The sequence below is a fragment of the Heterodontus francisci genome, chromosome 25 (assembly GCF_036365525.1).
Source record: "Heterodontus francisci isolate sHetFra1 chromosome 25, sHetFra1.hap1, whole genome shotgun sequence".
NCBI lineage: Eukaryota > Metazoa > Chordata > Chondrichthyes > Heterodontiformes > Heterodontidae > Heterodontus > Heterodontus francisci.
In genome coordinates, this window is record NC_090395.1 from 34,436,260 (window position 1) to 34,580,438 (window position 144,179).

Sequence of the window (144,179 nt, forward strand, 5' to 3'; positions counted from 1 at the left end):
CTGAAAGAGGGAAGTATGGGATCAGAAAGGGAGGATTGTTTTTTTTAAATTAGCATAATGTTGAATTTTGTTAGAGTTCTCCTGATCTCCTAATTTAACTCAGAAACTACAGAAACAACCACTTTCCAGGATTTACGCCAACCTTCCAGCAACGTTGAAGAAGATCAGGTGATGACCCTCCTTGGAAATTCCAGGTGGAAACCTTTTAAGAAAAAGTTATTAAGTCCTAAACAATATTCCTTTTTCACAAATCAATGTTCCTGCTGCCTTACCAGAGTTAATTTATTAACCTTTGCCCTCTCTAGACATGCATTTAATTTCCCTTTGATCTTATTTATACTATAAACTTCAATGGCCTTCCCTGGTAACGTATTCCACAAATCTACTACCCACCAGGTAAAAAGATTTGATTTATTCCTAGCTAACACGCTTTATTATGTATTCCATGTTTATAAATCTGCTAAAATCCTTCAGTATTATCAGGTGGACAGTTTTGAATGTAATGATAACTTCTAAATGTATTTTCAATGTTGACTGACCTGCTCCTCCCAGTGACCCTCAATGCCAGCATCTAAACACTGTTGCAAGTTGTAGACATGAACATGTTTGTGTACTGCTGCTAATTGACTCTGTCTGTAGGCCACGGTGGGGGAGAGGGAAATAATAAATTATCAAGGCTAAACTTGGTGCATTGTCAACATTTAACGATTTATGAAATCAGCATTTGGTCTACATCAAGACTTCCAGCAAATCTCCAGGTAACTTCTCTAGTTTTTATCTAAACTCCCCATCACATGCCACTGGGCTGGACCAATACTGATCAGAATAAAGCAATTTGATCATCCTCTGCTGTTTGTAATGATCGTTACTTATACGGAGCTGTTATCCATGCAGATTCATCCCAATAAGAGGGTCACTGGTGACAGAAGATTTTTAAGGTTTTTTTTCAGAAACGTTTTCCTTTTGGGAATTTGCATACTGTTCCACCAGGCACTTATGGATTCATTTCAAAAGAGCCATGGACCAACTGTGGCATGTAAACAAACACAACGTACAGTAAACAGGCAGCAATTTGCCAACAACAGTTCACCCTCCTTGTACGAAGCAAGTTGAAAGAAGGAGCTAAAGAGTTAAATTCTTACAGGTTAATGCTGCTCTTTTCAAGAATAAAAATGGTTTAGCACGATTAGTGTATACCAACATTCCAAAGAAAAATATTGGAACAAGGTTTGGCATTTTGGATCAGATTACCATTCTTGAAGAGACAGCGCACCTTCATTCAAGGCATAAACTGAAAAGTATTTGTTACAGGGTTGGGGGTGGGGAGATACTCTTTGATTTTAGATAAGGTGAGAAGATTGTGGGCTCTCTTGCACATTTTGCAACAGATGGAAGTATCAGACATAGATTAGGTGCAATTCAGAACCCCCTAAAATTAAATTTCATTTTCACCAGACAATAATTGTTCAAGCATTTGAAAGTTTGCCTTCCAATTTCTGTAAACATTTCAATTTTTAACACTGAAATGTGATTCCTCCCCACCCCATCCCCAGTACAATCCAGGAATGCAATTGAAATCATCCTGAGCTGAATTTACCTAAAATGCAACAAACATTATCTTCGGTTAAAACCACATAAATAAAAACAGCATGTAGCTTGCAGTGTCCATATCTACCTGAAGTGGAGAAAAGAACAAGAGGAACAGTGTCTCTTTAAACAAGAATTAACACAGGTATTTTGCAGTATTTAGGCAGTGTGAACAGTAACTCCACGCTGCTCATGGGACATGGACAACATGTCTATACAATTTAACGTGACAGTGTTCAGCTGTAGATCCCTTTGACAGACCCTGATCAAGATTTCCAGCAGCAGTGAACAGAGTTCAATGACCTCTAAGTCTATGATGGTAATAGACCAATTGTATTTCACTATCATTACAGGCATCATGGCACTTTCAGATTCTTCTTCAATCGTTTTCTCTCATTAACTCATGGTGGTTTAATGTTGTGACCCACTTGACCAGTGTTAGGGACAGTTTAGTAAAATCTGAATGCTACTTAGGCTAAATTCAAACAGAATCCACTCTCAATTTATTAATCCCCTTAAACTCCATTAGGCTCGAAGATTAATCTAGATATTGGTCAAAATGGGATTATATTGGCCCTGCTCCATAGACTGATGCAGCCAAAAGTAATTTTGGTCCTTGTTTTAAAGTGAGATGTATCAAGGCAGAGAAAAGTGAACTATTAAAATAATTCAGAGGAAGTGGTGAAAGAACTGGTGAAGGTTGATTATTGACTAACCTGTGGTTGAAAGCAGATGTGTGCTCAGGGACTACAGCAAGAGATCTTCCCGCAATGTTCTTAAAGCCATAAAATTCCATCTTAATCAATGATGGGTTTATAATATAATCCCAGGTTATTCTGGTATGTCTCAATTTTTTTCGGTTAGAAAATCTAATTTGTTGGTGATTCAGTTGTGGAGGGAGCTTGCTCTAATAATTTGATCTCCAACTGTATAGAATGGAAATGGGGGTGCAGGGGCGCAGGTTTGGAGGATGTTATGAACAGTATCACTGACATCACCTTCAGACGCTATTGGGTTCAGACCAATGTCATGCCTTCTTTATGATCATATATGATACCATCAATAACATGATAAGTTGAGCACCTCATGTTAATGTATGTGCCCCTGCCCTACATCAAGCCTTTAATAATCAGTACTGCTCCAATAAGGACATTTAGGAATAAATGTGTTGCATCTGACAAACATTTAAAAAATGGGTGACATCTACCATGTCTCAATCTGTTCAAATGTACCACTTTATGCAGGATTGGAGGATTTCTGTTTAGCTTCAAACACTCCATCTGGGGAACCCTTTTCTTGCCCCAACCCCCACTCATGTTACAGCCATCCCCAGCGAACAGGTTTTACAGGCAACCTGTCCCCAGGGCAGCAGCAATGCTGTTCTGAAACTGGGAACTATAAGTGTATGAGAGTGGTCTCAGACTGACTGTTCTCTGATATCCCCTTACTGCCTGTGGTGAAGAACCATGTACCTGTGCTACAACAACAACTTATATTTGTAGCGCCTTTAACTTAATAAAAGGTCCGAAGGCACTTCACAAGAGCATTATAAAACAAAGTATGACACTGAGCCACAAAAGGAGGTATTAGATCAGATGACCAAAAGCTTAGTCAAAGAGGTAGGTTTCAAAGAGTGTCTTAAAGGAGGATAGCAAGGTGGAGAGATGTAGGGACGGTATTCCAGAGCTTGAGGCCTAGGCAAGTGAAGGCATGGCCACCAATGGTGGAGCAATTAAAATCAGGGATGCACAAGAGGCCAGAATTAGAGGAGCGCAGATATCTTGGAGGGTTGTGGGACTGGAGGAGATAACTGAGATAGGGAGAGGTGAGGCCATGGAGAGATTTGAAAATAAGGATGAGAATTTTAAAATCAAGAGGCTGCTTGACCGGGAGTCAATGTAGGTCAGCGAGCTCAGGTGTGATAGGGGAATGGGACTTGGTGCGAGTTAAGACATAGGCAGTAGAGTTTTCGATGACCTCAAGTTTACAGTGAGTAGAATGTGGGAGACCAGCCAGGAGTGTATTGGAATGGTCAAGTCTAGAGATAGCAAAGGCATGAATGAGGATTTCAGCAGCAGATGAGCTGAGATGGGGCAAAGTCGGGCGATGTTACAGAGGTGGAAATAGGTGTTCTTAGCGATGGTATGAAGATGAGGTCAAAAGCTCATCTCAGGGTCAAATGTGACACCAAGGTTGCAAGCGACTGGCTCAGACTGTTGCAGGCAGATGGTGAAAAGCTTAGTCAAAGAGGCAGGTTTTAAGGAGTGTCTTAAAGAAGGAAAGAGAGGTTGAGAGGCAGAGAGGGAATTCCAGAGCTTAGGGCCTAGGCAGCTAAAGGCACAGCCACCAATGGGGATACTTAAGAGGTCAGAAATAGTTGGTGCAGATATCTCAGAGGGTTGTGGGGCCAGAAGAGGTTGCAAAGATAGGAGAGATATGGAAAAATGTTTCCACTTTTGGGGAATCCAAAAGTAGATGTCATAAATATGATAGTCACTAATAAATTCAATAGGGAATTCAGGAGAAAATTCTTTACCCTTACAGTGGTAAGAATGTGGAATGCGCGACCACAAGAAGTAGTTGAGTTGATTAGCATAAATGCATTTAAGGGAAACCTAGATAAACGCATGAAGGAGATAGGAATAGAAGGATATGTCAATAAGGTTAGATGAATAGGATGGGAGAAGGCAGAAACACTGACATAGTCTGGTTGGGCCAAAAGGCCTTTTCCTATGCTGGAAACTCTATAGGCCCGATTTTAACCCAATCAAAACCCATTCACTTGCACAGAGTTAAAATCGGGTGGCATGGGTGCATATTCAGTTCTAGCCACTAGGAATCTGCAACACACATTGTGGCTTTCTCTCCTTGGTAGAAATAGGAAGAGAATAGCTTAAGTAGAGCTACTTTAATCCCATTGATGTTGAATCATAGAAATTTTAGTTCAGCAGGCCACTGTGCCTATGTTAGTGAAATATTTGGTTGCCAGTGAATCTGTATAGACTTTTTGTGAGGAGAGAAATCTATCTATTTGTTCCCCTACCCTCGCCACTGGCCACACATCACCTGTTGGATCCCCAGTGCTCACCCTACTGGTAACCCAATAAAATGGCACAACATCGTCTTGATTGAGATTATGTTTAAAATTATTCAATATCATTATTAAAGGCAGAAATAAAACCATGGACAAAATTCATAGGCATGGTGCAGTCCCAGGCTACTGAAACACTAGTTGGGCTACTGAAATGCTAATTGGATAACTGCCTTTGAAATCATCGAACAGTACTTAGGTAGTACTCTGAAAGTGAATAAGGTTCAGCTGTGATCAGATGACTTCAGGGTTTTGAAGGGCTACCACATTTCACAAATAGCGAGCCCAACCTTGTGGCTACCAAAAAATAGATACATTTCTACCACTGGAATAAATTGAAAACCAATCTGAGAGGGTTTGTAAAATGCAAATACAGGCAGATCAGGTAGGCAGTGTGTATGCAAAACACATCCTGACTTCAGACAGGCTTCGGGCCTTCGATGTTCAGACATTTCCTTCAAGTCACCTGTTTTCGGATGTGAACATCACTAAGTCTCTGACTCTCCCGTTCCTCCACTCATACAGGGTGTACGAACTGGTACACCAAACGTTGCGAGACGTCAGGCTTCCGGATGATCCCCTTTTTATAATATTGCCGGATGGAACGGCTTAGCTTGTCATAGTTCATTGCTGGTCGGTTCTTCCGGATTCCCCATAACCTGGCCACCTGTGCAGAGTCTTCAATCTTAAATATACCTGGTCAAGAATAAGATGAAGTTGCTACTTCTTAGTGGATACAATTAATGTACATACTTAATACAATAAAGGGCCTTTCATGCCAGCATCAAAGTTCAAATCTAGCTCAGACTGAATTCACATGGGTCAGTGTAATTGTTTACAGTGCACCTTAGAGTTGCCAACCCTCAGGACTGTCCTGGAGTTTTTTATTCGTTCATGGGATATGAGTGTTGCTGACAGTCAGCATTTATTGCCCATCCTTAATTGCCCTTGAGAAGGTGGTGGTGAGCCACCTTCTTCAACCATTGCAGTCCATGTGGTGTAGGTACACCCACAGTGCTGTTCGGAAGGGAGTTCCAGGATTTTGACCCAGTGACAGTGAAAGAACAATGATATATTTCCAAGTCATTATGGGGTGTGGCTTGGAGGGGAATTTGCAGGTAGTGGTGTTCCCATGCTGCCGCTGTTCTTCTGCATAGTGGAGGTTGCAGATTTGAAAGGCACTGTCGAAGGAGTCTTGGAGAGTCGCTGCAGTGCATCTTGTGGATGGTGCACACTGCTGCCATAGTGCATCGATGGTGGAGGCAGTGAATGTTGGCGGAGGTGAATGGTGTGCCAACCAAGTGGGTTGCCTTCTCCTGGATGGTGTTGAGCTTCTTGAGTGTTGTTGGAGCTGCACTCATCCAGGCAAGTGGAGAGTATTCCATCACACTCCTGACTTGTGCCTTGCAGATGGAGAACAGGCTTTGAGGAGTCAGGAGGTGAGCTACTCACCGCAGAATTCCCAGCCTCTGACCTGCTCTTGTAGCCACGGTATTTATGTGGCTACACTCGTTCAGTTTCTGGTCAATGGTAACCCCCAAGACATTGATGGTAGGGTAATGGTAATGCTGTTGAACATCAAGGGAAGTTGGTTAGATTCTCTTTTGTTGGAGATGGTCATTGCCTGACACTTGTGTGATGCAGATGTTACTTGCCACTTATCAGCCTAAGCCTGAATGTTGTCCGGGTCTCGCTGCATGTGGGCATGGACAGTTTCAGTATCTGAGGAGCTGCGAATGGTGCTGAACATTGTGCAATCATCAGCGAACATCCCCACTTCTGACCTCATGTTGGAGGGAAGGTTATTAATGAAGCAGCTGAAGACGGTTGGGCCTAGGACATTACCCTGAGGAGCTCCTGCAGCAGTGTCCTGGAGCTTAGATGATAGACCTCCAAAAACCACAGCCATCTTCCTTTGTGCTAGGTATGACACCAACCAGTGGAGAGTTTTCCCCTGATTCCCATTGACTCCAGTTTTGCTAGGGCTGCTTGATGCCAGACTTGGTCAAATGCTGCCTGATGTCAAGGGCAGTCACTCTCACCTCACCTCTTGAGTTCAGCTCTTTTGTCCATGTTTGAACCATAGCTGTGATGAGGTCAGGAGCTGAGTGGCCCTGGCGAAACACAAACTGAGCATCAGTGAGCAGATTCTTGCTAAGCAAGTGCTGCTTGATGGCACTGTTGACGACATCTTCCATCACTTTGCTGATAATTGAGATTAGACTAATGGGAAGGAGCGGGTAAGAGGCCAGATTGGATTTGTCATATCTGGAAATACTCCAGGATATACCTGGGCAATTCTCTGCCTTGTCAGGTAGATGCCAGAGTTATAGCTGTACTTAAACAGCTTGGCTAGGGGGTGTGGCTAATACTGGAGCACAAGTCTTCTATTGCCAGGATGTTGTCAGGACCCATAGCCTTTGCAGTACCCAGTGCCTTCAGCTGTTAACTTGATATCATGTGGAGTGAATCGGATTGGCTGAAAACTGGCATCTGTGATGCTGGGGACCTCAGGAGGAGACTGAAATGTAACATTCACTTGACACGTCTGGCTGAAGGTGGATGCAAATGCTTCAGCCTTGCCTTTTGCGCTGATGTGCTGGGCTCCCCCATCATTGAGGATGGGGATGTTTGTGAAGATTCTTTCTATGGTTAGTTCTTTAATTGTTCACCATTCATGACTGAATGTGACAGAACTGCAGAGCTTTGATCTGATCCATTGGTTGTGGGATCGCTTAGCTCGATTGCATGTTGCTTTTGCTGTTTAGCATGCATGTGGTCCTGTGTTGTAGCTTCACCAGGTTGCCATTTCATTTTTGGGTATGCCTGGTGCTGCTCCTGGCATGCTCTCCTACACTCCTCATTGAACCAGAATTGGTCCTGTGGTTGATGGTAATGGTAGAGTGAGGAGGATATGCAGGGCCATGAGGTTACAGATTGTGGTTGACTACGATTCTGCTGTTGCTGATGTCCCACAGTGTCTCATGGATACCCAGTTTTGAGCTGCCGGATCAGTTCTGAACTTATCCCATTTAGCACGGTGGTAGTGTCACACAACACAATGGAAGATATGCTCAGTGTGAAGCTGGGACTTTGTCTTCACAAGGACTGTGCAGTGGTCACTCCTACCAATGCCGTCATGGACCGATGCATCTGCAACAGGTACATTGGGGAGGGTGAGGTCAAGTAGGTTTTTCCTTCTTGTTGGTTCTCCCACCATCTGCAGCAGGCCCAGTCTGGCAGATATGTTCTTCAGGACTTGATCAGTAGTGGTGTTACTGAGCCACTCTTGGTGATGGGCATTGAAGTCCCCCACCCAGAGTACATTCTGTGCCTTTGCCGCCCTCAGTGGTTCTTCCAAGTGTTGTTTTTCATGGAGGAGTACTGATTCATCTGCAGAGGGAGGGCAGTGGGTGGTAATCAGGAGATTTCCTTGCCCATGTTTGATCTGATGCCATGAGACTTCTTGAGATCCAGAGTCAATGTTGAGGACTCCCAGGGCCACTCCCTCTCGACTGTATACCACTGTGCCACCACCTCTGTCCTTCTGGTGGGACAGGACGTATCCAAGGATGGTTATGGAGGAGTCTGGGACATTGGGCATAAGGTATGATTCAGTGAGTATGACTATGTCAGGGTGTTGCTTAACTAGTCTGTGAGACAGCTCTCCCAATTTCAGCACAAGTCTCCAGCAGTCTGTGAGGAGGACTTTGCAGAGTGTGCTTTTGTCATTTCTGGTGCCTAGGTTGTCCATTTGGTTTTATTCTTATTCAACTTTTCTGTAGCAGAGGGCAGTTAGAGTCAACCACATTGCTATGGGTCTGGAGTCACAAGTCAGCCAGATTGGGCAAGGACGGCAGATTTCCTTCCCTAAAGGGCATTCGTGAACCCGGTAGTTCCATGATTCCAAACTTATTAATTAGTTGAATATAAATTCCACCAGTGGTGGGATTTGAACTCATGTCACTGAAGCATTAGTTTGGACCTTTAAATTGCTAGTGCTGTATCATTGCCACTGGGTTACCATTCCCATCTCCAGGAATTGAAGATTAATCTCCAGGATACTGCTGTGAGCAACCCATAATCATAGGGGCATTAAAAAATTATGTGTATTTGTTTCATTTTCTTTTAACCCTTTTATTTATTAGCTATAAAATATTGCAGTAGGGAAAAAAGCTGTTCGAAAGTCAAGAATTAAGTCATGACGAGTCTGTTCACTTTCAAATTGGCTGGGGAAGGAGGTGCAACATGAGGATAGTGGAATCGTGGGAGCGGAGTGGTAGGATGCAGGGCGTCATGTAATGAATCTTCCAGGAATAAATGCAATCGAGTTGGCAACCCAAATGCTTTTAGTCATGGGAGGGAACAAAATTTCACCCTGCATGTCTTGTCCAAATTTCTACATGGTGACCCCTTGCTGGAAAGTGCATGTGTGGAACTGTCAGCCATGGCTCAGTAGTATCACCCTTGCCTCTGACCCACTCCAGAAACTTAAGTCCAAAATCCAGGCTGACACTGCAATGTAGTACTGAGGGAGCGCTGCACTGTCAAAAATGTCCTCTCTTAGATGAGACATTAAACTGAGGCCCTATCTGCTCTCTTAGGTGGATGTAAAAGATCCCATGGCACTTTGAAGAAGAACAGGGGAATTCTTCCTGACCAATATTTATTCCTCAATCAACATCACTAGAAAAACAGGTTACGCAGTCATTATCTCATTGCTGTTTGTGGGAACTTGCTGTGTGCAAATTAGTAAAATATTGTCCTACGCCAATCGTCCTGGAACCCTACATTTACACAGATAAATATCAAGGAATGCTGCACCAATGGCAACAAGGCTAAGAGCACAGTATACGACTGACCTTTCTCTTTGTTCAACCAGCGAATGAATCGACCATAGTTGTGTGGCTTCAGCAAGAGTTCCTTCAGAAATTGCCAAAGGTGAATTGGCTGTCCGGAGCAGGAGGAATCTGCCTCTGTGTCCATCCATCCTTCGTCACTGCCTGGTGAGAGGAACCAACAGGACGTCACATTAAATTTCTTCACTGTTCAACCACTGGACAGTGCTAACCTTATAAAGAGGCCACCGATACAAAAATAAATGTTAGAAATTTAGCACAGAGGGTAGGAGAAACATCTTCACACAGAGAATGTTGAGTCCATTTCTAGAGTTAATGGTTGAGGCAGAAACTATGTCAACATTCACATTCAGATTGGATAAGTGGATGGGAGGAAATGGAAATGAAGAGATATGGGAACAGTGTGGTTCAGCGTTATTTGGACCATTTGATAACGAGGAAAGTCAACACTGGCACAGACTAGTTGGGATGAATGGCCTGTTTCTGTGTTGTAACATCTATGTATTTTTAAGGCTGTATTTGCATGAATAAAATTAAGATAAAGAAGTTCTATTAAATGGAACCTTCAAAGCCATCTTGAGGCATTCATGGGTGGAGACATCCCTCCAGGGCGTAAACATTGACAATACCACCTGAGTGAGGTTTGGAGTTTTAGACTTTGGACCTCATTAAAAACAAAAGGGATTGGGAGAACCATGTGACCGTCTCCCCAGGCTGTGTAAAACTGGGAGTTTTGTTACACACAAAAGAGACAAGCAGTAAAGGAGTGTGCAGCAGCAAGAAAGGCTGTGTGTCTCCCTTTCTCCAGAAAACATCAAGTTTGAAAACCGTCTGCGACTGTGGGCCCTCCAAGCCTACAGATTCCTGTAGGGGAAGAGAGCCACCTACAAGACTGCCTTCAAGAAAATCCTGAGCCAAGAAGGCCAGCCACAAAGTGCACTTTGACGAGCCAAAGACTTCAAGAATAAAACTCCAGCCAGAAGACCACCGAAACATCAAACCTCAGACTGTGTATTTAACTTTTATTTATTCTGGACTTTAATCCAACCACCAAATCTAGTTTTCACTCTGTAATCTATTTGTGCATGTGTCATTCTGTTTTTTATGTTTTAGTTTTAGAGATACAGCACTGAAACAGGCCCTTCGGCCCACCGAGTCTGTGCCGACCATCAACCACCCATTTATACTAATTCTACACTAATTCCATATTCCTACCACATCCCCACCTGTCCCTATATTTCCCTACCACCTACCTATACTAGGGGCAATTTATAATGGCCAATTTACCTATCAACCTGCAAGTCTTTGGCATGTGGGAGGAAACCGGAGCACCCGGAGGAAACCCACGCAGACACAGGGAGAACTTGCAAACTCCACCCAGGCAGTACCCAGAATTGAACCCGGGTCGCTGGAGCTGTGAGGCTGCGGTGCTAACCACTGCGCCACTGTGCCACCCCTCATGTGAATGTGTGCGTGAAGGTAGCATATTTTAAAAATTATTTTGTTTAAACTCAAGAAAACCTGTCTGATTGGTTCTTTCACGATCACATTAAAGGTAAAAGGTAAATACTCACTGAGGTGGTAAGCACAACCACCGTTTAAAAATGAATAAACTCTGTTGCAGTCAAATAAGAGGAAGGGCAAGAGGGGTGACTGACTCCCCTCCTCACCTTGACTGTAACAGAAATTTGGGGGCTCTAGTTTGTGCTCGTAACCCAACGACAAATAAAAAATTGGAAGTGAGAAACCAAATTGATCCCGAGTAAAAAAAAGAATTTAAAACTTCAATACAGGTTTTCTTGTGGCTTTTGCTGCTAGAATGCTAACATGTCCACATCCGAGGCCAGTACCTTCCTAAGCCAGGGTGAAGTAACTTGGGATAGGTTAAAGATCCTATCTATTGAAGAGTTGAGGAAAGTAGCTGGGCAGTTAGGGATTACTTTCCATTCAAAAGCTAAGAAATCTGAAATCCTGCAACTTGTGGCCAACCATTTTTCACTTGAACCTGAAGATTCAGAGACAGGGTTAGAGTCAGAAACAGACAGGGTAATATTAGCTAAAACACAATTAGAACAGAGGAGACCAGAATTAGAATTCCAGAGAGAGGGAGCATAGAGAGTGTCAAAAAAAAGAAAAAGAAAAGGAAGAAAGGGAAAAAGAGAAAACTTTCCCGAAGGAGAAGGAGGAAAGTGAGTTAAGGCGGGATAAATAGACTAGGGGAAAACCTAATACACCCAGTGAAGGCATGGCTAGTGAGGAAGCTACCCCTAGATCAAGACCATGTGCTGAGCTCTTAAAGTTCTCCCAGTTGATTCTAAAGTTCAATGAGGGACCTGGGGAAGCATTTTTCATCACTTTTGAAATGCATGCAAGACAGCTGAAATGACCGGCAGAGAGCTGGACTGTTTTGTTACAAAGCAAGCTAACAGGAAAAGCCCATGAGGTTTATTCACTGTTGCCAGATGAAAGTTCATCAGATTATGAGATGACTAAAAATGCTATCATAGGGTTCTATGAGCAAGTACTGGAAGCATACCGCCATAAATTCTGAACCCTCCAAAAGTAGCCTGACCAAACTTACCTCAAGTTTGAAAGAATTAAGCAGCTTGCTTTTGACCAGTGGATAAGGGCACTTAAGGTACAGCTGTCATGGAAGTGTTTTTTTCTCTGTTTAAACTAAGGGGGTCTGTGTGTCTTTAAGACTGAGAGAAGTTTTTATATTCTCTGAGAACAGTGTGTGCAAGCTACAAGCCTGTTCCGAAGCAACAGCAAAAGAGAGAGGTCACATGCTGTATTGTATCAGTTTAACTGTGTGTAAGACTGCTAGAACTGGTTTGACCTGGCAGACCAGTGAAGTGTGCTTTTCTTGAAGGAAGAATTTTGTCTCCCTCAGCAGAAAATCTACATTGGCCTACAGGCTGTGTTTCGCCTAAAGAGGAAAAGACCCTTGAAAAGGAATCTTTGCATTATTGGAGGTAGCAAATTCCTTTGTACTTCCAACCTCTAAGAGGTCTCTGCCTCAGGAGTGACTTTCTGTTGTCTTTTATGTTTCTGGGAGTTCTGGAAACTCAGTAAAGTTTCTACTGATAGACTGCTAATTCAAAACCTAAATAGACCTGTTGTTATACTCCTTGTTGAAAGACCTGTGTGACGCCTACTGCAGCTGAATTGCCTTGAACGTCTATCCATTACAGACTGTTCATCAAACTCGCCTGGAGACTTTGAGTGGTATCTAACTATTTGACTCTGGGGCACCTCATTGATCTGGGAAAGTAACCAACCAGGACTTACAACCTAGTTGTTTTATTATTCCTAAGAAACAGCTCTAATTTAAAACATCATTTTAAAAATCGGTTAACCATTGGTTTTGGAATGTATGTGTGTGTGCATGAGGATTAGGAGGAAAAAGAAGTTATAAAGTCTTTTTAGACATAGATTTATCTCAATATTGTTTAAGATTTAGTTTATTAATAAATAGTTTGTTGTTGTTTCAAGAAACCTGGTTTGGTGTTTTCTTCTGGGGTTAATAAAATGTTTAATTTGGCTAATTTCCAGAAGGTGGGAAACTTTAATAATATGCTGTGACCGGTGGAGTAATGGGACTGAATTGACTATGCATTATTCCCACCTCAGTCGTAACACAGCTCACATATGAAAGTCTCTGAGAGGTGATCCTTCTGGAGGGGTTTATACACTCACTTCCCCTTTCTATTAAACCCATGCAGAGGAGCAGAAGGTTCAAAGAGCCAGGCAGGCCACAATTCTGGCTGATGAATTTATCCTTGTACACAAGCCCTTACCCCAAGGGAAACCCTTCCCTGGTCACCCCCACAAACCCAAAAAGGATAAAAGGTGGGAGGGTGATAGGAGCCCAAACAGCCTTGGGCAGGAACAGAAAGCTGGACACAGAGGGGGTCCTCCTCAAGCCAAAAAAGACAGCACTGACAGAAGGAGTGATGCCCAAAAACCTGTGTGTTTCCATTGTAACAAGGCAGGTCACCTTCAAGCTGACGGCTGTAAATTATGGGGAAAAGCTATGAGATTAATCAGAGCACACCAGACCCGTACAGGAGAAGGGGCCCTGATGGAAAGCACAGCAGAGCAGGCTGTGGCTTTAACTACAGCAGTAAGACCCAATAAACATACCGCTGTGAGTGCAGAAAAATCTAACCAAATCCCTGAAAGTTACCAGGATTTTGTATCCCAAGGAAAAGTGACCCCATACCCCTCGAGTGGGGCAAGCAAACCACAGTCATACTTAGGGATACAGGAGCCACAAAATCCCTTCTGCTGGGAAAAGGCATGACCTTTGCCCTCAGAAAGTGCAGTCAATGGAGTGTTAGTGATTGGTATCAGAGGGCGGTGTATGCCCATACCTACATATCGGGTGCACCTGGAGTGCAACCTTGTTTCAGGACCGGTAAACATGAGGATTGTCCCTCGTTTACCTGTGGATGGGGTCGATCTGCTCCTGGGAAATGATCTGGCAGGGACAAAGGTGGTAGCTTCCCCAGTACTTTTAGAGAAACCGAAAGAGGTCAGGGAAACAGAGAAGTTGCAGGAGAAGGTCCCTGGCATTTTCCCTGATTGTGTGGTGACCCGGTCCAGGCCAAATAAGTCCCATCAGAAGAGGCTGAACTGGCATTGCAGATGGATGGCGCTACTGTCCGGTTATCTAAAACCTTCTTTGATTTTCCCTAGTTGAGGCTCAGCAAGCCGACCCAGTATTAAAAACGTTAGCACAGACTGCCCAAACCGAAACTGAAGCAAAGGGAGTCCCAGAGTGCTACTATTTAAAGAATGAGGTGCTGATGAGGAAGTGGAGACCTCCTCACAGATCTGCGGATGAAGAGGACAGTGGTTCACCAGTTCGCCACCAAGGTACTGTAAAGAAATATTAAGAATGGCCCATGAACTTCCAATGGCTGGACATGTCGGTGTACGAAAAACCCAAGCCCGCATAAGACAGCATTTTGATTAGCCAAAACTCCACAAAGATTTGGTGGAGTTCTGTAAAACTTCACATATGTGCCAGGTTGTGGGGAAGCCCCAACCTGCAATAAAACCTGCACCCCTAATTCCTGTACCGGCTTTTGGGGAGCCCTTCAGCAGAGTGTTGGTGAATTGTGTGGGGCCCCTGCTGAAAACAAAAGGGGACAGACAAATGCAGGTCTGTCAGCCAGTCAGGCAGGAAGGGAACGAAAAGGACAGTGAGGACAGATTAGAGGAAGGCCGGGACGATTCCTAGCTGGAACTCCCTACATGTTAGCCAACACTGAAATGTTGGAAAAATTAAACCCCACACTCTCCTACGTAAATGCAGGTCAAAGAGGTACTCTTCCAAGGCTGCTAACAGCATTTACAGAAACCTGCAGGGACAAGGAAAGTTTCCAAAAAGGCAAATCAACAGTGAGGGAGATGCCTCACCTAGTTGAAGTGCCACAGGGGAGTACAGTGAAATGGACAGACACCTTTGAGCAGGAGTGTCCCAGAGGACATGGGGCAGATTAGCAAGGAGACCCTCCCCACAGTACAGGGAAAAGGGAAAGAAAAATGCCCTAAAGTAAACAGCACTTGTGTGACTCACTCGAAAACTAAAAGTGAGGTCAGTGTGGATCTATCCACTGAAGAACCCAATGATCAGGTCCCAAACCCAAAGTTAATCAAACCCAGAAATTTCAATTCAGAATTCAGCAAGAACAAGGGCCCAGAGGAAATCTCAGACACCTCACAGGGGCTAAAAACCAATTTAATTATCTACTGCCGCTATAGTGAGAAAGATTATCAAGGTGTTGGAACCTGAATGGTTAAAGCCACATGTTGCAGAAACAGCAGTTGAGGGGTTAAAGATTGTACATACAGGAAAACTTACCTTAAACAATAGTGGAAATTTGCAGACCTCAAACTTCACCAACAACCACATGTTTATTGAGATGCACATCCCCAGGGTATTACAACTTGATACTAGAGAAACTCTAACCCCATTTGACAACACATGACCATCCCAGACAAAACTCCAAAAAATTATTAAATCAGCATAGCTATTGCAGTCAATTTTAATATTAATGAGAGAATCTGAGGAGTGAGTGTTAAGAATGAATGTGTGTTTTCTTTTTTTTCTTTTCCACAACTAATGAAATGTTCCAATCATCACATTTCATTCCGCATGGTATGGAGGTGTCAAGAAAACACAATATGCCAAATGAGAAATATTAATTCATCAGTTGGAAACTTACATTAAACTTTTTATGGAAGAAATCCTACAGTTAACTTTTTAAAAAACCTGACAACCAAGATGGCCACCACAATTTGCATCTGAAATACCAGGCGATCAAATTGGAGACACAGGTCTAACAAGAAGCCCAGCTGGGACAATGCTTTGGCTAACTGAGTAGATGATCCACATCACCCTTGTTAGCAGAACATTCAAAGCCATTTTGAGGCATTCATGAATGGAGATGTCCCTCCAGGGCATAAACACTGACAATACCACTTAAGAGAGGTTTTGGGTTTTAGACTTTGGACCTCATTAAAAACAAAGGGAATTGAGAGAACCATGTGACCATCTCCCCAGGCTGTGTAAAACTGGGAGTTTTGTTACACACAAAAGAGACAAGCACTAAAGGGGTGTGCAGCAGCAAGAAAGGCTGTGTGTCTTCCTTTCTCTCCGGAAAACATCAAGTTTGAAAACCGTCTACAACTGTGGACCCTCCAAGCCTATAGTTTGTTACAGAGACCAGGGGAAGAGAGCCAACTACAGGATTGCTTCCAAGAAAATCCTGAGCCAAGTGGGCCAGCTACAAAGTGCACTTTGACCAGCCAAAGACTTCAAGAATACAACTCCAGCCATAGGACCACCGAAGCATCCAATCTCAGACTTTGTATTTAACTTTTATTTATTCTGGACTTTAATCCAACTACAAAATCTAGTTTTCCCTCTGTAATCTATTTGTGTGTGATTCTTGTGTGAATGTGTCGCGTTTTAAAAATTATTTTATAAATTGGGTTTAGATTGTTAAGTATAATAAACTCACATCTTTCTTGTTCAAATTCAAGAAAACCTGTCTGATTGGTTCTTTCACGATCACGTTAAAGGTAAAACACACACTGAGGTGGTAAGCGCACCCACTGTTTAAAAAGGAACAAACCCTGTAGCAGTCAAATAAGAGGCAGGGCAAGAGGGGTGACTCTGACCCCCCCCCCCCCCCCCCCCCAGCACCACCTTGGCTGGAACCCTATTCTTTAAGACTATTTCACAATTATTTCAATAGGATGAGTGGAAAGAGTCTTACCACCAGTATCCACTTATAAAGATGCTATTGCTATGTTCTGGATGGATTTCTTTTTTGTTTTGGTGATATGGTTTGATGATGTAGAGAAAAGTGGCTGAGAGGAGTTACTGAGCTCAACTTTCAAGGAGCTGAGCTTTCTGTTACCTATTGTATCTACTTGTGTGCATTTAGTGCCCTAACAGATTGTAACTGTACTTTGGAGAACTAATTCTTGAACCAGTCTTGTGGTATTAATTTGCTAATGGTGTGTGTAGTATAATGGATGTAGGTTGTTTCTAGGTAGATTATGTAAATAGACTGTATGCATCATTACAGGATCTGATGTCATGGATTGTACAGAGCCTTGTGTGAGGAGTATTGTAGTGGCAGCCATAGTTGATAAATGTTTATAAATACACTCCAGTTACCTTAACCCACAGACTACTATCTTTATTTGGTACAGAGAGTATAGTAACATGAATATTATATGGTGGCAGCGGAAAAGTGATTGTAGAGAAGATACAATAACATCAAAAAACATTGAGAAAACAGAAGAAGATGGAAAATTCATCGCTCTTGCCAGAGGCCTTCAGGTGGGAAGCAGGCCCGAACCAAGCCAAGACATGGCCGAAATTGGTCCGGAGGTTCGAAAGGTACCATTCTGCATCGGGTTTAGCTCAGAGACGAGACAAAGAGCAGGTGTTTATATTGTTATACGCAACCATAACCCAAGGAATCGATGAGAAGCAAACTATTTGTGCTGAAGTCATGAAAGCTATAGAAGGGTATTTCAAGATCAGAAAAAAATGTTATTGTTGAATGGGCAAAATTTAATAAGCGCACCCAGAAAAAAGGGGAAAGCATTGAATATTTATTCATGACCTATACAAGATTGCTGAAGATTACGAATATGGAAGCTTGCGTGAGGAATTGATTCGAGATAGAATCGTAGTTGGGGTTATAGACGATGTGCTGTCAGATCAACTACAGTGAAGGGAAGACTTGAGTTTACATAAAGCTATTCAATAAGCAGACAGTGGGAGGTTAGGAAATATACCCGACTTGCAGTTTGAGGGGTGAGTCCAATCCCAAAGACTTATGACTCAGTGGAATTGGTGGAAAAAAAGGGAATGGAATGGCGTCAAAAAGCCTGAAAGGGGGGAAAGCCATCTGGAAGCAGCAGCACTGAATTGCAGTAGGTGTGGCCAAGAGAGGCACCAGCAGGAAAATTGCCCAGCCAGGGAGGCAGAATGTTTCCAATGTAGAAAAAAGGGACATTTCCAGTCGATGTGTCACAGCAAGAAACAAATATTTCAGACCAGCAAAGGGACAAATCGTTTAAACAAGAGAATAAACGAAGTACAAGATGAGCAAATAATTGAAACTCCTTTCTTAGGAGAAATACAAGGAGGAAATGAAAATTGCTGGACAGCAGATATCATGGTCAGAGAAAATAAAACTAGCTTTAAGTTAGACATAGGATCAGTGGTTTCTGTTCTATCGGATAAGGAAACATAGCTAAAGAAGTTTAGCTTTAGAACAACAAGATGCTATATGGTCCTGCAGGCATAGAGCTGAAAGTCATAAGGGAACTGAGAACGACTTTAAGATAGAAGAATAAACAGATTGCCGAAATGCTATATATTATTAAGAATCAGAGTTGTTCATTAATCAGCAAGAAGGCATGTGTCGACCTACAACTGATATGTAGTGTAGAAGAAATTAAGGGACAAGGGAACGAACCTAGAGATTTTAGGGCTAAACTCCCGAAGCTATTTAGAGGATTGGGAAAATTGACAACAGAATATCACATAAGTCTGAGGAAAGAGGTATATTTATTGACACCGAGGTCCCACACCCACTCCTGGAAAAGCTTAAAAAAGAAATAGAAGCAATGGAGAACCAAGGAGTGATATCAGCAGTAATTAAACCAACTAGATGGTGTTCTGGTATGGTTCCAGTAAAGAAACCAAATGGATCTGTAGAATCTGTGTCAAGCTCACTCAGCAAAGCAGTAGAGAGAGAGATCCACCCAATGGCATCAGTGGATGAAAGTTTAGCAAAACTGGGATAAAGCGCCACATTTATGAAATTAGGTTTAAACAGTGGATTCTGCAGTTACCATTGGATGAAGAGTCTAAATTGTTGACTATGTTTATAACACTATTTGGGAGATTCTGTTTCAACAAGTTACCATTTGGTATAACATTGGCACTGGAGATCTTTCGGTGAAGGATGTCAAGAATCCTGGAAGCCATAGAGGGAATAATCTGTCACATGGACGACGTCCTAATTCACGACACAAGGGTAAGAGCTGTATTACAAATTCTAGAAGAAGCAGGTCTCACATTAAATAACAAGTGTGTATTTTTGCAGACAATAGTGAAGTTCCTTGGTCACATAATTGATGGGTCAGACATCAAGGCACAGAAGACAAAGGCAATAAAAGGTTTTCCAGCACCAAAGAACATAACAGAACTACAAAGAGTCATGGGAATGGTGAATCAGGTAGGGAAATTCTTACCAAATTTAGCTATGATAAACGAGCCCTTACAACAACTGCTAAAGAGCAGTAATTTGTGGTATTGGGGAGAAAGCCAGAAAAAAATCCGTTGAGAGAATTAAACAGATGTTTACTTCATCAGAGGTGTTAGCGCACTATGATCCAGAGTTAACGTGCATAATAGTGGCAGATTCATCAGCAACAGGATTAGGTGTAGTCTTCTTTCAAATCCGGAAGGATGGTAGATGGAGACCTGTGTATTTCACTTCTTGTTCGTTAACCAAAACTGAACAGAGATATGCATGTATTGAGAAGGAAGCGTTGGCAGCAATGTGGGCATGCAAAAATTTTTCGGATTATGTAATGGGCCTTAAATTCAAGATTGAAACTGACCTCAAGCCACTTGCGACGTTCTTGAATTCGAAAGAGCAAAGTTACCTCCATGGGTACAAAGATTTCGACTAAGACCAATGAGGTTTAATTTGACGACTGAATATGTTGCAGGTAAACAACAAAAGCAGCAGATGCGTTGTCAAGAGCAACAATTGGAAGACCTGAAGAAAGAGGTGTCTTACTTCTGGAAGAAGTAGAAGTCTTTGCTTTAACAATAACCGAGAATTTACCAGCAACAGCTAGAAAATTGAATGAAATCAGAAACTTGCAGAAAGAAGACGAGGTATGCGATAGAATAAGAATATTGTCAAAATAGTTGGCCAGCACATATGCCACATAACCCGGTTTTAAGGAAATATCATGAGCAAGCAGTCATCTGAGCATTGTGGATGATTTGCTAGTCTACGATGAAAGATTGGTCATCCCAAGAGCTTTAAGATTGGATATCTTGGAGAAATTATACCAAGGTCATTTAGGGATCACTAAATGTCAAGTAAGAGCCAGAAATTCAGTATGGTGGCCCGGGATATGAAACGATATTAAAGAAATGGTATCCAGATGCATCACATGTGCTACTACCAGACAAGTGGTGAGACAGCCACTTATGTCATCTTCATTTCCGTCCGGACCACGGGATCGTCTAGGAATGGATCTCTTTGAGCATAAAGGGAAGATGTTCCTTATTGGTGTCGACTTTTACTCGAGATGGATTGACTACATGTCCAGAGGTCAGAGGCTGTGATCAAATCTTTGAGAAATTTTTGCTACACACGGCATTCCAGATATTTTGATATCTGATAGTGGGCTGTAATTTACGAACAAAAGTTTCAAAGAATTTACTGAACCATACAAATTTGTTCATGTCACCAGTTTACCGAGATACCCCTCAGGCCAATGGAGAAGCAGAGAGAGGTGTCCAAACGGTGAAGATGTTACTGAAGAAAAACAAAGATTTTCAACTGGCACTGTTAAGCTATCGATCTGCACCACTCCAGAATGGGTTAGCCCCATGTGAATATTAATGGGAAGAAGATTGAAGACATAACTTCCTATTCTCCCAAGTACACTAAAGCCATGAATTAGTAAGAAGGCTTGGAAAAAGTGAGGGAGAAAGAGGATTGAGAGCAGTCTATTCAAGCTGAGAATTATGATAGACATTACAGAGTGAGAAATCTATCAGACATCCAACCTGGAGAATTGGTTTGGGTTAAAGACCAGAATAGATATGGAGCAGTGATAGAGAAATCACCATATCCAAAATCATACGTTGTCCAGACTGACAGGGGATGATAAGAATGAACAGAAGATCATTGGTACCAATTCCACAGAAGAAACAAATGGAAGAAATGCAAGAGAACCAGCCGTCAGAGAGAGTTGATGGACCGGTGCTAAGACAATCAACAGACAACTCAGGGGTCAACCAAGATAGAGAACTGGAGTCCTTGAATAGTTCCACTCAAATACAAGGAAGTGAAGAGGAAGAACTAAGAGACTCTAAAGTCCAAAATATCTTCAAGTGAAAGGAGAACACATTGCGGCACAGCATGCCACAGCATTACTTAACCTGACGAATGAAGTCAGAGACTTAGGAGGAGATGTGGTATCATTTGATGTAGGTTTTTGCTAGGTAGATTATGTAAATGGACTGTAAGCATCATTACAGGATGTGATGTCACTAATTGTACAAGCCTCGTGTGAGGAGTATTGTAGCGGCAGCTATAGTTGATTCACGTTTGTAAATAAACTCCAGTTGCAGTAACGCACAGACTATCTTTATACAGTACAAAGAGTATAGTAACCCAGAAATTACAGTGTGGAGTATGACCCTCTTTGTGTTATAGGGTGAGTTCCATTGCTCCACAGCATCAACGTTGATTTATATTTACATAGTGCTTTACCATCTCAAACTGCTTCATAAAGGCAAAGGCAAATGCTGAGCGATAGTGAGAAAAGAGTTAGAGGAGAGAGGTAGCAAAGTGGAGAGCTTAAAGGAGAGATTTCCAGAGTAGACATTCATAGTTTGTGATTTCTTTTTCCATTTGTCAAACTCTCCCTGGTGGTGGAGGCAGTCGGGGTGGGGGGGTGGGGTACGTTCTGTGGTTTGCGGTGGTGGGGGAACCCACACTCCAGCATCGGGGAAAGTGTACTGTTGGTTTGTCCTGGCAACCTGAGCACTCCACTTTCCTCCGTGCAGAACAAATGGCTATCTCTCTCTGGGGCATTGCTGTCTTGGAGGTGCTGAGGGAAAACACCTCTTGATGTGGGTCTTGGCACCTCCAGGGACAGCACTGCCTCATTTACTGTCCAGCAATGCCATTGAAGTTGGAACCGCTGTCAGTATCAGAACTGTACAGTAGAAGGGGTTTTAGGAACTACTCCCACACTTCTTTGGCCTCCTTATCTCGAGAGACAATGGATAAGCGCCTGGAGGTGGTCAGTGGTTTGTGAAGCAGCGCCTGGAGTGGCTATAAAGGCCAATTCTAGAGTGACAGGCTCTTCCACAGGTGCTGCAGAGAAATTTGTTTGTCGGGGCTCTTACACAGTTGGCTCTCCCCTTGCGCCTCTGCCTTTTTTCCTGCCAACCACTAAGTCTCTTCGACTCGCCACACTTTAGCCCCGTCTTTATGGCTGCTCCCATACACGTACCCCAAAAGTGGCATGAACATTCTTTATTTTAATAAATATATCTTCTCTTCAAAATCATTGAAAGCAAACAGGAAAAAAACTTGGATATACAGGTTAATTCTAGCTCTTTGTAATAGTGCGATATTTCAAGTGCTTGCTTAAGGTAAGACTCCTCTTTACATGCAATAATCTTAGCCGTTCTTTCTTAATCTGTTATATTTCACCTCTTTGTCCTTCTTCGGTCTGTTAGGAGCAACAGGATCATTGGATCCACCTACATGGGTTCTATGAATTCTGCTCTGGATTAAGTAACTGGAAGTGAGGGCAAATCATGGACAAGGCCCAGTAGTTTGTCGGACATAAGTATGTATGAAATGTCTCCACTCAATGGGCCTTAAACAGGGAGCAGGACACACATATTTGCGCTCAAAGACCCATGGCCATGGAACTGTTGAGTTCCTGCTGCTGGCCCTGTGCTTAAAGGAAGGCAGCAAGTAAAGGCTTGGAATATCACGATAAGGAGGAAAGAGTGGAGGGCCATCCTATCATGAGATGCCACTTTTGTGCACCCACTGGTGACCAACTTGAGCAGAACTGGCAAAGGCCTTGGCACAGATCACCCACTCCATCAGAATACTCTGTGTGCCACAGGAAGACTTAGTAAGTACTAAGCAAAACTGCAAAATAATAAGCAATAGTTAAAGAACAATTTCAGTTCCACATTCTGTGCAACTGTGCTCCAGTGCTTTCTTATCTGGGACATGAACCTCCCTTCAAGTTACAAGATCCTTTCACACACCCCGAAAAGAGGACACCACCCCAGGCTATGCACAGGTCCAAGTCCAAGAGGCAGCAGGGGACTATTTGACTTTTAATAATTATTTTGAGTTTGTAGTTTAGTTCTTATAATAACTAGATAAAACAGATTGGCATATACAATACTCTACTACTAAGATATCGAAAAGCCCTAGTCCCACCTAGCACAAGGACTGTAAATGAATGCATTGCACAGTACATTCTTGAAAAGTGTGATTTTACTGCAGGCAGAATGTGAAACCATGACGTAAATTGCAGGAAGGCCACAGAATCTTTTGATACAATCCTTCTGCGCAGAGGCAGACTGTAACATTCAAACCCAACAGTTATTTCCTACAGCAGCATTGAGTACCTGTGTTTCAAGTAAAGATCTAATTTTATAGAGAGAAGCTGTACTCCACTCAATGCCTGTTTCTCGTCTTTATGTTGTTTCTGGTTCCCAGATGTTGGAAAGAATCACACTTTAATCTTGGAAAAAGCTGGAGTCAGTCTGGTTTATTACAGCACCATGCTTTGTACTGTAGAACTGGTTTCTTGTGTTACATATAGCATCCCTCTTTCTTTAAAACATAATGCCACTATATCAATATAACTGTCAATGTAAGTAAAAAAGATTATCATCCGACTTGTGGAAATAATCTGAACCCCTTTTTAAAGTCTTTTATAGCATGTATTCTATTTTTAAAATATTATTAACGGTATTGTTTGGGTGGTAAGATGTTGTGTCTCCATCTTGTAGATTTGGCATTTGTTGCTCTCAGTGGTGAGTTGGCACACTGTACAGGCGATGTAGTGTCACTTGCTGGTGATGTTGTTAATGTTGGCTTGCTGGATAGTACTGTTTCCAGTGTTGCTGATGGTCTTTTTGCAGATTGATCCATATGCTGGACATTTCCTTCTATCTGTCAATTCATGTGGTCGTCCACAGCTCCTGCACGTCTTTCTCTCTGTTTGGTGTACATTCTTTAGTTGTTGTTTCACTGCATTGACCCTGCTGCCTGTCTCTTGGCTTAACTGAAGGCTAGTCATTTGGGAGGTCAGAGTCTTTATCTGTCTGCTCGTGGCTTCATGTGCTCTGACAGTGCCTACAGTCTGCGATATTGTGAGCTTGTCCTGTCCGATTAGAGCTTTCTATACTTCAGGATGTGCAGAACCCCAAATGAGCTGATCTATCAGCCGTTCATCTGTGTCCATAAATTTACATTTTCTGGCTACATTTTTCAATCTTGCTACAAAATTGTCAATAGGCTCACCTAGTTCCTGTCTAAGGCCTTGAAGTTCATGTCGGTATATCCGATGATTTGCTTTTGACTGGAGATGGGTGGTGAATCTTTCAAAAATGTTGTCTGGGTTTCTGCTGTCCTCTTTGCTTAGGTCCCAGCTGTTAAATAAATTTAATCCTTTATCTGCAGTCCACAGAAGGATATAGCTGACCCTCTCCTCTTCACTAGTGCCTTTTAGGAAATTCTTGAATGCCAAATTGCAGTTTTGTTTAAACTTCTCAAATGCCTCTACGACATCATCAGCTCCCCAATTCATGATGGGGTGTAGCAGTGCATTCATTCCTGTCCCGGCTGACATTTTGATCTTATTTTTTTAGAGTTTTCACATGAGTCACTCAGGTTTTCTGTCTCTCTCTCTGGCACTAATTTAGGTCACTTTTCTCAATCTGATGCTTTTAAAAATGTTGTAGGTTTACTCACAGACACTCACTGCCACCATGTTTTGTCTTTATGTTGTTTCTGGTTCTCAGATGTTGGAAAGAATCACACTTTAATCTTGGAAAAGGCTGGAGTCAGTCTGGTTTATTACAGCACCATGCTTTGTACTATAGAACCTGATTCTTGTGTTACATATAACAGCCTGCCTTACATAGGCCTTTTTTGATAGTTGTTGTGTGGGGATGTTGCAATTCAGCTCTCTTTCTAAGGTATAGGAACAGGAGTAGGCCATTCAGCCCTTCAAACCTGTTCTGTCATTCGATGAGATCATAGCTGATCTGCGACCTAACTCCATATCCATATGGAACATTCTTAAAGGGACAATCTTCATTAAAAATTGTATGGCAAATCTTTTCACTTCTAACTCACTCACTGAGACAGAAAATGTATTTAAAAAGTTCTCCTTGCTATAACACTTCCTGCACAGACCCCTTCCACAGAAGCTACAGCATTTTTGCTGTAGTTGCAAGGCATAGGGACAGCTGCATAAATGAGGATCCTCTGCAGTGCAAACTGGATCAAATCTGATCAGCTGGTGATTGCTGCATTTGGTGCCCAGAATGTTTCCCTAAGTAGTTACGTTGGTTGTTCCAGCATTAGCTATGGCTTTCCTGCAAGTACATCAGCACACAGCTAAGAGTGGATTGGATACATCAACTTCTATTAATATAAAGAGAGGTTACATACAGATGGAATGTTCAGCTGTTGTGAGGAGCATGTTACCATTATATCTGTTATCTCCAGGAGACGACTTCTCTTTCATCCAGGCAGCTAGAAAATAGGAAAGTACCTTGTTTTAATATCCACGCTCAACATCTCTCCTCCCCTTTAATTTTCACTACTCAACATCTCTCCTTCACTTTATAGAAAAATAGGAAGAATTTGCTTTAATATTGTTTTGTTTCGTGATATCCCAAAAGCATTTTGAAATATCTGATTCCCTGAGTCAGTGGGCCGAAGGGCCTGTTTCAGTGCTGTATCACTCTATGACTCTATAGCCACTGTTGAACTGTAGGAAACACTGCAGCCAATTTGTGCACCACATGGTCATGGGCATAAGCAGTGAGGTGAAAGACCAGATAATCTGTTTCAGTGATTTTAGTTGAGGCATACATATTAGCAGGACACCAAGGAGAACTCTCCTGCTCTTATTTGAATATTATTATGAGTACAAATGGAACCTCAGTTTAACATCTCATCCAAAGGACAGCACCCCCAACAGTGCAACACTCACTCTGGAGTGAGATTTAAACCTATTACTTTCTGCCTCAGAAGCAAGAGTACTACTAATTATGCCACAACTGACACCTAACATTATTCCTCATTTTTAATCTGCTCCCCCTTCCCTGCCTGCTGTATTTGAAACTTTCATTATGGTGAGCAATCGACTTTGTCAATCTCTTCTATAATCTTGAAAACTTCAGTTAGATCATCTTAAAGTTCCTGTTTTCTTAAGCCAGCACAACTTCCTTAACCTCATCTCACAATTGAACTTCCTGATACCCAGAATCACCTTGGCTGCTCAGCATAGATGCATCTCAATAATACCTTTCCTAGGGTTAGGTGACCAGAACTGCACACAATAAAAGCCTGCTCGGGTCTCCAAATGAAACCCGACCCGAGCCCAACAGAACCACATCCGACCTGAGCCTGACCCGGCCCGAATTCTTTCAACTTTTCCCGCGCCCGACCTGACCACCAGAATAAAGTTGGTTGTGTTAAAGAGGTTGTGCTCTACCTTCGATGGAATCGCTCACTGCGGACTAGTGTGGAGTGTTTTCCGCCTTGACGTCCCGGCTGTCACTGTGTCCGACCCGACCTGAGCCCGAATACCGGACCCAGAAGAGTGACCCGACCCAAATCCGACACGTCGTCGGGTCCCATCGAGTTCGGGTCGGGTAGCCATGCTCTAACACACAGCACCTAATCTCAGAGGTGTTAGTGGTGGATGGTGTTGCAGTGTGTCAATATGATAAAGCTGCTAAGAGACCATGTAAGATTATGTCCGTGATTCTGCACATGGAGCATTCCCTGATTTCATTCTATCAATCTAGGAGCAATGATAAGTAATAGCTAGGTTTTCCCAGAATGAGGCAGTAAGGATCTAACAGCACCATGCTGCATCTTGCACACTTCCTAAAGGCCATTTAGACAATAGCATTGATGGCTTCTCATTCATGGACTTAGCTCTTGGCATGGAAAGAAACTAAACGGGCAGAACAAAAGAGAACAGGGCACCCATATGAAAAGATAGATAGACTTGTGTTTATATAGCCTCTCATCACAGCTCTCAGAAACTGTTCCAAAGTGCATCACATCTAATGAAATACTCTGAAGTGCAGAGACTGTGAAGTAACCAATAAATGTTGGAGGAAATGATATGAATCCGCCACCGGAGCTGTACTATTAGATCCCAGGTAAATGATTAAGGCAGAAAAAGCTGATGGAATCACTTTCAAATATGTGGTGTTTAGTTCTGATTAAATTATTGATCAAACTGAAACCTGTAGAACTGACTCAACAGTCAGAAAAGGCCTATCAGCTCCTGAAGGATCACAAACCCTCACTGACAGAAAACATCTTCCTCATAACTTCGTCACTGACAGATTACTTTGCCCGAAGATCCCCAGGGAGGAGTGCATCATGGTGCAATTGCTGGGATGTGCCCACCTTGGACTTCTGCCTCTCACCCTCCCAGGGGGAGGTCTCTTAATTAAAATGGCATGGCTGGGTGCCAACACCATGAGGTCTAGGTCTGTGGGCATGCCCCATATTGACATGGAGGAGGTCAGATCCCTGGGGAAAAGGGTGCTGTGTCTCCCTGGAAACTGGAATGCAACTCCAGCATATGAGACCGAGCAGATCTGGATCCCAACCTAGTTACCAACCGTTCTGGCAAACTCCCACGGATGTTCGAGGATGGACACTACCACAGCTATGCATTTTTATCCCCTAAGTTTTTATAACTCCTTAACTGATAGAACATGCCTTCCTTAAAACTCTTTCATATAAAGCCCCTCTCCATTAGCACAAACCTTATTCTAATACGCAAGTTTAAAACAGAAATCTTATACCAGGTACCTCCTGAATTGTTGACACACAATGCGCGTTGTAATGCAACAGCCATTCACAGTCCAGCAACATCCTATAAACATCAATGTGATGGTCAGTTATTCTTTTTTTTGTTGGTGATGTTGGTTTATTGAGAAACATTGGTCTGGTTGACAGGAAAACTGCTTGTCCTTCAGATACTGCCATGGGATATTTAACATCCCCCTCAAATGGTGAAAAGGATAGATGGATCTCCTTTGCTCTGTGGTAGTGCCCTCCCTCTGAATCAATAGGTTATGGCTTCAAGCCTTGTTCTGGACAGTTGGCACATAATCCAGCCTTACAATGAAGGAGAGCAGCAGTGTCACAAGTCCTGTCTTTCAGGTGAGGTGTTAAACTGAGGACCTCTGAAGTACATGAAAAATAGTCCATGGCACTATTTAAAGAAAAGTAGTAGAGGTGGCCAGGCCAACATAATAAAAACACACTAAATTGTCTAGTCATTTCTCATTGCTGCTTGTGGGACCCTGCTGTACGCAAATTGGCTGCTGTGTTTCTCAACATTACAGCAATGTTTAGATGTTATGGAATCTGTTGTTGCAAAGCTTGTTTTTTTTTTGGACCCTAACTGAGAGGGAAACAAGAATTGAAATAGAAACTAGAACTGAAACAAAAGCTGGAAAAACAATTAAAGGTTTCTGGGGAAACTGGCACTGGTTAGAACCAGATAAAAGAAGACAGAGTCCTCCCCAGATCAGGCAGGAGTGAAGCGCGGGCAAGTAGAAGAAAATGAAGTCTGAGTCCAGGAGTTGTTTCTGTTCCTTAAAATAGCTGACTAACCAGACCCAGCCATACAGTGCACAGGTTGTCACTGAAGGACTCGGATAAAGGGAAGACTGGTAAATCCATGTCATCAAGACTGTCATGAGCAGAGCTGAGGAGGTTCTGGAGAGATGCGCCTTGAGGTGAAGATAATACCCCACGGAGTTCGGATAGAGAGGGAACTGCTGTCAGAAGAAGAACGGCAGCTAAATCCTTGAAGAAAGGAGCTGAAAATCTACCTGAGGAACTTCAGAGTTGTGAAGAACTGTGTGACTTTAATTGTTGCCATATATGATGTTTGGATTTCCCAGTGAAACTGTGAGAACCATGACTGTTGTTTCTGATAGTTAAGGTGTAATATGTAATATATATATTGACTGTGATCTGTCTGTTGCTTCATGTTTAATTTATGTTGGTTTTGGTTTGAGTGTTAAAGTAAAATTTATAAAAGTGAAATCTTGTCCATTTGGAATGGTTTCCTAAATTGGGGTCAATCCGTGGTTTTGATTCTTTTCGTTTGTTGGTTATTTCCATGGGGATCATAACAAAATTGGGGGCTTGTCTGGGATATGGTCGTCTACAATTATGCGGTAAAACAGGTTCAGTGGAATTTTCCAGAGTTTGAACAAACAAGATTTCACATTTACTTTGGCTGTGTTCAGTGGGAAATGAACATCAGTATCATCAATGTACAGGAATTTGTTAAGAGAGAAGATTTGACAGTTGAAAAGGTCGATTTGGTCACGAAATTAGCACACTTGGAGGTTAGTGTAGGCCCAGGGGCTAGGAAAACGGAAATAATCCAAGAATTGGTTCCTTGCCTGAAGCTGGTGAAAGAAAAGGATGTTTCTATAGTATTCAAATAGAACTAACCAAAATTGAGTTGGAGAAGATGATATTGGAAAGAGAAGAAATAGAAAAAAGAGAGAAAGACAAAGATAATTTGAAGTGAGAAAACTTGAATTCGAACTAGAGAGGATAAAACTGGAAAGGTAAGAAAAAGAACAAGAACAGGAAATGCAAAAATTGACATTAGACCACCACCCCTGTGCTCACTGACATGCATTGGCTCCAGGTACAGAGGTGCTTAGATTTTGAAGTTCTCATCTTTGTTTTCAAATCCCTTGAGAGCCTCACTCCTCCCTATCTCTGTTCCCTTCTCCAACGCTACAACCCTCTGAGATCTCTGCACTCCTCCAATTCTGGTCTCTTGTGCATCCCGGACTTTAATGGCTCCACCATTAGTGAACGTTCCTTCAGTTAGGGCAGCTGCCTGGGCTCTAAGCTCTGGAATTCCTTCTCTCAGACTCTTTGCCTCTCCACCTCTCTCTCCTCCTTTAAGACGCTTCTTAAAGCCTACCTCTTTAACCCAGTCATCTGTCCTAATAACTTCATATGTGGCTCATGTGAAGTGCCTTGGGAAGTTCTACTACATTAAAGGTGCTATATAAATGCAACTTGGTAGGCGCCATTAGCTGGCATTATCTCTCTAAACCACTTTGCCAATTAGTCTTTGTCCCCACCTTCAAAAAGCCTCCTAAAACCGGCCTCATTAACTGTGTCTTAAGTCTTTCCTCTAACCTCTTCTGCTCAATGCTGCTTCTGTGTTTTGAAAGTTTTTAAATGTTCCTTTGTGTGAAAAACACTGAATAAGTTGCTTGTTTTTTGTTAACTGCACTGTTGGACCATCACAAACAGAGAATAAGAAAGTAGTTTAAAGTTTTGAACTCTTAATTAAGCTGATAGTCAGGTACCCTGAAGCGTTTAGCATAATTTCAATATGAAATACTAGATCTGTTAATTTGGGAATTGACAATAAATAGCCAATGGTTGTTGCACCCTCTAGTGGTTCTTGAAGTGACTAGAGCATTTGACTGGAGATTGGAGATCTGTATGTTTATCAGTATCCAGCATGTTGACTTTGGGTTAAACATTTGATTGCCCCTGAAAATGGACGTACAGATTGTGATGCATGCTTAACTTGCACTCCCTCAAAGTAATGCAGGCAGAACGCAAATTTTGTGCTGCCTGCTAATCATAATGATAGTGGCATGCAGCCCAGCATTAAACGCGCTGCTGAATGGCTTCACACCTCAGCAGGCAGCCCAAGTTTGTGTGAGGCTATCACCACTTAAAGCTAGCACGCACTACTTAAAGCCAGGCTGCACCTCTTAAAGGCGTGGTGCATTCCAGCTGCAGCAGGCATTGGAAGTCATTGTGGAAGAGTTTATCAATAGAAGAAGGAGTGGAAATGGCTCAACAGGCTAGAGAGTGTGCCCTCAGGTTCTCCGCTGCTGTAATGCAGGCCTTCGTGCTGGAAGTGGACAGGAGAGAGGTGCTCTATCCACAGGGATTAGGAGGTCCTCCAGATAGACACTGTGAAGGCAGGATGAGCAGATATCCATTGCACTCAATGCCAGCATTCTAGCTGCAAGGATCTGGGATGCAGTGCCGCAAAAAGTTCAATGACCTCACATGAGTGGTCAAGGTCAGTGAATGCATCTTCACATGACATATCTGTACAAATGAACCACTAGTCTCACACACTGCTCAATTCACCACCACCACATCACGCCTCACTCAACATGCAACAGTCTCTATCAAGCACAACTCAAACCCAACATTCATAGCTTCACTTCACCTTCACACACATAGCACTGTTGCAAGCCTCACACACACATCTCACAGCTTGCACACACTGCCAGCTATGCATTTGTGAAAGGCACATCATCACGCCTGCATGTGCCTAATCCACCTTCTCTCATCTCACTTCCCCCCCCCTCATCCCACAATCTCTTCTGATTGATAAACTGCAGATGGAGTAAGTATGTATCTTTTGCTTTACTGCCTTCCTTCACCCCAACCCTGCTCTTGTGCCTCTATGCTTCCATGCACCCAAGAACTGCCACCTGGTAAAACCTTTTGTCCAAGAGGAATGAGAGACTGATAGTGGAGAAACATTGTCACTCGATCTCACACTTTCAGCCATGAGCTTAGATACTGCGTGAACTTTAGAGGGAAGCAGAGAGGCGGGATCTGCATGTGATGAGTCACTAGGCATGAGTGGGTTGCAAATAGGGCAGGGGAAAGGGCAGCAGGGGTGCCAGCTCTCCAGAGGGCAAGGTTGCAGACAAGTTCTGCTGCGGAGAATTCAGATAAGGACTTAGATGGAGCGGCTTACTGAGAAAGGCTGACGGGCATGTACACAGAAATGCTTAGTACATTAGCAGGCCTGTCAGAGAGCCTGATGTCACTGTCAAGGAATATGGAGGAGTCTGGCTCCAACTTGGCATGGGGTTTTGCGCAGAACTTGGAGCCCATCCTTTCCAGCATGGAAATGGCACCAACTTCGGATCTGGCCATGATGCAGCATCTAGTGGCTGATGTCTCAGCTTCCACTACAGCCCATCAGAAACCATCCAATACCTGAGTGCTGCAGTGAAAGCTCAGACGGAAGTCATGAAATCTCAGTTTGATCTAAGATCAGATTCTGCCATCATGGCTGTGGCTACCAGTGCTCAAAGGGGCTCCCGGGCTCTCATACCAGTACATCAATCTGTCCTCCAGTAGATTACTCGGATTGCTGAGCTGCTGTCCCAGGAGAGTGGCAGTGGTTCTGTGGAGCATGAACCTGCTGTCCTCTCTCAGGATGACAGTAATCATGCTCCCACCAATGCCACCCGCTAATGCCCATTCTGGAGGCTCTCAGCCAGCCAGCCCTGACTGCTGCCACCCATGCAAATGTGGTGCAGTCCGAAGCCAGGCCTTCTAAGCCCAGAGCTGCTTGAAGGCATCCTGCCAGACCATCTGCAGTCTCCCCCATTGAAAGTCTGCAGCCTTTCACTAGCCATGCTGCAGCCATTGGGATAGCACTGCATAGGAACACTAGGACAGCCAAAAGCACCTGCTAGACAGTCACTTAGGGAATGCACAAGAGTAATAGTTGATTTTTGTGTGGAATATTGGATGGTTTAACGGATTAAGTTGGTATGGAATGGTTGTTTTGTGGTGGCTTTTATTTCAGCAACGTGGCCAAGAGATGGTTGTGTAACAAAGGAATGGTAAGATGTGGTACACTTTTACAATGGGGATTTGGGGTTGTATTCATGGATACAGTGGTCACTGAGGTAATCACAGACAGCATGGTTGGAATGGGGATGCACCAGCTGCCTTCTCCCTTCCTTCTCCTCCTGAGCTGCTCAGCGTATCCCTGGTGGCAAGGGCTGTGCCCTCATGATAGCCAGGCTGCGGAGGATATCAGGTGGCAGGACCGTATCTCCAACGCAGAAGTCCTCGAGGCGGCCAACATCCCCAGCATATACACCCTACTGAGCCAGGCGGCGCTTGAGATGGCTTGGCCATGTGAGCCACATGGAAGATGGCAGGATCCCCAAGGACGCATTGTACAGCGAGCTCGTCACTGGTATTAGACCCACTGGCCATCCATGTGTCCGCTTTAAAGACGTCTACAAACACAAAATGAAGTCCTGTGACATTGACCACAAGTCGTGGGAGTCATGTTGCCAGTGATCGCCAGAGCTGGCGCACGGCCATAAAGGTGGGGCTAAAGAGTGGCGAGTCGAAGAGACTTAACAGTTGGCAGGAAAAAAGACAGAAGTGCAAGGAGGGAGCCAACTGTGTAACAGTCCCAACAACCAATTTTATCTGCAGTGCCTTTGGAATAGTCTGTCACTCTAGAATTGGCCTTTATAGCCACTCCAGGCACTGTTCCACAAACCACTGACCACCTCTAGGCGCTTACCCATTGTCTCTCGAGACAAAGAGGCCAAAGAAGGAGGATACAACACAGCAGCGTGGATCAGGATACACGCTGCTAATGCCCTTGCCAAGATGGAGTTCAGGCAGGCCATGCCATAAATGCATGCACGTGTGGTGTGGATGCCATTTTGGTTCCTGGAAACCACGGGCACGACGGAGCTAAATTTCATGATCTTTAATTTGAGGGATGGATTGGGAATTAGGATTGTCAACTTTGGTTCGATGTATTTCTGGAGGTTTCATCATATCACCTTCCGCTTCTCTGTCCAGCCAAGCTCCCTGTTCCTATCGCCAATATTTTTATAACTAATAAATGAAAACTTGCAAAGAAAAAGAAACACATAATTGTAATGCTCACAGGAATATCAAGGAGACTAAATTTCAGTTCCTGGAGACTTCAGGGCAATCCTAGAGTGTTGGCAACCCTATGGGGAATTGAAGGAATTCCAACAGGATTGATTACGTTGCTCCTTCATTCCCGTGATAAGCTCACAGAGCTTAATGCTCACGATTGAAGCTGCAACTTATATGATCTTCCACAAGTGGCTGCAAAATCAGTTGCTGCAGTAATCACCAATTAAAGCTGTGCTTTGGGCCTGGTATTAGTCAATATATTGCCTACTGCTTTCCGACAAGGAGGTTAGGGTAATCCCCACAACCTAAAATGACAACTCTTGATGTATATCACATGGCTTTATGGAAAAAAGGCTTGTTATGCTGTCTTTGTTTCAATGACAGTCTGCTGATATTTCTGTGCTATTTTATTGAGAAACTGCTCCCCCCGACTGGTGCAAGGCTGCTCACATTGTCTAATGTTTCAGTGGGAAACTATTCACTTTGTCCAATATAAAGTTGCTCACAAGGCCTGGGGTAAAGTTATTCACAGTTGGAACATCGGATCAGGGGGAGGCCATTTAGCACCTCAGGCCTGTTCCGCCATTCAATGAGATCATGATTGATGTGCGACCTAACTCCATATACCCATCTTTGCCCCATATCCCTCAATATATTTGGTTAGCAAAAATCTATCAATCTCAGATTTAAAGTTAACATTGATCCAGCATCAATGGCTGTTTGTGGAAGAGAGTTCCAAACTTTTACCACTCTGTGTGTTGAAGTGTTTCCTACTTTCACTCCTGAAAGGTTTGGTTCTGATTTTTCGACTATGCCCCCTAGTCCTAAGATTTGCCGACCAATGGAAATAGTAGGCTGATGCCATTTTTAAAGGGCTTCCAGCCCTTCCATTTAATTTAAAAGAAAAATGACTTTAAAAAATTAAAGTTATCTTGACCCTCTCCCACCAGCAGCCACCACCACCCCCCCAATTACTTCCCCCGACCCTCCCAAAAAACATACCTTGTGCTCCCAACCTTCCCCCCTCAAAGTTCATAAACTGTAAATTTTACCCCTTCCCACCCTCTAGACCAGGGTTGTCCAACCTTTTCGGGCGGAAGGCTGCATTGCAATTTTTGCTCAGCCTGGGGGGCAGGTGAGCAAATTTCAAAAGATAAAGGCACTAAAAATTTATTTTCCTAATAAAAACAACAACAAATGTGCATTTTTGTGAAGCTTTAAATGAGAAGACTAATTTATTGACTTACTTTCTCGTCACTATATTGAAAACTGATTCAGTGACATACCTGCCATTGTTTTTGCTTTAATAAGTAATCAATCTCTGCCTGCACACTTGATGTAGCAATGCAGAGTATTCTGGATAGATGTCCACCTTTCAGGAGAGACCTTGATCTCTCTCCCCCTCTCCCCGCACTCTGTGTGTGTGTGTCTCGTCCTCTCTTCCCTCCCCCCCTCCACTCTAGGACTGGGGGACACAGATTGAAAGTTTTGTGCAAAAGATGCAGGAGAATATGAGGAAACACAAAGGTGGTGGAATTGGAGAAGATCAATGACTTCAAGAGGAAGTTGGATGGCCACCTGAGAGAAATAGACTTGCAGGGCTATGGGGATCGAGCCAGTGAGTGGGACCGATTGCATAGCTCCATGGAGAGCTGGCATGGGCTTGATGGACAAAATGGCCTCCTTCTGTGCCGTAAGTAAATGACTCTTTGACTCTCTCTCCTCCCTCTCTGTCTGTCTGTCTCCCTCTTCCCTCCTCTCTGTCTCCCTCTCCCCCCTCTCTCTGTCCCTCTCCACGCTCCCCCCTCTGTATCTCCCCCCCCCTCTCTCCACCCTTCCCCCGTGTCTCCAGTGTTCTCCACTCTCTCTGTCCCTCCCGTCTCTCTGCCCCCGTCTCTCTGTCCCTCTTTCTCTCTCTCTCTGTCCCCCCTCTCTGTCCCCCCAACTCCCCTCTCTGTTCCCCCCACCTCTCTCTCAGTCTCTGCCCCACCTCTCTCTCTCTCTGTCTCATACAGTTGTAGAAAGTGGAACACTCTTTTAAAGTTCTTTTAAAACTCAGTTTTAAAAAAATCATTGTCAGTTTCACAGGTAGCAGCTGCTGACATCAGGAATGGCCATTTCCCAACAGACTCGGGGTTTTCCGGCCGGCTTTTTCAAAAAAAAGGTCAGAACTAACCGGAAAACCCCAAGTCTGGAGCTTTAAAAGAGCGTTCCACTCTCTGCAACTGTGTGAGAGTCAGCAGCTGTCACCTGCAAAACTGAGAGCGCAATAGTTTAAAAGCCGGACTATCAAATGGAAATTTCCAATCTCCAGTCACGGTGAGGATGAGGAACGGCCCCAGAAACAGTTTATATCTGCGGGCCGAATGGAAACATTTGGCAGGCCGGATTCTGGCCTGTGGGCTGTATGTTGGACAACCCTGCCCTAGACTAATCAGAAACATTTGACCCCGCTCCCCCCTCCCATTTTGAAAGCTTACCTGCTCCCTGCTCCCCACCAATGTCCCACATCGGATCTCCGAATGGATATCCGAAGGCGCTGGAGTGATGGCCACCGTCATGAATATCGTACCGGGACCGATGGCGCGATGCGGGTAAGTATTTAATTCATTACTTTTAATAAGTCCACATATTTAAATTTTGATCCTGCCACCGAGTGGTGGGGGGGGAGGGGTGGGGGTGGGGGTAGTGGTGGGGGGGTTGCTTGCCACGAGGCCTCGCCGCCACTGGCAATATGGGGCCAGGCCTTCCCGGTGTCAAGGCCCGTGGCGGGGCCTCTCGCAGAGGCATTTTCCGCCCTCCCCCACCCCCCGCCATGACCCCCGACATCAGGGGGTCTGTAAAATTTACCTCAGTTTCTCTTGATCTACCCTATCTGTTCCCCTTACTATCTTGAAAACTTCGACCATTCTTCTAAATGCAAGGGAATACAACCCTAATTTGTGTAATCACACCTCATAATGTAACCCTTGGAGTCCAGGTTTCATTCTGATAAATCTATGCCACACTTCCTCCAAAGTCAGTATATCCTTCCTAAGGTGTGGTGCCCAGATCTGCTCACAGTACTCCAGATGTGGTCGAACCAGAGCTTCGTATAGCTGAAGCATGACTTCTGCCCCCTTGTATTCTAGACCTCTAGATAAAAAGGCCATCATTCCGTTTGCCATTTTAATTATTTTCTGTACCTCTTCTCGCCATTTTAATGATCTACATACCTGGACCCCCAAGTCTTTTTGGACCTTCACTTTTTCGAGCTTTTTACCATTTAGAAACGACCAAGTTCGATCCCTTTTTTGGTGCAAAGTGACTAACTTTACATTTGCCTACATTGAAAACTATTTGCCACAGTTGCCCATTCACTTAATCTATCAATATCTTTTGTAGTTATATGATTCCATCTACACTGCTTACAATGCCATCTATCTTTCTGTCATCAGAAAATGTGGATATGTGGCATTCTGTTCCATCATTTAAGTGGTTAATAAATATGGTGAATAGTTGCGACCCCATTAGTGATCCTTGTGAGACATCACTAGTCATATCCTGCCAAATAGGATACCTGCTCATTATCCCTACTGTCTGTCTCCTGCCACTTAGTCAGTTTTCTAACCAGATCAATAATTTGTCTTCAATTCCATAAGCTTCAACTTTAACTAACAGTCTCTGACCAGGGGCTTTATCAAATGTCTTCTGGAAGTCCATATAAATAACATCTATAAACATTCCCCTGTTCACTACTGTCATGCTAGGTCCCCACCTGCCAAGAATGAGGCACATCAATTTTGTCATGAACATTAATTTTTAGCTGTTGTTGGAGCGAGGAAATGACTTATTAAACAGATCAGCCGTGGCTGGAAAAAAACCATTTACATACTAACAGACATCGAAAGTGAGGAAGCGCATTCTAGGGCCTGCTAAGGAGGATACAATCCACAAGGGCCAGGACTGGTTGGACCAGCTGGTCACATGACTACCTGGCTGTTCCAGGGTTTTCTTTTGAACTGGGCCACAGAGAGTTGGAAATCAGAAAGTCTGTTTGCTCCTGGACTGAGAAGATCTCTCTCCTGTCTGCTCTCATCTCTTTCTCACAATCCTCTGAATCCAGTGAAGACACATGAACCCCAAGAGAGAAAAGTCTCCTACAGTGAACAAGGTTTAAGAAGAATAGTGGGCCCCAACGAAAAGCCAGATCTACCTACAATCAAGGACTCTACAGTGAGCTCGAAGAACTGTAACAAAAACTCTTCAGATATTGTCTCAAACTTTTCCACTTTATTTTTCTTCTGCTCTTTTTTGTCTCTATTTGCATGTGTGTATCGCGTATGCATGCTAGCGTGGGTGTGTTTTGTATCCAGAGGCGTCAACCGATTTAGAGTTTAAGTTTAATAAATTTCAACTTTTCTTCTTTAAACCTAAGAAAACCTGTTTGTGCTGGTTTCTTTGCTTTATAATTGGAAAGGGATGAATAAGGATTCACCAAGGAGGAGCTAAAAAACACTATGTGTTTCAAATTAAACCATGTTACAATAAGACCAGATGAAGGCTGAGAGGAACCCCTAGATACCTTTCTCACCTGGTCGTAACAACTACTTAGTGACCTCTTCAAAATTTCAATCTAGTTCGTCAGGCATGACCTATCATTTACAAATCCATGCTAGCTCTTTCTTAATTATAAACTTCAGCAATTTCCAGACAACAGACGGTAGGCTAACTGGTCTATAATTCCCTAGTTTCCCTCTGTTAGCTTTCTTAAATTATGATTTTCCAATCTAAAGGAACAGTTCCTGAACATCTGCAGTGTTCTCACCTACTTTCTTTAAAACCCTAAGATGGAAACAATCTTGTCCTGGGGATTTATCTCTCTTTAGTGCCATTATTTTCTTCATTACTGTTATTTTGCTTACATTAATTATGGTGAGTCCCTGTACCTGATTCAATATTAGCTCCCTTGGATTGTCTAGCATGCTGACCTCCTCAATATAAATACTGACACGTCCACCAATCCTTTATTTTGATTGACAATATCACTGTTATCATTTGTCAAGGGGCCCACATTGCTGCAGACCACCCTCCTTTTCTAATATAATTGTAAAGATTTTTTGTATTGATTTTGATATCCTTTGCAAGTTTCTTTACATATCCCCTTTTTGTAGCTCTATCTGTTTTGTCACCCTCTGCTGTTTATTATATCTTTCCCATTCATCAGGATCTGTTCCGTTTTCTTGCCTTTTTCTATGTTTTTTATTTTAGTTTTTATGTTGTCTCTTACCTCTTTAGTTGTCCCAGGTGGCCTTTTTTTTTAGCAAGTAGAGCTCTTGCCCCTTAAGGCTATGAACTGGTTCTGTATCAGATTAAATTCTCTATTGAATACCTTGCACTGATCTCTAATTTTGCCATTAATAGATTTGCCCAGTTTACTGTCCCATCACATTGAAGTTAGCCTTACCTAAACCTAGAATCTTAGTAGATATTCCGCATTTCTCTCAAACACTACGTTGAACTCAGTCATATGATGATCACTGTTAGATAAATATTCATGCACTGTTAAGCTGTTAAATAAATCTGGCTCATTACTCATTACTAAATCTAATATGATCTGCCACCTTGTTGGTTCTAGGACATGTTTCTGCAGAAAACTAACCCTGACACAGTCAAGAAATCAAGAAATTCATACCTTTCTGACATGTGCTAGTCTGCTCAATCTAGTTAGAAGTTAAAATCCCCCATTAAACCACTCTGCCTTTGCTACATTTTTGTCTAATCTCTGTATTTATAGAATTTACCATTTCACAGCTGCTACCAGGGGGCCTATACACAACATTGACTAGAAACATAGAAAATAGGAGCAGGAGTAGGCCATTCGGCCCTTCAAACCTTCTCCACCATTCATTATGATCATGGCTGATCATTCAACTCAGTAACCTGTTCCCGCTTTCGCCCCATACCCTTTGATCCCTTTAGACCCAAGAGCAATATCTAACTCCTTCTTGAAAACATACAATGTTTTGGCCTCAACTGCTTTCTGTGGTAGTGAATTCCACAGGCTCACCACTCTCTGGGTAAAGAAATTTCTCCCATCTCAGTCCTGAAAGGTTTACCCCGTATCCTTAGACTATGACCCCTGGTTCTGGACTCCCCTACCATCGGGAACATTCTTCCTGCATCTACCCTGTCCAGTCCTGTTAGAATTTTATTGGCTTCTATGAGATTCCCCCCTCACTCTTCTGAACTCCAGCGAATATAAGCCCAATCGACTCAATCTCTCCTCATACGTCAGACCCGCCATCCTAGGAATCAGTCTGGTATACCTTCGCTGCACTCCCTTTATAGCAAGAACAACCTTCCTCAGATAAGGAGACCAAAACTGCACACAATATTCCAGGTGTGGTCTCACCAAGGCCCTGTATAATTGCAACAAGACACCCCTGCTCCTGTACTCAAATCCTCTCGCTATGAAGGCCAACAAGGGCGGCACAGTGGCGCAGTGGTTAGCACTGCAGCCTCACAGCTCCAGCGACCCGGGTTCAATTCTGGGTACTGCCTGTGTGGAGTTTGCAAGTTCTCCCTGTGTCTGCGTGGGTTTTCTCCGGGTGCTCCGGTTTCCTCCCACATGCCAAAGACTTGCAGGTTGATAGGTTAATTGGCCATTATAAAATTGCCCCTAGTATAGGTAGGTGATAGGGAAATATAGGGACAGGTGGGGATGTGGTAGGAATATGGAATTAGTGTAGGATTAGTATAAATGGGTGGTTGATGGTCGGCACAGACTCGGTGGGCCGAAGGGCCTGTTTCAGTGCTGTATCTCTAAACTAAATACCATTTGCCTTTTTTACCGCCTGTTGCACCTGCATGCTTACCTTCAGCGACTGGTATACGAGAACACCCAGGTCTCGCTGCAAATTCCCCTCTCTCAGTTTAAAGCTGTTTAAGTAATAGTCTGCCTTCTGGTTTTTGCTACCAAAGTGTATAACCTCACATTTATCCACATTATACTGCATCTGCCATACATTAGCCCACTCACTCAACTTGTCCAAATAACCCTGAAGCCTCTCTGCATCCTCCTCACAACTCACCCTCCCACCCAGTTTTGTGTCATCTGCAAATTTTGAAATATTACATATAGTTTTAAATCCTTTTCTATTTCTTAATTCTACCCATAAAATCACAATGCATGATGTAAAACTGCTCACACTGTGTGGTGTAAATTTACTCACACTGCCTGGTGTAAAGTTGCTCACACTTTTTGATGAAGTAACAGAGAAGGTTGATGAAGCCAATGCATTGGACGTTGTTTATATGAATTTTAAGAAAGCATTTGATAAAGTACCACATAAAAGGCTGGTTAACAAAATTGAGGCACATGGAATAGGAGGATCAGTGTCTAATTGGATAAAATAAATTGGCTAAAGGGCAGAAAACAGTGAGTCGTGGTAAATGCTTGTTTTTCAGACTGGAGGATGGTAGACAGTGGTGTTCCCCAAGGGTCAGTGCGAGGACCACTGCTTTTTTTGATATATATAAATGACTTGGATATTGGAATACAGGGTAGAATTTCAAAAATTGCTGATGATACCAAACTTGGAGGAGTGGCTAACAGTGAGGATGAAATGAGCCATCTGCAGCAGGACATAGATAGGCTAGCAGAATGGACAGGCAGGTGGCAGATGGAATTTAATACTGACAAGTATGAGGTGATGCATTTTGGCAGAAGGGATAGGGTGAGGCAATATAGACCTAATGGCACAGTTGTAAAGTGTGTCCAGGAACAGAGGGACCTGGGGGTGCATGTGCATTGATCTTTGAAGGAGGCAGGACATATTGAGAGAGTAGTTAGTAAAGCATATGGGATTGCGGGCTTCATAAATAGAGGCATAGAGTACACAAAATCAGGGAAGTTATACTGATCCTTTAGAAAGCTCTGGTTAGACCTCAACGAGAGTATAGCATCTAGTTCTGGTCACCACACTTTAGGAAGGATGTGATGGTTCTTGTGAAGGTCCAGAATAGTTCTAGAAATAGAGGATTTTAGTTACAAGGTTAGGTTAGAGAAGGTGGGGTTCTCCCAGGAGCAAAGGAGATTGAGGGTAGATTTAAGAGAGGTGTACAAGACTATGTAAGATAGGTTAGACAAGAAAAAACTGTTTCCATTAACTGATGGTACAAGGACTAGGGGACACAGATTGAAGGTTTTGGGCAAGAGACAGAGGAGAAATGTGAGGCAAAACTTTTTTACACAGTGAGTGACAAAGACCTGGAACTCGCTGTCCACAAGGGTGGTGGAAGTGGAGACAATCAGTGATTTCAAAAGGAAATTGGATGGGCAGGCATTTGAAGAAAATAAACTTGCAGGGCTACAGGATTGGGGCGGTGGTGGTGGGGGAGGGTGCGGGGTGGTGGTGGGGGGGGGGGGGAGGGGTGAGTGGGACTGACTGGATTGCTCTGAGAGCTGGCATGGACTCAATGGCTGAATGGCCTCCTTCAATGTCATAAATAACTATGACTGCCTGATTTTATGTTGCTCACACTCTCTGGTGTAAATTTGCTCAAACTCCTGGTGTAAATTTGCTCACACTCCCTGGTGTAAATTTGTTCCACTCACTGATGTAAAGATACTCACACTCCCTGGTGTAAATTTGTTCATACTCCCTGGTGTAAAGATACTTTCACTCCCTGGAGTACAGTTGCTCACACTGCTGGAAACAATTGGCATTGCTTGCTTGTTTCTGACAGCTTGCTGAAGGTGATCAGCTGAGCGGTCAGTTGGGTACAGTTCCAACTTCATCGCTAAATAAGAGGTCATCTCGCGCCATCAGTTCTCTCTTTGGTAACTTGATTTACAGAACAATGGAGTAGTCAATCTGACACACAGTGTGGTGCCAGTCTTACGGGTTGTTCCTTTTTGACCTCACAGTCGCATTACACCTAACGCTTTAGATCATTCAATGCCACTTTCTACAGAAAAACTTCATGTTTTGATGAAGTAATTAAAAAAACAATCCATCCTTATCTGCACAAATGCGTGGGAACCTGCACAATGGACTCCCAATCTAAGGCTCATCTTATTGAAGTCCTCTAACCAGCACAATGGAACGTCACCCAGGACCAAGGAAATGGTTTTTAATAATGGAGCAATGCATAATGACAGAGTTTATAATAATGAAAAGATTTCTAATTGCAGTGCCTATAATAATGCAGATTATAATCACAGTCAAATAATTGTGGAGTGGATTATGATCACTGTCTATAATAACGAAGAGATGGTAATGACAGGGTTTATAATAATGCAAAAATTTATCAGCAGTCTAAATGTATAGGTTTGTAATGGGCAAGTCTATAATACCCAGCTTTGTTATGAGAAGTCTATAATAATGCTGAGATTTGTAATAACAGAGTATAATAAGGAAGAAGTTTGCAATATAATGGTTTGATGAAGCTGGTTGCAATAGTGATACTTCAACAAAGCAATTCTTAATGAGAGCTTCTAAAAATGAAGAGGCTTATAAGCTGACTTTGTAATAGCAAGAAGGCTTGTATGGGTTTGTAATAATGAGGAAAGACTAGAGAAACTGAGGTTCTTTTCACTGCAAGAGAGTAGGTTCAAGTTGTGAGAGGTTTTAATCAGGTCAATAGGGACAAGATATTTCTGCTGACGGTTGAGTTGATAACTGGAGGCCATGAATGTGAGATCATCACCAAAAGAATGGAGAGAGAGATTTTGTAATTTTCTTTTTCCAGAGGTTGTGAGAACAAAGAATGTCCTAGCAGAAACAGTGGTGAAAGTAATAGCTTTTAAAAGGGAAATTATTACATACTTAAAACACAAAAATTTACACACGGAAAAGGACATAGAAATTGAACAAAGTGGATAGCTCTTTCAGAGAGCCTGCACAGGTGTGATGGCCCAAATGATCTCCTTCTTTGGATAAAGTTCTGTGATTCTATAATTTAAATGAATATTTGTAATAACAAGCAGGTTTGTAATGAGTATTTGAAATAACAATATTTGTAATGAAGGTTTACAATAATGAGGTTTAATAAGACGAGATTTACCAGCACTATTTCTATAACCACACACTTTGTAGTCCTTATCAGTGCTTAAATCTGACATCTAGCCTCCTTCAAAATTGATGTTAATTATTTACTCTGTGGAGCTCTGCTCATAAAGTTATAGAAAAGAATTCTAAGCACCATCAGCATAACAACTAGAGTGCCATATTCATACTGGTGCCCTCCAAGCTACTGTACACTAGATACCACCCAAATAAGGAGCGGAGTGCCCTGCTTATACTGTGGTCTCAGTTGTTTATACATAATTTAAGCAATGCTTTGGATTGACTTCAGCTACAACTAACTCAGGCAATGAAACCTGCATTACCTTGCAAAAGGAGCCTGATGGGATGGATATCATGGTTGGCATTGGATAACCACTTACCCTTCCAGAATAGCTGAGCGACTCAACAAAATCACAAGGTGCAATTTGCAGGGGGTGATCTCAGAGTAAAGTCTCCAGGGTAAACAAAGATAGAGTGACAGAAAGAAATAAATGATCCACACAAAGCAGGAGAGCAGGTTCAATCCCAGGTCTGTGGGATTTCAGATAGGATGTCAGCAGTGACCCTAAAATGGACCACAGTGTGTCAGGGGGCAAAAAAACAAGTCTTTGAACCTTCCCCCAATCTCACTTCAGCAGCCCCTGACCATCAAGTGCATGTTTACAAGCATCAGGTAAGATCAGACTAGACTGTGATGCCCCCACAGTCGAATAACCTTCCAGCAATTGCTACCTGGGCTTACCCACAGGTAGTGTGGACACAGGAGGTCATTCCAGCTGCTTCAGGAGAAAACTGTGGGATGGAAAAGAGACCTGGTAGATACATGTGTAGACAGGAGCCTTGGCTGATCCTGCCTTGTACTGTCGAGTTGAGCACATACCAGACTTCCAGATGTCCAGGTGTGCGTACAAAATGTCACCACACATCGGCGATCTCTGTCTGAACTCTTCCTCCGACATGGAGCACAGGTCCTTCCCACTGAGCTCCTGGAAGGATTTCCCAATTTGCGGCAGTCGGTACTGATGTTCAGTCCATAAAATCCATTTCTGAACATTCCCCACGCTCCACTCTATCGGGTCTGAAGACAAACAGATCATTGGAATTAATAGTTCGTATCTGAGAATGATGTCAATTCAAGGCTTTGCCAGAATAAGAAGGTGTGCATTTTAAGTGAAGTGTGTGACGGAAATCACACACGCCAAATGGAACTATTAATTTTGTTATATGGAACACTGCTTGAACCTTTTACTGGACATTGCAAATAACTTTTTAAAAAGCAGAATGGAACAGTTAAAAAATGGCCAAGCAAATTTACATTTTGAGAAGACAAAGGCTGGTGACCAGCAAGAAGACAATTGAAACCTCCCTTCGGCCTTCTGGGACCAGAGAAGCAATTGTGCACGTGACCCCCCCTCGCCCCACCCCCCCCCCCCCCACCCCCCACCCAGCAAGGACTCCAAGACTTTGACTTCAATTAAGGACATTACAACCCAGTATTTGCATTCCATTTATTACAATTTTACTTCAACCTCCCAATTCTTTCTTCCCTGTATCTTTTTGTGTGTGTGTGTGTGCCTCTTGTATGCATGTGAGCGTGGATGCATCGCGTATTTTAGCAATTTTAACTGGTTTAGAGTGATAAGGTTAATAAACTTACATCTTTCTTGTTTAAACTCATGAAAACCTGTCTGATTGATTCATTTGTAATTATATTCGAGGAACAGTGAGCAAGGGCTCACTGAGGTGGTAAACTAAAATTACTGTGTTTAAAAAGATAAACCCTGTTGCGGCCAAACCAGAGAAGGGGCAAGAGGGGAACCTGAGACCCCTCCCTGACCTGGTCGTAACAGAAATTTGGGGGCTGTAGTCCAACATTGGACTCATAGACAAACGAGAAATTGGAAGTGGGAAATCAAATTGATCCCAATCAAGAAGAAAAAAAAACTTCAATACAGGTTTTCTTCTGATTTGTGTTACTAGAATACTAAGATGTGCGTGACTGAATCCAGTACCTCCCCAAGTTAGGGTAAATTAACTTGGGATAAGTTAAAGGCACTATCTATGGAGGAGTTGAGTAATATGGCTGAGCAGTGTGGGATCACTATCCATGCCAAAGCCAGGAAATCCAAACTACCACTACGAGTGGCCAACCATTTTTCTCTCAAACCTGAAGAGTCCGAGGCAGGGCAAGAATTAGAGTCAGACAGGGTAAGATTAGCAAAGATACAATTGGAACAGAGGAAACTTGAATTAGAAGGCAGAGAAAAAGGAAGAGAAGGAGAAAGAGAAGAGAAAGGAAAAGAGAGAGAAGAGAGAGTGATAAAGAACTTTCCAGAAGGAACAGACGGAAAGGAAACTACGGCGACTTGAGTTAGCTAGGGGGTGACAGAGTAACTGCAGTGAAAGCGTGGCCAACAATTAATTCAAGGCCGTGTACTAAGCTTTTAAAATTCTCCCAATTGATCCAAAGTTCAATGAGGGAGATGTGGAAGCATTTTTTGTATCTTTTGAAGAACTTGCAAGGCAGTTAAAATGGTCGGCCGAGAGCTGGACCCTCCTGCTGCAAAGCAATCTAACACGAAAAGCCCATGAGGTTTATTCCCTGTTGCCAGATGAAAGTTCATTAAATTACAAATTGACTGAAAATGCTACCCTCGGGGCATACGAGCTCGTACCGAAGCCTACCCTCAGAAGTTCTGAACCCTCCAGAAGCAAGCTGATCAAATTTACTTGGAGGTTGAGAGAAGTGGCTTTTGACCAGTGGTTGAGGGCTCTTAAAGTGCAGCCCACATATGAAAACCTCAGAGAGGTGATCTTACTCGAGGAATTAAAAAACTCCCACTCTCCATAAAGACCCATGTGGAGGAACAAAAAGTGCACAGAGCGAGGTAAGCCACAGCTTGGGCTGCTGAGTTTGCTCTAATATACAAGTCGGTTTCCCAAGGGCAAACCTTTCCTAGTCACCACCCCCCACCAAACCCGAAAAGGACAAAGGGTGGGAAGGTGATAGGAGCCCAAGCAGTCCTGGGAGAGAAAGAAAATTTGGACACACAGGGGGCTCTCCTCTAGCCAAAAAGGATAGTACTGAAAGCACAGGAACATAGGAACACAGGGGCAGGAGTAGGCCATTCAGCCCATCGAGCCTGCCCTGCCCTTCAATATGATCATGGCTGATCATCCACTTCACTGCCTTTTTCCCACACTATCCTGATATCCCCTTATGTCATTTGTATTTAGAAATCTGTCAATCTCTGCTTTAAACATACTCAATGATATCTCACATTTTATTGCAACATTTAAACCAGACTGATTTTAATGACTGAGCTTCCACAGCTCTCTAGGGTAGAGAATTCGAAGGATTCACAACCCTCTGAGTAAATAAATTTCTCCTCATCTCTGTCTTAAGTGGCTTCCCCCTTATTTTGAAATTGTGTCCTCTGGTTCTTTATTTAAAATTCATTCATGGGATGTGGACATCGCTGGCTAAGCCAGCATTTATTGCCCATCCCTAATTGCCCTTGAGAAGGTGGTGGTGAGCTGCCTTCTTGAACCGCTGCAGTCCATGCGGGGTAGGTACATCCACAGTACTGTTAGGAAGGGAGTTCCAGGATTTTGACCCAACGACAGTGAAGGAATGGCGATATAGTGCCAAGTCAGGATGTTGTGTGACTTGGAGGGAAACTTGCAGGTGGTGGTGTTCCCAACCATTTGCTGCCCTTGTGCTTCTAGGTGGTAGAGGTCACGGTTTGTAAGGTGCTGTCTAAGAAGCCTTGGTGTGTTGCTGCAGTGCATCTTGTGCCACTGTGCACCAGTGGTGGAGGGAGTGAATGTTTGTGGATGGGGTGCCAATCAAGCGAGCTGCTTTGTCCTGGATGGTGTTGAGCTTCTTGAGTATTGTTGAAGCTGCACCCATCCAGGCAAGTGGAGAGTATTCCATCACATTCCTGACTTGTGCCTTGTACATGGTGGACAGGCTTTGGGGAGTCAGGAGGTGAGTTACTCACCACAGGATTCCTAGCCTCTGACCTGCTCTTGGAGCCACGGTATTTATATGGCTACTCCAGTTCAGTTTCTGGTCAATGTTAACCCCCAGGATGTTGATAGTGGAGGATTCAGTGATGGTAATGTCATTGAATGTCAAGGGGAGATGGTTAGATTCTCCCTTGTTGGAGATGGTCATTGCCTGGCACTTGTGTGGTGCGAATGTTACTTGCCACTTATCAGTCCAAGCCTGGATATTGTCCAGTTCTTGCTGCATGTCTACATGGACTGCTTCAGTATCTGAGGAGTCGCGAATGGTGCTGAACATTGTGCAATTATCAGCAAACATCCCCACTTCTAACCTTAAGATTGAAGGAAGGTCATTGACGAAGCAGCTGAAGATGGTTGGGCCCAGGACATTACCCTGAGGAACTCCTGCAGTGATGTCCTGGAGCTCAGATGATTGACCTCCAACAACCACAACCATCTTCCTTTGTGCTAGGTATGACTCCAACCAGCGGAGAATTTTCTCCCTGATTCCCATTTGAACAGCTTGGCTCGGGGTGCGGCAGGTTTTAGAACACAGGTCTTCAGTACTGTTGCCAGAATGTTGTCACGGCCCATAGCCTTTGCAGTATCCAGTGCCTTCAGTCGTTTCTTGACTCCACAACCAAGGGAAACAGCTTAGCTGCATCTATCCTGTCTGTTCCTTCAAGTATTTTGTAGGTTTCAATGAGATCACCTCTCATTCTTTGAAACTCTAGAGAATACAGGCCCAGTTTCCCCAATCTCTCTTCATAGGACAGTCCTGCCATCCCAGGAACAAGTCTGGGAGATTTCTTGTGTTGCACTCCCTCTGTGGCAATAATATCCTTCCTCAGGTAAGGGGACCAAAACAGCATACAGTACTCCAAGGGCAGTCTAACCAAGGTCTAACCAATTGAAACAAGACTTCACTATTCCTGTACTCAAATCCTCTTGCGATAAAGGCTAACATACCATCAGCCTTCCTATTTGCTTGCTGCACCTGCATGTTAGCTTTCAGTGACTTATTGACAAGGACACCCGGGTCCCTTTGTACATTTACACTTTCTGATCTCTTACCATTTAAGAAATAATCTGCACATCTGTCCCTCCTACCAAACTGGATGACCTCACATTTTTCCACATTATATTCCATCTGCCACTTCCTTGCCCACTCATGAAGACTGTCCAAATCCCCTTGAAGCCTCTTGGCATCTTCCCCACAATACACATTCCCACCTAGTTTTGTGTCATTCACGAACTTGGAAATACTACATTTGGTCCCCACATCCAAATTATTGATATATATTGTGAACAGCTGGGGCCCCAAGCACTGATCCCTGCAGTACCCCACTAGTCACAGCCTGCCAACGTGAGAATGACCCGTTTATTCCGACTTTCTGTTTTCTGCCTGTTAACCAATCCTTAATCCATGCTAGTATATTACCTCCTATCCCATATGCTTTAATTTTGCTAACCAACCTCCTGTGGGGGACTTTATCAAAAGCCTTCTGAAAATCCAAGTGTACCATGTCCACTGACTCCCCTTTATCAATTCTGTTAGTAACATCCTCAAAAAACGCCAACAGGTTCATCAAACATGATTTCCCATTCATAAATCCATGTTGACTATGCCCAATCAGATCATTATTATCCTGGTGTCCGTTTATCACATCCTTTAGAATAGATTCTAGCATTTTCCCAACGACTGATGTAAGGCTAACAGGTCTGTAATTCTCTGTTTTCTCTCTCCCTCCCTTCTTAAATAGTGGGGTGACATTTGCGACATTCCAATCTGCAGGAACTGTTTCAGAATCTATAGAATTTTGGAAGATGATCACCAATGCATCCACTATCTCCATAGCTACCTCTTTCAACACTCGGGGATGTAGAATATCAGGTCCTGCGGACTTATCAACCTTCAGCCCCATTAATTTCTCCAATACAACTTTCTTACTAATACTAATCTCCTACAATTCCTCATCCCCCCTATTCCCTTGGATCTCTAATTCTGGGAGATTTCTTGTATCTTCCTCAGTGAAGACAGACACAAAGTAATCATTTAGCTTCTCTGCCATTTCTCTATTCCCCATTATAAATTCTCCTGACTCTGTCTGTAATCGACCCACATTTGTCTTAGCCAAATGTTTCCTTTTCACGTACCTATAGAAGCTTTTACAGTCTGTTTTTATATTTTTTGCTAGCTTACATTCATATTCTGTTCCCCCTTCCTTTATCAGTTTCTTCATCCTCCTTTGCTGTATTCTGAAATCCTCCCAATCCTCAGGTTTACTACTATTTCTGGCAACATTATAGGCCTTTTCTTTTAATCTTATACAATCCTTAACTTCCTTTGTTATCCACAGTTGACTGCCTTTTCTTTTGCGGTTTTTGTGCCTTGAAAGAATGTATAGTTACTGTAAACTATGTAATATTTCTTTAAAGAATATCCATTGCCTATGTACTGTCATATCTTTTAATGTATTTTCCCAATCCACCTCAGCCAATTTTCCCCTCATGCCTTCATAACTTCCTTTGCTCAAATTTAACACCCTGGCTTCAGATTGAATTACCTTACTTACAAACATAATATAAAATTCTATCATATTATGGTCACTCATCCCTAAAGCAGGAGTGAGACACAGAGACCTGTATGCTTCCATTATAGTAAGGCAGGTCACCTCAGATCTGACTGCTGGAAACTATGGGGAAAGCCTGTATGGTTAATCAAGGCACACCCACTCAGTGAAGGAGAAGGGACCCTGATGGAAAGTGCAGCAGAGCAGGCTGTGTCTTTAACTGCAGCAACAGTAAGACCCAGAAAAAATACTGCTGTGGGTGCAGTAAAATTTAATAAGATTTGTGAAAATTATTCGGATTTTGTATCTAAAGGAAGAGTAAATTTATACCCCTCAATTGGGGCAAGCAAGCCCATAGTCATACTCAGGGATACAGGGGCCACCAGATCCCTTTTGCTGGGAAAAGGCATGACCTTTCCCATAGAGAGTGCAATAAATACAAGCACGGTGGTTAATGGTATCGGAGGGCGGTGCACGCCTGTACCTTTACACCGGGTGCACTTGGAATGCGACCTAGTTTCGGGACTGGTGACCGTAGGGATTGTCCCTAGTTTGCCTGTGGACAGGGTTGACCTGCTCCTCAGTAATGATCTGGCGGGCGTGAAGGTGCTAGCTTCCCCAGTAGTGAAAGAGAGACTGCAGAAGGTCAGAGAGACAGGGCGGTGGCAGGAGACGGTCTCCTGCAGTTCCCCTGAATCTGTAGTGACTCGGGCCATGGCCAAACCAGCTCCCCCAGAGGATACTGATTTGGTGCTGCAGACAGATGACTATGCTGTCTGTATGAAGATTTCTTTGGAATGTTAGAGAACCCAGGGAATGCATCACATGAATCTTGCCTAGTTGAGGCTCAGTGAGCCGACCCAGTATTAAAACAGTTAGCACAGGCTGCCCAAACTGAAATTGAAGCAGAGGGAGTCCCTGATTGCTACTATGTGAAGAATGAGGTTCTGATGAGGAAATGGAGTTCTCCTCACAGACCTGAGGACAGAGAGTGGACAGTGGTTCACCAGGTAGTGGCGCTGCAGAGGTACCGGAGAGAAATATTAAGAATTGAAGGCTTGCTACCCGACTCGCACCCGACGGGACTCAACAACATGTGTCGGTTTCGGGTCAGGTCGGGCCCTCCTCCGGGTCCGGCTTTCGGACTCGGGTCGGGTCAGGCCGGACTGGACACAGTGCTGTGCTGGTAAGTATTGAAATTAAAAAACTTACCTGAGCTGGGAGTCCGGGACGAAACTGAGTCTGCGCAGTGAGCGAGTGACGTCACTATGATGTCATCATGCATGCGCTGCAGCTTCCTGCAGGTTCTGAGTCGGAAGGAAAGTAAAGGGATGGTCGGGTTGGCTTCGGATCAGGTCGAGTTGGGGTCGGGCTTGGTTCGGGCTCGAATCAGGTCAGGCTCGGGGCAAAATCGGAGTGACTCGGGCTAGGTCGGGCTCGGGTCCGCTGTGGTTCGGTCGGTTTCGGGTCAGGTTCTTTTTCCCGACCTGAGCAGGTCTTTATTAAGAATGGCCCATGGGTTGATAATGGCTGTACGTGTCGGTATACGAAAAACCAAAGCCCGCATAAGGCAGCAGTTTGACTTGCCAAAATTCCACAAGGATGTAGTGGAGTACTGTAGAACTTGCCACATGTGCAAGGTTGAGGGCAAACCCCAATCTGCAGTGAAGTCTGCACCCCTAATTCTTGTACCGACGTTTGAAGAGCCCTCCAGTAGAGGGCTGGTGAATTGTGAAGGACCCCTGCTGAGAACCAAAGGGGACAGACAGGCACAGGTCTGGCAGAGAGTTAGAGAGGAAAGGGGACAAAGAGGACACGTTAAAAGAATTCTGGGAGGATTCCCAAATGAAAACCCCGACTGTCCGGTCAGCCAACCCTGAGCTGTTGGAAATATTAGACCCCACATCCTCCTATGTAAATGCAGACAACAGAAGCACCCTACCAGGGCAGCTAATAAATTTGCAGAAACCTGCAGGGATAAAGAAAGTCCCCAAGAGGGCAGAGAAACCGTGAGGGTGATGCATCACCTAGTCAAAGTGCCGCAGGGGCATGCAGTGGAATATTTACAAATTACTGCAAGCAGGACTGTCCCAGAGAACAAAGGGAAGATTAGCAAAGAATCTTCCCCCACAGGAGAAAAGGGAACCAACAATACCCTGAAGTAAGAACACTTGGATGACTCACCAGAGCACTGAAAGTGAGGTGAGAGTGGATCCATCCACTGCAGACTCCCATGATCAGAGCTCAAGCCCAGAGCCAATTAAATCCAACCATCTCCCTGCACACCCCAACAGGAACAAAGGCACCCTAGACAATTATGGAAATGTGCAAACATCGAACCTCCCCAAAAACCACATTTATTGGGATGCCTATTCCCAACTTAATACAAGCCAATACTAAAGAAACTTTGAACCCACTGGGCAACACCTAGCCATCTCAGGCCCACCTCAAGGGAAAAGGGCAGTTAAATCAGCAGTACTACTGCAGAAAATAGCAGGCTGAAACAATTTTTAGGATTTCCTGGCCATAACTAGCGAATTACCTTCACCTGAATGGGATTATCTGCATCTTATTCTGTTCTAGAATAAAGTTTGCAAGACGCGCTATTTCCATGTACTGCTCAGGTAATTAAACTTTGTGAGTCATATAGTACAGTATCTCTGCAGTCGAGCTACAAGATACAGTAATGCTGATGTCTGAGTCACATATTTAAAACAATTTTCATCTTGCAGGATATATTTAAGATGCACTGTTATCTTCCCTCCTTGAACATTCATTATTTGACAACAGCCATTGAACGTATTTGGAAGCAGCTTTACAGGAAATAATACCCCTCACCCCCCATGCTTTGCAGTCCTATAAGTATCTGGGAGATGATGTGGTTCTTAAATTCAGTACCAACTGAGGTATGTAAGTATTTTCTTACACTACCTTCTCCTTTAAGTTTTCATATATAGATATAAAACTATATAATCCCCTTCTTAAAAAAGCAAAATTAAAAACAGAAAATTCTGGAAATACTTTGCAGGTCAGGCAGCATCTATGGAGAAAGAAATAGAGTTAACGTTTCAGGTCGATGACTTCGTCAAAACTGGAAAAACTTGGAGATGTAACAGGTTTTAAGAAAGTACAGAGGCTGGGAAAGGGGGGATGGGGGAAGAACAAAAGGGAAGGACTGTTCTGGGGCGGAAGGCAGGAGAGATTAAATGGCAAAAGAAGATGTTATTGGGACATGTAAAGAAACAAAGGTGGGTCTGGATCTCCAAAGGAGATGAGGCCAATGACTTGGAAACTATGGTTTGCTGTTCAGTGGTGGGATCAAGGTCCAGAGGGAGGTAAAATGTGTTCTCCTTGACTTTGGGGAGACCGAGTGCAGATTAAGTGAACCACACATCCCCAAAACTTCATGATTTCTTGCTTAGTCTTAGGGATAGGGAACTCCACTAATGCTTGCACTTTTACTGTTCTTGGCAACGCTATTGTCCTACTATATGCCCAAGGAAGGCTTCTCTCACTTTTGCAAGTTCACTTTTGGCACTTATCACAAAATCAGCCAATTGTAATTTTCTAAACAGAGCTTCTAGCTGTTCCAAGTGGTCCTTCCAAGTGTCACTATATACCAGCACATCATCAAGATAAACCACACAGTTAGGAACACTGGCTATCACTTGGTTCATGCGTCTCTGAAAAGTGGCTGGGGCATTTTTTAGGCTGAATGGCATCACTCTACATTGAAAAAGACCATCTCGGGTGATAAAGGCCAATATTTCTTTAGCTCAGGGTGTTAAAGGAACCTGCCAGTATCTCTTTAACAAATATATTTTTGTAAGAATCGTGGCACTGCCCATTCTGTCAATAGAGTCTTCCAAGTGAGGAATTGAATAGGAGTCTACCTTTGGTACTGCATTAACCTTTCTGTAGTCTATGCAGAATCCAGTTGAACCATCAGGTTTAGGCATTAACACCACTGGGGAACTCCAGCTGCTTTAACTGGGTTCAATTAGGTGGTTTTCCAGCATGTATTGGATTTCTGTTTTTACCTGGGTCAGTTTCTCTGGACTTAAGCAATAAGGATACCGTTTTATAGGAAAGGATTCCCCTCCATCCACATCATGTGTGGCTAAGGTTGTACATCCTGGCTTGTCCCTACAGACTCCTTTAAATGCTATAAGTAACTTTGTTAGATCTTCTCGTTGTTCTGCGTCTAAATATGAAAGCATAGTGTCCAATCTCCTCACAATCCAGTATTAGCTAACCAGATAGTAGGAGGTTCAATTTGGGAATTGTGTAGGCCTCCTTCTGCCTCATCCTCATTATGCCTTTCATCCTTCACTTTCCTTACTACCTGACATACCTGTGTTTGCTTATCCTCCTCCTGGCGATGATATTGTTTCAACATATTGATATGACACAGCTGATTCTTTTTCTGGCAATCTAGGGTGTCAACCAAATAATTTACTTTACCAATTCTTTTGACCACTTTATATGGTCCACTGAACCGTGTTTTCAGCAGTTCACCCTGTAAAAGCAGTAATACTAACACCTCATCCCCTGGTTGAAATGTTCGGCTCTTGGCATACTTGTCTACCCATTTCTTCATGGTTGTTTGGGAAGCTTTCAGGTGTTTCTGAACCACTTTGCAGGCTCTCGTGAGCTGCTCCCAGAACATGGTTACATAATCTAGCACAGAAGAATTGTCCCTCTGTTCTAAAAACCTTTCTTTTATTCGTTTTAGAGGTCCTCTTATCTCATGTCCATAAACTAATTCAAAAGGACTAAAACTGGTAGACTCATTAGGTGAATCCCTAGTGGCAAACAAAATAAATTCTAGCCCTTTATCCCAATCATGGGAATATTCATGAAAGTGGGGCGGCACAGTGGCGCAGTGGTTAGCACCGCAGCCTCACAGCTCCAGTGACCCGGGTTCAAATCTGGGTACTGCCTGTGTGGAGTTTGCAAGTTCTCCCTGTGTCTGCGTGGGTTTCCTCCGGGTGCTCCGGTTTCCTCCCACAGCCAAAAGACTTGCAGGTTGATAGGTAAATTGGCCATTATAAATTGCCCCTAGTATAGGTATGTGGTAGGGGAATATAGGGACAGGTGAGGATGTGGTAGGAATATGGGATTAGTGTAGGATTAGTTTAAATGGGTGGTTAATGGTCGGCACAGACTCGGTGGGCCGAAGGGCCTGTTTCAGTGCTGTATTTCTAAATCTAAAAATATACCCTGATCATCGTTTTGAGGGTCTGATGGTACCTTTCTAAAGCCCCTTGTGTCTGTGGGTGGTATGCTGAAGACTTTAATTGTGTTATACCCAAATTATTCATAGAGTCATAGAGTGATACAGCATAGAAACAGGCCCTTCGGCCCACCGCGTCCATGCCGACCATAATGCCTATCTATACTAATCCCACCTGCCTGCATTAATTCCATAACTTCCTGGAAGATTTTAGACATAAATTGGAACCTTGATCCGACTGAATCTCAATCAGTAATCCATATCTAGTGAAGAACTGGGTTAACTTCTCTACCACTACCTTAGCAGAAATTGTTCTCAAGGGAATGGCTTCTGGGAACCAAGTAGCCATATCCATGATAGTGAGTATATATTGATGCCCTGCTTTTGTTTTCGGTGAAGGTCCTACACAGTTTACCAACACCCTACTAAATGGTTCCCGAAAAACTGCAATGGGAATTAGAGGTGCCGGTTTTATGGCAGGTTACGGTTTTCCCACAATCTGGCACATATGGCACATTTTACAAAATTGCATCACGTCCTTGGAAAGATCTGGCCAGTAAAAATGTTGATTTATACATGATTGGGTCTTGCGGATCCCTAAATGTCCTGCTATAGGAATTTCATGCGCTATCCTTAATATTTCCCAGTGATACTTGGGTGGTACCACTATCTGGTGAACTACCATCCATTCTTCATCTGCAGGTCTGTGAGGAGGTCTCCACTTCCTCATCAGAATCCCATTTTTAATATAATAGCCTTCTGGAACTCCCTTTGCCTCAGCTTCCATTAGAGCCGATTGTGCCACTTTATTTAACTCTGGATCAGCTACTGAGCCTTGATCAGAGAAGATTTATTAAACATTTCCTTCGGATTATCCAAATCCCCAAAGAAAGTTTCAGATATTTTGCTGTCTGCGGTGCCAACTTTACCTCCAACAATAGAACTTGTTTAGCCATTGCTCGGGTCACTACACATGAAGGAAAAATTCCTGAACCCTTTTCCTGCAACTGTTCTGTCTCTTTGACTTCACTTGGTTTTGCCGTGACTACTGGAGAAGCTACTACCTTTGCTCCGGTCAAATCATTCCCCAGGAGTAGGTCAATGCTGTCTACAGGCAACCTATGAACAACTCCTACTGTTACTGTTCCAGACATTAGGTCACATTCTAGATGCACCCAATACAAAGGTACAGGTATATACTCCCAGCCAATACCATTCACTAAAACCTTGGCATACAATGTGCTCTCTAGTGGAAAAGTCATTCCTTTCCCCAGCAAAAGAGTTTGGGTGGCTTCGGTATCCCTAAGTCTAACTATAGGTTTACCTGCCTCACTTGAGGGATAAGGAGTTACTTTTCCTCTTGACAAGAATTCCCTATAACTCTCAGCGATCTTATTCACGTCCCCCGTACTCATAGAGGTTTTTGTATTTGGTCTTACAGCTGCAGTCAGAGCTACAGCTTGCTCTGTCGTACTCTCAGTCAGGGCCCCTTTCTCTGCATTGGCTTTATGTACCCCAATAAGTCCCATGGGTTTACCCAGCAACTTCCAGCATTCTGCACGAATGTGTCCCACCTTGTGACAATGGTAACACTTAGGCTTGCGGACCTCACTTCTACCCCCAGCATCTTCCTTTCTGGCCTGAGAAGGAGATTCCAGGGAGTTCCCAACTGTCCCTTCTTGTCCCCGGCTACTTGCCTTCCTTTCACCCTCCCACCTTCTACCCTTCTTGGGTTTGTGGGGGTGACAGACAAAGGGTTTGGGTTTGTAAACAAGCTCGTAATCATCAGTGATTTCTGCTGCCAGTCTGGCTGTTGAAACTTTCTGGTTCTCGACATGAGTTCTTACTGACGGAGGGAGTGAATTTTGAAATTCTTCCAGGAGAATTATTTCCCTAAGGTTTTCATACATGGCCTCTATCTTTAGTTCCCGCATCCAATGATCAAAATTAATTTGTTTTGCTCTCTCAAATTCTCTGTAAGTAAATCCTGATTTGCTCTGGAGGTTCCGAAATTTCTGCCTGTAAACTTCAGAGACCAACTCATAAGCAACAAAAATAGCTTTTTTTGCCATCTCATAATCTGCAGAAACCTCCTCAGAAAGTATGGCATAAACTTCATGAGCTCTGCCCATCAACCTGCTTTGCATAACCAGTGTCCAGCTTTCCTTTGGCCACTTCATCTGTCTGGCTATCTTTTCAAAAGAAATGAAAAATGCCTCTATGTCCCTTTCCTCAAACTTCGGGAGGGCTTGTGCAAATTTAAACAACTCTCCACTGGGTTCTGGGCTGGAGTCAGACCTTTCCCCACCAGAATCTTCCCTGGAGTCATGGCCACTCTTTTGACTTAGTTTTAGCTTTTTAACTTTGAATTCCCTTTCTTTTCGTTCTCTTTGGAATGCTCTCTCTTTTGCCCTTTCCTCTCTGTCAAGTTCAAGTTTTTTCATTTTCAATTTTCTTTCCTGTTCAAGCTTATGTTTTGCCATTTCTTTTTCTTTTTCAAGGTTAAGTTTCTCTCTTTCTAATTACAACTGAATCCTAGCTAATTCAACTGCACTACCATCCGGTTCGCCTTTTTTTTCTTCCAATTTCAAATGCTGTGCTATTACCTCAATTATATCTGCTTTCTTAGCTCCTGGTTTTAATTCTAATACCAACATTTATGCCAATTCCTTTACTCTAACCTTGGTTAAGTTTCTCAAATCACTCAGAGATATATCTTTGCCCAGAAAGCTCATAACAACTGACAAAGACATTCTGGTAGTGTAAATTTTACTCTAATGCACAAGAAACCTGGTTTTTTACTTTTCCTCTTTTCAATTATTATTCCCCCACTTACAATTGCACATCATCGGCTTTTAGGTTATCCCGCACAGAGCCCCCAATTATATGTTACAACCAAGGTGGGAGGAGAGCACAATCTTTTCTGGTCCCACATCTCCGCAGGTCACAACATATATTTTTAAAAAGTTTACCCGGTTACTGATTTGGTCAATCATATACTCTACTCTTTATCCCACAACAAAATAAACCAACCAGGTTTCTTTAATAAACAGCAAAATTATCAGTTTATTATCAAACAAGACCTATCCTGTAACGAAGCAAAGCATTATATACACAGATTGAAATATGAAAGTTCCCTTTTTAAATTCCCCACACACACACACTGAAAAAAATACAGAAATTCTCTCTGCAGAGGACTGTTACAAAAAAAAGGCTAAAAAAGAATACTTTTGCCAAATACTTGCTAATTCTTGAAGAAAAAAGCGAAGATATGGAAGGAAGTCAGTTGTCCCTTTTGGTCTGGCACCTGGGTATAGGGAGACGAGTCAATGGGTTCTTTTCTAAAGCAGTTCTTTTTAGGTGGTGTTGAGAATTAATCTGGCAGATTTTCCAGCTTCTCAAGAGAGATACAGCACCAGGGATTTTAGTTCTCCCACACTGGTTCTTTGCCGGGTTTCTTCAAAGAGGTAGAGAAAGAGGTGAGTCGTGTGGTTTCTTTTTCCTTGGCAGGCAAAACACCAACTGTCTTCAAAACAGTTCACACCCCATCAGAAAGTCAACCTTCTGATCACCATAAACCTTGACATGTGACTTATTTGTAAACATCTTCCCCAGGTCACCAAGGTTTCTGTTGTTTATTGAGCTTAAAGCACATGATTTCCAGCACAGGTTATTTTCAAACAACATCGCAAGTGTCCTTTCAGTGAACTTGGCAAAAGAAAACACATTCATGGAATCTTTTCAGTTTTAACACAAGTCCTCAAAAAATAAAATATTAAAAAATGGAAGCACTTTCATAATGCAACGGTGAAGGGCTTGATAACTGTTATGGCCGAATCGTCATTAAAAGATTTCAAAAACAAGCTAAAAATTATGGGCTGTATTTTATGGGCACCCCTGAGGCGTGGTCAGAGGCAAGGGGGGCCCTTAGAATGATTGGTGGGGGGCACGGAGGGCCCATCACCACCCTGTCACCAAGCGATCTTGCTGAGGGCAGGATAAGCCAATGATGGCCTTTGCGCCCAGAAGCCAATTGAGGCCCATGTGTCCTATTAATGGCCACTTAAGGGCCTCTTCCTGCCACCGCTGAGATCTTACCAGTGGCGGGGATGCCTCTGCCATGCGGGAAGGGCACCTTGTAAAACTGGGTGCCCTCCCTGCGGGCTTGGGTGGCTCACAGAGGACCCGGATGGGAAACAATGCACCTCCTAGAATCCCCCCCTACCCCTGGGCTTTACGACCACACACCCAACCCCCCTTGCCGGGGCCTTCCTGACTGTCTCCCGTGACCCTGCCTTACTCACCTTGGGTCCGGGGTTCCACTGCTGGGCCAGGGTCCAGTATTCGCAATGGCCACTGCTCCCGGTGGCACTGCCGATACTGCTGAGCTATCAGCCCTGTGATTTCGATTCCTGTCTTTAAAGGGATGGGTTGCTGGCGCGGGACACTTAGACAAAAAAAAAGAGGATTGTTCCAGGCGTCACGAAAAGGCCAAAGCAGGGAACCCCCGCCTTTTCGGCCTGGTGCCGGAAGCTCTGCCTCCTGCACAAAATCCAGCCCGATGTCTGCCATATCTGACATGCAGTTAGGGGCGAATACCATGACAACTAGGGTATTGTCATTTTCTGCTGATGTTTCGGAACAGTTAGCGAGGGATTTAAGTACTTGTCAGTGGTTCTCCATTCAGTGTGATGAATTGGATGACTCCAGCGACACTGCCCAGCTGTTCATTCGAATGGTCTTTAAAGACTTCACCGTTAAAGAGGAATTCTTGAAATTGTTGCCTTTGAAAGCTATTGCCAGAGGAATTGATATCTGCAATGAGGTTAAGAATTATTTTGTAAAAAAGAATGTGCCAATTGAGAAGCTAGTGCCAATAGAGCTCCTTCAATGACTGGGCTTCATGTCGGTTTGTTTGCAAGTTATAAAACAGACCCCGATTTTCCTCATTTCCTGAATTACCACTGTATCATTCATCAACAGGCAATTTGCAGCAAAGTAATGGAATTCGATCACGTTATGACTCCCCTTGTGAAAATAATCAATTCGATTCGTGCAAGAGCCTTAAAACACTGTCAGTTCAAGTTACTTCTTGGCGAACTATCATCTGAGTATGGCGATCTTTTGCTGCACACTGAAATCCGGTGGCTTAGCAGAGGGAAAGTGCTGCGTCGATTTTTTTCCCTTGTGTCAGAAATTAAAGCTTTTATGGAGTCAAGCAACGAAAGTACCACCCAAAGAGCAGACAGTGTGTGGCTGCTTGACTTGGCATTTGTAACAGAGGTGACAGAGAAATTAAAAATTAAACTGTGAATTGCAGTGAAGACAAAAAATAATTGCTGACATAAGTGCAGTGAAAGCTTTCAAATCGAAACTGGACTTTTGGGTGCAACAATTGCAGAAAAAGAAAATGCAGCATTTTCCATCAGTGCTCCAAATGCTGGCAGAAAAATGAAGACAATGTTGAGCTTCTGGACATCGGCAAGTGCGGTGATCTCTTGACAGGCTTGGCCAAGAATTCACCAACAGATTTTGTGACTTTAAGCAGCTGGAGCCGTGTGTGATGTCTATTTCAATTCCCATTATGGAAGTGGATGTAAGTGACATTTCTGAACAAGTGAGCTCGCTGTTCAACCTGGATTGTGCCGATTTGAAAATGGATATTATTAATCTTCAAAATGACATTCAACTGAAATTCCAGTACCCTGCAACTGATTTCTGGAGTCTTCCAGATACGGAGAGGTCCAGCAATAACTGCACAGCAGCAATGAAAGTGGCTCATTGTTTGGTTCCACATATCTTTGTGAGTCCGCCTTTTCTGACATGAACTTCATCAAATCGAAATTTTGAACCCGACTGATCAACGAGCATCTGAACAACTCCATCAGCGTTGCCCTCTCCAGTTACAAGCCGAATTTGACAGGACTGGTAGACAGCATGCAGTGTCAAGTAACACATTGAAATAAAGTTAAGATCAGTTTTCCTTCATATTAAATATAATATAATGTAATTATAATTGCTACATATTTAGTTTGCATTTATCTATCCATAGTTTTCAATATATGTTTAAGTGGCTTGTGATTTTTTCATTTATCGGAAGTAGCTCTCACTAAAGAAAAGGTTGAAGACTCCTGATTTAATCTCTATTGCCTTCCACCCTATCACAGACCTTCCATTTTGTTTTTTTCCTCCCTTCCCCCCTTTCCCTGCTTAAAACATGTTACATCTCTAACTTTTACCAAATCTGACAAAAAGTAATCGACGTGAGTCACACTCCACTGATGCTGCCAGACCTGCTGAGTATTTCCAGCACTTTCTATTTTAATGCTCTCCTTAACTCTATTTCCTTATTCCCCTAAATTGCACATTTACAGTCCTAGACTGAGGAAAAAGCAGGACAATAAGGCTAATTAGAAAGCTCTGTCAAATAGCCTGCACAGACATGATGGGCCAAATGGTCACTTTCTGTGCTGTAGGATTTTATAACTCTAGACACATCTTCTCCTCTCTGCGTCATCACTTTATTGAAATCAAGACCCTACTCAAAGCTCTTCTTTCCCAGGACCTCAAACTTCCCTACTTCCCAGTGTCTTCCTTTAATCATACAGCCTTCAGAAAAAGTAAGGACTTGCATTTATATAGCACCTTCTGTGACCACAGGACATCCCAAAGCACTTTATGGTCAATGAAGCACTTTTGAAACATCGGAAAAGCAGCAGCCAGTTTGTACACAGCCATCTCCTACAAACAGCAATGTGATAATGGCCAACTAATGTTTTAATGATGTTGATTAAGGGATAAATATTAGCCAGGACACCAGGAATAGTTCCCCTGCTCTTCTTCAAATCGTGTCATGGGATCTTTTACATCCACCTGAGAGGGCAGACAGGGTCTCAGTTGAACAGTTCACAGCAGCATTATCAAACAAAATTTGACATTGAACCACATAAGGAGATATTAGGGCAGATGACCAAAAGCTTGGTCAAAGAGGAAGGTAGGTTTTAAGGAGGAAATAGAGTTAAAGAGGTAGATAGGTTCAGGGAGGGAACTCCAGAGCTTAGGCAGCTGAAGGCATGGTCACCAAATGTGGTTCAATTATATCGGGAATGTTCAAGGTTCCAGAATTGGAGGAGCACAGATATTTCGGTGGTTTGTAGGGCTGGAGGAGATTACAGAGATATGGAGGGGTGAGGCCATGGAGGGATTTGAAAACCAGAATGGGAATTTTAAAAACGAGGCATTGCTTAACTGGGAGCCAGTGTAGGTCAGCGAGCACAGGGGCAATAGGTGAATGAGACTTGGCATGTTAGGACTCAGACAGCAGAGTTTAAGATGGCCTCAAGTTTACGGAGGGTATAATGTGGAAGACCAGCCAGGAGTGCATTGGAATAGTCAAGTCTAGAGGTAATTAAAGTATGGTGAGGATTTCAGCAGCAGATGAGCTGAGGCAGGGTGCAGTCAGGTCATGTTAAGATAAACAAGTGTAATCGCAACACAATGCATTTGAAATGCAACATTGATGACATTTGAGATTCCCTCGTGACTCTTTCCCCTTCCAATTTGTTTTTAGAACCCAACAATTTAGACTGAAACTTTAAACATCTACAAGTTATGAAATTCCTATGGGTTCACAAATATTGAAAAATTCCCTGTGATCTCATGAAGAAATCACAAATATAGGCGATGATTGGCAGCAACAGGGTGTATTAACAGCAGGTTTCATACCAGCCCTTCCCTGTCTGATTATAATTGTAAAGCTCTGATTTTCAAGCTCTCTGGGGTAAACATTGATCTCCACCATGTGGCCAATAAAGCAGCGGAGCAGATCGCCTACAGAACCTGTAAATGGAATGAAAATCAGTGGGTTCTATAAATGAACAATCCACGCAGCAAGACCACTGCCCTAATCAAGAGGAAGAAAATCTTGCTCTTTATGTTGGTAACTCTATTCATAATGGTGTCAGACTTTGTTTGATAATGCTCCTGTGATGCACGTTAGCATGTTTTGCTACCTTAAGGATGCTAGCTAACTCAATATTCTCACTCTCAGAGGTCCCACTTCACATTCAGCAATTCTCTTATTACTTTGTAGGCATTGGTCCCACTGCTAACTTGCCAGGCTTTTTTTTTGATATTCTGGACAGAGGGGCTAACATGATGTTCTTGTTCTATCTAGCCTGTACCTCCTCACATTCCCTGACCTGTGGATAGTCACCATTCCTTCCTTGTCAGCCTTGGCTCAGTGGTAGCTCTCTCACCTCTGAGTCAGAAGACTGTGGGTTTAAGTTCCACTTTAGGAACTGGAGTGTATAATCCAGGCTGATGCTCCAACAATTTAGACTGAAACTTTAAACATCTACAAGTTATGAAATTCCTATGGGGATCACAAATATTGAAAAATTCCCTGTGATCTCATAAAGAAATCACAAACATAGGCGATGATTGGCACTGAGGGAGTGCTGTACTGTTGGAGATGCTCTCATTCAGATGAGATGTTAATTAAGTCGCTGTCTGCCCTCTCAGGAGGATGTAAAATATCCCACGGCACTATTTTGAAGAATATAAGGGGAGAATCCAAATAATAAATTTAGGATTTGAGTTTTTTAACATAAATTTGTTCTTTGAAATTATATTCTCTGTACAGCTAGTTTTTAGAAAGGTTGGTATGGTATAATGAAAATAAGTGATCTAAAAGGTACCATGCTAGTGCGATAGCACTTAAAGCCTTTAAAAACACGCCAGAAGAAGCGTTCATTTGTATTGTGTCATCCTCAACAAGTGATTAAGGGAAACTAAAAGCCAAATACTGGCAAGGTTCTGGTGAATGGTGGCTCCACCTCCTGATTTTTATTTATTTATAGATACAGCACTGAAACAGGCCCTTCAGCCCACCGAGTCTGTGCCGACCATCAACCACTACATTTATACTAATCTTACATTAATCCCATATTCCGACCACATCCCCACAATTCCCCTACTATCTATCTATACTAGGGGCAATTTATTATGGTTAATTTACCTATCAACCTGCAAGTCTTTGGCTGTGGGAGGAAACCAGAGCACCCGGCGAAAACCCACGCGGTCACAGGGAGAACTTGCAAACTCCGCACAGGCAGTACCCAGAATCGAACCTGGGTCGCTGGAGCTTTGAGGCTGCAGTGCTAACCACTGCGCCACTGTGCCATCAGACACATTCCATTCTCTCGAAGGTACTGCAACTCTCCTCTACACTCTAGAGTCATAGACTCATAATGGCACAGAAGGGGGCCATTCGGTCCATCAACTCCATGCCACCTGTCTGCAGAGCAATCCAATCAATCCCAGACCCTGTCTTTAACCCCGTAGCCCTGAAAGTTTATTTACCTCAAATGTCCATCCAATTTCCTTTTGAAAACATTCACCGTCTCCACTTCCAACATGCTCATAGGCAGCGAGATCCAGGTCATTACCATTCACTGACTAAAAAAGCTCTTCCTCACAACTCCCCTACATCTCTTGCCCAAAACCTTAAATCTGTATCCCCTAGTCCTGTACCATCAGATATGGGAATAGGTTTTCTTTTTCTACCCTATCCAAACCTGTCAGAATCTTGTACACCTCGATCAAATCTCCCCTCAATCTCCTTTGCTCCAAGAAGAACAACCTCAGCTTCTCCAATCTAACCTTGTAGCTAAAATCCCTCATCCCTGGAACCATTCTGGTAAATCTCCTCTGCATCGTCTCAAGGACCCTCACATCCTTCCTAAAGTGTGGTGACCAGAACTGGATACAAGACTCTAATTGTGGCCTAATCAGAGCTTTATAGAGGTTCATTATAACCTCATTATTTTTGTACTCAATACCTCTATTTATGAAGCCCAAAATCCTATATGTTTTGCTAACTACTCTGTTAATATGCTGCCACCTTTAAATATCTGTGCACATGAACCCCCAGGTCCCTCTGTCCCTGTACACTCTTTAGAATGGTACCATTTAGTCTAGATTGCTTCTCCCTATCCCTTTTGTCAAAATGCATCACCTCACATTTCTCTGTATTAAATTCCATTTGCCACTTGTCTGCCCATTCTGCTAGTCTATCTATGTCCAGTCGATTGGTATCATCCTCACTGTCTACCACACTTCCAAGTTTGGTATCATCGGCAAATTTGGAAATTTTACTCTGTATTCCAATATCCAAGTCATTTATGTATATCAAATGAAGCAGTGGTTCTAGCACTGAACCTTGAAGAAAACCACAATCTATCATCCTCCAGTCTGAAACCTTCACCAGGCCCACAAACAAAAGATGTGTACAAGGATGTGAAGAGGTTTTCATAGCATGACTAATCATGTCTGCCTTTATAAATTTGTGAAATTTGACTAAACCCCCTCCAAACAAAACAGTGTCAATGAGTCATAACAGAACCCCAGAATCTGTATCAGATCTGTGCCAACTTAGCGAATCTCTGTAATGGTGGCAGTGCAGATGGTACAATGGGCTAGAGAAGGAAAATTAGTCTGAGGTCCCTTCTCCTCGTCGCTAGTAAGCAACTCTTGGTGGAAAGTGTGTATGTGTGAATGAATTAGGTTCAGTTACGATGGCCCTCATGTTGAAATAACCTTCCAGCAATCACTGTCCAAGGCAATAAGATGGACTAAAAACAAGAAATGCTGGAACCACTCAGCAGGTCTGGCAGCATCTGTGAAAAGAGAAGCAGAGTTAACGTTTTGGGTCAGTGAACTGACTCGAAACGTTAACTCTGCTTCTCTTTTCACAGATGCTGTCAGACCTGCTGAGTGGTTCCAGCATTTCTTGTTTTTATTTCAGATTTCCAGCATCCGCAGTATTTTGCTTTTATGCAATAAGATGGACATTTGAAGGGGACAGTAAAGGCAACAACACCTATGTGGATAGCAGGGTGCTATGCTCTGAGGAAGCACAGGTTGAAGACTTGGCACCACCGTGCAGCTCTACCTCCAATTTATAGCCGATTTTAAAGAGTCACTTCTTGCTGGGAGCACTTGGCCAGCACATTTACTTGATACGATCTGCTGTAACTTGTACCTACCCCATAGCCATAGCCAAAATGGTGGAATTTCAAGAGTCTATGTGGAGCAGGCTGTTCCTAGCAAAGTCACAGACTCCCCATTATGCTGTCAGTAGCCCTTTTAAGATTGGTGCAGTGACTTATTATGAAAACATATTTGCTTTCTTACTAAAGTAGGATTAGTAAAGTAGAAATTGCAAAAACTCAATCACACTACAACAGGCTACACTTTAAACTCTACTGCCAATTTAATGTTTACAGGTCAGCACAACCTTGGTGCTCTCTGTTCTGTGATAGCACTGGCTGAATAATACGCCCGGGTTTGATTATTGGCTATCCACTGAAAATATTCAATCGACAAAGCCTGTTATCAGTCTGGCCTCTTATTTCCTAGGCATCCCTGAAGATCACCAGCCAGATGATATTGTTATTGATTGGGATGACTGTATTTAAATATTGTGGCAGCTTATCTTTACAAGACCACTGAGTTACTAAATGTGTCAGAAATGAGGGGCAATGATGACTCTGGGACCGAAAGTGATAAATTATATCAGAGAGGCTGAAAGAATTCGGCTAATTAATAACCTTGCTATAAAGGAGCCTTTGGGAAATAGTGACCATGATAGTAACCCCCTGTCAGCATCCTGGGGGTTTCCATTTACCAGAAACTGAACTGGAGTAGCCATATAAATACTGTGGTTACAAAAGCAGGTCAGAGGCTAGGCCCACCTCCTTCTGGAATGTGTCTTTGCAAAGCAGGTGTGGAAAGAGATGCAGTGGTTTTTGTCCAGGTTCATCCCAAGCAGCTCTGTAACACAGGAGTCTGTGCTCTATGGGCTGTTTATAGGGACGCACACTGAGATAAACATCAACTTCTGCTGGAGGGCTATCAATTTGGTGAAAGACTCCCTTTGGTCTGCCTGAAACTTGCTGGTCTTCCAGCGCAAAGAGTTGTCCATGACCGAACGTTGCAGACTGGCACACTCCAAGGTCCAGGACTACGTGCTGAGGGACGCACTAAAGCTTGGGGCAGCCGCAGCAAAGGCTCAATGGGGAAAGACCACTGTGTAAGGTCCCCCCACCAAGCTGATCTGAGGGGCTGGATCCATGGAAAACCCCTCGAACTGTATCCAGAAAATATTCGTTTGCTGTAAAATGTATGTGGCATGAAAAATGAAATGGAAGGGTTGTGAGGCAACTCACTCCTGTATTGAAGGAAACTGATCTCCTTTGCACTCTTTGTATTTTTTGACTTGGTGCTGTTTGGAAGTGTTTTGTAATGTACTTTTTACAGATGTTTATGAATAAAGTATATTTTGGAAATTAAAAAAAAGCAGGTCAGAGGCTCGGAATCCTAAGGCGAGTAGCTCACCTTCTGATTCCCCAAAGCCTGTCCACCATCTACAAGGCACAAGTCAGGAGTGTGATGGAATACTCTCCATTTGCCTGAATGGGCGCAGCTCCAACAACATTCAAGAAACTTGACACCAACCAGGACAAAGCAGTCCACTTGATTGGCACCCCATTCACCATCTTCAATATTCTCTCCCTCCACCACCAATGCACAGTGGCAGCAGTGTGTACCATCTACAAGATGCACTGTGGAAATGCACCAAGGCTCTTTAGACAGCACCTTCCAAACCCACAACCTCTACCACCAGGTAGAGAAGGACAAGGGCAGGAAATGCATGGGAACACCACCACTTGCAAGTTCCCTTCCAAGCCACACAACATTCTGACTTGGAACTATATCACCGTTCCTTCACTGTCATTGGGTCAAAATCCTGGAACTCCCTTCTTAACAGCACTGTTGGTATACCTACATCCCTAGGACTGCAGCAGTTCAAGAAGGCAGCTCACCACCACCTTCTCAAGGGCAATTAGGGATGGGCAATAAATGCTGGCCTAGCCAGTGACGTCCACATCCCATGAATGAAGAAAAAAAAAATGTTACATTGAGTTTGAAACTGATATAGTTCCTTCTGAAACTAGGGTCTTAAATCTGGACAAAGGAAACTGTGAAGGTATGATGGGCAAGTTGGCTATGGTGGATTGAGAATTTGACAGTAGACAAGCAATGGATAGTATTTAAAGAAGTATTACATGGTCTAGAACAAACATACATTCCTCTAAGCCACAAAAACCCAACAGGAAAGATAAATCAACTGTGGCTAACAAAAGAAGTTAAAGATTGCATTAGATCAAAGGAAGTGGCTTATTAGGTTGCTAAAAAAAAGTGGTAAGCTTGAGGATTGGGAGCAATTTAGAATCCATCGAAGCATGACCAAGAAACTGATAAAGAAAGGGCAAAAAGAAAGCAAGCTAGCAAGAAACGTCAAGGCAGACTGTAAAAGCTTCTTTAGGCATGTGAAAAGAAAAAGATTAACAAGGTCAAATGTGGGTCCATTACAGGTGGAGACAGGAGAATCTACTCCGGAGAATAGGGAAATGGCGGAGGAACTGAATAATTACATTGTGTCTGTCTTCATGGAGGAAGATACAGAAAATTTCTTAGAAATACAAGGGAACCAGGGGACTTGTGAAAATGAGGAACTGAAAAAAATTAGTATCAATAAAGAGGTAATACTCGAAAAATTAACGGGATTGAAGGTTGATAAATCCCCTGGACCAGATGAGCTACATCCCAGAGTGTTGAAGGAGGTGGCTATGGAGATAATAGATGCATTGGTGGTTATCTTTCAAAATTCTATTGATCTGGAAAGGTTCCTGCAGACTGGAAAGTAGCAAATGCAACCTCACTATTTAAGAAAGGAGGGAGAGAGAAAGCAGGCAACTACAGACCTGTTAGTTTTACATCAGTAGTAAGGAAAATCTTAGAATCTATTATAAAGGATGTGATAACTAGTCACTTGGAAAATAATGATATGATTGGGCAGAGTCAACATGGATTTATGAAAAGAAAATCATGTTTGACAAACCTGTTGGAGTTTTTTGAGGATGTTACTTGTAGCATAAAGGAGAACCAGCAGATGTAGTGTATTTGGATTTTCAGAAGGCTTTTGATAAGGTCCCACATAGGAGGTGAGTAAACAAAATTAGAGAATATGGGATTGGGGGTAATATACTGGTATGGATTGAGAATTGGTAAACAGACAGTAGGAATAAATGGGTCATTCTCAGGATGGCAGGCTGTTACTAGTGGGGTACTGCAAGGATCAGTGCTGGGGCCACAGTTGTTCACAATCTATAGAAATGATTTGGATATGGGGACCTAATGTAATATTTCCAAATTTGCTGATGACACAAAACTAGGTGGAAATGTAAATTGTGAGGAGGATGCAAGGAGGCTTCAAGGGGACCTGGACAGGCTAAGTGAATGGGCAAGAACATGGCAGATGGAATATAATGTGAATAAATGTGAAGTTATCCACTTTGGTAGAAAAAACAGAAAGACAGAGTATTTCTTAAATGGTGAGAGGTTGGGAGGTGTTGATGTCCACAGATACTTGGGTATCCTTGTTCATGAGTCACTAAAAGTTCGCATGCAGGTGCAGCAAGCAATTAGGAAGGCAAATGTAATTTGGCCTTCATCGCAAGGGATTTTGAGTACAGGAGTAAAGAAGTCTTGCTGCAATGGTCTATAGTCTTAGTGAGACAGCGCCTGGAGTATCGTGTACAGTTTTGGTCTCCTCATCTAAGGAAGGATATACTTGCCATAGAGGGTGTGCAATGGAGGTTCACCAGACTGATTCCTGGGATGGCAGGATTGTCCTGTGAGGAGAGATTGAGGAAACTGGGCCTGTATTCTCTAGAGTTTAGAAGAATGAGAGGTGATCTCATTGAAACTTACAAAATTCTTACAGGGCATGACAGGGTGAATGTAGATAGGATGTTTCCCCTGAATGGTGAGTGTAGAACCAGGGACGTAGTCTCAATATAAGGGGTAGGTCATTTAAGACGGAGATGAGGAGGAATTTATTCACTCAAAGGGTGGCGAATCTTTGGAATTTTCGACCCCCAGAGGGCTGTGGAAGCTCAATCATTAAGTATGTTCAAGACAGAAATTGATAGCTATCTGGATACTAATGACATCAGGGGATATAGGTGTAGTGCGGGAAAGTGATGTTGCGGTAGATGATCAGCCATGATCTATTGAATGGTGGAGCAGGCTCGATGGGCTGAATGGCCTACTCCTGCTCCGAAGTTTCTTATGATTACTTCTTCTTAACAAAATGATTTATATATGTTCCTTTAGAAATGTAGGTGGGTTTGTGCTTCAGTTCACGAAAATCCTGGAATAATGATAATATGGAGGCAAGGTGATTACAGAACTTAAACTGAGTAAGAGGACACAGAGAATTACTCTGAAACATCTCTTGGTGTTCAGGGACACCGTTACGTTAAATAAAAAGGCAAATTCAGCTAGGCTGTGGTCTTTTTAAAATTCTTTCACAGGATGTGGGCATCTCTGACTAGGCCAGCATTTATTGCCCAACCTGAATTGCCCTTGAAAAGGTGGTGGTGAGCTGCCTTCTTGAACTGCTGCAGTCCATATAGTGTAGGTAAATCCACAGTACCGATAGGAAGGGAGTTCCAGGATTTTGACCCAGCGATAGTGAAGGAACGGCGATATAGTTCCAAGTTAGGATGGTATGTTGTTTGGAGGGAACTTGCAGATGATGGTGTTCCCATGCATCTGCTGTCCTTGTCCTTCGAGGTGGTAGAGGTCGTGGGTTTGGAAGGTGCTGTTGAAGGACGCTCGGTGAGTTGCTGCAGTGCATCTTGTAGATGGTACACATTGCTGACACTGTGCTTCGGTAGTGGAGGGACTGAATGTTTAAGGTGGTGGATGGGGTGCCAACCAAGTGGGCGGCTTTGTCCTGGATGGTGTCGAGCTTCTTGAGTGCTGTTGGAGCCGCACTCATCCAGGCAAGTGGAGAGTATCCCATCGTGCTCCTGACTTGTGCCTTGTAGATGGTGGACAGGCTTTGGGGAGTCAGGAAGTGCATTACTCGCTACAGAATTCCCAGCCTCTGACCTGCTCTTGTAGCCACCGTATTTATGTGGCTGATCCAGTTCAGTTTCTGATTAATGGTAAGCCCCCAGAATCTTGATACTCGGGGAATTCAGCGACGGTAATGCCATTGAATGTAAAGAGGAGATGGTTAGATTCTGTCTTGTCTGACACTTTTGTGGCATGAATGTTACTTGCCACTTATCAGTCCAAGTCTGAATATTGTCCAGGTCTTGCTGCATATGGACACAGACTGCTTCAGTATCTGAGGAGTTGCGAATGGTGCTGAACACTGTGTGATCATCAGTGAACATCCCCACTTCTGACCTTATGATGGAGAGAAGGTCATTGATGAAGCAGCTGAAGATGGTTGGGCCTAGGACACTACCCTGAGAAACTCCTGCAGTGACGTCCTGGGACTGAGATGATTGACCTCCAACAACCACAACCATCTTCCTTTGTGCTAGAAATGACTCCAGCCAGCAAAGAGTTTTCCCCTTGATTCCCATTGACTTCAATTTTGCCGGGACTCCTTGATGCCATACTCGGTCAAATGCTGCCTTGAGCTCAAGGAGAGTCACTCTCACCTCACTGTTTGAGTTCAACTCTTTTGTCCATGTTTGGACCAAGGTTGTAATGAGGTCAGGAGCCGAGTGATGCTGCAGAACCCAAACTAAGCGTTAGTGAGCAGATTATTGCTGTGTAAGTGCCATTTGATAAGCACCATCAACGACACCTTTCATCACTTTGCTGATGATCAAGAGGAGGCTGATGGGGTGGTAATTGGCTAGATTTGTTCTGCTTTTTGTGCATAGGACATAACTAGGCAATTTTCTGCATTGTCGGGTAAATGCCAGTGTTGTAGCTGTACTGGAACAGATTGGCTAGGGGCATGGCTAGTTCTGGAGCACAAGTCTTCAGTACTATTGCTGGAATGTTACTGGACCCATAGCATTTGTGGTATCCAGTGCCTTCAGCTGTTTCTTGATATCACATGGAGTGGACCAAATTGGCTGAAGATTGGCATCTGTGAAGCTGGGGACCTCAGGAGGAGGCTGAGATGGATCATCCACTCGGCACTTCTGGCTGAAGATGGATGCAGATGCTACAGCCTTGTCTTTTGCACTGATGTGAGGATGGGGATATTTGTAGATCCTCCCCCTCCTGTTAGTTGGTTAATTGTCCACCACCATTCATGACTGAATATGACAGGATTGCAGAGCTTTGATCTGATCCATTGGTTGTGGGATCGCTTAGCTCTGTCTATTGTTTGCTGCTTCTGTTGTTTGGCATACAAGCAGTCCTGTGTTGTCACTTCACCAGGATGACACTTCTTTTTTAGGTGTGCTTGGTGCTGTTCCTGGCATGCCCTCTTACACTCTTTGTTGAACCAGGGTTGATCCCTTGGCTTGATGTTAGAATGAAGGATATGCCAGGCCATGAGGTTATAGATTTTGGTTGAAAACAATTCTGCTGCTGATGGCCCACATCACCTCATGGATGCCCAGTTTAGAGCTGCTAGGTCTGTTCTGAATCTATTCCATTTAGCAAAGTGGTAGTGCCACACAACACAATGGAGGGCATATTCAGTGTGAAGATGGGACTTTGTTTTCACAAGGACTCTGCGGTGGTCACTCACACCAAAACTGTAATGGACAGATGCATCTGCATCTGGTGAGGATAAGGTCTAACAGGTTTTTCCATCTTGTTGGTTCCCTCACCACCTGTCACAGGCCCTGTCTGGCAGATACATCTTCAGGACTCAGTCAGCTCAGTCAGAAGTGGTGTTACCGAGCCACTCTTGGTGATGGACAATGAAATTCTCCATCTAGAGTACATTCTGTGCCCTTAACACCCTCAGGGATTCAATAGGAGGACTACTACCTCCTCAGCTGAGGGTGAGTGGTAGGTAGTAATCAGCAGGAGGTTTCCTTGCCCATGTTTGACCTGATGTCATGACACTTCATGGGATCTGGAGTCAATATTGAGCACTCCCAGGGGAACTCCTTCCTCTGTGGTGGGACAGGACATACTCAGGGATGGTGATGGTGGTGTCTGGGACATTGGCAGTAAGGTATAATTCGGTATGTCTATGTCAGGTTGTTTCTTGACTAGTCTGTGGCACAGCTCTCCCAATTTGGGCACAAGCCCCCAGATGTTAGTAAGGAGGACTTTGCAGGGTTGGGTGTGCCATTGTCATTTTCGGTGCCTAAATCAATGCCTGGTGGGCCATCCAATTTTAATCCTTTTTTACTTTTCTGTAGCGGTTTGGTACAACCTAGCGACCTGATAGGTCATTTCAGAGGGCGGTTAAGAGCCAACCACATTGTTGTGGGTCTCGAGTCACATTTAGGCCCAACGGCAGATTCCCTTTCCGAAAGGACATAAGTGAACCAGATGGGTTTTTACAAAAATCGATGATAGTTTCATGGTACTATGACTGATTCCAGATTTTTTTCACTAATTTATCGAATTTAAATTCCACCAACTGATGTGGTGGGATTTGAACCCATGTCCCCAGGGAATTAACCTGGGCCTCTGAATTACTAGTCCTGTGACATTACCACTACACCACCATCTCCCCTAATCACCATTATTACCACTTCTCTTGACATCTCCATTGCTGCCAAATTATCAGACTGCTTATCCAACATCCAGTACCACATGAGCAGAAATTTCCTCCAATTAAATATTGGGAAGACTAAAGGTATTGTTTTCAGTCCCCGCTCCAAACGCCATTCCCTAGCTACTGACTCCAGCCTTCTCCCTGGCAACAGTCTGAGATTAAGCCAGTCTGTTTGCAACCTTGGTGCCACATTTGACTCGAGATGAGCTCCCAACCTCATAGTTGTGCCATCACTAAAACTGTCTATTTATATCTCCGTAACATCATCTGACCTCACCCCTGGCTCAGCCCATCTGAAACCCTCATTCATGCCTTTGTTTCCTCTAGACTTGACTATTCAAATACACTCCTGGCTGGTTTGCCACATTCTACTCTCTGTAAACTTGAGGTAATCCAAATCTCTGTGGCTGTCCATGTCTTAATTTGCACCAAATCCCGTTCCCCTATCACCCCTGTGCTCGCTGACCTACATTGGCTTCCGGTCAAGCAACATCTTGATTTTAAAATTCTTATCCTTGTTTTCAAATCCCTCCATAGTTTCGCCCCTCCCTATCTCTGTAATTTCCTCCAGCCCCACAACCCTCCAAAATATCTATACTCCTCTAATTCTGGCCTCTTGTGCATCCTCGATTTTAATTGCTCCACATTTGGTGGCTGCGCCTTCAGTTGCCTAGGCCCCAAACTTTGCAATACCTCCCTAGACCTCTCCGCCTCTCCACCTCGCTTTCCTCCTTTATGATACTCATTAAAACCTACCTCTTTGACATAGCTTTTGGTCATCTGACCTAAAATCTCTCCTTGTGGCTCGGTGTCATACTTTGTTTTGTAATGCTCCAGTAAAGTATCTTGGGACGTTTAATCACATTAAAGGCGCTATATAAATATATGTTGTTGTTGTTGTTAATCTTTTTTAGTTAAATTGCAACTATAGGATATAGTACATAGACAAGTTCAGGACTGTTATCAGCATGCAATTGTACACAGAAACAGTAATTAATACCAGGAATGATTTTCCAGGTACATCAGTTGAATCAGTTCAGAGACAGTTAGATGTTGTGGTGAATGGGAATTGATGAGTTGAAATGCCTCTCTCATCTGTACGTCGCTTTGCGATTTTTGTGATAACTATTTCCTCCGGTTGTAAGATCTATAAGTACCTCATTCAATTACTGACATTCAGAGAGGTCCAGCCATAACGGAGGACCATGCCTCCTCTGTACTCTTCTTACCTCTCACTAACCTGGCGCTCTAAGTCAAGTCCAGTTAGTGGCCCAGTAAAGAACTGTCAATAGTGGATGTTGGACACCAGGAAAACCTGGGAATTCAAACCCATTAGGAAAGAAAGACAGACTTGCATTTATATGCCACCTTATCAGATCTCTCAGAAACATCTCAAAAAGTGCTACACATACAATTACGGTGAAGTGTGCTGACTTGTTATAAATAGATACAGTAGAATAGTGGTTACTTCTTCTTTGGCCTCCTTATCTCGAGAGACAATGGATAAGCGCCTGGAGGTGGTCAGTGGTTTGTGAAGCAGCTCCTGGAGTGGCTATAAAGGCCAATTCTGGAGTGACAGGCTCTTCCACAGGTGCTGCAGAGAAATTTGTTTGTCGGGGCTGTTACACAGTTGGCTCTCCCCTTGCGCCTCTGTCTTTTTTCCTGCCAACTACTAAGTCTCATCGACTCGCCACACTTTAGCCCCGTCTTTATGGCTGCCCGCCAGCTCTGGCGAACGCTGGCAACCGACTCCCACGACTTGTGATCAATGTCACAGGATTTCATGTCACGTTTGCAGACGTCTTTAAAGCGGAGACATGGACGGCCGGTGGGTCTGATACCAGTGGCGAGCTCGCTGTACAATGTGTCTTTGGGGATCCTGCCATCTTCCATGCGGCTCACATGGCCAAGCCATCTCAAGCGCCGCTGACTCAGTAGTGTGTATAAGCTAGGGATGTTGGCCGCCTCGAGGACTTCTGTGTTGGAGATACGGTCCTGCCACCTGATGCCAAGTATTCTCCGGAGGCAGCGAAGATGGAATGAATTGAGGCGTCACTCTTGGCTGACATACGTTGTCCAGGCCTCGCTGCCATAGAGCAAGGTACTGAGGACACAGGCCTGATACACTCGAACTTTTGTGTTCCGTGTCAGTGCACCATTTTCCCACACTCTCTTGGCCTACTATTACTGGACTAATAATCCAGATGCCTGGGCTAATGATCTAGATACATGAGTTCAAATCCCACTATCACAGTAGGGGAATTTAAATTCAATTAAATAAATCGGGAATAAAAAGCTAGTATCAGTAATGGTGACCATGAAACTACCGGATTGTCATAAAAACCCATTTGGTTCACTAATGCCCTTTAGGGAAGAAAATGTGCTGTTGTTACCCAGTCTGGCCTACATGTGACTCCAGAGCCACAGCAATGTGGTGGGCTCCTAACTGGCCTCCAAAATGGCCAAAAAGCTATTCAGTTCAAGAAGGCAGCTCAGTACCTTCTCAAGGACAATTGGGGACGGGCAATAAGTGCTGGCCTTGCTAGTGATACCCACATCCTGTGGATGAATACAAAATAAGGAAGCTGTGCTCCACACACCAGGCTATTCCTCCCACTTGCTTGCTTAATAATATTTAGTTTGATTCTACTTGCCCCTTCTCCAGCCCCTGTAATTTACAAAAAAATTGATACCTTTTACAGGCTCTTTCATGTGGCTAAGCTCAGGGTATTAGCCATACCCCGTTGAACAAAATGTTGGTCTTTAACATACACTTAGAAATTATTGCTTCATAAACACACTTCCTCCCTCCTGTTACTGCATAAACAGATTGAAATTTTATTAAGGACTGGGCTGTATTTCTAAACCTCAGAAGGATGCTCGAACACTGCTTGCCATCAGTCTTCAGAATCATCTGCAACTCTGCACCAATGTATCTCTGCACTCAGGTTATGGAACCAATTTGTAAAATGGAGTTAAGATGCTGATCAGTCATGATATAATTGAATGGAGGAGCAGGCTCGAGGGGCTGAATGGCCTACACCTGTACCTATGCTCCCATATCATAAACTTTAACAGCTGCTGTCCACTTTGGCAAGCTCTCAAAGGTTTAGAAACAAGTTTGGCTGCATCTAAAAAAGATGCTGTTCTATGTCGTGGTTAAAGTATTTTCATATTTGTAGATCTGTTGCCGTGTTCACAAATCAGCAGTGATGTCAGTCACCAGGCTGTCAATCTTACATTAGTTTCTGTCACAACAGATTCAGAAACTGCAGTACTGACATCGCTGCCACAGTGCTGTGGTTTCAATTTTATATAAACTGTCAATAAAATTAACCAAGCAAACATTTTCATAAATAGATTGTGTTATTGCTCCCTGGCAAGGTCCATTGACCAAATAGACAATATGCCTGTTGTACTGAACCATATAACTTTGATTCCTTGCCTGTATTGAGTTGGAGGAACTCAGCCTGGGCAGTACTGCTGCAATTAGTCTCAGTGTCCTAGGCTGGGTTAGCTGTGTACATCCACTAAAATATCCCTACCTGCAGATCATTGTTCAGTGACCCTTGCTGGAAAGTGTGAATGTGCGGATGCCAGTCATGGACAAACTTGGCTCTGATGCACCACGTGGTCGAATATCCTGTCAACACTTGCTGCTCATGCTCATGCCTGATGGATTTCTGCTTGAGTGAGGTACTGGAGGGCTGATACCAACTATAGTGACCATATGAGAGGAGAGGTAAAGGATAAAATCAGAGTGAAAACTATAAGAGTTAAAATGGATTGTGTTAGAAATGCTGCTTAGTGATGATAAGACAGAGGATTGATTATCTCACTGAGAGAGAGCAGAAAGCTATTAATTGGGAAATTTATTTGTCACACTGGTGCACTGAGAGGCACTCCTCTGAGTTAAAGTCCAAGGCAGAAGAGGGGAAGGTTTATTCGATAAAGATGTGTGGAGTTTCATATTCTAATTTCTGCTCAACCCAGCCTGGGTTGAGGATCAGTAACGTTATAAAAATTTCACCAAAAGATAGCAATAATAATTTAAAGTAATTCTGCACTTTTAAAAAACTTGAAATCTGGGAGCTGTTGGTTATTGAAGTCAAAGTTATTATGCACAGTTTAAATTTGCAGTGTTCCCTGTACAGCCCTGAAACACAACGATTCCACTCCTGACACGAAAATAAAAGCAAAATACTGCAGATGCTGGAAATCTGAAATAAAAAACAGCAAGTGCTGGAAATACCTCAGCAGGTCAGGCAGCATCTGTGGAGAGCGAAGCAGAGTTAACGTTTCAGTTCTGTGACCTTTCATCAGTTCTGATGAAGGGTCACTGACCTGAAACGTTAACTCTGATTCTCTCGCCACAGATGCTGCCAGACCTGCTGAGTAATTCCAGCATTTTCTGTTCATATTCCACTCCTGACACTGTTTTTTCAGAGATCAAACTGAATGAGTTTGCCAGATATTCTGATGCAGATGCAATAACACGGCTTGCTGAGCCCACATTTTCCCCACATTGAATCGGGACAAATGCTGGAGGATTCTTTCCATATGATAGAATACAGGATGGTGGAAATAGATTCAAAAGTAACTTTCAAAGGGAATTGGATAAATACTTGAAGGGGAGAGAATTGCAGGGCTAAGGGGAAAAAGCTGAGGAGTGGGACTAATTGGACAGCTTTTTCCAAGAGCTGACACAGGCACGATGATCAGGGTTCTCTTCCAAGTACAGTGCAATCAGCTTTACTTAAAATAGGAAGTAAGCATAAAACTCTACTGCATCCTTTTCAGCTCAGTTCATGCCGTTAATTCTAAAGTTCTATTTTCAAAGAATAGCTCTCTGTAAACCCCGAACTCATTTGTTCCAATACAAGCAAAACAAGAATGAATTCTCCCAAGAGAGTTACCAGGTAATTGCAGTGTAACAGATCCACTATTTGTCAGAGATCTGAGCCCAATACAATCCCCACCGCAAATAGCGGACATATTCGTTTAGATGCAAATTGCCCGCTATACATGGCGGATGGTAAAACCGTCTGTATGATGCTGCCCGACCTGCCTGGCTATAGACCAGACCAGATCATAGTAGGGTGAGGTCATTTGGGCCACCGTGCCTGTCCTAGCCGTCTGACCGTCTGCCGTAGTTGTTACTAGTGCAAACGGCTGATTGAAGACATGACTTTGCCTGAAATCAGCGGAGCTTTAAAGCTACTCAAAATAGTCAGTCTGCTTAGTAGGATCGGTAACCGGAGGACACAGGTTGGCAAGTGAGCCAGAGGAGAGATGAGGACATTTTTTTAATGGTGTGGGTTTTATGATCTGGAATGCAATGCTTGAAAGGTTTGTTTTACTTTCTCTTTATTCTATTACAACTGGATTTTATGTGGGTACACACACTATTCAGTCCTCTAACATTGGACTTCTCCTCAATTCTCACACCCTCTGTTCCACCATAATCGACCGCTTATTCATCCACTCTACTGCTTTCTCGTATTCTCTAACCAGTCCCCTCTGCCTTGACACCTCTTTCCCTGCTCTGAGAACACCATCAAACCCTCCCCCACTTTCACCAAGTTTTGTTTCCAGCCTCTCCATTTCTCTCCTCTTCCCTGCTCAGTGCCTGTAATATTCCTCTCCTCCTTTTATTCTAAAGTGCTCCGAGACATCTTCTCCATAAGGAATGTGAAGGCAAGTTGTGCTGTTCATTAGATTGTTTTTCTTGTTGAGTTATCTCCATTTCATTTACGTAAAACCTTGAGATTGTGAATTCATTGCTTCACCTCTTAACTGCTCAAATTAGGTTCATTTTTGCTCTCATTTAAAAGATTTATTTCCTTGCTAGACATGCCGTTTGAGACACTGTGCACTTCACCATACTGTTCAATGTCAAAGTGAAAGTGCTCAATGTATCCCATTGTTTTAAGACTGATAAGATATCATAGGCACAACACACTGCAGATCAATGCACCGATTCATCTGGTAGAGATGCTGTGATGTTTATTTTCATTTATTTAGAGATACAGCACTGAAACAGGCCTTTCGGCCCACCGAGTCTGTGCCGACCATCAACCACCCATTTATACTAATCCTACACTAATCCCATATTCCTACCACATCCCCACCTGTCCCTATATTTCCCTATCACCTACCTATACTAGGGGCAATTTATAATGGCCAATTAACCTATCAACCTGCAAGTCTTTGGCATGTGGCAGGAAACCGGAGCACCCGGAGGAAACCCACGCAGACACAGGGAGAACTTGCAAACTCCACACAGGCAGTACCCAGAATTGAACCTGGGTCGCTGGAGCTGTGAGGCTGCGGTGCTAACCACTGTGCCGCTCAAATGTGTGGCATTGTGTGGCATTGTCCATGACATAACTTACAAATATTCTCCTTATATTTACCATTAATGTAGAACAATGCAGTGTCACACTAATACAGAGCAAGGGAACCTTGTCCCATTGCACAATGTTGCTTGCTCTAGAACAATCTGTTATGTGACAATGTCATATTAATCTGTAGCAAACAATTTGGCTGCATCATCGTACATTAATCTTGATCATCAGTCAGCTATGCCGCACAATTGATTAATCTGTATCACATTGCTCTAGACAACGTCCTATCAACATGCCATACAGTAACAGATTAATCTAGTTTACCTGGTTTACAGGTAAATTATTTGCTATCATACCAATCTAGAATAGTCACGCTGTAACATTTAAATCATGAGTGTCAAGAACATTTATTCAGTGAAAATTTATGAAAAGATATAAGGAACTAATGAATAATTAACAGTTGTGGGATAGAACAGAACTGACAGCAGCAGGATGAGTGCATATTTAGATTAGTGCTATGACAGCATTTTGTTCAGACTCAGGTATAACTGCTATGGAAAGGTTAAAATAATGACTTTGATCAGACTAGCTGTTAAACCCAATAATTTAAGTTACATTTGGTATCATTTACCTGCTGCAATGTTTAGTAGTTTACAGGCTGTTTCTATCTCCTTGAGGACTTCCCCAACCACCATCGTCTGAACCTGTTCTAGGGATCTTTCTTCTAGGTGGACACTGTTCTGATAGTCCAGCTCTGTGGGCACACACAGCTCCTGACTGTCCACTATGGGGCATTGATCTGGCTCTTTGTGTGGCTCAGTCTTCAAGCCGTGGTCAATCTCTGGACGCTCCACCAACCCCTTAGACAGCCACGCACAGTCTTCAGTTAGCAACATGTCGAAGTAGGACAAGTAGACAGGCAGTGTCCGTTCAGGGGTTGAGGGGTTACTGGATGGTTCCACCACGGTCCACTCGAGGGCCTTTGGGTGGCCGGGTTTCTCCAGGTTGGTCAGTATTGCATCCTCGAAGGCAGTTCGGTTCTGCTGCAGCATGGTCAGTCGCCGACCAGCACTGCCCATCACCTCAAGTAAACTTCTCAGATCTACAGCAAAATAAGAAGAGACAAATGTTTAATAGCATAATATCACCATCCATAGACTGATGACTATTGACTGCCTCACAGCAATACTGTTCATTGAACCCATTGGGAGGCTGTAAGCTAGAAACAGGGGATTATAGGGTCAGTCGGTCACTTAAATATCCCAGTAACTCCTGAATGGGCTTTAATGAATGTTTTACTCATGGGTCAGTTTGCATTAATGGGTCATCACGTTAAGTGCAGCTAATAGTCCAAATACAGGATTCAAACTGCAGTTTATTTCTTGTGCAAAGAAAAGCTGCTACTTAAACAGACAACATCTGACTTTCTTTTCATGACTTTTAATTAAAAGAGCCCATCTCTTTCTTGCAACGACTCTTTTGCCATTTACCAAGTGAAGGGGATTTAATACTGGATGGCACCAAGATGAACAAGAATTAGACATTGAAGTGTACTCATTCTTAAACTTAATATGCCCTAGTTTTAAAGATTTTTAATAGTTTTTTTGATATAGTTAGTCCACATACCCCTACCCGCACACTTTCGCATCTCCACTAGGCCCTGCTGTAGCGATCAATGTGAAAGTAAAGCTACCTCTTCTGTCGGTCTCCTGTACAATGCCTGGGAAATAGATGCAGGCTGTAGGTGGGGTGGGAATATCCAACCGCAGTCTGCTCCCTGGCAGATTGACAGAAATATACTGTCCAACTTGAAAGGAAATTTCTGCGTAAAAATTGTACATTTTAATTGACAGATTGGTGGTGTTAAAATCTTAATATTTACAATTGACCACCAACAGTCTTGAGGTGCTATTTGAAGAGTTATGGTGCTTCCAGTTAAGATAATAATGTTAGTCCCTCACTCACAGCTAATATAACAGAAACAGCTCAGCCAGTAGTTCATGAATTTAAACTCTGTGGCTTTGAGGTTCCGCAAAGCCGCCACTGGGTTACCCACTGTAACACTGTTTTCAACCATTTACCCTGTTTCTCTGGGCTTCCATTAAACGCCTGCCAAAATTACAGCAGAAGATTTGGAGACCCCACGCAATATCAGGGCCTGCAAATTTTTACCTTGATCTTTTCTTCCTTCCCTCCTGAAGACGGTGACTCCTGCTGTGGAATTGCCCAAGTGGCCTTTCTTCTTGTGTGAGCACTGAGAGTGTGTTTGTGTGAGCTGTTCAACTGTGACAGGCACCACAGCCAAGTCTGCCCCTGTTTCCACCTGATGTCTACAGACATACACTTGCAAGCAGGGATCATTGGGTAGCAATAAACAGCAGAAGCACTGGTTGTGTTTTTTTGCTCTTCCTAGCCCAGGTTTTGAGGACATTTAGGACATCCAACTGGCTGCGGTTAACGAATGGCAGAGATGGAACATCTAACCAGATACTTTCTGGTCTGTATGGCCTTGTGCTGTATAGAGTGATGCCTTCACCTTTACAAGGTTATCAAAGGAGCTTTTTGTTTGTCTTTGATGTGCTTTCCAACTCCTCCTAGTCTTCCTCTCTCACTGTTTGACTTTAAGGTAGCAAGATTATAGAAACCTGGGCAGTACAGCTTCACTCAGACTGGGATGAATGTCTGTCTGTTATTGGCGGTGGCTCTGCATAGCAGGTCACTCAGTGATCCTTTCATATTAATCTAAAACAATCTGTTATACTCTGCAATATCGCATTAATCTAGTACAGTCTGTCAAGCAGCATTGCATTACATTTTAACTGGACCCGCCAAGAATATGTAGTGAGCAAAAAGTTATTAAAAAGATATAAATAATTGAGGAAATTATTGAATATTAAACAGTCATGAGATTGGACACCTTTGAACCCATCAGAACAAGCAAAAATATTGACAAAAGCTAATTTGCAGAAAGGCCTCTGTCATCCCAGCAACAGAGAGTCCGACTTGCATTTTTAGGCCTTCATTTTGTGTTCACACTTGTTCCCTCAATGAGTTAGTCATGCAAGCCTTGACTAAGTTATTGGAGAGTGTGTCTCACAGTGGTGGAACATTATTTTGAGGGTACACAAGGGAAATAACATATTGGCACACTAATATATAGAAACAAATTTAAATATATGAATTGTTTCCACTAGCAGGAGAGTCAGTAACCAGAGGATGCAGATTTAAGATAATTAGCAAAAGAACTGAAGGTGAAATTAGGGCAATTTTTTAACATGGAAGTTTTTATGATCTGGAATTCACTGTCTCAAAGGGTGGTGGAAGCAGATTCATTAGCAACTTTCAAAGGGGAATTGGATATATATTTGAAAAGGACAAATTTGCAGGGCTATGGGGAAGAGCAGAGGAGTGGCACTTATTGGATAGCTCTTTCCAAGCACTGGCATAGTCACAATAGGTTGAATGGCCTCCTTCTATGTTGTATAATTCTATGATAGTCACTGCTGTTACCAACCAATTACAGACTCTAAGCCCTGGGAGCTGGTCATGACTGTTCTGTTTCAAGCAAGAGTACAGATAGGACCTAAAATAGGAGGAAGGAGTGAAAAAGCTCAAAAGCACAGTGGAGACCAGGAGCAATCCCAAAAAGTTTTGTCTTAATTGCTCTTTATTTTATTAACTTTAGTCATAGAAATTGCTCCAGACAGTTCTTTTAGTTCCAGGCAAAAGCTGAAATAAGGTAGAACAGTTTTGATTGAGTGTATTTTTTTGCTGTTAAGTCTGACCCTGCCTTGTTAACTGTTGCCTTTTTTGGTTTACTTGATCTCTTGTTGATGGATAATTTAGTTGAAGAGGTTGGAAGGTTGAAGTACATTTAGAATTTAAACACAGCTTAAAGGAACACTGAACATGAATTGGAAAGTTATCTCAATTATGGCCATTCTAATCAGAGATATCTCACTTGCAATCTACAATCCGTAATTGTAAGCTTGGACTGATATGAAAATATTGGAAAAGCCATAGCAATGTTCACAATAACAATTCTATTTTGAAAATCCCATTGGTATTGGATCTTTATCCTGAAATTTCCATTGGCAGTAATCCCAACGATGTTTAATAATTATTTCAGCTGCAATTTAGGTTTTCTAGCCCTTCTAATATACAACCATTTCTAGATAGGCCATAGTTGCTGTTATAACACAGCTAATGCTGTTCTATTGCCCCTGATAACTATAGTCACTCATACTCCACGGCCACTGATATATCACAGCCACCAGGAGACCATGGCCTCCAATATACTTCTCCCTCTACTCAGATATACTCCAAACTCAAATATATCATGGCAATTGATAGAACACATCTATTAATATACCACAGACATACATATAACACAGCAACTAATACATACACAGCCACTGATACACCGTAGTGAATGATATACCATAGCAACAACAGAGAGACTAGGGATAGGAAGGAGTATTATGAGGCACTGAAAATTATTACAAAGGAGCCACTAGCCACTGGAGAGGTGCCAATATTTTTGAAACAGCAAACGTGATGTACAAATTCAGAAAGCATGGCACAACAGACACATGAAATGACAGACCCATTAGACTAATCTCAATCCTGTGCAAAATAATTGAATCAATTATCAGGGTTAAAGTTGAGAATGAGTTTTAGAATAATACCTCAGGAAGCACCTGTCAACATGGATTCAGAAGGAATAACATCCCAAGTGGAAAACCCTATGGCATTGATGTACCTAAACTTCCAAAGGTACTTGACTAGGCTTCACATAGTTAAATGGTAAGCCCTATTATCACACACATGAATCTGCTCTGCACCCCTCCAAGGTCAATGTATCCTTCTTGTGATGAAATACCTAAAACTGAATGTTGTACTCGAGATGGTAACTGACCTGGAGTAGATCTTGGGGTGGATAAGAAATTGGCAAAAGATCAAAAACAACAGACATAGTTTAGAGAATTATGACAGGTTGATGGGGAGTACTGAGTGATGTGCCCTTGGCGTTATTGTTGGGACCACTGCCAATTCTAATTTACATCAATAACTTAGATTCTGAAACTGGAGTGAAACTGGTCAAAGTTGCAGATGATATTAAACTAGGAGGACAGTGGAATCTGAGAATACAAGTCAGAAATTACAAAATGAATTGGACTGTGAGATAGGAACATTAGGAACAGGAGTAGGCCATTCAGCCCCTTGGATTTGCTCCACCATTCAATTGAATTATGGTTGATTTGTACCTCAACTCCATTTTCCCACCTATGATAATCTTAACTAACAAAAATCTATTGATCTCAGTCTTGAAAACTATAGTTGTTCCTCAATATTCACAGTCAATTCAGAAAGAAAATTCCAGATTTCTCCTACCCTTTGTGTGAAAAATACTTCCTGATTTCACTCTTTAAATGACCTAGCTCTAATTGTAAGATGGTTTCCATATTCTTGATTTCCCTATCATAGGAAACAGTTTCTCCACATATATCCCATAAATCATGTTTTTCCATTTTAAGTAGCTCAATAAGATCACCCCGCAATCGTTTATACTCAGGGGAATACAAACCAACTTTATGCAACCTGTACTCATTATTTAACCCTTTAAGCCCTGGTATCATTCTGATGGATCTGTATTGTACCCACTCCAAAGCCAATACGTCCTTCTTGTGGTGTGGTGCAGGGGGACTGATCAAGGCTCTGGACAAATGAAGCATAACTTCCTCCTCTTTGTATTTCAGCCCCTTTGAGATAAAGGCCAAGATTCCATTAGCCTTTTTGCTCGCTTTCTGTACCTGTACACTAACTTTTAATGGTTTACGTACTTGGACGAAATTTAATGCAATGTAAAGTATTGCATACAGGAAGGAATGTGGTCCACGCAAGCCATCCATGAATTGCATTGAAACAAATAAGAACGAAGTTGAAAAAGACCTAGGAGTCTGAGGAGATATTCAACACATCCAACCATGCAGAGCAACAAGTGCCAAATAGAAATTTGAACTATTCAGCCAAAACAGTAGAACACAAATCAGAGGAAGCTATGCTCTGTGGCGATTGCATCTTGAGTACTGAGTCCAGTATGATTACTAAGGTACAAGGGAGCCATTCGTACATTGCAGGCAGCATAGAGGATAGCCACAATGCTACTCTCAATTGCCAAGGGTCTGAGTTATAAAATAAGGTTGTTGGCCTTTTCAGTATTGAAAGAAGATGCCTGAGGAGTGATGTTATAAAGATAGTTAACAGTATGGAAATGTAAATCTGGAAAATTATTTTAAATTGTAAGAGTGGGACAAACTAGCAAACAGTAAATTTAAGATTGATGTCAGGAAATTCATCAGCACACAAAGAGTGCTCAATACGTGGAGTAGACTCCAGGATAGAGTAGTGGAGATGAAAACCCCAAAAACCATCTAGCAATCAGTTAGATGCTGGAATGGAGAAACTTCAAAGAATGTCTGGAAGGATGAACTAATTATCTTGTGAGCTGGTGGTACATCACAGTCAGATACACCACAGTCAGATACACCACAGCCTCTATTATCCCATAGCCACTGATATAAGGCAGCCTCTGATATACCACAACCTCTGATATGCCATAGACTCTGATATACAACAGCCAGATATACTGCAGCCTCTTATATACCATAGCTTCCAATACACCACAGCCAGATATACTGCAGCCTCTTATATACCATAGCTTCCAATACACCACAGCCAGATATACTGCAGCCTCTGATATACCAAAGCTTCTGATATATCATAGCCAATATACCACAGTCAGATACACCACAGCCTCTACTATTCCATAGCCACTGATGTAAAACAGCCTCTGATATACCACAGCTAGATATATCACAGCCTCTGATATACCCATAGCTTCTGATATATCATAGCCTTCGATATACTCCAGCCAGATAGACTGCAGCCTCTGATATACCATAGCCTCTGAAATATGACTACTACCACAACTTCAGACCTATCACAATGCCCGAAACAGCACATGTGATTAATGACTCCCACATTAACACAGAAAACACTTCCTTAATTACTGCTTAATTAGAACTGCTTCCACTCTCCTGGCTCTAAAACAAATGTAGAGAAAATCTACATTTAAAAGGAAGGAGAATATTTGTACAAGAATTGCTAGGGTGGATTTTGCCTGGAACCAACATGTCCAGCTGTTGTTTGATGCCCTTTGGGGAACTGATTAAAAACTACGTCAATTATATTTTTTCAATAAAACCCAGCAGAGATCTCTAAACTGGGCCACCTCTTTAAAGATTATGGATATTACTGAGGATCACAGTGACTGAAAAGGCAGGACAACTGAGACTGTAATAACGCTTTTGAAAGGTGGGCTGTCGCTCTGAGTTTGATCTCGCAATGTTGCATCTAACGAGCCATAGATTCTGCCACACATGGAGGCTGTGTGTTACTGTGGGGATTTTATTTCCATTATTTGCTCAGGATTGGATTAAGTGATTGGAGGATTGACCCCTGGAGTTCACTCTTTTAAATCCTGCAACAGCTTGATGACTGTCCATTAGTGCAGGGAGCACTGCAAATTATTTCTATTGGCCCAACAGCAGCCTGACAGAAACCGAGATTGTGGTTTGCATAAGGACATAAATAATAGAACTCAATTAAACCGGTTTTCCAGTGTCAAATTGTGTTTGGTAACATTCCTCTGAAGCACCTTGGGACATTTTTACTGCATTAAAGGCACCATGTAAATGCAAGTTGATGTTGCTCTGTTGCAGAGTAAAGTGTTTCATTATTTGAAAAACAATCTAGATTGCGCCTTAATATTTAACCCAACAAGTTTCTGCTTAGAATAGGTTGGGGGAGATTGGTACCGTTACAGAGAACCCAGGAGAGTCTGGCATCCTTTCTGCCAATCATAATGTAATGCACAAACAACACAATAACGCTTTTGCAATGCAGGACTTTTTCTGATATGAATTACGTCATTGGAGTAAGGCCACGGATCAGTCATGATCTCATTGAATGGCGGGACAGGCTATAGGGGCTGAATGGCCAACTCCTGTTCCTATCTTCCGATGTTCCTATGTGCTGCCAAACACCATGGGAAAACTCTACCAAAGATTGCACAGCCCCGTTAAATATTGCCTTTTCACAGTTGAAGAATGATGTCAGGGATTCTTCTGGAGCAATGGCATCTGGACATTGAATTCTCAACACCTGAAGTCAAATCTCTAAACTCCAAAAACCAGAAGAAATTTTTTTTGTAAAAGCTGGATTTTACCCTCCTTGGATATTAAAGATATTCTTCTCTTTGCATAAACCGTGTTAAAGGAACATTTTCCTCACGTTTGGAAACTTCTTCCTTGTTTGTTGATGAAGTCAACTGCCAATTTCATCACAATGATGTCCCATGTAAATGACTTGATGGTACATTTCCTTTTCTTTAAACTTTTTAGTTAATGATATTAAAACAGACAAAATATAAACCATGGAAACCAGAAGAGCAATTGGCAAGGATGGGGGTGATGGGCATGGGGTGGAGTGAAGGGAAACTGCACTATTACCAAGGATTCCATTATGGACAGCACCAACAAGAAGCTGAATTTTAAGAGGCTGCCACTGATCACGCCAAAGAGCCGCCGTAATCTCAAGTGCGGCAGCTGATTTAAATAGCCGGGGCAGCCCATCCCCCCCCCAATTTCATGGAAGGGCGGGCTATTCATCGCCAGCAATGGCATCAGCTGCCTGTGCGCGGGCGCTGCCACCTTTTTTAAAGGGCAGCCTGCCCTGCCGCCTAATTTAAATTTTAAACACATAACCCCCCCAAAATTAAATAAATAAATTTCTTATGCCCCTTTCCCATCCCCCAGTAACAATTACAATAGCTATTTGCTCTTTCCCCCAAAACATTCACCTTTTACATCTGACCTTCCCCCCCCAAACTGCACAAAGTTTGAAGTTCAACCCTTCCCACCATCACCTACATCCATTCCGTGCATTTGACCCCGCCCCCCACCTCCTGCATTGAAAATCTTACCACCTCCCCCACTCTCCACCAGTGTCACGCCACCTTTCCCCGGATGGGGAATTGAAGGCGCAGGAGTGCCAGCCGCTGCACCAACGATTGTGGTGGGCCCTCAAGATTGGAGTTAAGTCTATGTAAATTTATTAATTTTATTCACTTGAATATTTTAATGGAGGTTCTGTTGCCTAGCGGCGGGGGTGGGGGTGGTGGGGGCCGCCACAGAGCCTCGCTGCCACCGGGAGGATTGGGCCGGGCCCTCCTGGCATCGAGGTCTGTGGTGGGCCTCATCCGGACCCATCTTCAGGCCACCCTCGCTATGGATCACAACGTCGAGGGCCTGGTAAAATCCAGCCCAAGCAGTCTGACAAAAAGGGATAAATACATAATCACAAGTAAGATTCATAGGTGGCTCTGCATAAGGATACACGAAGAAAGAACTTTGGCTGTACAATGAAATCTGGGCCCAGAACTCAAAAGCTGAACTTTTCATTGAATTACTAATATGGTCATCGGTCTGTGAAATTTCAGATAAAAATTATTGGAAGTGGAACATTATTCTCAAAACACCAATTAAAAACCCTAGAAAGGCCCCAAAATTCGGCAGGAGCTGGGGAATGGAGATTGGGAGCAGCTGTTTGAAGATAAATCCACATTTGATATGTGGGAGGCTTTTAAAGAGAGGTTGATTAGCATGCAGGAGAGACATGTTCCTGTGAAAATGAGGGATAGAAATGGCAAGATTAGGGAACCATGGATGACAGGTGAAATTGTGAGACTAGCTAAGAGGAAAAAGGAAGCATACATAAGGTCTAGGCGGCTGAAGAAAGACGAAGCTTTGGAAGAATATCTGGAATGTAGGACCAATCTGCAACGAGGAATTAAGAGGGCTAAAAGGGGTCATGAAATATCTTTAGCAAACAGGTTTAAGGAAAATCCCAAAGCCTTTTATTCATATATAAGGAGCAAGAGGGTAACTCGAGAAAGGATTGGCCCACTCAAGGACAAAGGAGGAACATTATGCGTGGAGTCAGAGAAAATGGGTGAGATTCTAAACGAGTACTTTGCATCGGTATTCACCGAGGAGAGGGACATGACGGATGTTGAGGTTAGGGTTAGATGTTTGATTACTCTAGGTCAAGTCGGCATAAGGAGGGAGGAAGTGTTGGGTATTCTAAAAGGCATTAAGGTGGACAAGTCCCCAGGTCCGGATGGGATCTATCCCAGGTTACTGAGGGAAGCGAGAGAGGAAATAGCTGGGGCCTTAACAGATATCTTTGCAGCATCCTTAAACACGGGTGAGGTCCCGGAGGACTGGAGAATTGCTAATATTGTCCCCTTGTTTAAGAAGGGTAGCAGGGATAATCCAGGTAATTATAGACCGGTGAGCCTGACGTCAGTGGTAGGGAAGCTGCTGGAGAAGATACTGAGGGATAGGATCTATTCCCATTTGGAAGAAAATGGGCTTATCAGTGATAGGCAACATGGTTTTGTGCAGGGAAGGTCATGTCTTACCAACTTAATAGAATCAAAGTTGATTGATGAGGGAAGGGCTGTAGATGTCATATACATGGACTTCAGTAAGACGTTTGATAAGGATCCCCATGGTAGGTTGATGGAGAAAGTGAAGTCGCATGGGGTCCAGGGTGTACTAGCTAGATGGATAAAGAACTGGCTGGGCAACAGGAGACAGAGAGTAGCAGTGGAAGGGAGTTTCTCAAAATGGAGACGTGTGACCAGTGGTGTTCCACAGGGATCCGTGCTAGGACCACTGTTGTTTGTGATATACATAAATGATTTGGAGGAAAGTATAGGTGGTCTGATTAGCAAGTTTGCAGACGACACTAAGATTGGTGGAGTAGCAGATAGTGAAGGGGTCTGTCAGAGAATACAGCAGAATATAGATAGATTGGAGAGTTGGGCAGAGAAATGGGAGATGGAGTTCAATCCGGGCAAATGCGAGGTGATGCATTTTGGAAGATCCAATTCAAGAGTGAACTATACAATAAATGGAAAAGTCCTGGGGAAAATTGATGTACAGAGAGATTTGGGTGTTCAGGTCCATTGTTCCCTGATGGTGGCAACGCAGGTCAATAGAGTGGTCAAGAAGGCATACGGCATGCTTTCCTTCATCGGACGGGGTATTGAGTACAAGAGTTGGCAGTTCATGTTACAGTTGTATAAGACTTTGGTTCGGCCACATTTGGAATACTGCGTGCAGTTCTGGTCGCCACATTACCAAAAGGATGTAGATGCTTTGGAGAGGGTGCAGAGGAGGTTCACCATGATGTTGCCTGGTATGGAGGGTGCTAGCTATGAAGAGAGGTTGAGTAGATTAGGATTATTTTCATTAAAAAGACGGAGGTTGAGTGGGGACCTGATTGAGGTGTACAAAATCATGAGAGGTATAGACAGGGTGGATAGCAAGAAGCTTTTTCCCAGAGTGGGGGATTCAATTACTAGGGGTCATGAGTTCAAAGTGAGAGGGGAAAAGTTTAGGGGGGATTTGCGTGGAAAGTTCTTTACGCAGAGGGTGGTGGGTGCCTGGAACGCATTGCCAGCGGAGGTGGTAGATGCGGGCACGATAGCGTCTTTTAAGATGTATCTAGACAGATACATGAATGGGCAGGAAGCAAAGAGATACAGACCCTTAGAAAATAGGCGACAGGTTTAGATAGAGGATCTGGATCGGCGCAGGCTTGGAGGGCCGAAGGGCCTGTTCCTGTGCTGTAATTTTCTTTGTTCTTTGTTCTAATTCTAAACATCTTGAACATGAAGTACAGTCCTCAAATCATGAGGAAAAATCCTTTAATCAACTGAGTTTAAAATGGAAGTTGACCTATTAAGTCACTGTAAAGCAGTGTGCCTAATTATAAGTAGATAGAATCACAGAATGTAAATTCCAAAACATGAGTTGAAGACCCTAGAAAACAATAAAATCCCATATAGTAAAAACAGACTCTGAATTATTCCATTATTGTAAATTCAATAATTTCATGAAGAGGAATTCGCAGAGCTCATTCCTTTTCCTAAACCTCAAAGCAGTAAGTTAATTAGTGTTCTCTCAGACTTAAGAACAGAAGAAATAAGAGCAGGACGAGGCCATTTGGCCCCTCAAGCCCACTCCGCCATTCAATAAGATCATGGCTAATCTGATTGTGGCCTCAACCACATTTTCCTGGCTGATCCCCATAACCCTTGACTCCCTTTTCGATCAAAAATCTGTCTACCTCAGCCTTGAATATATTTAATGATCCAGTCTCCACTGCTTTCTGGGGTAGAAAATTCCAAAGATTAATGACCCTCTGAGAGAAGAAATTCCTCCTCATCTCCGTCTTAAAAGGGAGACCCCTTATTCTGAAACTGTTCCCCCTAGTTCGAGATCCCTCCACGAGGGAAAACATCCTCTCAGCATCTACCCTGTCAAGCCCCTCAGAATCTTATATGTTTCAATGAGGTCTCCTCTCATTTTTCTAAACTCCAGTGAGCAGCCCAACCTGCTCAACCTTTCCTCATAAGACAAACCCTTTATCTCAGGAATCAGCCTAGTGAATCTTCTCCAAACTGCCTCCAATACAAATATATCCCTCCTTAATTAAGGAGACCAAAACTGTACAGAGTACTTTAGGCGTGGTCTCACCAATGCCCTGTGCAATCATAGTAAGACTTCCCTACTTTTATACTCCATCCCCCTTGCAATGAAGGCCAACATTCCAGTTGCTTTCTTAATTACTTGCTGTACCTGCATGCTGACTTTTTGTGATCTCTCTATATCACAGCATTCTGTAGTCTCTCTTCATTTAAATAATATTTTGCTTTCCTGTTCTACCTACCTATGTGAATTGCTTGAATTCATTGGGTACCCATGATCAATCCATCCTCAATAATAGTCGCTAAGTCTGGTGTCCTGGTCAAACTGACAGTGACGCTAGTCTGGAAAAGGAAGGCGGGCTTGGATAGCATTATCCTATAGAAACCTGGAGATAGCTATAATCTTTTTTCGGACTGGACCACTTTTGATGAAGATGATGCCATCATTGTTTCCTACAGTCCAACAGTGGGTCCACTTCAAAAAATACTTCATTGGCTGTGAAGTGCTTTGGGAGGTCCTGAGGTTGTGAAAGGCACTATATGAATGCAGGTCTTTCATTTTATTATGTTGTGTCAGTGCAGACCATAGATTTTCATAGACTCTGGACCCAAGGGTCAATAAGGAGGTATGAAAAGTCATCAGATTTCTGTATTTTACAGACTTACTCCAACATTATTGCAGTATATTAATAAAAGATAACAATTTCTGCAGTCACAGTGCTATCTTCCTGTGGAAGCTCACACTGCTCAAATGTTACAGAAGGGGATCCACAGGTGTGGGCAAATATGTGCGGGGATCACTGGGAGTGTTTCAAGGCAACCCCTTATAAACATTAGCATGGCTCCCTGCAGATGATGGCACAATCCCAGATACCCCCTTCAAATATCGTCACACTGCTAGCAGCTCCCTACCATACTGCCATACATCTGGCAACTCTGTGACCGAACTTTCAAATGGCAGTGCCAACTACCCATTGGAAAATAGCGCTATCACTCAGAAAACACTTTTCAGTAGTGAATAATTTTCCAGTGAAATAGGATCCCTATGATCTCGGTACCATTGTTTGAAAAGATTTTTATTGAGGTAATTTTAGTAGATCGGAACTTGCTGACACATGGATAAGTAGAAGAGAAGGTTATGCTGATAAAGTGAGATGAATCAGGGTAGGAGAAGGCTTGTGTGGAGCATAAACACTGACATAGACCAGTTGCACCGAATGGCTTGTTTCTGCGATGTAATTTTTATATACATCTATGCATATAATTCAGCTCCATTCAGCAATGGACGGTACACATCACCCAGAATCACAGAATCACAAAATAATACAGTGCAGAAGAGGACCTTCAGCCCATCAAGTCTGCACCGATGCATTAAAACACCTGACCTGTCTACCTAATCCCATTTGCCAGCACTTGGCCCATAGACTTGAATGTTATGACGTGCCAAGTGCTCATCCAGGTACTTTTTAAAGGATGTGAGGCAACCTGCCTCTACCACCCTCCCAGGCAGGGCATTCCAGACGGTCACCACCTTCTGGGTAAAAAAGTTCTTCCTCAAAGCCCCCTTAAACCTCCCGCCCCTCACCTTAAACTTGTGACCCCTCGTAACTGACCCTTCAACTAAGGGGAACAGCTGCTCCCTCTTCACCCTGTCCATGCCCCTCATAATCTTGTATACCTCGATCAGGTCACCCCTCAGTCTTCTCTGCTCCAGCGAAAACAACCCAAGCCTATCCAACCTCTCCTCATAGCTTAAATGTTCCATCCCTCTGCACCTCCTCCAATTCAATCACATCCTTCCTATAATGTGGCGACCAGAATTGCACACAGTACTCCAGCTGTGGCCTTACCAAAGTTCTGTACAACTCCAACATGACCTCCCTGCTTTTGTAATATATGCCTTGATTGATAAAGGCAAATGTCCTATATGCCTTTTTCACCACCCTATTAACCTGCCCTTCTGCCTTCAGAGATCTATGGACAAACACACCAAGATCCCTTTGTTCCTCGGAACTTCCCAGTGTCAGGCCATTCATTGAATACTTCCGTATCACATTACTCCTTCCAAAGTGTATCACCTCACACTTTTCAGCGTTAAATTCCATCTGCCACTTTTCTGCCCATTTGACCATCCCGTCTATATCTTCTTGTAATCTAAGACACGCCACCTCACTGTTAACCACTCGGCCAATCTTTGTGTCATCCGCGAACTTACTGATCCTACCCCCCACATAGTCATCTATATCGTTTATATAAATGACAAACAATAGGGGACCCAGCACAGATCCCTGTGGTTCGCCACTGGACACTGGCTTCCAGTCACTAAAACGGCCGTCTGTCATCATTCTCTGTCTCCTACAGCTAAGCCAATTTTGAATCCACTTTATCAAGTTACCTTGTATCCCATGTGCATTTGCTTTCTTGATAAGTCTCCCATGTGGGACCTTGTCAAAGGCTTTGCTGAAATCCATGTAAACTACATCAACTGCACTCCCTCATCTACACACTTTGTCACATGCTCAAAAAATTCAATCAAATTTGTTAGGCATGACCTCCCTCTGACAAAGCCATGCTGACTATTCCTAATCAAATTTTGCCTCTCCAAGTGGTGATAGATTCTCTCCTTCAGAATTTTCTCCAATAGTTTCCCTACCACTGACGTGAGACTCACTGGTCTGTAGTTCCCTGGCTTATCTCTACAACCTTTCTTAAATAGTGGGTCTACATTAGCTGTTCTCCAGTCCTCTGGCACCTCCCCCGTGGCCAGAGAGGAATTAAAAATTAGGGTCAGAGCCCCTGCAATCTCCACCCTCACCTCCCACAGCATCCTGGGACACAAATCGTCCAGACCTGGAGATTTGTCTACTTTTAAGCCTTCCAAAACCTCCAATACCTTGTCACTCCCTATGACAATTTGCTCAAGAACCTCACAGTCTCTCTCTCTCTAAGTTCCATATCTACATCCTCTTTCTCTTGGGTGAAGACAGATGTGAAGTATTCGTTCAACACCCTACCAATGTCCTCTGGCTCCACCCACAAATTTCCCCCTTGGTCCCTAATGGGTCCTACTCTTTCCCTGGTTATCCTCTTCCCATTGATGTACTTATAGAATATCTTGGGATTTTCCCTACTTTTACCAGCCAGAGCTTTCTCATATCCCCTCTTTGCTCTCCTAATTGCTTTCTTGAGCTCCATCCTACACTTTCTGTACTCCACTAATGCTTCCATTGATTTGCTCTTCTTGTATTTGCTAAAAGCCTCTCTTTTCCTTCTCATCATACCCTGAATGTTTCTGGTCATCCATGGTTCTCTGGGCTTGTTGCTCCTACCTATTACCCTAGAGGGAACATGTTGGGCCTGTACCCTCCCCATTTCCTTTTTAAATGTCCCCCACTGCTCTTCTGTAGATTTCCTGACAAGTAAGTCTTTCCAGTCTACCTTGGCCAGATCCTGCCTTATTTTTCTAAAATTCGCTCTCCCCCAATCCAAAACTTTTTTTTATACTTGTCTATTTCTTTCTCCATAACAAGCTTAAATTGTACCATGTTGTGGTCGCTATCACCAAAATGCTCCCCCACCAACACATCAACCACCTGTCCGACTTCATTCCCCAGAATTAGGTCCAGCACTGCACCCTCCCTTGTTGGATCCTCTAGATATTGAGCTAAGAGGTTCTCCTGTATACATTTTAAGAACTCCAATCCATCTAAGCCCTTAACACGATGACTATCCCAATTAATGTTGGGAAAGTTGAAATCACCTAATATAATTACCCTATTATTTTTACACACCTCTGCAAATTGTGCACATATTTGCTCCTCAATTTCCCGCTGACTATCTGGGGGTCTATAATAAACACCTAGCAATGTGGCTGTCCCTTTTTTATTCCTAAACTCTACCCATAAAACTTCATTTGATGCCCCCTCCAAGAAATCATCTCTCCTTACTGCAGTAACTGACTCCTTAACAAATATTGCAATGCCCCCTCCTCTTTTACCCCCTCCTCTGTCTCGCCTGAAGATTCTATATCCCGGGATATTGAGCTGCCAATCCTGCCCCTCCCTCAACCATGTCTCCGTGATGGCTGCTCTATCACAATTCCACGTGTCAATCATTGCCCTTAACTCATCCATTTTACCTGCAATACTCCTGGCATACCTGCAATACCCACGTGTCAATCATTGCCCTTAACTCATCTGTTTTACCTGCAATACTCCTGGCATACCTGCAATACCTAGCCCATCAGTGTTTATTCTCTTGCGGTCCCTAAATAATTTCTTCTGGAATAATCCAAAATATAAGCAAAATAAATATTTGTCCACATATATGATGATCAGACCTGTCTCCCCCAATTCGGAACACAGCTGTGAAACCATGTGCAGGACTTTGCATGTAGTGGATGCTGTTAGCCTGAGAGATTGCATTGCCCCATTAACTCTAGCGCGCCAAAAAAATTAAACAAAAATCATCTGGGTTTGTGTACCAAGTATTTGGAGTAGGGGGTCATTTGTTTGCTTGAATATTGTATATTAATTGTGTCAGCTGTAACTCAGTTAGTAGCACTCTCCCCTCTGAGACAGAAGGTTGTAGGTTCAAGTCCCATTCCAGCACATAATCCAGGTTGACACTCCAATGGAGGTGTTGGAGGTGTTGTCTTTCAGATGAGATATTCAACTGAAGCCCTGTCAGCACTCAGGTGAATGTAAAAGATGCCATGGCACTATTTTGAAGATGAGTAGGGTAGTTCTCCCCAGTGTCCTGGCCAAGATTCATCCCTCAACCAATATCACCAAAAAAAAAGATCTGGTCATTGTCACATTGGCAATATGGGCTGCCAGATTTCCTACATTACAACAAGTCACTGCAGTTCAAAAAAGTACTTAATTAGCTATAAATGGCTTTGAAACTGCTGAGGTTGTGAAAGGCGCTACATAAATGAAATTTCTTTATTTCTTTAATAATATCACAGCAGAGGGAAAGTGGCACCAACCACTGTCAGAAAATCAGATCCCCATTCAGCTTTACCTCCTAGTTAAGCGTGTCTGAAGTTCACAGGTGCACGAACCCGTGAATAACAGCATGTCCAAGCCAGACAAAAAGAGTGAACGCTTGTGGTCACTTTGCCCTGGATATTTTTACATTTAGTCCAAGAAGAATAAAGTTGCTGAAGCATTAAACAGGTTTACATTGTAATTCATTACATATTACACCTCGCTGCAGAAGGTTATGCAAAGACTAAAATTCCCACATATTTCAGGAACTGCCAAGATTAGATGTAATCTTTTATTTCTTGCCAGCTCAGTAAAGATGTAGGAGGAAAGTAAAATGAATCTAGTACACAGATAGTTAAATATGATAAATTGTACTGTATAATGACTTAATAAAAGGCATTTTAAATTTAAATTGTATGAACCTTTGACATTGAAGAGACTGCACTTAAGATATTTTAAAAATTGTCACAGCTCCAGTGACCCGGGTTCGATTCTGGGTACTGCCTGTGTGGAGTTTGCAAGTTCTCCCTGTGTTTGCGTGGGTTTCCTCCGGGTGCTCCGGTTTCCTCCCACATGCCAAAGACTTGCAGGTTGATAGGTTAATTGGCCATTATAAATTGCCCCTAGTATAGGTAGGTGGTAGGGAAATATATGGGGACAGGTGGGGATGTGGTAGGAATATGGGATTAGTGTAGGATTAGTATGAATGGGTAGTTGATGGTCGGCACAGACTCGGTGGGCCGAAGGGCCTGTTTCAGTGCTGTATCTCTAAACTAAACTAAACTAAACTTCTTTGAGTCCAAGTTGACAGATGGTAGGAACTTTAGAGCAGTTGATCCCTATCATCAACTAACTTGTCCACTATTTTACAGGAAAATAATGTCTGTGTTGGACATGGGAATGAAAATGGGAAAATAATGTGCCTTCTCCCATTGTTCGCTGCTTGTATTCAAAATGGCTGCCAGATGGCCTAAAATGTCACTACCAATTGCATGGTGCACTCAGGTGATGCAATTGAATACCTTGTAGGTCTTTTTTTTGAGGAAAATATTGTTGATTCTCCTGATGACTCCATGGGTAAAGTCAGTGCCTGATGCAGTCATCCCCAGACTAGGAAGCCCTCAGGTTCAATCAGCTGCCTGTAGTGAGTCAGCTGATCTCAGTCTGGGAAGCAGTTGAAATACTTCAGCTAGCCTCAGTGCCCTTCACAAGAGGGGAGAAAAGAGATCAGTCAGGATTCAAGTTCCTGATCACTACCGAACACCTTCTATTGAAAAATGCATACAGCTGTGATCACTATCATCAAATACCCTGTTGACTAAGTTTCCACATGAAGACAGATCACTTGGGCAAGATGCAAGATGGCTAGTGGAGTTCTTGGAACCACATACTAGCACGAGACAGAGGCTTCAGGAAAAGAGGGGAGAAAATTGGAAAGAATTACGCTATTAAAAAATATAACACTGTTGGGTGATACTTTAACAAGCGCACTTCCTTTCAATTTACAGTAGTAAAATACCATGACTTCAATTTTGTTGCTCATACAATTGTTGGCCTGTATGTAGAAAATATACAGGAACTTGTCAAAAATGCACAGGAATGATTTGAGAGTCCATAGGAGAAATATGAGGTGGGCCTGGGAACATTATCAAACAAAGCACGCAGTTACAGTATATCTCTGGTTTAATTCTCAAACATTTCTTAGTAATGGAATCTACAAAGTGTTCATTTCCTGCTATCAGTTTGCAACATCTTTGCGCTATATAGTTTGTGGGCTATTTTCTACTGCTCTAGGGCATTGGTCTCTTGACAACTAGACTTGATAGACCTGAGTCTGAATAGGCCTGTTTTACAACATAACTTCCATCCTTGCAGTGTGGTTTCTGGTTTGTATCAACACAAAATGTCTTGTGCAGTCTGGGTGCGGAGTCACATGGAACACAGGCAAGAGATGTGACAGCCGTCTCTCAGAGATACCGTGGTAAGCACACAGTGCAAAGTCAAAATCAAAGTGTTCAGACAACTAGAGACTTTGTTTAATCTTTCAAATGTTAGCAAAGAATCAACTGTCCCATTGGTTGTCTGCTGCTAATGAAATTTCACTTGCATTTAGCTGTTTAAACGATGCCCTTAGTCTTGCCTGATGGAATATTTGAATATGTTGGAATATTGGATTTGTTTTTCTAGTAACAAGCCAAACCATTCATGAAAGACACCATGGGCCTCTTTGGCTCACCAGATAGCAATTTTCTATTAGCACTTGAAACTTAATTATGTGAGAATAAATTTATGGCCCGAAAGATTGTGGTTAATGACAGTGAGAGTCAGTCATGACCTACACAGCATTCTGGATGCATAGCTGAATCTAGCTCCTGATACAGCAGAATTACCTAATTTTTCGGGCTAGAAAGTAAGTGCATTCTGAGCCTTTGGCATTTCTAGGTGCCTGCCAAGAATAACGTTACTAAGAAAAAGCATTCCGACTGGTTTGACAGACTTCAGTTTTGATGAAAACATGAAACGAGTTCACTGGTCTGTGAGGAGCTGGCTTCAAAGCAGCTTGAGACTATTGCAGAGCTCGTTGGATCATAACTACAATGCAAAAGACAATTGAATGAGTCTATGATAAAATCTGTTGGTGCCACAGCATAACAAAGCTTTAAAATGCATGTGCAATTCAAAGAATATTTAATACCTATCAAAGATGAATATATAATTGCATTACTTCACTCAACAATATGTCTACTCTTTATACGGAAAATACTGAATGAGAAGCATGTCAAATATTTTAAAACCATGCTGGTAAGATGTGAAGCCAGCTACTAAATGGATATTGGTGTAAATTGATTAATTTATGTTTTTGTAAACTGGTGGTAATTGAATCTGTTTATTTCACCAAGTTAACACGTCCACTAATATATTGAGTAGGGTAATGTCATCGGAAGGCACAAAGTGCTTTGTCTGCCAACATCGCCATCAGTAAGTTTTACATTTCAACATTAAATATTCCTCGCTAAGGTTTCAGGGATGGGTGAGAGAATCTTCTGAAATTCTTGTAGTTCACATTACAACTGCAGCCTAAATAGAAAGAAGATTTCCTCTGTGCGTCCTGGACATCAGAAACTTAAAGCAGTTCCTTACACGTGGGTTTAGAGTTTTGTTGCACAGCACGCAGAGGGACCTGGCCACCGACCCTCCATTTGAAAAGTGGGAAGAAAGGACCACTGTACGCAGTGCAACAACAACTTGTATTTTATATAGCGCCTTTAATGTTATAAAATGATCCAAGGTGCTTCACAGGAGCATTATCAAACAAAGTTTGAACACCAAGCCACATAAGGAGATATTAGGACAGGTGCCCAAAAACTTAGCCAAAGAGGTAGGTTTTAAGGAGCATCTTAATAAAGGAGGGAACTAGAAGCAGAGAGGTTTAGGGAGGGAATGCCAGAGCTTAGGCCCTAGGCAGGTGAAGGCACGGCCAGCAATGGTGGAGTGATTAAAATTGGGGATGTGTATGAAACCAGAATTGGAGGAGCACAGAGATCTTGGAGGGTTAGAGGGCTGGGAGAGGTCACAGAGATAGGGAGGGGTGAGGCTATGGAGGGATTTGAAAACAAGAATGAGAAGTTTAAAATCGAGGAATTGTTTAACTGGAAGCTTATGAAGGTCAGCGAGCACAGGGGTGATCGGTGAATGGGACTTAGTGTAAATTAGGATATAGGCAGCAGAATTTTGGATGAGCTTAAGATTATGGATGCTGAAAAATGGAAAGCAGGCTAGGAGACCAAGAACTCAGACAGACACCAAGTTGAACATATCAAACCCATCATTTCAGAATTGAGATTTTAAGCCCGTGGTTTTTGTCGCTTTCTTCTCAAGCTCTAGTTCAATGAAAATAAGATACTTAAACCCCTTTTTTCTCATCTGCTTTTAATGGATTATTTTGGATTGAAGCTGTTTAAAGCTGGGCCAGTAGCACTCAGATTCAAATGGATGTAATTCCACCTAAGAAACTGACTCTTTATCAAATAAAAATTAGCCAATACAATAGAAAAACTCCAAAAATGGCTGGTGGGGGAAAGTAGATAATCGGGGCAGTCAAGAAGGGCCTCTGAACTTCGTTGAACCTAAGATGCTCCTGAGAGGGATGAAGTCAGGCATACACCTGTAACACAAATTTGCATTTCTGTAATTCAGTACAAGTCCAGACAATTCAGCTGTATCCGTTTCATTAAGAAAATGCACATGTGGACAATCTCTCAACCTTTGGGCTTTCTTTGTATTTAAAATGTCAAAATATTGCCAAATAAAGCAATCCAGCCATTAAAACATTTATATTGAAACTGAACTGGACCAACCATATAAATACCATGGCTACAAGAGTAGGTTAGAGGCGAGGAATCTTGTGGTGAGTAATGGGCCTCCTGATTCCCCAAAGCCTGCCCAATATCTACAAGGCACAAGCCAGGAGTTTGATGGAATACTCTCCACTTGCCTGGATCGGTGCAGCTCCAACAACACACAAGAAGCTCAACACCATCCAGGACAAAGCAGCCCACTTGATTGGCACCCCATCCACAAACATTCACTCCTTCCACCACCGACGCACAGTGGCAGCAGTGTGTACCATCTACAAGATGCAGTGCAACAATGCACCAAGGCTCCTTAGACAGCACCTTCCAAACCCGCGACCTCTACCATCTAGAAGGACAAGGGCAGCAGATGTATGGGAACACTACCACTGACAAGTTCCCCTTCAAGACACACACCATCCTGACTTGGAACTATATTGATGTTCCTTCACTGTCGCTGGGTCAAAATCCTGGAACTCCCTTCCTAACAGCACTGTGGGTATACCTACCCCACATGGACTGCAGTGGTTCAAGAGGTGGCTCACCACCATCGTCTCAAGGGCAATTAGGGATGGGCAATAAATGCTGGCCTAGCCAGCGACGCCCACATCCCATGAATAAATTTTTTGAAAGAGCTTGAAGGATTTGAAAACCATGAAGAGAATTTTAAATTTGAGCAATTGCTGTATCAGGACCCAGTGTAGGTCAGCGAACATGGGGATGATGGATGTCTGGGACGTGAGTTAGGATATGGGCAGCATATCCCATGAATGAAGAAAAAAAAATTTATTTTCAGCAACGTACTGTAATTTGCTTTGAAGCTTTGTTATACTGGAGCATCAACGCATGTTACACCAAGTCATTTAATTCATGTTTTTTATTTCAATTACAGCTTGCTGATTATTGGAGAGTGAGGTGGAGGAGGAGAGCGTGTCAGGCAAGGGGACAAGTTATCAGAGCTTCTGGGGAAAGATCGAGTGAATCAAATCCTGGGACACAGATAGAGACATAATAAAGCAGTAAGTATATCAGTCCATGTTGATAGGACGCAACAGTTTTCATCTGCTTCACTCTCTCATCCGACTCATTTATTGGTGACATATATCCAAAAGGTTGTTCCCAGCCTCAAAGAATTGGAGGATTCCAGCTACCATTAGTGTTTATCATTTAAAATTGAGTCCACTGGTGGACTATGCTACTCACAATCCCCCACATACCAAAAACCACGAGAGTCAGCAACGGCCAGAGAAACGATTTTAGTAGGTGCAATGCAAGTGGTATGAATGAGAAAGTTGGCATAAAATGCCAGGCGTTTGCTCAAAGATGCTTTACAATTATGGACCTTTGCATACTTTACATTTTTCTCACAATACAACTGATGGAACATCGGAAAGGAAAATGTTGGAACATCGTGTTTGCAGTTTAAGCTAGGACAAGTTCTTTCATATATCATAGGTGAGGCCATCGGGTTTCACAGGGAAGTAAACTGCAACAGGATCCCAAAACCTGACTCAAAGTCCTGAACTCCGATGTAATAAAAACAAATTTGATGTGTTTAGTTGTCATAAGGCAATGGTCATGATCATAAACTTGTGATCAGCTCTATTTTTTCAGTTGTATTGTACATTGTTTTCTGAGTTGTTAGTTTTTTAAAGCATTATCACAGCTTTTTTCAAGCTGCTTGTCAGCTCTTTTGAATTTTGTAGGTTGACATATATGTGGGATAGATTAGAGGGAGCTTTACACTTCATCTGATCTTAATGTTATATTTGATCTGGGAGTGCAAGTTGCAGTTACAAGGCCCCTGAATTGGAAAGTGTCACAAACAGCTGTGCTGATATCCCGTTACTTAGATGAGCACAACAAAGACCAAGCAGTGGAGGGTTGGATCTACAGCCTGTCAGACCGTGTGAATGAAATTGCAGACAGGAAACAGTGTTGGAGGCCAACGTTAACCATTCAAATCAAAGCACAGACAAGCTGTACTATTCATTAAAATGGAACTGGAAAGTGACACTTTTACAGAGAATAAAGTTGCAGGAACTTCAGCCTCCTGTCACTCAGCCAGAAGAAGAGTACCATAATGTTATCGCTATAGGAAGAGCATGTTCTGTCCCAGAGTAATGTTCCAGGACCAGACAGGCGCCTGTTCATTAAAGAAAGATAGACTTGCATTTATGCAATGTCTTTCATGACCTCAAGACATCCCAAAACATTTTATAGCCAATAAAGTACTTCTGAAGTGCATTCACTGTTGTATTGCAGGAAATGTGGCAGCCTATTTGTGCACAGCAAGCTCCCCCAACCAGCAATGTGATAATAAGCAGATCATCTGTTTAAGTGATGTTGATTCAGGGATAAATATTGGCCAGGTCAACAGAGATAACTCCCATGCTTTTCTTCGAAATAGTGACATGGGATCTTTAACATCTACATTTGAGACAGACGGTCCTCGGTTTAATGTCTCACCCAAAAGACAGCACCTCCAACAGTGTAGCACTGTTTCAGTACTGCATTGGAGTAAAAGTCTAGATTTTGCACTCAAGTCACTGGAGCGAGTCTTGAATCTACAGCCTTCTGACTCAAAGAGTGCTATTACTAAACCAAAACACTTGACTTGCTGCGGTGTCACTGCTACTAATGCTATCTGATCACTAAGCACTAGTGCAAAAAGCACCAATGGGGGGATACACTTGGATGGACCAGTTCCATTCTAAGGGGAGATGGAAGCAGTGCCAGTTAAGTGATTGAGCAAGAAGTTGGCAGATGGAGTATAATGTGGGGAGACATGAAATTATCCACTTTGGTAGGAACAATGGAAAAGCATAATATTTTTCTAAAGGTGAGAGACTCGTAAATGTTGGGATTCAGAGGGATTCTGAGTGTCCTTGCATACGAATCACAGAAAGCTAACATGCAGGAAGAAAAGCAGTTAGAAAGGCAAATGATATGTTAGCCTTAATTGCAAGGATGTTGCTGTTTAACAGTTAGGAAATGTTGCTGAAATTATAAAGGGCGTTGGTGAGACCGCATCTGGAGTACTGTGTACAGTTTTGGTCTCTTTATCTAAGGAAGGATATACTTACCTTGTAGGGCGTGCAACGAAGGTTCACTAGATTGATTTCCCGGGATAAGAGTATTGTCCTATGAGGAGAGATTGAGTGGAATGGGCCTTTTTCTCTGGAGTTTAAAAGAATGAAAAGTGATCGTATTGAAATGTATAAAATTCTTATAGAGCTTGACAGGCTAAATGAGGCTGTTGCGCCTGCCTGGTGGGTCTAGAACTAAGGGTTGCAGTCTCAGGATATGGGATTGGTCATTTAGGATTGAGATGAGGAGAAATTTCTTCAGTGAGAGGTTTGTGAATCTTTGAAATTCTCTACCCCAGAGGGTTGTGGAAGCTCCGTCATGAGTATGTCAAGACTGAGATCAATAGATTTTTGGATACTAAGGGAATCAAGGGAATTGGGGATATGGTGAATAAGTGGAGTTGAAGTAGAAGTTCAGCCATGATCTTATTGAATGGTGGAAACAGACTCGATGATCCTTATGACCTATTCCTTCTCCTATCTCTTATGCTTTGTGCACCAGACCAACTCCTGTCCTGGTCCCTGTTGGAGAGAAAAGCTTCTCCCTACGAGGTAAAGGTCATTCCTGGGTACCAAGCACTGATAGACTGACAGGAAGAGGTAAGGAGGTTTCCTATCCTTAATGCTTCATCCAGCCACTCTTTTGGTAGAATGCACACAACATATAATATTTTTTGATACTTTGTCCCTAATATTTATTTAGACTGGTTGCTATTTGAAAGTGTGTAATAGATCAGATATTAGTTTTAAAAAATTGGTTATACTTCAGATGAAAGACACTATTAGGTTTCTTTATTTTAGATAACAGCAAGATCAAATGTTATTGTTACTTTTAATACTTTAAATGCTGATTTTTAAAAGAAATTAATGACTATTTATTCATAGGAACATACCTACCCAGGAGGATTGCGGAGGGGAAACATGAATCATCTGATCCATTGTAGACTTCAAAGTTCTGGAAAGTGCATCAAATAAAATGTCACAGATCAAATTCGTCTGGGGTAGCATGCCCCAGATCTCCCGAGAAAGTAAATCTTGTGCCTTCAATAACAACATTTATATAGCACCTTTAAAGTAGTAAAACATCCCAAGGTGCTTCATTGAAGAGTTATCAAACAAAATTTGACATCAAGCCACATGAGGAGATATTAGAACAACTTGGTCAAAGAGCTGGGTTTTAAGGAATGTTCTAAAAGAGGAAAGAGTGCTAGAGAGGTGGAGAAGTTTAGGGAGGAATCCAGAGCTTAGGGCCTAAGCAGCTGAAGGCATGCTACCAGTGGTAGAGCGATTAAAATTGGAAATGAGCAAGAGACTAAAATTTGGAGGAGTGTAGGGATCTCAGAGGGTTGGGGAGCTGGAGGAGATTACAAAGACAGGGAGTGGCAAGGCCATGGAGAGATTTGAAAACAAGGCTGAGCATTGTGTCTTGCATCACTACTTGTATCCCCTCAGGCTTTTGTGTTTTTATGAAAAGGGTGATGACATGATAAGGAACCCCAAAGGGAGCTGATCTTGGGAAGTTATGGGAACATAGCTTGTGACTTATCATCCATTCATTTTGAAATGAATGGCCAGCAAATCAGATATCAGGTGCAGTGATTTCCTGTGATGCACTTTGTGTGAACAATAGATCACAGAGTATCCGCTATAGTTTATTTCCTCCAATTTAAGTGATGGAATGTTCGGGATAAATTCACAATCCCACATTACTAGCAGGGAACTGTGCTTGCAGGGGGAAATGGGCAAAGGAAAGACTATAATACTGTATGTCCACTGGAGCATAGGGTTGGGGAATTACCAGTGTTGTCTCCCCAGAGTTTAATTTACAAACTCATGTCCCACAGTATTTTTACTGTAATTACTTGTGTAGTAAGGAGGAAAGGATTTCAATAGTGCCTTTCATGACCCTAGGACATCCCAAAGAGCTTTACAGCCATTGAATTACTTTGAAAGTGTAACCACTGTTGCAATGTAGGAAATGTGGCAGCCAATTTGTGGACAGAAAACTGCCACAAACAGTAATAAGATAATGAGCAGATAATCTATTCTAGTGATATTGGTTAAGGGATAAACGTTGCCAGGGAACTCCCCTGCTTTTCTTTAAATAGTGCCATGGGATCTTTTATATCCACCTAAGAGGGCAGGTAGTGGCCTCAGTTTAGACAGCACCTCTGATAGCACAGCACTTCTTCAGTACTGCACTGGAGTGTCAGCCTGAAATTTGTCCTTCAGCTTGTGAGAGCTTCAAAAACCAGCAGAGAGAAATAATGGCTGAAATCTATGGGCTCCCCGAGAGGGGTTCAGAGGCAGGGGAGTCCCAAAGAATTGCGATGGGAGATGAGGGGTGGAGGGCCCGTCCCCTCCCCATTGCAACACAATTTTGTTGGGGGAGGGATGGGCCAACAACAGCCTTCTTACCTAGAGGCCACTAAATCTCCCCTGAGATTTAACCAGCAGTGGTGGGTGCCTCCGCCATGTGGAAAGGTCACTTTGTAAAATGAGGCAACCTCCCTGTGGGCTTGCTGGTGTGGGGGGTGGGGGGTGGAGGTCCTCCTCTGTGGGCATTCTGTGTCCCACGGAGGGCCCCCACTGGGGAAACCTGCAACTCCTTGAACTCTCCTCTCCCTGCATTTAACGCCCACCCTCACTGGGGCCTTCTGGACTGGCTCCGGTGACCCTGCCTCACTTACCTTGGATCCAGGCTCCAGCGCTAGGCCTGGGTCCAAGGCTACTGCAGTACCGGCTGTAGCCACTGCTCCTGGTGGCACTGCCAGTACTGCTGAGCTGCCAGTCCTCTAACTGGCCGGCAGCTCTTGGAAGTGGGATCCCTGTCTTTAAAAGGACGTGGATCCCAATGCTGGGCTGTTGATTGGCCTGACACCTTAGAACTGCTCTAGGTGGGTGGGGTGTGGGGGGGTGGGGGTGCTCCAGCTAGCTGAGGTGGGATTCCCCCACCATTTTGTTTCAGTGCCGGGAGACCCACCGTAGGCACAAAATTCAGCCCAATGTCTTGTGAAGAATTCAGTAGGTAAAATAGTCACCATCCGTACATTAGTTATATACATACAATACACACAAGAGGAGTGATAACTATTGTATATAACCGTTCCCTATTACACAACAGTTTAACATGTCAAAGTACACAGCTTTCTGCTCAGCAAGGACTATGGTCTTTTTATATTGTAATAAAATAATCTGAATACAATTGTAATTGTCTGTTTAAAATTTATACTGGATTTTCTGTGGGAGAAATACTTTGCGGGCAATCAGCCGTAGCAGGTGAAGCTGCTTTGCTTTACATAGGAGGTGGTTTCATGTTTGCTCATTATTTTCTACTTGGTCTGGCACACAACCAAGAACACGTTATGAATAGGTGTGTGATGTTTGCTCATGTAATTCCGCCCTACAGGAAAATACCAGCAGATGGGTGGAATTAACTGTGAAGTACTCTCTTCTTTCTTTATCTCCTGTTGCCCTAAATTCCCTTTATTGTTTAAATATCACTTTCTCCAGGCTGCTTGAATACTTTTTTGCATTAAGTAAAGCATTCAACGAATTTTAACAAACTGCATCCACAATATGGAAGCTACCTGTCAGAGTGTGCAGTGGAAGGTCCCTGACCAAAGACATTACTCAGGACTCCAATGTGGATATTGAGTCTCGATTTTCCAATCAGTGTTATTTTACTACTGGTATTAAAATAATGCCATACGGTAAATCCATCCATTGGTAAGGACAAGATATGAGTTGCCTTTTTTTCTGCCCCCATGGTCAAACAGCTTGCTGACTCTCTCTATCGAGAATGACCATTTAGGTAATGTGATAGAGACCAGCTGCGAGCCATTGGACCTTATAATAGAGTCCTGCACCCAGAACTAATTTATCAGACATGTTGGTACAATCGGTAAAAAGAAACTTGAAAGAAATAAAGTCCATCAGTAGTTGGTAAATATGACAGGACATGGTGGTTTAGGGAGAAGGTCAATCAGTAGTGAGTAATGCCTGTGTGATTTATATATCCGTTCAAGATTGGGAATTGTATATTTGCCATTGCTAGGTTGCTTCAATAGTCAGGTGCAATTTTGTGCCCTCATATCCCAGCTGCACCATATGGGGTCTGTGCTAAGGGGAGGAGGAGGAAGCAATAAATGATGGATTGCCATTATACTGCACCATTACCAATGTACATCTCATCAACTAATCATGGATTTGTAATGATTAATATGGTGATATAGCAACCCCACTGGCTAAAGCAAACTGCAAAGGCCAGAGGTCACTGCAAACATGGAGACAAAGAAGTTAGAAATGAAAGTAAAAGAAAAACAAATGGAGAGACAGAATAAAAGCAAAATACTGCGGATGCTGGAAATCTGAAATAAAAACAAGAAATGCTGGAAATTCTCAGCAGGTCTGGCAGCATCTGTGGAGAGAGAAGCAGAGTTAACGTTTCAGGTCAGTGACCCTTCTTCAGAACTAGCAAATATTAGAAATGTAAAAAGTTATAAGCAAGAAAAGTGGGGGTGGGGCAAGAGATAACAAAGGAGAAGGTATAAATTGGACAAGGTCACAGAATAGGTGACCAGAAGGTCATGGAGCAAAGGCAAACAATATGTTAATATTGTGTTGAAAGACAAAGCATTAGCACAGATAGGGTGTTAATGGACAGAAAATTGCAGCCGCAAGTACAAACATGAAAAAAAACAGTGGGTAAGCAAACTGAACAAACTAAGATGAAATAAAATAAAATAAGCACAAAAAATATATATAAAAAAAAGGAAAAAGAAAAAAATAACTAAAAATAAAAGTAAAATGTCATGCTCTGAAATTATTGAACTCAATGTTCAGTCCGGCAGGCTGTAGTGTGCCTAGTCGGTAAATGAGATACTGTTCCTCAAGCTTGCGTTGATGTTCACTGGAACATTGCAGCAATCCCAGGACAGAGATGTGAGCATGAGAGCAGGGGGGAGTGTTGAAATGACAAGCAACTGGAAGCTCGGGGTCCTGCTTGCGGACTGAGCGGAGGTGTTCCACAAAACGGTCACCCAGTCTGCGTTTGGTCTCCCCAATGTAGAGGAGAGCACATTGTGAGCAGTGAATACATTATACTACATTGAAAGAAGTACAAGTAAATCGATGTTTCACCTGAAAGGAGTGTTTGGGCCTGGGATAGTGAGGAGAGAGGAGGTAAATGGGCAGGTATTACACCTCCTATGATTGCAGGTCAAGGTGCCATGGGAAGGGGACGAGGTGGTTGGGGTAATGGAGGAGTGGACCAGGGTGTCACGGAGGGAACGATCCCTTCAGAATGCTGACAGGGGAAGGGAGGGGAAGATGCGTTTGGTAGTGGCATCACGCTGGAGGTGGTGGAAATGGCAAAGGGTGATCCTTTGGATATGGAGGCTGATGGGGTGGAAAGTGAGGACAAGGGGAATCCTGTCACGATTCTGGGAGGGAGGGGAAAGGGTGAGGATAGAGGTGTGGGAAATGGGCCGGACATCGTTGAGGGCCCTGTCAACCACAGCTGGGGAGAATCCTCAGTTGAGGAAAAAGGAAGACATATCAGAAGCGCTGTCATGGAAGGTAGCATCATCAGAACAGATGCGTCGGATACGGATGGAGAGACAGAATGCCTGTCATTGTAGTGTACAATTTCACCTTCTACTGCCTAACACTTTCCAACAAGGGTCTCCTTGGCTCCGAGTCAGCTCAGAGTGCAGAACATTCCGCAGAACATTACAAACCTGTTGACATTTGAAAATGCCTAGATTCCTGCCTCAGGAGTTTGCACTTGTAATCTGATAATGAGGGTTCTTCTTTATAATTCAAGCATCATGAAGGTGTGGTGAAATATCCTATTGATATTAGCAACAGGGAAAGCTGCAGTTAACAATGCATCAACAAGAAGTCTAAGAATTACTGACGATCCAGACAAAGCTGTGCCTTACACTAATATAAATATCTAATTGGCTATGAAAAACAATTAATTAACATTTAAGAAGTATTTAGTTGAGCACTTGAAACGCCATAGCATACAAGGCTATGGGCCAAGTGCTGGAAAATGGGATTAGAATAGATTGGTGCTTGATGGCCGGCACAGACACAATGGTCCAAAGGGCCTGTTTCTGTGCTGTATAACTCTATGACTCTAATTGGTTATTAAAGTCCCAGGTTCGATTCTCTGCCTGTGCTGTGTTAACTGATCTCAAAAATTGGGGCACGATCGCCATGGGCCTGGGCTAGTCAGGGGGCAATTAACCCAATTACTATCTAGTGACAACCCTGCTGGAAAGTATTTGTGTATGCGCATCAGGTGAGAACAGTATTGGGTTCAGCTGTTGTGTCCCCAGTTGAAAAGCCATCTGACACTTGCTATTTAGAGTTGCACCTAATAATCTGCAATTTGGTAGACATCCTTTGAATTGAATTTTGAATGTTGGAGTGAATATTGAACTGCACCCCAGTGTCAGAGAGTACGTTTAGGAGAAAAGGAGAAGAAGGGCATAGTGGAAGGAAATGAATGACATTTTGCGGTTTTAACCTGGTTTGTAAAAGGTGCACATGACTTTGTGCTGCGGTGATCTACATCTTCACTTGAAAGTAGTTCTTGTGTGCTTTCCTTCCATAAGACTATTTCCCTCCTTTCTATGCTCTGCCTCCTCCTTCAACAGAGATGATGAGGGAAGGGGGTCACCTCCACGTTTCCTGTCAATGGGCCATGGACTGGGTCGTACCTTTCGTCAAATTAGTCAGTGAAGCATATTTGGTATATGAATTGAATGTTTGATAAGACCTTTGTAAATCACAGGGTTTGGTTAGAAACCATTTCAGGTTGCTTTTAACTCACTCCTATTTAATTGTCATTCTGTATCTAATATTCTTTCTATAAAGATAACCTGGATAAATATGATCCAAACAAGTCCTAAAGATAAATCCTTCCCTCAAACCTTTCGTTCAGAGGCCCTGTGTACTGTAGCTACAGGTCTGGTCTCCCAAGCATGCTATGAATGTATATTTGGCATGCTGCAGTCTCAAGGATCAATCGGTTGTCCTCCTAAAATGGCCGACAGGCAAATGGGGTCAGCTAGTAGGTTGGGTGCGAATGCACAGCTGCAGCTTGCCATGCTGGCTGAATTCCAAGATGGCATAATGGCATGGCTTGGTGCAGTGACAAGCAGATTTGACTTTTATTTCAAAACAGTGTTGTTTGTTGCAAAGTTTGCTTGCAAAAATAGTTTGTGCTGAACTGGCTATAAAACATATTCAAATAGTAACAATTCAGTATTGGGAACACAATTCTTAAAAGCATTTGGGACAAGGCCACAACTAGAGAAACACTGTGTACCTGCTGTAGGAACACCCTAATGTAAATAGTCCTATCTCACGCCTTTAAGGCAATAGATTATTTCCCTCCAGTGAAACAAACTCTTCAGCTACACACGTCATGTAATGGAATTGGAACGCAGGCGAAATGGATACAATTCTCCACCAATTGAGAGACAACTCTGCCCATTGTTAGATATTAACAATCAATTGCTTCCCATCTTCTGTGACAGAAGGAGCTTTTCCCTGATTACCCACTGGTGACAGGATGATTAATTGGTGATGAGTGTGATTATTCTGATAAATACATCAGTAGATTAGAATAACAGCACCATAAATTTTTTTAAATTGATATTTGCATCTGCTACTAAAACAGAACGGATAATCTTAGAGTTGGTTGTATTTACATTGTTTCCAAAAGTGAAACCAGATTCCAAAGGCTGACATTAATGGTCACCTATCAATGTGAGTAAGCTGTTAATCTACATACATCCGTGGTATTTTCTTCCTTGTAGTTTTGTCTCCATCTCTCTTGGAGGGCCTTTCTCATACTGAGGTAGGGTTCAAGGGGCAGCAACAGTAGTCCTTCAGTACTTAACATAAATAGACATTCTTCATGTGTGAATCTTGATAACATTTGGCAGCAGGTAATTCAAACTCGGAGTCATTACACTTAAGTGTAATCCTGTTCTCAATTTAAATACACACACACACACTCTACCTTTTGCATGGATTTCATCTATTCCAAATGGGAATAGCTGTGTGGACACTCATGGGCTTCAAATACCAAATCAGCAGAGGCAAAATCATAGACCTCGTCCATTCACCTGGGCCCCCCGCTATCTCACATCGGTCCCATACTGTGTGCAGGCACTGACGCCATTTTCAAAGGTCTCCGAGCCCCACCATTCCATTTAAATATTTAAAGGTACATTGATGTAAAAAAAATTAAATTAATTTATCTTGACCCTCTCCTACCCCTTCCAATAACCATAGAATTAATTACTTGCCCTCTCTCCCCCCAAAACATTTAACTTGTCCAGCTGACCTTCCCCCCCCAAAATGCATAAACTTTACACTATAATCCTTCCCACCATCCCCTCCACCAATAATATGACTTTGACCCCGTTCCCATCCCCCTCCCACACTGAGAAACCTACCTGCTCCACCCTGCCGGCCACCAGCACGAAGATTGCTCCAGGACAGAGGATGGGAGTGCAACTGTAATTAAATTGTTTATTTTAATTAATTTAAATATTTAAATGGGGTTCCTGTCACCGAGCGACAGGGGGCCACCACGAGGCATCTCCGCTGCTGGCAATATCAGGCCGGGACTTCCCCGCATCAAGGTCCATGGTGGGCCTCTCCGGAGGCATTTTCTGCCCCCCCCCACCACCCACCACAACCCCTGACAGTGGGGGAGGGGGGGGGGGGTCTGTAAAGTTCAGCCCTTTGTGTGTAGAACTCGCTGATATCAATCAATAGTTTGAACCTGTGTCCCTTTGTCCTACACATGCAATTTAATTTAGAGTAATTATATGGATTTACTTTTTCAAACCACTTACTATCTTGGATATTTCTGAAAGAGCAACAAGATATTTTAGATCATCTGTGGAATCCTGGACAGAAAACCTATCCTTAGTGTATTGTACTCTAAAACACTCAAAAATTCTCTAATCTACCAATAAACAAATACACCACCTTTACCTGAAATATAAAACACTTCTATGCACCAACTGTGCTCCAAAAAGAGCTATAAGTGGAACTGCGGTGAAAGGGCAGGGTTGATCAACGATGAAAGCATTTCCCTTTAAATCTCTCTTCCATTGTCTTCACCAAGCCAGTTATTTACTATGCTGCTCCCCAATATTTTCTTCTTATCAAGGTGCTAACTCTATGGCCATCAATCAGGCTTCTGTACCCCACTGTCCATCCATCATGTGTGAGCCCCGATGGTAGGTGCCAGCAAGTTATTCCACTGTGTGATGACTCGTAACCAGCTGACTCCTGTCCTCATCTGATACACACACACATATAGAATATTTTCCAGCAGGGGTCACTGGACAGCAATCACCAGCAGCAACCTAGCTACCTAATTTCCATCCCTCCCTAAGCAGAGGGTCAGAGACCAACTTGTAGCACCCCTGCCCCTGCTCTGACTGAGATCAGCCAAACTCAGCACAGACTAGGGATTGGACCAGGGACCTTCTTGGCCTCTTATAGCATTTACCCATTGATCCATCAGAGGAGCTCGCAGTTGCACTCCTTGCAATCAGCCTGCCACCCACTACTTCCCAACAGCGCATACTTCCCTTGTTGAATGAGAGAGAGACAAGTCAAAAACTCATCTTTATCCTTAAGATAAATATCCACATTGAAGGCCTGCAAAGACCAATTTATTGTCAATAACTCAACTACTTCTGTAGGGGAGCAGCAATAGTATGTGACCCATTTCTGTGCATCTGATGCAAATATGTAAAAAAAAAACACAGGAGAAAAACAAACTTTTCGAGTTACATTTGGTTTGCAACCTCCGAAAATCTCACCATTACTTGGTTTAGACAAGTATGTGAATATATTGTGTATAAGCTCAAAAAGGTAAAAGAAATGATGGGCTATGGGGAAAAAGCAGAGGAATGGGACTAATTGGCGAGCTCTTTCAAAGAACTGGCACAGGCATGATGGGCTGAATGGCCTCCTTCAGTGCTGTGTGATTCTATAATCACATTGCCACTTAAATCTCCTTACACTGCACTGCACATTTCCTTTGATTTATGCAACATATAAATTCAGACACGTTTCAATGGACCAACTTACCCCTAAGCATTTTACTACAAAGCTAGGGTCAGCATATCTCTTATTCTAATCAACACAGGAGAGAGACCATTAAAAAACATTATAACATAGAGTCGGAAAAAATCCAACAGGTTTTGCCAGTATACGCGCTGTCTTTCCTAATCTACTGTTTTACAAATCACACCAGGTCCTTAATACATTTTACTGCTTTTCATGAATGGATGTTGATAGATAGACGTCAGACTTACCTCCACTGAGCACCTTTCTCCTTTTTAAAAAATAAAAGAATTCTTTGTATCCACTGTCTGATTGCTTGGCTGACGACTGTGTCTGGTAAAGCTCCACAATACACCTTGTACTGATGTTTCCTGTCTAGTTATAGCAGCTGAAGGCAGTGGCTGAATTTATAATCACACATTGTTTACCTGTACAAACACAATAGGCTTACATCAGTTGACTGTTTGTGTGTCCCAGCCAGTGATTAACTCTTCAATACATTTCCCAGCTAGCTCAAGGAAGCAAGATGGAGCAAACAAAATTTGCCCCCATGATGGGAGTTGGGGGGGTAGGTGGGGAAGGGAGGGGGTGTTGGTGCAATTTGGAGGACGATCTCGTGGATCTGCTCCTGGGCAAAGGTAGCCATCTACAGGTTCAGATTAGACGTGGTCCATGGCAACGGTCCCTCTAGCTGCCTGCCTTTCTTATGTGGTTATGCCTGCGTCAATGCGGTCCTGGAGGAGGAACATGCTGTGTCTGCAGGCACGCTTGAAACGTTCCACAACTGATGGGCTCCGCAGGGGCTGTCATGTGCCGTGGTCATGGGATATAATACTCCTATTTTAAGTTTCCATTTTTTATGGTTTAGTTCTTTATTAATTGTGCCTCTCTCAAAAAGGGATCACTCCTTCTTGTGTTTTTCTGATCACACTGGGGCAACCCAGTGTCTCTTTATGGGTTTCTTTAGGAAAGGCATACACAGTGTGTGGATAGAAGCAGGTTTCGATAGATTTAGAGAGGGCAGCAATATATCTAGATAGAGGACATTGAGAGAGAATGGAGAAATGGCAGGTACATCAGGGGATGGGGAAGATTTTATTTTTAAATGGAGAAAGCAAAGTGTACTGTAGAGCACCAAGTTTAAAAAGAGGAGAGCAGGTGAGCTAAACCATAAAGGAGTGGTTAAGTGACACCCAAGTCGGGCTTCTAAAAATCTGGTGATCGTAGGAGAGAAGAAAGATTGAGACTGTTAAGGAGGTCCACAATTCACACTTCCTGTAATAGAACGTTTAGGAAAGAGACAGTGAGGGAGATTTTCACTGGGCAGAAACTGGGCACAAGGGCCCTTAAAATCGCGGGCAAAAAATTACTGCTCCCTTTCCCACTCCTGATCCGGCCTGCTAGAGCTGGAGTACCTGCCAGTTTCAGGTGGTAGGGTCCTTTTATTATGGAAATGGGGCTCCTGTAATGTAGATAGGATCTTGATTGCTAATTAAGGAGACAGTTTATACTGTGCACGCTTCAGGATGTACAATCAAAGAGGTCAAAAACACCAAGTTAGAAAGTTATTTTATTGGAGCAGAAATGCTCTACAAGAATGAACCTTACAGGCTAACTTCCCAATACTCACCCTCACTCCCCTCCAACTTACTTCGCTATTGACCAGCTCATAATTAATATCTACCCCAGCAAATAATGGGGATGAATGGTACTTTCTACTTTCTTGCTTTATAGAGTTTAATTTTCTGGTACATCTTCCTCAGGAACTGTTTGATTCACTGCCAGTTGGCTTGCTAGTTGTTGGTGATATCATAATCATTTCATTTCCTCTCTGGAGATCTGTAAAAATGTTACCAACTATAGAATAAATATAGGGACACTATCGGGATTAACAGTGTGGGAGGGAGGTTGAGGTGTGCCAAATCTCCTTGGCTTCGGGCTAACTCCACAATATCACTGAAATTGCGTAATATATTTTTTATAAAGGCACTGTTATAACTTGAAACCATTTATTTTGCAAATATGTGGCCTAACAACATAAGGTACTTGCAGTGTTATTGTGGTGAACATGGTGCCTATCTGTCAGGCTCCTCTCCCTCCAGGAAGAGCTAACAAACACATTTTAATCAAGATGGTGTAACTTAAAGTTTCTGAACAATGCCACCATTTTGAGTTGGAATGTGAATTTTGCACTTCCTGGTAAGAACAAAATAGAGCATGTCACGTAGTAGGAAGTGGGTGAGAGAGATTCAAATTTTTAGCTCAATGGCTGAGAGGTTTTATACAGAGTGGGAAGAAAAATAGAGGAGTTGGAGCTGATGGAGAGTGTTTGTTGTAACTCTGCCCAAAGCTTTCAGAAATTCACTTCTCGAACTTTAGTTATGCTTGAGATGTTCGGAAAATGCTCAGTTTTGATTGGCATTTTTACTGAACTATCGAAGTTCTGAGAACCCAGAGTTTGGAGTCCAGTGACTGGTTCTCATCACTAGGCAATACTAAATCAGGAATGTCAGGGAACACCTCACGGCTTTTAACTTACTTTCTCTTCTTTACATCCATCACCTCTCACCTTTGTCTCCGAGTGGGAGGAGAAGCAGTTAACCCCTCTAGCACTTCTGTCGACCCTGCTCTGGAGCTGACCGAGTCAAACATTTGAACTAATCTTCCATTTTTATACACATTTACTTTTAATAATGCAACTCAGAAATGTCTCAAGATCATGTTGGACAGCCTCACTTTTCACTAAAAAAGAATCATGAAATCATTTGCAAATCCTGGGGAAAACACACATAGGAGGAAGGTCCTATTACAGACCAGACCTACTCTAATTGAATGGCAGAACAGGCTGAATAACCTGAAGGTCTCATAACAGGACCAAAATGTCCCCATAAATCTTTCAGAATAAAGGTACAGAAAAAACTGCAGAGACTATTCTGTACTGATTACTTTTTTTTTTTAAAAGCAGAAAATGAATTCAGTTCTCGTGCAAGGTCATTGACCTGAAACATTAACACTTTTTCTCACTCCACAGATGCTGTCAGACCTACTGAGTGTTTCCAGCAGTTTAGATTTTTATTTCATAAAATTAATTGCTGTCCACGCACTCTGATTACTCCACAAGTAAATAAACAGGTGCTTAAATGAAGCTTATTTAACAGATTAACTCGCTGGAGCATTGGATACAGTACAATATGACACCTGATTCTGTTAGACTTTCTTTTTCTTTTGCTTGTGGAGTTTGGGCATCTGATGTTTGTTACTGAAGGACAGTGGAGTCCGTCAGAGACAGGAAGGTCTCTGAAGTCCAGTTTAGGAAAAGGTTTACAAATATGATGGATCATAGGCCTCAAACTCAGGTTGCCAACTCAAATTCAATTTATTCCTGGAGGTTTCATCACAGGACCTCCCACCTCCAACTGTCCCCCACCCTCACTCTCCTGCAGTTGGCCGTCCAACATGCCCATCATCAGGCATCATCTTCCCATGCCAATTGAAAAGCAAACAGATTCTTCATTACACAGTTGGAAAATTTTTGACTATCAATGCAACAGCCTTTCCTCCTTTTATAGCACATAAACAAAAGCTTTCAAAGCAAGTGAAAAAAAACTCACAGCCTTTTTTTTAATGCACCTATGATTGTATCCTTCCAGGTTGCTCCCAGCAGTGTCCTGGAGATTTATCGTTAATTCCTGGAGACTCCAAGACAATCCTGCAGGGTTGGCAACCTTACCAAAAACTGAACATTTGCAACAAATGATTTTGCTATTTTGCACTCCTGTGCTAGAAATTACCAAGTGATTTCTGTTGGTGGTATTCTGGTGTTTTGCCACCAGCAAGGGCAGCACTTGCCTTGCCAGGATCCTGTGGGTGGCCTAACAGCGCTGTGGGTGTACCGACCCCACATGAACTGCAGCAGTTCAAGAAGGCAGCTCACCACCACTTTCTCAAGGGCAATTAGAGATGGGCAATAAATGCTGGCCGGGCCAGCGACGCCCAAATCCCATGAACAAATATAAAAAAAGCTCCATCAGACAGCTGGAATTGCACTGAGTTGTGGGAGGGAGGAGCTGTTGTTTTATATTACAAAGATAAATCACTGGCATTTTATCACTCGGCTTGATGTCCCTCCTTTTCCGAGAGAAAAGAGATATGTGCATTTATACAGTGCTTTATCACATCTCTTAATGTACAATAAATTAGAGTCCAGTGCTTGTTATGTGAGTAAATTTATAAACCATTTGCACACAGCAAGATCACATAGGCAACAATGAGGTGAATGACTAGTTCATCTGTTTTAGATAATGTTGGTTAAGGGAGGAATGTTGGCCAAGAGACTGGGATCTGCCAGGAAACTGGCAGAAAAAATCTCAGTTTGACATTTTATTCACAGGATGGTACCGACAATGACATAGGGCTGGATTTTATAGAGGCCTCGACGTCGAGATTCGTGGCAGTGGGAACATGAAGATTGCCCCAGACGAGGCCTGCCACGGACCTTGACGCTCGGCGTCAGGACCATAATTTAAATATTCAAATTCATTAACTTACCGGATTTAATGACGTTCCCGTCGCCTCCTGAAGTGCCACCGCGATCTTCAGTCTGGTGGCTGGTGCTGCTGCTTGTTCGAATCCCCATCCAGGGAAACGAGGCGCAACACCTCGTTTGGGGAGGGGGAGGAGGTAAGTTTCTCAGTGCGGGGGGGGGGTGGGGGGGCGGGTGTGGGGTCAAACTATTCTGATTAGTGGAGGGGATAGTGGTAAGAGGTAAAGTTAAAAGTTTGTGAAATTTGCGGGGGGGGTTGTAGGTCAGATACACAAGGTAAGTATTTTTGAGGGGAGAGGGCAAGGAATGAATGTATTGTTAATGGGGGGAGGGTTGGGAGAGGGGCAGGAAACATTAATGTAATTTTTTAAAATCAGTTTTATCACACTTTCTCTTTAAACATTTAAATTAATGTAAGGGCTGGAAGCCCTTTAAAAATGGCGCCAATGTCTGCACAGTGGTGCTGTAAGCCATTGCCAGGGATGGCTTGCCCACCCCCTCCACGTCATTGGGAGTTGGGGGCGGGGTGCGGTCTGCTCCGGCCATGTAAATGAGCCACCGCATATAATATCACAGTGGTTCCGCGAAGTAAACCTGTGCGTACGGGCCGCCATCTTTTATGGGCACTACTGTAATCGGTGGCGACAACATAAAATTCAGCCATAGTATTCCCTGAGCACTGCTGGAGTGTTGGCCCAGATTTGGCCCTCAAACAATTGTGACAGGTCTTGAGCTCAAAAATTCTGACTGTTGCCTGCCACTCACTGAATCAGTGCCAGTGACCAAGGTGGATGTCATGGCTGTGCAACCTGTGCAATTGCACATGGTTCCCCTAAGAGGGTCCAGTCCCTGTAAACAGCTAATGCTGGCATCATTGCTGAGTCCACACAGGCTGAACTCTCAGTCCAATGCACCCAGTCTCTTTGATGAACTCATGGGATGGCGTTAGTATCAGATGACCTGTACAATTGCACAGTCAGGAGCCTTGAAGATCCCGTCCCTGACCTGAGTTGGAAGGTTACGGGTTTGAGCCTCATTCCAAGCAGAGATGAGAGTTTTGGACTCTGAATACTGCATTGTCATCTAGTGGACTACATATATCCGATGGAAGGGGTGACCTACCTCCCATCACATCTAACCAGCTCTCGTGGGAGAGAGTTATGAGTCACACTAATGACTAGTCCACATATAAAGGGTCATTATCACAGAAACAATCCAAAGTTGTGGAAGAAATGAGTTCCCTCATGTGCTGCTTGGCACGGAAGAGACAAAAGATCAGCCTAATGATTTTAAAGGGGTTAAATTTTATGAGAGGAATTTGATACCATTGTGTTAAACCATTCAAACCAGAACAGCACACACTGTTATTTTGACACCGAAATGTATTGGTTTTATAATCACGGTATGATCCGATTGAAAGCATTGAGAGGGATGCCAACATCATCTGTGGATAGCTGAACAAATCACTTTCGGTTTTTGCAACACCTTTTGTGATAACCTATTTTTGCAGTTAAATATTTCTTCCGCTGGTGTTCACAAGCCACGAGGCATCCACACCCAAGAGTGTGGCAAGAGAATTTAGTCTGAAGGCTCCACCATTATCGTTGGACCAGCCATAAGAAGGCATGAATGCTGCCCCAGGACAGATCTCACTCCAGCCCAGGAGAAGGGTTCTGTCTGTACGCTCAGTGGCTCTACAAAGCCTTACAGCCAAGATGATGAGCCCAACATTGTGAGGATCAAACCCGTGACATTTAAGTGCTGTAATCCTATCAACATCCTGGGGATCTCCATTGACCAGAAATTGAACAGAAGCAGCCACAAATACTGTGGCTACAAGAGCTGGTCAGAGGCTGGAATTCTGCGACGTGTAACCCACCTCCTGACTCCCCAAAGCTCTCCACCATCTACAAGACACAAGTCAGGAGTGTGATGGAATACTCACCACTTGCCTGGATGAGTGCGGCTCCAACACTCAGGAAGCTCAACACCATCCAGGACAAAGCAGCCCGCTTGATCTGCACCCCATTCACGACCTTCAATGTTCACTTCCTCCACCACTGACACACAGTGACATCTACAAGATGCACAGCAGCAGTGCACCAAGGTTCCTTCGACAGCACCTTCCAAACCCCCGACTTCGAGCACCTAGAAGGACAAGGGCAGCGGACACATGGGAACACCACCATCTGCAAGTTCCCCTTTAAGCCACACACCATCATGACTTGGAACTATATTGCCGTTCCTTCACTGTCACAGGATCAAAATTCTGGTATTTCCTCCCTAACAGCACTGTGAGTGTACCTACACCAGATTGACTGCAGTGGTTCAAGAAGGCAGCTCACCACCACCTTCTCGAGGGCATTAGAGATGGGCAACAAATGCTGGCCTTGCCAGCGATGTCCACATCCCATGAAATGAGTAATAAAAAAAATTGCTGCTCCAACACATTGGGCTGCTGCACTGATTTTACACCAGCAAAAGAGAGAATGGATTGTGCACTGCAAATATTGCACACCTAACCACAAATACCCTTAATGATATCCACACTAACAGAAGTGGACTGCCATAGGAACAAGTGGAGGAGGTTATTGGCTTTCCACTAAACAATCTGTACTATAAGGGGGTATACAGTAACTAAGTGGCATAGGATGGTAGGTGGCAGTAAGACCAACCCTCACCTGATAATTCCCACTAGGAAAGAGGGAAGGTCTTTGGCAAAGGCATAGGAACAGCTCATATTGCTCTCCTTATCCTCCTTAATTGGGTGCGTTACTAAAACAAAGCACATATTTCACTCCTCTGCTCTTGGGAATCTCACCTTCTTGTCTTCTCCATCCTCTCCTTAAAGCCATTGACACATGCTGACATTCGGCTCCCTGACATTCGCTCAAGTGACCGTTCTCATAGGCTAGGTGTTGGCAGGCTATTTTACTCTAGGAGGCAAAACAACCAGGCTCAGCCTCATCCTTGAACAAACTTAGAGCCAATGAAGGGCTTTTTGAAGTGTACTTCCAGCAGTAATGTAGGAATCACAGCAGTCAATTTTCATACAACAAGCTCCCACAAAGAAAATGTGATAATGACCAGATAATCTGTTTTTGTGACGTTGATTGAAGGATAAATATTGACCAGAACACCGGGGTGAACTCCCCTTCAAAATAGTGACATAGGATGTTTTACATCCACCTGAGAGGCAGATGGGGCCCTCAATTTAATGTCTCATCTGAAAGACAGCTCCTCCTACAGTGCAGCACTCCCTCAGTACTTCACTGGAGTTTCAGGCTAGATGTTTGTGCTCAAGTCTCTTGAGTGAGACTTGAACCCATAACCTTCTGAGATGAGGGTGCTAGTTCTGAGCCATAGCTGACAACTACTCCAGTATGAGAGTTCGAATGCATCTCTTTGGCAACAAATTTATAACAAGAGACCCAGTGAAGAATCACAAACCCAGCAAGCTCCAGGAAAGATAAAGGATTGCTCACCAACCTAGATCCCAAACATAGCATGTTCATTGCAACAACAGCTTCCTCCTGTAGCGTACAATTGAGATCCACACAGTAGGGCAAACTGAGGAACTCTGAACAGCCTCTCTAGTGAATGATTTATATATAAGGCACAGTGCATGTATTGGTTCGCTGCTCTGCTTTATGTTATGGGTGTGACAGTTACTTTTTCTGGCCACAGTACTGTTATATCACAGAGACTGGAAAAAAATGCAGAAATAATAATTCACATGTGTGAAGTATAACTCAAACACATAACGATTGTTAGAAGTGCACAGTGTACTTTGACTTATTTAAAGAGGCACTTAAGATTCTAGCAGGGGCTGTGTGGCTGTTGGAAAAACAGAATGGGCTCAATTTTCCCCATGACCAGGTGCAGCTGCAGAAAATAGTCAAGTTACCTTGCTGGGTATAAATTGGCTGCCATGCTTATCTACATAAATACAGTCACTGCACTGCAAAGGAACTCATCATACATGAAGCACTCAAATATTTCTGAAGGATATGATATGCCACTATATAAATGCAAGTCTTTCTTTTTCTTTTAGACTGGGCACACTTGTGCCCCCACTTGCACCAAGCGACAAGTTTGGATGAAAATAAAACAGAAAATGCTGGAAATGCTAAGCAGGTCTGGCAGCATCTGTGGAAAGAGAAACAGAGTTAATGTTTTAGGTTGATGACCTTTCAATGACTGGGAAAAATTAGAAATGTAACAGGTTTTAAACAGGGAAAAGAGGGAGGGGAGGAAAGAGACCAAATAAGGGGACCAAAACTGTACACAGTACTCCAGATGTGGTCTCACCAAGGTCCTATACAGCTGCAGTAAAACATGCCTACTTTTATATTCCATTCCCCTTGCAATAAATGCCAACATTCCATTTGTCTTCCTAATCACTTGCTGTACCTGCATGCTAACCTTTTGTGATTCATGTACCAGGTCACCCAGATCCCTCCGTACCACCGAGTTCTGTAATCTCTCCATTTAAATAATATATTGCTTTTCAATTCTTCCTGCCAAAGTGGATAAGTTCACAGTTTCCCACATTATACTCCATCTGTCAAATCTTTGCCCACTCACTTATCTATAACCCGTTATAGACTCTTTGCCTCCTCTTGACAACTCACTGTGCTACCTATCTTGGTCTCATCAGCAAACTTAGCTACCATACATTCGATCCCTTCATGCAAGTCATTTGTATAAATTGTAAATAGTTGAGGCCCCAACACTGATCCCTGTGGTACTCCACTAGTTTACAGCTTGCCAACCTGAAAAAAAAAACATTTATCCTTACTCTCTGCTTCCTGTTAGCTAACCAATCCTCTATCCATGCTAATATGTTACCCCCTACATCATGTGCTCTTATTTTATGTCGTAACCTTTGATGTGGCACCTTATCAAATGCTTTTTGGAAATCCAAGTACACCGCTAGATCTACAGTTCCCCTTTATCCACCTTGTGTGTTACTTCCTCAAAGAACGCCAATAAATTAGTTAGACACAATTTCCCTTTCACAAAACCATGTTGACTCTGCCTGATCCCATTATGATTTTCTAAGTATCCTACTATAACCTCCTTAATAATGGATTCTAGAAATTTCCCCATGACAGTTATTAGGCTAATTGGTCTATAGTTTCCTGCTTTCAGTCTCCCTCCATTTTGAATAAAGGTATTACATTTGCAATGTTCCAATCTGTTGGGACCCTCCCAGAATCTAAGGAATTTTGACAGATTATAACCAATGCCTCTACTATCTCTGCAGCCACCACGTTTAAGACTTAAGATGCAAGCCATCAGTTTCCCAGTAACTTTTCCCTGATGATGGTGATTGTTTTAAGTTCCTCCCTCCCTTTTGCCTCTTGATTTTCAAGTATCTTTGGGAAGTCTTCTAAGTCTTCTACGGTGAACACAGACACAAAATATCTGTTCAACGCTTCTGCCATTTCCTTATTTTCCATGATTAATTCCCCAGATTCATTCTCTAGAGGACCAACACCCGCTTTAGTTACTCTTTTCTTTTTTAAATACTTGTAGAAACTCTTGCTATCTGTTTTTAAATTTCTAGCTAGCTTTCTCTCATACTCTAACTTCTCCCTTTTTTTAAGTTGCTGGTTCTTAAAATCGGTCCAATCTTCTGACTTGCCTCTAATCTTTGCAGAATTGTACAGTGTTTCTTTCAATTTGATACTATCCTTAATGTCCTTATTTAGCCACGGATGATGCATCCTTCTCAAAGATTCTTTCTTTCTCACTGGGATAATTTTTTGCTGAGCATTATTAAATATCTCCTTAAAAATCTGCCACTGCATCTCTACTGTCTTACCTTTTAACCCAGTTTGCCAGTTCACTTTAGCCAACTCTGCCTTCATACCATTATAATTACCTTTATTTAAACATAAAACACTAGTCTTAGACCCACGCTTTTCACCTTCAAACTGAATGTGAACTCCTATCATGTTATGATCACTATTGCCTTGAGACTCCTTTACGACGAGGTTATTGATGAATCCTGTCTCATCGCACATTACCAGCTCTAGAATAGCCTGCTCTCTGGTTGGTGCGAGAATGTACTGTTCTAAGAAATTGTCCTGAATACACTCTCTGAACTCACTTTCCAGACTACCTTTGCGAATCTGATTGGCCCAATCTACATGTAGATTAAAATCACCCATAATTATTGCAGTACCTTTCGTATACGCCCCATTTATTTCTTCCTGTATATTCTGTCCCATTGGGAGATCTATACACTACTCCCACAAATGACCTCTTACCTTTCCTATTTCTCATCTCTACCCAAACTGATACTACATCTTGCTCTTTCCAGTTAAGGTCATCTCTCACTACTGTATTAATGTCATCCCTAATTAACAGAGCTACCCACCACATTGTCCTAGCTTCCTGTCTTTTCAAATGTCAAATACCCTTCAATATTCTGAACCCAGCCTTGGTCACCTTGCAACCATGTCTCCATGGCTATCAGGTCATACATATTTATTTCTATCTGTGCTAACAATTCATCCATTTTGTTACAAATCCTGCATACATTCAGATGTAAGAGCCTTTAACTCTCTTTTTACCATTTTTGCAATCACTGGCCTTATCTGCTGGTATACTCTTAATTTCCCTTCAATTTATCACATCTCCCCTCACTTGACCCTTCCCCCCATTATTTAGTTTAAAGCCCTCTCTACCACCCTAGTTATACAACTCCCAGAACACTGGTCCCAGCAGGGTTCGGGTGAAGACCATCCCAACGTTACAGCTCCCACTTTCCCCAATACTGGTGCAAGTGCCCCATGAATCGAAACTTGTTTCTCCCACATCAGTCTTTGAGCCACGCAGTCACCTCACTAATCTTAATAACCCTATCCCAATTTGCTCATGGTTCAGGTAATAAACCAAAACCAAACCTTTGAGGTTCTGCTTTTTAATTTAGCCCCTAGCTGCTCAGTTCCCAAGCAGTGCCTCTTTCCTAGTCCTATCTAAGTCATTGGTACCCATGTGGACCATGGCAACTGGATCCTCCCCCTCCCACTGCAAGTTCCTCTCCAGCTGTGAGCAAATGTCCCAAATCCTGGCAGGCAACACAGAATTCTGGACTCTCGTTTTAGGTTACAAAGATTGTGCCTATCCCCCTGACTATACTGTCCCCCACAACCACAACATTCGTTTTTACTCCCCATGCTTGAGTGGCTTCCTGTACCACAGTGCCATGGTCAGTTCACTCATCCACCTTGCAGCCCCCACTCTCATCCATACAAGTTGAAAGAACCTCAAATCTGTTGGACAATTGCAAGGGCTGAGGTTCCTCCACTTCTGCCTTCTCGATCCCCATACTGCCTCACTGACAGTTGCACCCTCCTATCCCTGACCACTGACCAAAACAGAAGGCCCTATCCTATTGGGTGTGACTGCCTTCTGGAACAAAATGCCCTGGTAACTTCCCCCACCCTGATGCATCACAGTGTCTTTAGCTCAGCTTCCAGCTCATGAACTCTGAGTCAAAGCTCCTCGAGCTGCAGACACTTACTGCAGGTGTGTTTGCCGTGGATCAGACTGGCGTCCACCAGCTCCCACCTACTACAGCCACAACACATCACCTGTCCTGCCATCTTTATTGTGCTAATTTATAATTAATAACCCCCTCTACTAATAAGCTTTACTACTGCTAATCAACCTTGCTACTAATAAAACCTTAATAAATTAGCCAGGTTTCAGAAGATTCTTATTCTTATTATTTCAATTACTGTTACACTTACCCTGATTAAAATTCCCTAGTTTAGATAAGAGAAAAAGAGAAAATGCTCACCAACCAATCAAGCACTTACCTTCTTTGCTGTGACATTACTCTTCAATTTTCTTTGGAACACTCTGAACCCACAGACTCACCGCCCTCCCCAGCTCTTCAAACTCTCACCAAGGTCTCTAGGTTACTCTCCATTTCTGGGAAGCAACTTGTATTTTCTACAGCTACCGAGGGCTGGGAAATGGTAGAAAAAGGAACACCTCTTTCCCCCTCTGCACCAACTTACCACGTGGAACAAATTCCCAACACACTCTGGCCAGAATTTTATGCACCCCCACAGGAGTGGGCTGGTAGCTGGGGGCGGGGCGGAGTGTGTAAAATTGAGTGAGAGGCGGTGGGGCAGTTCCCAATGCCTTCCCACCCCCGCTGCAATTTTACCAGGGGCAGTGACGGTGAGAAACGGCCTACCTGTCCCAGGCCAATCAAGGCCAAACTTGGCGGCCTTCTTGTGGGCTGGAGGTGGGAGGCCCTTCTGATCAGGCACCCTGTGCCCCATGGAGGACCTCCCCCGAAGCCCCAACCGCTCCTACTAAAATAAAGACCACCCACCCTCCCAACTGACCCCCTTTGCCTCACCGGGGCCCAGCCGATTGTCCCCGGCAAGGCTCCAAAACTTACCTTTCTTCCAGGGCCGATGACCCTCTTCCTGCTGGGTGTAGCTCCCCTCCACCTCCCACCACTGATCCCAACATCGAGGGCTCCTTAAATCCAGCCCTTAAAGTGGCGGAGGGTGTTGGAGTTGTCACAGTTGTTGATTGGAAGAGTTGAACAAAATTGAGTTGAGATAGAAAGAAATAAGTTCCATCGGACAAGAACAGGGTGAAATGATGAGTTTACCAGGGCAGGCCTGTTTGTGGATCTTGGGAAGAAGGTAGAAGTGGACTGTGAATGGTCAGGGGACCATGAGGTTGGAGGGAAGATCTCCTGAGGAGATGAGGTCAATGACAGTTTGGGAAACAATGGGTTGATATTCAGTGGTGGGATCATGACCCAGGATGAGGCAAGAGGAGCTATCAGAGAGTTGTTGTTCAGCCTCTGCAGAGTATAGATTGATTAACCAAACAATAGCAGTGTCACACTTGACAGTAAGTTTAATCACAATTTTAAGGTTGGACTTGAGAGAATGGAATGCTGCAAGTTCAGAGAGAGACAAGTTAGAGTGAATGAGCAAAATAGAAAAATTGAGATGGTTAATGTTATGTCAGCAGCTCTCAATGAAAGAATCTAGAGAGGTTAAAAATTTCTAGAGAGGGATCTAGGTGGAACTAGAATTCTGAAGACAGTAGACAAGGAACATCTGTACGGGTGGAAGGCTCCTGGTCAAAGAGGTGAGTGTGGACCAGAAGGGACAAAATTCATTGAGGTGGGGACATGGAGGGATAAAGCTGAGGCCTTTGATGAGGACTGATAGCTCGGAGTCAGAGAGAGGAAGATCAGAGGGGATAGTGAATATACTGCAAAGGATGAGGTTGGAAGGAGAGATGCAGTCAGAGGAAAGTAAAGGAGAAGCAGGATCTAGAAAGGCGCGGTATTCAAGAGTTGTTGAAGCTTGCAATCCTTGACATCTGAAAGGAAGAAAAAAAGTTTTTTGTTAAAGTGGAAGATGAGGCAAAGGATGCAATGGAACTGTGGATGAGGACAGCTTTGAGATGGAGAGGGTTGGTGCTGCTGAAGAGCGAGGTCAAGAGTATGCATGAGGAGGCGCATAATGTTGAATGTAGCTCTCAGAATGCAGCAAAAAATGCTGAATATCTTGGATACATCTATAATCATGGATGGATCTGAAACATGAAGGGTGGAATTTCAGTCCAAATCCATGTGGAATAAGTCAGAATCAGAGACAGTTGCTGAGGAAAGAATGTGGCTCTGAAAGGGAGTTTTGGTAGATACCTGATCAAACACGAGAAGGGAAACAGAAAGCAATGAAGGTGAACAAGGTAAAAGAGACAAAGGAACTCCTGGTGGAGAAGAGCAGATCTTCTTCAAAGTGGACATTCCTGAAAGAGAAGTGGCCATGAATTAAACACTAACACAAAAGCAAAATTCTGAAATAGAAACAGAAAATGCTGGAAATACTCAGCAGGTTATGCAGCAGCTGTGGAGAGAGAAACAAAGTTAATGTTTCAGGTTGATGATCTTTCATCAGAACTGGAAAAAGTTCGAGATGGAAAACCTAGTTTGGATGGTTGGGCATGAACATGAAGTTTCACTTAAATTTAAATGGGTACCAGTTGGGCCATGGGACACACACACACCATGCAATGTGGTAAAGAACCATGCAGATCAGGAAGGTTCCAGATTCCATCCCTGAAATTACCTGGTCTCAAGCTGGATTGATGTTCCTGTTCCTGTTGAACAGAATATTAAACAAGAAATAATAGGAGCTTTCAACAAATAGAATGCAATAATCATAGGGACTTTAATCTTTATATAGACTGCACAAATCAAATTGGCAAAGATAGTCTGGAGGACAAGTTCATAGAATGTATTAGGGATAGTTTCCTCGAGCAATACTTCATGGAACCAACAAGAGGTAAGACTATTTTAGATCTTGTATCGTGTAATGAGAAGGGGTTAATTAGTAATCTCAGGGTGGAAGATTCTATGTGAAAGAGTGATCATAATATGATAAAATTTCATAGTAGGTTTGAGAACGACATATTTAAATTGGAATCACAAGTCTTAAACTTAAATAAAGCCAGAAACATAGGTATGACAGGCAAGTTGGCTAAGGTTGATTGGGAAAATAGATTAAGGTAGATAAGTTTGTATATGTTTGCAGTATGTTTGTATATGTTTATATATGTTTGCAGTAGCAAACATTTAAATAAATAATTCAAAATTATCAACAAAAATACATTCCATTGAGAATCAAAAACTTCATGGGAAAAGTGATCCATCCATGGCTGACTTGTATTAGATTAAAAGGAGAGACATATAGTGTTGCAAAGAATTGGAGCAAGCCTGGAAATTAGGAGAGTTTTAGAAATCAGCAAAGGACGATCAAAAATTTGATAAAAAGGGAAAAAATAGAATATGAGAATAAACTGGCAAGAAATATAAAAACAGATTGTAAGGACTTCTATAAGTATGCAAAAAAGGAAAAGAGTTGCAAAAGTAAATATTGGTCCCTTAGAGGCTGAGATGGGAGAAATTATAATGGTGAATAAAGATATAGCAGAGACGTTAAACACATTTTAAAATCTGTCTTCACAGCAACAGACACAAAAAGCATACCAAAAATAATGGGAAACCTAAGGGCTAATGAGAGTAAGGAACTTAAAATAATTAATATCAGTAAAGGAAAAGTACTAGAGAAATTAATGGGACTAAAAGCTGGCAAATCCTCTGGACCTGATCACCTATATCCTAGGGTTTTAAAAGACGTGGCTGCAGAGATAGTGGATGCACTGGTTGTGATCTTCCAAAATTCTCTAGATTCTAGAACAGTCCCAGTCAATTGGAAGATAGCAAATGTAACACCACTATTCAAGAAAGGAGGGAGAGACAGAACGGGGAACTACAGATCAGTTAGCCTGACATCAGCTTTCGGGAAAACACTGGAATCTATTAGTAGGTAGGTATTAGAAAATCATAATATGATTAGGCAGAGTCAACGTGGTTTTATGAAAGGGAAATGGTTTATAACAAATTTATTAGCGTTTTTAGAGGCTGAACTAACAGGGTAGAGAAAGGGGAACCAGTGGAGGTAGTATTACTGGATTTTCAAAAGGTATTTGACAGGGTACCACATAAAAGGTTATTACAAATGATAAGAGCTCATGGTGTTTGGGGTAATATATTAGCACAGATAGAAGATTGATTAATGGACAGAAAGCAGAGAATAGGAATAAATGGGGCATTTTCAAGTTGGCAGCCTGTAACAAGTGGGGTGCTGCAAGGATCAGTGCTGGGTCCTCAGCTATTTATAATCTATATTAATGACTTAGATGAAGGTACTGAGAATGATATATCCAAGTTTGCTGATGATACAAAACTAGGTGGGGCAGTAAACTGTGAGGAGGATACAAAGAGGCCACAAAGAGATTTCGACAGGTTGTGAGTGGGCAATAATGTGGCAGGTGGAGTATAATGTGATGAAATGTGAGGTTATTCACTTTGATAGGAAGAATAGAATGGTGAGAAACTTTCAAACGTTAATGTTCAGAGAGATTTGAGTGTCCTTGTACAAGAAACACTGAAAGATAGCATACAGCTTCAGCAAGTAAGTAGGAATAAAAATGGCATGTTGGCCATTATTGAAGGGGAGTGGAGTACAAGAATAAGGAAGTCTTGCTGCAATTGTTTAGGGCTTGGGTGAGACCACACCCGCAGTACTGTGCATAGTTTTGGTCTCCTTATCTAAGGAAGGATATGCTTGCCTTGGAGGTGCTGCGATAAAGTTTCACTAGATTGATTCCTGGGATAAAAGGGTTGTCCTATGATGAGAGGTTGAGTAGACTGGGCCTATTCTCTTTGGAGTTTAGAAGAATGAGAGGTGAGCTCATTGAAACTTATAAGATTCTGAGAGAGGCTTGACAAGGTAGATGCTGAGAGGATGATTCCCCTGGCTGCAGAGTCTAAAACTAGGAGGCATAGCCTCAGGATAAGAGGTGAGATGAGGAGAAATTTCTTCACTCAGAGGGTTGGGAATCTTTGGAATTCTCTACCCCAGAGAGCTGTGAATGCTCAGTCATTCAAGGCTGAGATAGATACATGTTTGGGTTCTAGGGGAATCAAGGGATATGGGGAGTTAAGGGCAAAGATCAACCATGACCTTATTGAATGGCAGAGCAGGCTTGAGTGGTCATGTGGCCTACTTCTGATCCTACTTCTTATGTTCTTATGTTAAAACAACTAGCCCAGGGCCCTGGACTGGAGAAAGGAAGAAACAAGCACCTCCCACTTTATTTCTGCTGACTTGGAATGGATGCAAATGACAAACAGGACCTGTTAATTCCTCCAATGAACAACAAGCAATTAATTATTCCTGCATTCTGTTGGGTAAAGACGCTGCTAAGCACAGTACTAAACCATACAGCCCAGTAAGTCCCAGGCTCAATTCCTGATCTATACAGAGATACTTAATCACAGCCAAGGACTGTAGCTGGATTTACTGGGCCTCAGATTGCCACCTCATGTGATGCAACTCTCCTCCCCCCACCACCATGAGACAAATGCTCCATCTGATTTAATAGGCTATAACTTTTTTGGGTCAAGTATGAGGAATGACCACTTGGATGAAGTAACATAAGGTAGCTGTAGAACTGTATCTGGTTAAGAGTCAGAATTTGGGGTTTGGAATCTATTTATCTAAATTATGTGTTTGAGTAAATCCAAAAACAAAGCCACCCTTCTCTTGGTGTCATATGCTTGCATGCTGTCACGCTATTTTTAAAAATACTCTGATCAGTGATATGCACTCAAATTGACCTCTCTGCCTGGCCGTAGTATAAGCCTCCAGGTGCCATATTTCCTGACAGTGCAGCATCAAGCACACATGTGTCAGCGATAGCTCAGTGGTACAACTCTTACCTCCAGGTCCGAATGTTGTGGGTTCATAGCCCCACTTCAGAGACTTGAACAAAAAATCTACGCTGACACCCCAAAGCAGTACTGAGGGAGTGCTGCACAATTGGAGGTGCTGTCTTTCAGTTGAGATATTGAACTTAGGACCTGTCTTCTCTCTCAGATGGATGTAAGAGATTCCTTGGCACTACTTCGAAGAAAAGCTGGCAAGTTCACCCTGGTGTCCTAGCCAATGTTTCTTCCTCAGACAATATCACTAAAAACAGACAATCTGGTCTTTATCACATTGCTGTTTGCTGGACCTTGTTATGCACAACTTGGCTACCGCATTTCCTACATTATAATAGTGACTATGGGCTGAAGTTTACTATGGGCTTTGGGACCCCGACATCAGGGCGATAAGTGGGTCCCGAGCCCGCACTTGCCAGCAGCAGGATTGGCCCAGTGACTTTACTGCAGGAAGCATCCTAATACTGTAGAAAGACCAACTGCTGTAGATAGACCACGCATTGTGGATAGACTAGGCACTGTCGCTAGACCACGCACTGCAGATAGACCAAGTACTATAGATAGAAGGGAGAGTTAATAGAGAGTGGGACTCACCAGCACACCTTGCAACAAACAGTTATAAAGTTATGTTGACAAAAACAACTTTGAAGTTGTTTCTGTGAGGTGTCGCTAACTGTGGTTTCTGGGCTGTGGACCTTCCTGGATCTCAAGGACAATAACTAGGACACTAAGTACAGATTGGTAACTCCAAAACAAAATTGTATCCTGGTCAATATGGATGGTTTCAGTTGCTCAGAAGCTTCAACAAAAGGAAGCCTGTAAGGGCTTGTGCGACTATTTATTTGGCTGGTGACAGTTCTAGAGGTATGTACACTATTTGATTCATACAATGGAAGTAAAGAGTTTTGGTTTCCTTCAATAGAAGATGTAACACATATTCAAGTTAGTGTAAATCAACTTCACAAACTGGTTAGATCCAAAGGCGATAATGGTGTTAGAACATATGCATATTGCACCATGGCACATGACCTTTAGCACATAGCCAGTAAAAGTTGCCATAACTACTGGGCCATATGGAGTCTTAAAAATAAATGATTAGTCTTAAAGGGAAAGCTACATAATGCTAAATACTCATTTCTATCATACCATTAAATAACAGTTCTGTTACAATGCCTTAGATTATAGTCTCCTGGTGATAGCTCACACTGTTGAATTCTTTTCCACAGCTTGCACTGCCTCTCTTCTTCCTTCTGCTTCTCCCCATTAGCCACCGGATGTATCATTAACTGTACTTCAGTACTCATACCTACTCGAGCACCTATACTCTCGTACTCTAGTAGTAGGGTGTGATGCACAGTCAAATATAGAAGAGAAACTGAGTCAGTCTGGAAGGCAGAGCAAATATTGACCTGTTAAAGCACAAGTGAAAAATGCAAGGCTGGATTGCATCTATTTTAATGTAAGGAGTCTTACTAGTAAGGCAGATGAATTGAGGGCATTGATTAGCACATGGGATTATGATATTATTGCTATCACAGGGATATGGTTGAGGGAGGGGCAGGACTGGCAGCTCAATATTCCAGGGTATAGATTCTTCAGGCGAGACAGGGGAGGGGATAATAGAGGAGGTGGCATTACACTGTTGATCAAGGAGTCAATTACTGCAGTAGGGAAGGATAATATCTTAGAAGGTCCACAAATGAGACCATATGGGTAGAACTTAAAAACAAAAAGGGGGCAATCACTTGGCTGGGAGTGTACTACAGGCTCTCAAACAGTCAGGGAGAGATAGATGAACACATATGTAAGCAAATCTCAGAGAAGTGTAAAAATAATAGGGTAATAATATTCCCCAATATTAACTGGGATAGTCTTAGTGCAAAAGGTTTAAAGGGGACAGAATTCTTAACATGCATACAGGAGAGCTTTTTGAGCCAATACGTAGAAAGCCCTACAAGAGAAGGAGCAATACTTGACCTAATCCTAGGGAATGAAGCCGGACAAGTGGTAGTAGTGTCAGTGGGGGAGCATTTTGGGGATAGTGACCATAACTCTGTAAGATTTAAGGTAGTTATGGAAAAGGACAAAGATGGACAGGAAATAAAGGTACTGAATTGGGGGAAGGCCTGTTTCAATATGATAAAACAGGATCTGGCCAAAGCGGACTGGGAGCAGCTACTTGTAGGAAAGTCTACATCAGACAGTGGGGGTCATTCAAAGAGGAAATAATGAGAGTTCAGAGCCAAGAAGTCCAGGGAACCGTGGATGTCAAGGGATATAGAGGATTGGATCAGGAAAAAAAACAGAGGCTTATGGCAGATTCAGAACGCTGAAAACAGCGGAGGCACTAAAGGAGTATAGAAAGTGTAGAGGGGTACTTAAAAAAGTAATTAGGAGAGCGAAGAGGGGACAAAAAACACTGGCAGGCAAGATAAAGGAAAATCCTAATGCGTTTTATAAGTATATTAAGGGCAAGAAGATAACCAGGGAAAGAATGGGGCCCATTAGGGACCAAAGTGGCAATGTGTGTGTGGAGCCGAAGGACATCGGTGAGATTTTAGATGATTACTTTTCATCTATGTTCACTATGGAGAACGACGATGTAGGTGTAGAGATCAGGGAGGGGGATTGTGATATACTTGAACATATTAGCATTGAAAGGGAGGAAGTATTAGTTGTTTTAGCGAGCTTAAAAGTGGATAAATCCCCAGGCCCAGATGAGATGTATCCCAGGCTGCTATGTGAGGCAAGGGAGGAGATAGCAGGGGCTCTGACACAAATTTTCAAATCCCCTCTGGCCACAGGAGAGGTACGAGAGGACTGGAGGGCAGTGAATGTGGTACCATTATTCAAGAAGGGTAGCAGGAATAAACCAGGCCGGTGAGTCTAACATCAGTGGTTGGGAAACTATTGGAAAAAATTCTGAGAGACAAAATTAATCTCCACGTGGAGAGGTAGGGATTAATCAGGGATAGTCAGCATGGCTTTGTCAGGGGGAGACCGTGTCTAACTAACTCGATTGAATTTTTCGAGGCAGTGACTAGATGTGTAGATGAGGGTAAAGCAGTTGATGTAGTCTACATGGACTTCAGTAAGGCTTTTCATAAGGTCCCGCATGGGAGATTGGTTAAGAAGGTAAGAGCCCATGGGATCCAGGACAATTTGGCAAATTGGATCCAAAATTGGCTTAGTGGCAGGAGGCAGAGGGTGATGGTCGAGGGTTGTTTTTACGAGTGGAAGCCTGTGACCAGTGGTGTACCACAGTGATCGGTGCTGGGATCCTTGCTGTTTGTACTGTACATGAATGATTTAAACGTGAATATAGGAGGTATGATTAGTAAGTTCGCAGATGACACAAAAATTGGTGGTGTCGTAAATAGTGAAGAGGAAAGCCTTAGATTACAGGACGATATAGATGGGCTGGTAAGATGGGCAGAGCAGTGGCAAATGGAATTTAATCCAGAGAAGTGTGAGGTGATGCATTTTGAGAAGACTAACAAGGCAATGGAATATACAATGGATGGTAGGACCCTAGGAAGTACAAAGGGTCAGAGGGACATTGGTGTACTTGTCCATAGATCACTGAAGGCATCAGCACAGGTATATAAGGTTTTTAGGAAGGCATATGGGATACTTGCCTTTATTAGCCGAGGCATAGAATATAAGAGCAGGGAGGTTATGATGGAGATGTATAAAACGCTACTTAGGCCACAGCTGGAGAACTGTGTACAGTTCTGGGCACCACACTATAGGAAGGATGTGATTGCACTGGAGAGGGTGCAGAGGAGATTCATCAGGATGTTGCCTGGGCTGGAACAGTTCAGCTATGAAGAGAGAGTGAAAAGGCTAGGGTTGTTTTCCTTAGAGCAGAGAAGGCTGATGTGGAACATGATTGAGGTATACAAAATTATGAGGGGCATTGATAGGTTAGATAGGAAGAAACTTTTTCCCTTAACAGAGGGGTCAATAACCAGGGGCCATAGATTTAAGGTAGGGGGCAGGAGGTTTAGAGTGGATTTGAGGGAAAAAAATTTGACTCAGAGGGTGGTTGGAATCTGGAACGCACAGCTTGAAGAGGTGGTGGAGGCAGGAACCCTCACAACATTTAAGAAGTATTTAGATGAGCACTTGAAACGTCATAGCATACAAGGCTACGGGCCAAATGCTGGAAAATGGGATTAGAATAGATAGGTGCTTGATGGCTGGCACAGACACGATGGGCCGAGGGGCCTGTTTCTGTGCTGTATAACTCTATGAATCTATGACCTGTAGCTGTATCAGCACCTACATTACAACAATGACTACACATCTAAAGTTGGACTTAAAATGTTTTGGTATGTCCTAAAGTTATGAAAGTTATGTTAATACAAGTTTGTCTGTCTTTCTTTTATTCTTTATAGTCTGGTACCCATATCCTTATCAACAATAACTTGCATTTCTATAGCATCTTTAACTAATAAAATGTCATAGGCATTTTATAAAAGCAATTATCAAACAAAATTTCACATCGGGCCACTTAAGGAGATATTAGGACAGGTGACCAAAAGTTTAGTCAAAGAGGTAGGTTTTAAGGAGCATCTTAAAGGAAGACGGAGAGGTAGAGAGTCAGAGTTTTCGGAAGGGAATTCCAGAGCTTAGGCAGTAGACAGCTAAAGGCATGGCTGCCAACATTGGAGCGAAGTAATTTGGGGATGTGCAAGAGGCCAGAATTGAAAAAGCACAAGAGATCCCATAGGGTTGTAGGGCTGGAGGAGATTACAGAGAAAGGGAGGGGCGAGGCCATGAAGGGATTTGAAAACAAGGATGAGAATTTTAAAATTGAGGCGTTGCCAGACCAGGAGCCAATGTAAGTCAGCAAGCACAGGAGTGATGGGTAAACAGGACTTGGTACAAGTTGGGAAATGGGAAGCAGAGTTTTGGATGAGCTCACTTTTATGGAAGGTGCACCAGATACAGCTGTATTCTAGTACCTGTTGCTCATGTCTGTGCTTTGGTTAACCACATCTATTGTAGCATCTGTATTCCCATGCTCATGTATGTATCAGCATCTGTGCTCCACTACCTGTACCCTAGTTTGTGCTGACTTAGGCAATCCCAGCCAGCATGGCATTGAGAGAGCAACAATTACCCCTGTGTATTTATATTTAGGAGGGGGAAATAGTGACAACAGTTCAGGGTTTTCTGGAGTTAAAGTCCACATTAGGCTATAGCAGCAGCCTATACATTCCTTTAAGTGAAACCAAGTGATGTCTGGATGGTGCTTTAAGTAGGGTCCAATTTATACTGATGCAACTCCCTGCAAAGTGTTATAAATGCCATTGATGGCATTTGTCACAATACTGCAAGCCTGCAAAGAGTTAATGTGACAGAGATCTTACACTTCAGTACAGAGGCTAGCCTAGAGATTTGAGCATAGACTGCAAGTCAGGAGATGCTGGTTTAGTATAAGACTGGCTTAGCGGGTTGAAATCATGTCAGTTCGTACCTGGACGTAAAGTAGAAAAAAATCGACAGGGGGCATTTTCCTCTATGTGTTGTGCTGCTGTATAGCTTGTGCTTGTGTTTTTGAGACGGTCTATGATTTAGGGTGGGGGTTTCCAGGTTGGAAGTCAAAAGTGTTTGGCAAAAAGACTTTTTGGGAGGTGTGTAGGACTCTGCAGTGGATGGAAAATCGGCCAGATTATTTAAAAAAGACAGGATGAAAGCTGATCATTGGTGATGACTTGCGTCCGTTGTCCTCAGCAACTGAAAAGTTATCAGCAGAGCCATGCCATCAGGACGATAATAGGCAAGGCTGAGGTTGTTTGACAGGTGACAAAATCGAACTGTTAAAGGGAAGATTGCATTGCTCGCGATCGACGGCACCTCATTACTTCTAGATTTGCATCCCGGAGGACAGAACTTCAAAAACTACCTGAGGAAGATCCTGATTTTGTTGTACTGTGAGACTGTGCAGCACCACCTTGCTGATAAGCCTGTTCAGAGGAGTAGTAAGGACTGCATTTGTTGCATCTGTTTCTTAATGTGTAACCTTTCAGATATGTATACATCGACTGTGAGTTAACTGTTAGTTCATGTTTAATTTATGTTGGTTTTGGTTTGAGTGTTAAAGTAAAATTATTAAAGTGAAATCTTGTCGTTTGGTTTTTGGTTTCCTAAATTGGGGTCCGATGGTGGATTCGATTCTTTTCATTTGTTGGTGGTCTCCATGGGAATCGTAACAGTTTAAAATCAAAGGAAAATTCTTATACTAAACTGCAAAGGTTTATAATTGCCATTTCGTATATAAATCTTCTTTACTTGAACAGCAAAAATTTCATTCGTACAAAATGCTGATGTCATTGAAGTTTATCTTACAAGAAACAGCTTCCGAAATTAACCTGTTAGATAGGGATTTAAACTAATGTGTGAAATTGCCAAAAATGAACCACATTCTGATTTTAGTGCTAGTAACTATAATTTATGCGGTTCTCTATCAGAGGGTGAATGCACAGAGATGAGGCAAAGGACTTCATCCAGGGTGGGGGAGGGATAAGGTGGCCAGTGGGTCTTAGGAAGGGGTGAAATTCCTTAGACCCAGAAAGGTAAGCTCTGTCAGGGTATCTAATTAGTGCTCACAGCCCACCTGATGTATTCTGACAAGGCCTGAGGCCAAATTTACTTCAGTCCTCAGGCCCCTCCATTCTGTTGCACCATCTCTGCATGCTATCAGAATCGCACCTGGTTTAGGGCGTTAAGGAGTCGTCCCACAATGGGTCAGTAAGCAATTATGACAACAGCTTAGAATAATCAAAACTGTTACCAATAACAACAAGACTATGAGATGCAGCTGGTGATTGAAATTCTCCTCTAATCTTTCCAGTCTTTCAATTTTTGAAGTTTGAAGCAGCTAAATATAGAATCGTGTAGAAAGATACGGCCCATCATACCTATGTTGGCTCCAATTAGTTTCACGCCACTATTCTTTCCCCATAGCCATGCTTTCCTTTCCTTTTTCTTTCCAATTTTCCTTTCCAAGTACTTATCTAATTCCCTTTTGAATCTACTTCTACCCTTCAGGTAGTGCAATCTTTGTGTAAAAACTCCTGTCGCTCTCTCTTTCTCTCAACTTGTGATAAAGAGCTTGCAAACACCTCCAGCTATTTGGACAAAGATTGCTGCTTGTCACACATGAGTCCATTTGGTAAGAGCTTGGGGGCCTTATCCCGGCCTCAACTGATGCCCATACATACACACTTTCCGGGTGGGGTTCTAGGATCAGGAGTGGGCACCCTGTCAGATGTCCTCTCCTTTCCAACCCAGGGACACTGTGGCTAACCCCCACCCAGCTGAGGTCAGCTAACTCAGAATCTAGGTCTTTTCAGTTTGTATATCTGAATCCATATTAGGGGAAGGGGCTTCTTAGCTTATTTTTTAACAACTTACTTTATTGCAGGAGGTTTATTGTGAGAACAGCTTTGTGCTGGTGCTTCCCACTCATGCAGACAATAACCAATGAGCGATTGAAATCCAATTGGTCAGGGGTAAGAGGGAATTTTTTCTGATGCATGTATTCAACTAGTGGAAGTGCATGCAGGGATGTTCAATAAGACAATTTGCAGCAATATATCTTGTCTTTATAACTAGCCTGGGTACTTGCTAAATTCTACTTCATTGACATAATGCTCGCATTTTCTATTTTATTGTTTTGAAAAACAGACTGCAAAATTTGCTCATGTACCTTCAGCAGTTTTATGCCTGTTGATTAAAGCCAGTCCTAAACTGAAAGAAATATGTACAGTGTAAACCAACACTGTGTTGCAGCCTGCTTTTATACTGCATACAATGGTTAATGTATAAAAGAGTTGTCAAGCCAGCTATCTCAAAGTGTTTAAACTGTAACCTTTTATCAGACCAATCCTTAACACATCAGTGTTCTACTTGTTCTTTCTCAATCAGTCATTCTATTACAGTGCAATACATGCTTGGATTTGACAACACCTTTCCAATTTTTTGCCTCCTTTTCACTGCCATTTACCTCTGCATCAGAACCCTTCAGTTATGTCAAACTCAAAACATCAGATGTGAGGCTCATGCATGCTTACGCTCTGATGTATAACTGTTTAAAGGGACAAGACTCTTGGCAATTTCTGGCTGCTCATCATGGAGCAAACAGACTGGAACAGTTTCCAGCATCCACAGCAATCTCTGTATCAGTAGTCCTGAGATGAGAGATGAGAGAGAGAGGGATGGGAGCTTGAACGTTATAATTAAGCTGCATAAAACTCTAAACATGTATTTGTCTCGAAAGATTACATGAGTGTCAATCGCCAGCTGCATCCCATAGTATTGTTGCTATTGGGTGTTCTGAGCTTATTTCATAATTTCTTACCTTGGGAGATCGGGGTTTACATTTCTTAGCACCCCAAAGCACGTGTGATTCCAAGGACACGCAGAAATGGCATGCTGGAACACAAAGATCTGAGGACCAAAGTAAATTGGTCTTTATGCCTTATTGGAGTTAATCAGGGAATTGTGGGCAACACTTAGGTACCCTGATACAACTTACCTGTCAGGGCCTCAGGAATTGGACCCTACACTGAGGCTTAGAGGGGGGAGAATCAGAAGGTGGGGGGCAAGGCCGGATCAGTAGTGGCCCGCTGTTGTTTTGTGGATCCTGAGAGAGCATACCTATTCCATTGAAAACCACAAAAAAAAATCTGAAAGGTTTGAGGCCTTTTTTATGAATGAACTACAGTGATTCTTTTAAGGACCACTGGTTAGGCTGCTTAGGACCCTGAAAGGTTAATCAGAGCTTGTGCATCACAATCTTCAACTAAGGCAAAAAATTCAGAGTCTTAGTCCGAAATTAGCACAGGAGCCGAATTTCAAACCAATCTGTGCTTGTTTCAGGCAGATGGCAGGGTCACTGAAAAAATGGCACCGACCAATTTAGGAGTGGCCCAAGCTGCCATGCAGATTGGGTATGGGCCTCTGCGTTACTAAGTTGATTATCAAACCTGTCATCGGCTCACAAAACAGGCACTGTAATGTTAAATTTATAGCCCAATATCCCTTTAAATCTAATTTGGCACTAGTTATCAACCACACTCAGAAAAGTCACAGGATGGCTGATAAGAGCATTGGAAAAATGTCATACTGGTACAATAAGGGGTGCAGTGACTCTGGACACCCCTCCAACCCCTGGAGACGGACCCTGCAGGATGGCAGAGGTAAGAACAGGGTGGCCCCATGGTTTTAGTGATGTCTCCCTCCAGATTCTCCTCCAGGCTGCAAGGATAAGGTGGGAGGTCCTCTTCCCCAGCGATGGCATGACTGAGCCAGCCTGGAAGGAGATAGCAGTGGAGGTCTGCGGCTGTGGAGTCACCCCCAGGACATGGTGAAGTGATTTATGACTTTAACGCCTTATAGGGACTAAACCAAATCAGGAATACATTCCTATAAATCTCCTTTAATTAAGTTCAAACCAGACAAATTCTCAGACACTTATTTGGGTCCAAAGAATTAAACTAGCTTTCCCTCAAAAAAAGAAAACCAACAGAGAATATTACCATCTTTCGGATAGCCTATTCTTAATATTTATGGCTGAGTCATAAATATCCCAGATATTATAAGGGTCTGGGAAACTCTGTTCAATATGTATCTCTCCACTTAAAGAGACACAGAGAGGGAGTTCTTGTAGTTGTATAGAGAGCACTACATGAGATGATTTATTAACTTTTATACATTTATTAAAGAATTTAACATATAATAAGCTTCTTAAGTGGATAAGTATATCACAATATCAAATATCACTGAGAGGTGTAACACACATTCTTATTTCTAACATAGAACCCAAAAGTTTAACCTTGCTAATGTTACTGCAAACTTATCCTAGCATATCCAGAATATCCATCAAAATTTAAAGTAAACTTTTACCTTAAATCCCCAAGCAAGGCATGGGATGAGAAGTATTGTTTGAGGATACAACACCCCTAAACTTTGCTTTCAAAACCTCTCATTTGTATACTATTTCTAAGGTGCCATCTGCCTTCCAGCATTTATGTGACCTTCCTGTGTTCCTTTTAAAATCCATATTTTTAATTACCATTGCCACTTAATGTTTTACAGGAAACACACTGTTTTCTGAAGTTATGAGCCTTTATCTGGTCAAAACATTTATAATTGTATTTACTCGACCTCTTGTTCCTGTGAGTCCATCTTCTATAATTGCCTTTTTTATAGTACCTTAAAGCAACCTCTGGAGCTGATTTGTCTGCATCAACAGCCCCATAAACGAATTAAGTTTATTTCTACCTTTACTGAGGTCACACAGGATATTTCAATGTGTGTGTTTATCTTCCAGAAATTCTATTCTAATAGGGACCTTGAAATATTTAACTCTTAAAGGTGAATTTCA

General features: G+C 42.9%; 1 protein-coding gene across 1 annotated transcript; it reads right to left on the minus strand.

Annotated features, from left to right (window-relative positions):
* Window positions 1-5,195: 5,195 nt before the first annotated feature.
* Window positions 5,196-116,196, minus strand: LOC137384081 (SAM pointed domain-containing Ets transcription factor). The gene is made up of 6 exons (XM_068057660.1): window positions 116,138-116,196; window positions 81,351-81,821; window positions 44,805-45,002; window positions 25,554-25,637; window positions 9,541-9,681; window positions 5,196-5,374 (listed from the first exon to the last, which is right to left on the minus strand). The coding sequence occupies exons 2-6, from the start codon at window positions 81,796-81,798 to the stop codon at window positions 5,196-5,198; spliced, it is 1,050 nt and encodes a 349-aa protein (XP_067913761.1). The 5' UTR covers window positions 81,799-81,821; window positions 116,138-116,196.
* Window positions 116,197-144,179: the final 27,983 nt, after the last annotated feature.

What these genes read in the sequence shown, in the direction of transcription:
- LOC137384081 (XM_068057660.1), bottom strand. Translation starts at nt 81,798, where the DNA reads ATGGGCAGTGCTGGTCGGCGACTGACCATGCTGCAGCAGAACCGAACT. An exon ending in CCTGGACATCTGGAAGTCTG is followed by an intron (nt 25,638 to 44,804) that starts GTATGTGCTCAA and finishes CCTATTTTCTAG; the next exon opens with CTGCCTGGATGAAAGAGAAG. An exon ending in AACAGCTGAACATTCCATCT is followed by an intron (nt 9,682 to 25,553) that starts GTATGTAACCTC and finishes TCCTCTCACCAG; the next exon opens with GCAGTGACGAAGGATGGATG.